We start from the raw sequence: 144,179 nt of genomic DNA on the forward strand, positions 1-144,179 counted from the left end.
AAACTATATATAGAAGTACCAAGGTACACAATTATCAAGAGAATGTGCATGTACACCAAAGAGTCTCAAGTCTAAATTTGGAGCTCAACCTGGCAGTCTCCAAAGAGTCTACATATACCAAAGTCATTAGCATAACTTTTAAAAATAGAATTTTGCATGGGCTGGGAGAAATATGATTAAATAGCTGGATATCCTACTTCTAAAAGTTGATAGACATCAATCTATATTTTTCATGTCAAAATGTGATTGACTTGAGTTGCCCAAGAAACAAGTTATCTTTTTATCATTTCAAAAAAGAGTGCAAATGTAACCACTAGAAATTAAAATGAAAACAAATACTTTAGAATAGCTTTTTCAGTACCTTCAAATTCTGACAAAATTCAGTACATTAAAAAATTAAATATGCCAATTTTGCTTACTGCTATCAGATTTTTAAAATACTTTTCATTTTTTGTCCATATTCACTAAGTAATAAAATTAAACTTTTTTTTTTTTTTTTTTAAAGGTAGGCTCCATGCCCAGTGTGGAGCCCAATGCAGGGCTCAAATTCACGACCCTGAGATCGAGACCTGAGCTGAGATCGAGTCAGACGCTCAACCGACTGAGCCACCCAGGGGCCCCAAACTCTTAATTTTACTTTTTCATATCTAAACTAATAGCTCTAGGGTATTCCTGAAAAAGAAATAATGTAATCTGAAATTAAAAATGTTAAAATATTCAAAGTAACAAATCTGTAATTGATACCACTAATGGTAACCTTCCTTAAGCTTACATTTTAATATTTCCCTTAATGAGTGTGTCTCAATAATTTTTTTTTTTAAAACCACCATACACCCCAAACACACCCATGGACCTTATTAAATTCAAGAAAATAGCCTAAAACGTTGGTCACATTGCCAGATTTGGCCAGATTAAAGAAAAATTGCTGATGATAAAAATGGCCTTTACTTTATTCTCAACTACTTTTGTTATATGTGCATTTTAAAATTATTTAACAAAAAAAAAGACTTTTAAAATATATATTTCAAGTCTCAAAGTTAATTAAAAAGAAATGTATAATATTTCATTTGAAAATAATAGTTTCAGCAGATATATGCACAATCCCTACATGAGTTGTAAATCTCTCATCAAAACCATCACATTTTAGTATTTTTAAAGGGAAATTCAAGGTAGATTTTTTTTTTGCATTATGCAACTGATTTAAAGACAGTACTTTTACATGTAAAAATAATTTACACTAAAAAACTCAAGCACAGAAATCTGATACTTTGTTTATCAAAATAACGAGAACAAAATGAGCAATGAAAAAATAGCAAAAGCCATTACAAAAAATAGTAAATTCCTATTTAAATTCCTGTGTCCACACAGATTAAAAACGTTTATTAATTAACTATATCACACAGATTGTAGCATACTTTAAGCTATAATATAGAAAGGTAACATGGGATATTTGAAATTTAAGCTGCACTTACCAAAATAGTTTTAACCTGAGTCTTTGATGTCTTCAGAAATGTACTTGACAATAAGGTATGATAAAGTATAATTATTATTTAGTAGTATAATTCAAGGTTATTTTTCTTTGAATTTCTCTTAATACTGCTTCTTAAATATTTGTGTAAAATTATAAATATTACATTTTTGGGGTTCTCTGAACACAAGGGAGTGTATGAATTAAAAAGCTGTTATTTTTTTCCACTATACAAGCATATGAAGATGTCTTTCTTGTCCAAAATGTCTTATATTTAATCATATTTTCATGTTTCAAGTTATTTTAGAACAAATGCAGAAGGTCAAAAGATTATCATAGATACTTGAATATTCCCATGAAATATGTCACACTCACTAAGGAATTTAATACAAATTCACTAAAGAATATCAAATTAATCATTTCCTCCTATAAATATTTTCTTTTTATTTATTTTGTGTTTAGAAGTTGCAGTTTTAAGTACTATTAACAGAAAATACATAACAAAAGCTTCCTAACAAGTGAAAAAAATAATTATAAATGCTGGAAAAATTGGCCTCATTAACATATTTACAAACTTTTACTTAATACATACTCCATCGGAAATTAATTATATGACATTTATACAAGCATTAACATTTCCAGATCACTCTGAGTAGTGAACACTTCAGTTCTTTACTGTCTATATCCAAAGCTGAAAGCCACTCAGTTTCTGAAGGCAATACTGACAAGCATCAGAAATGGATCAATCTGAGATGTTATTGACATATTGTTCTGTTCCTTCACCTAAAGATGTTTCTGTTGAATAAGTGTCCTTATGCTTCTTTTTGTCTTTGCTCTGATCTTCCTGAAGCTTCAGAATTATGTTTCGGATTTCTTCTCTTTTTGTTCTCATTCTTGGGGGAGGAAACCAGTTTGCCAAATTCATAGGTAGTTCAAAATTGAGAATTGGATTCTGGAAATTAAAATATTAAATGTACATTAGAAAATTATAATATTTTAGTTTCAATCACAAAAGCATTCCAGAGTTAAAAATGAAAAATCAGTAACTCATTTAATAAGTATTTAATTATCTATCTCATGCCAGATATTATGCTAGGCACTGGAGATAATGAGACAGTTTTTGCCTAAAGATCTTATAGTCTAGACCAGAGGTCGGCAAACTACAGCTAGTGGGCCTCATTCTGCCTACTGTCTATTTTTGTAAATAAAGCCTTACTGAAAGCCTTACAGCCACAATAACTCATTTCCATTGCCTGTGGGTGCGCTCATGCCGCAATACCTGAACAGAGAGTAGACACTGAAATTGTATGGCCACAGAGCCTAAAATATTTACAACTTGGCCCTTTTACAAATGGTTTGCTGACTCTAGTCTACATAGGCAGATAACAATTAAAAACAATGGACATGACAAGTATTCTGAGAGTAAAAGCAGAAAGTCCTATGAAAATCCATGCCTGGGGGCTTAACACAATTCCAAGAAGTGATATTTAAGCTAAGACCTGAAGAATGAGTAGGAGTTAGTCCAGTAAAAAATGACAGAAGCAACTGGGAAGAACACCCCAGGTAGGGACATATGTATCAAGGGCTAGAGGCAAGAAAAAACATGACATAATACAAGAAACTTAATGACATTCAGGTGGCTGATAAACAGAACGCTAGAGTAAGAATGGTAGGAAATGAATGAAGCTAGAAGCTTCAACGGAAGTTGGGTCACTTAGGCCATGTGAAGGATTTTCATCTTTAGCCCAAGAGCAACAGGAGTATAACAATTAGGTTTCAGTTTCTGGAAAACAAATGTGAAAAATAAAAGGCAGCATGCTTAGAGACTGGTGCAGCAATTCAGAATGGTGATGCCAGTGTATTGGGCTTAGAAAGTGGCAGCAAGAATAAAGAATTGAACATATATAACGTTAAGTGATAGAATTCATAGAACTGAGCACTATACTGGTGATGGATGAAGAAAAGGAAGGAGTCAAGATAATTTTTTTTAAAGATAGCTGAGTTATCTTTTTTATTTAAAGATTTTATTTGAGAGAGAGAGCGTGCATGAGAGCACAAGAATGAGCAGCAGGGAGGGGCAGAGGGAGAAGCAAGCTCCCTGCTGAACAGGAAGCCTGACACGGGGCTCAATCCCAGGACCCCAGGATCATGACCTAAACTGAAGGCAGACGCTTAACCAACTGAGCCACCCAGGCACCCCAAGAGTCAAGATAACTATAAAAAATATCCAAAAGAGGTATGGTATTGTATCCCTGAAGTCAAAGGAAGAAAGCATTATGAAGAAGGAATGGTCAACAGTGTCAAGTGGTGCTGGGAGGTTGGTAACAATTTCAATATAAGGATGAGAGTAAAGCCAGATTACAGAGATTTGAGAAACAAGTAGGACTTGTGGAAATGAAGACAGTGAATATAAATACTTCTCCATAAATATATCCATAAAGGGGAGAAAAGAGGGTGAAAAGTCAGAATCATGGGAGAGATTTCTTAAGATGGGAAGAGTTAATGGAGAGGGAGAGTTATCAGAGTGATGAGAATGGAGTCAACAAACCTTGGATTTGATAAAATATAAATAGTCTTTTTATGCTTTAAAAATTCTCCAATTTGGGAGTTTTTGCTCCCTGGAAAAATTTTTGAAATGGTTTTCAAATTCTTTAAAATATTTCCTTATTGTGTTTTTTACATTAATATAAGGTCAAATACAGTTGACCCATGAACAATGTGGGGATTTGGGGTACTGACCCTGTGAAGTCCAAAATCCACAAAGAACTTTTGATGCCTGAAAAACTTATCTACTAATGGCCTACTATTTATCAGAATCCTTACCAATAAACATAAGCAGTCAATTAACACATATTTTATGTTATATGTATTATATTATTGTATTCTTACATAAAGCTAGAGAAAATAAAATATTATGAAAATCACAAGGAAGAGAAAATACATTTATAGTACTGTACTGTATTTATAAAAAAAAAAAATCAAACCCGTGTTGTCTAAGGAGTCACTATAAGCTATTTTATTATTTATTATATTAGATCCAACATACTGAAACCCACCTCAAAAAAGCTCTCTACATACTGTAACACATATACACCACAATCACTGAAGTTGTTTTGCTGGGGTACTTTTGGATTAGAGCCTTTCATAACATCTTTGGAAAAACTTCTTTTGCTTCCTTTTTTAACTTCCCATTCCACCTCTAAATACCTGCAATAATGCACATATAGTAAGAATATACATATATAAATATACACAGTCCCTCATTCCCACCAGAATACAAAGTACAAATTATAGTTTTGAACTTACTCTCTTAGAATTTTTACAACATTTGATCGAGAAGGGCCTCTAAGTGAGTCCATCAGTAGGATACAAGGTCTGTAGGGTGAAATGACCAAATGTTAATATTTTATAATGTTTTTGTCTTTTAAAGATTATTTCATTTATTTGAGAGACCGAGAGAGAGAGAGAGAGAGAGAGAGAGCGAATGAGAGTACAGCACAAGCAGGAGGGAGAAGCAGGCTCCCAGCTGAGCAGGGAGCCCAAAGTGGGGCTCGACCCTAGGACCCTGGGGTCATGACCTGAGCTGAAGGCAGACGCTTAACCACTTAACCAGCTGAGCCACCCAGGTGCCCCAATACTTTATAATGTTAAAAAGGCATAAAAAAATGAGCATTAACAATAGAATTTAAATATTCAAAATTCCCTTGCCTCAGTAAAACTTGGGGAAGAAATAAATCTTACAGATACATATACCCTAACACAATACTTAAATATACATGATTATATTAAATACCAAATTGCAGGGACACCTGGGTGGCTCGGTCGGTTAAGCGTCTGCCTTAGGCTCAGGTCATGATCCCAGGGTCCTGGGATCAAGTCCCACATCGGGGTCCTTGCTCAGTAGGGAGCCTGCTTCTCCCTCTGCCTGCCATTCCCCCCGGCTTATACTCTCTCTGACAAATAAATAAAATCTTTAAAAAACAAAAACATAACAACAACAACAACAAAAAAAAACCCAAACTGTAGAATATTAATTGAACCACATCTTATTATGAACATATTTCACTAAAGTTCCACTGTTGGTTCCTTAAAAGAATACAAAATTTAGTAATGTCAAAATAATTCTGAAAATTTGAACATCCCTAGATTCCAAATTACCAGAAGTGGGAAAGCAGAAATGCCAAGTAGAAATAATTCTATTTTTTTTTAAGTTTTTTTTTTTTTTTTTAGTAATCTCTACACCCAATATGGGGCTCAACTCCACAAACCCAATATCAAGAGTCACACACACACACTCTTCTGACTGAGCCAGCCAGGTGCCCTGAAATAACCCCATTTTTAACTATTTTATCTACTTTAGATTTTACTATAATAGATAAAAAGAACAGGTAATCATCATATAGAAGAATTAGTTTAGGAGCACCTGGCTGGCTCAGTCAGTGGAGCATGCAACTCTTGATCTCAGGGCTCTGAGTTCAAGCCCCCCCATTGAGTGTAGAAATTACTTAAAAAAAAGAAAAAGAAAAAAAAATTAGTTTAGAATCCAGTGTTTTTTGCAAGATTCCACTTTACATTCAAACAGAGAAATGATTATCCATTCTCCTCAACTTGAGCCCTGGACCCTGGGCATAACCTAATTCTCCTCACTCATCTTGACAGGTTTTGTGACATCTAAGGACTTGTTTGAATAAAAACTGTCCAGTTATGTTTTATTCTATGAGGGTGTGTAAATAAAGTTTATCATGCAGTATGCAAGATATAAAGTTAATGCTTACTGTTTACAGATAGTAGGCTTTAAATGCCACTGTCCTATTTCTGAATTGCAGTTGTCATCGGCAAGGAATCCATCATCACTGCTATCATCCTATAAAAGACAGCCTGTTAGTAGTGAAGATATACAATCTAAATAATAACCTCACAAAATAGCACTATTGATAATAAAAATATTTGTGGCAAATATGTAAATTTTTTCTATTTAATAATCAGACATGAGAAAATGTGGTCATTTGATTCTAATTATCTAATGCCACAACACTGATATTTTAATGAAAAGAAACTACTGATCAGAAGGCTATGAAAAAATGTTACATCTATTTTCAATGTAGAAGAAAATTTTAAAGACTGAATATAGTATGACTGATTCTTCTTCAAATACTACTGCTCTGATTTTAGATATTTCTACAAAAATTTAGTTTGTTGTGAAGTGTTTCACAATAGGAACATGAATGACTTGTATTTATTATTCTTTTACATAAATAATTTTTTCAATCAAATATTTAAAGGGTTTTTTGGAACACCTCCTTGACAGAACCATATATGTACTTCCCTTAAGAGAAGACAACTTAATGACACTGTGTCTTATTTTGTAGATTATCTTGAATGTAAAACAAGGCTTGGCTTTCCCTGTTCTTTAGAAAGTCTCTGGCAACCTTATAAATGAAATAATCAACAATAGAAATAATAGTAAAACACAGATTAGCGAGTTCATATAACTGTTACAACCAAAGGAGCATAAGAACAGCACTCATTATAAACCTTGAATATAACCCATATATATATGCCTGTATAAGTTGCAGAGAAAAACTGTATTTCTTAGACATACATTGTACAGCAAGGGACATGACAAAAAATGGGCTTTTGTTCACTGGAGGATTGCAAAAAGGAAAAATGGGTGCAGTACAAAGCTATCTTCACTCTTAGATAAACTTGAAGTTTATTCAAACAACTAAAGAAAGGTCAGAGATTAAAGAAATGGAATGCTGTAAGATTCTTATAAACTTTTCTTTCAATATAAAGCCCTCTTTAACTGAAGTCATAAAATATTTTCCAAAATACATTTTATTCTTGGTGTAAGTAAAATTTATTAGAGCAAATGGAACTCTAAGGAAATAGGAGAATTTACCTATGTTAGTTTTAACTAAATATTATATGCTCCTGCCATGATACATATACATTAAACTAGAAGAAAGAAAAGACTCACTGGAAATGTGGAAAAAATAGTAATTTTGCTGTGCTCAAGCACCACATAATCAAGTATCTACATTTGCCTCCTGAATAAGTTAGACCAAAGGTTAAGGTTAAGTATGACCCATAAGGGCTTTTAAAAGAGGAAGAGAAAGGAATGGCAAGGTTAGTGGGGATAGTGGCTGGGTTTAGGTGGGAGAATCAATTTTGTATTAAAACTTTCCTGAGGTAGGTAATGTTAGTTTAATCCACAATGGCAAAAACTACAACAAAAACCCTAAAAAGAAATATAGAACAAAACAACCCTATACAGTTATCCTGGCAACTTCTGAATTAAAAACTTAGGTTTGTGCTTTGAGATGAGACCCAAATTCAGAAGGCATGAGTTACTGGTAGAAGGAATTGCTTATAGGACTCCAAAGAAAAACTTAATAAGATAAGATATTCGAGCTTTTTGCTAAGCATTAGGTTTTACCTGGTTATCCTGATCTTCTGAGAAGTCGATGAGTTCATCTTCAAGCATTTTGCTACCTTCAGTTGATTCATCACTATAGTTTAGTCTAATTTTGCTTAAGCCATCTATAAGAAACATTATATAATTTAAAAAGGACATGCACATAACTTATAGTATATGATATTAAAATGCTAGTAATTAATTATATAGTAATTATGGATATAAAATTTGCATTAACATATAATTTCAAATATAACTTACTTCTAATAAAAACCTGCATTCAGTAATCAATTACAAAGTTGCTTCTACAACTCAGAGAATTCATTAAATTTATTCATTAAAATTTAATTCTATTAAAATTTAAAACCAGGTATCAATTATATTATAAATATATGTATATTTAAATATATACAGATATATACATGTACATATATTAAAACATTTTTGTGCTAGGTATGCTAGTTATCTTTAGTAACAGAAGCTACAATAGTCTAAAAATAACCTAATGTCCATAATAGGAATAGTTAGCTAATTGTAAAACATAAAATGTTATACATTTTTTAAATTAAAATTATAAAATTGTGAAAATTGTATAATACAGATTAAAAAACATGATTAAAATTAAGTCAAACAGGCTTGTTTTGGGACAAATAATAAAAAGAAAAATACAAAAATGAAAATAATCATGACGTAGAACAGTAACTATGGATGAGTTTTCCAACTCTGTGTATTTTTCCTTTTCTTACATTTATTTTTTATTATTATTTTGAGAGAGAGAGAGAGAGAGTGCGTGCGCACAAGTGAGGAGTGGAGAGGCAGAGGGAGAGGGAGAGAATCTTAAGCAGGCTCCATGCCCTGCGCAGAGCCTGACATGGGGCTCGATCTCATGACCCTGAGACCATGACTTGAGCAGAAATCAAGGGTTGGACGTATAACTGACTGAGCCACTAAGGCACCCCTGTATATTTTTCCTTCATGTTTTGTTATAGTCACTGACTTCAATAAAATAAAATGAGACAAGCCAAATATAGATGCTGGTAGTATGAAATGACTCATAAGAAAAATGTGAAATTGATACTTTTAAAGGTCAGTTTCAAGAATCTAAATCTTTAAAAATAAAATATTTTGCTGGAAGATGCTAATCATACATGATGTTTCAAAGAAATATAAGATTTACATGAAAATAATGAAAACCAAGGGACTTTAATACCGAATTTAGTTATCTGTTTATTAAAGAGTATACCTTTTCCACTTTAAAAAGTATGACTTTAAGGTATTTTAGACAGGATAAAAGTTTATTTTTGTGTAAGTTATTAAAGGGGAATTAAAAATATTAATATAAGCAAGATGGGATGGGAAGACAGCAAAAAAGAACATGCTCCTGAAAAGAAAGATGTCTCTCTCTCTAAATGTTGTGATTGGAAACATACTATTTAAAATAAATAATAAAGCACTATGGTAAATCTTTTTATATGTAAAATAGCCTTTTCAATTTTTTTCAAAATCTGTATTTTCATGTTTGTTTGAAGCTAAAATATCTGTATTTGAATAAAATCTGTCCAAATCCTCAGGCAATTCAGACTCAATTATAATCAAGTTATTCTAGCAGCCAATTATTCATATCTACAGAAGCTGTGTAATATAAATATAAACCTACACAATTAAATATATGTGCATTTAAAAAAAGGGAGAAAAATAATTTAAATAGTGAAGCCAGTTATTTCATTCAGTAAACAAGTATCCTGGTGTATGCTGAGAGGTGATAACTCAACTGTTTTTTTAACCAGTCCCAGTTTCTGAGAGCTTCTCATACAGTGAGATCCTCTGAGGATGCCAAGTATGATTCTAGAGTTCAAAACATACACATTTTTCACGTACCATAGCAAGACAACTATTTCATATGGTGCTCAACTGAAAAACTACCAAATGAAAGTACTGATGCCACACATTATTTTCCAACAGTTGGCCTTAACTCAATCTCTATGATAAGATACAATTCCCACTTATTTACTACAGCATGTTATCTGACATCAGGAGTCAACACTTGTGACTCTGTGTTCGATAGTTAAAACTATATTAAAACTACCTAAAATGCTTTGTTTAAGGGAGCCTGGCTGTCAGTGAAGTGTGCAACTCTTAATCTTGGGGTTGTAAATTTGGTCCTCACATTGGGTGTAGAGATTACTTAAAAATAAATAAATAAATTAATTAATTAATTAAATAAAATGCTTCGTTTAAATCCTGTCAATTATATTCCCAGGCAAAACAGAAATCAATTATTGAGATAGTAATCATAATCACAGAAATTTTTATAAGCTCTTATCCCAATTTTTAATATGCCATCATTTTATATAGGACAGACTACTTAACCAAGCTCTCTGAGATAGTAAAAGCACCTCAGAGTGCTTTTGGGTGAGTGATCCCTTGGAAACATCTGATGAAAACAAAGAAATGCAGACTCACTCTAGAGCACTAATTTTCAAATTGTGGGACACTATCATCATTGGATTAAGGCAAGCATCAAAAAGAACAGAAAATAATCAGTGTATCACACCCAATAAAGGTAAATTAATTTCCCTTAAGGAAGATGGAGTTGATATGGTTGCACACAAACTAAAAACAAAACAAAAACAAATACACAAACTGTAGTTGGAAAAAAAAAAGGATAAACAGACACTAAGAAGTCAAACTTCGTAAAACAGAGGATTTTTTACTTTGATCTCCAGTAGGATTAGTGAGGTTATTTACTTAAATTTAACTAGGTATTACTCAACTAGAACATTAATTTGAAGGAGAGGGCCATTAGAAGTTTCTGGGGTTTGTGTATATGAAGCTGTAGGCTTTGTCCCATTGCTTTAGCTCATGAACTTTAACTCATTTTTAATTTTAATTCACATTATAGTATGAGATTACTGATCAAAAGGGAACTTTAAAGAAAAGAGTTCTATGGAAATATAACACATACCATACAATTCACCCATTTAAAGTGTACAATTCAGTTGTTTTTATATATCTGCACATATGTGCAACTATCATGAGTAAATTTTCTTTTTATTTATTTTTTAAGATTTTTTTATTTATTTGACAGAAAAAGACAGCGAGAGAGGGAACACAAGCAGGGGGAGTGGGAGAGGGAGAAGCAGGCTTCCTGCAGAGCAGGGAGCCCGATGTGGGGCTTGATCCCAGGACCCTAGTATCATGACCTGAGCTGAAGGCAGATGCTTAACGACTGAGCCACCCAGGCGCCCCATTAATTATTATTTTTAAATATTTATGTGAGAGAAAGAGAGACCATGTGCAAGCAGGGGGAGGGGCAAAGGTAGAGGGAGAAATAGTCTTTTTTTTTTTTTTAAGATTTAATTTATTTATTTGACAGAGCGAGAGCACAAGCAGGGGGAATAGTAGAGGGAGAGGGAGAAGCAGGCTCCCTGCCAAGCAGGGAGCCCGATGTGGGGCTCGATCCCAGGACCCTGAGATCATCACCTGAGCCGAAGGCAGATGCTTAACCATCTAAGCCACCCAGGTGCCCCAAGGGAGAGAGTCTTAAGCAGACTCTGCATTGTGCATGGAGTCTGATGCCAGGCTCAATCTCATTACCTGAACCGAAACCAAGAGTCAGATGCTTACCCAACTATTCCACCCAGGCGTCCCTCATCAGAGTAAATTTTTAAACCTCATTAAGAAACCCTGTACCTTTCAGCTATTATTCCCCCCCACCTCCCCGCCCCCACACACTCCTATATGCCACACCACACTAGCCCTAAGCAGCCACTAATCTACTCTATAAATTTTCCTGTTCAGATTTCATACAAATGGAATCGTATAATACGTGGTTTTTTGTGACTACTTTCACAATATTTTCAAGCCTCAGCAATGTTGTAGCATGTATCAGTATTTCATATCTTTTTACGACCTAATAATATTTCAGTGGATAGATATATCACTAATTGATTATCCATTTGTCAGCTGATGAACATTTGGGTTGCTTGTACATTTTGGCTGCTATAATACTACAATGAACATTCATGCCCAAGTTTTTGTGTGTTTTTATTTCTCTTGGATATATATGTAGGAGTGAAACTGCTGGGTCATATTATAACTCTACATTTAATTTTTTGAGGAACTATCAAACTGTCTTCCAAAGAAAGCACCTGCACCATTTTACATTCCCACTAATAATATATGAGGGTTCTGATTTCTCCACATCCTCACCAACACTTATTAGTATCTGACTTTTTGATTGTAGCCATACTAGTGTGATATGAGGAAGTATCTCATTGTGGTTTTGATTTGTATTTCCCTTATGTCTAATGATGTCCATCATCTTTTCATGTGCTAACTGGCAAGACTTTGTTTTCAAGGGAATGAGAAACAATTCATACTGCCTTGAAGGCTTAGGCTTCAGAGTACCAAAATGGTAATTAATCTTTAATATGACTATTCACTACCTCTTATTTTTTTTCTACTCAAGTATTAAAATACGAAAACTGAAAAATAATATAGGCAGCACTGGGTGATTACCTACTTTGTCTATCTGCATTCCATTTCCTGCCTAATGAAATAGACTGAAAAGTGAGTTAGAAAAGCAAATATTTATCTGTTACATGTACTTTTTTGCTGTAACTGCTAAATTTCCCCCTTCTGCTCTTATCTTATACCTCCCAAAGGGCACAAAGATCATCACTCTAGGGCTGTCAGATTTATGCAGCTAATATGTCAAACAAATAAAAATTATTTTCATCAAACTCAACAGCTTTCTGAGTTACTAAAATAAGGTGGTAAAAGTACCAAGACTATGTTCAGCATTCTTAATTTTTAGAGAGAGCGCGTGAGCAGGGAGGGGCAGAGGGAAAAAGAATCTGAAGCAGACTCCGCTGAGTATGGAACCTGACTTGGGGCTCGATCCCACAACCTCAAGACCATGACCCAAGCTGAAACCAAGAGTCAAACACTTAACCAACTGAGCCACCAAGGTGCGCCAGCCTTAATTTTTATAGGTTCTTTCTGAATTCACATAATTTCTTCTATGCCTTATTCTGACTTTTTTCCTCCAAAGAAAATGTAGTAGATTTATTCACAGCTTAATAAGCAAGGCACATGTCATAGCATATTATGGATTTTAAATAGATTATTTTACTTTTGAGATCGAGAGAAAATTACACAATTGATTTGATATGAAACTTAAGTACTGGAAGAGACACTTTAGATTTCTTTAACAAGTGCTAGAAATATGGAACTGATTCAAGGGAAAAAATTCAGTTCATTAGAACTGAATGGAAATAAAAAAAAGCAGAGGTTGGGTTAGCGCCCTTCTTCCCACTGAAACATAAAAGAGAGTGAGGAATAAGGAACTAACCTTTCATTTGAATGTCAACAACTATTTTGGAGGAAAAGGCTTTAATTTCTGATTTGATCGCTATTTGCCCATCTGTAAATTGAGAAGAATGAACTAATTTGCCTTATAGACTGTCCAACTACTATTTGTGCCAAATACAGTAAACTGCTTATGAAATAAGAATAAATCCAAGTTGCTATAATGAAAAATGTAGACCTTGTACTACAATGTTAAAACCTTTGACTTGTAGAAAGGTATAAGGGAATTTTTTGGAGTGATGGAAAAGTTCTAAATCTTGTTTACTGTAGAGATTACATGACTGTACATATTTATCAAAGCTCACTGAGCTATACTTATAAAATGGGTGAATGTTACTGTAAATAAGTCATATCTTGATAAATCTGACTTAAAAAATATGCTCTGAAATCTTAATCCTATGTATAAAAAAATCCAATTTATTCTGAATTCCTTGATTCTTTAAGAACATTTAGAAACGTACCTGTATGGTGCACAGAACTTAAATATTCATTCTGTAGGCCATTTTCACTTTTAGTCCTATCATTAACTTTCTGGCATGCAGATTCTCCTTTATTCGATTCTTCATTTTCACTTGCAGTATGATTTATTTTTTTCAGACTACATTTCACGCTGCCTATGTTTCTCCGATAATGAGGGTCACTTTCTTCCTGTTCGGCACTTGAATCAATTCCAGCTACGCAATGTTTTCTGTTTAGCATCTTCTTAATTACAGGCTTGGCAGAAGAGTTTTGTGAACAACTGTCCATTTCACTGGCTGAAGGAGAAGAAATACAACTGTCCTCTACAGCTGAACATTTTTGCATGACTGTATTTTCATGGTAATGAGGATTAGGTTCATACTTTGGTTTTTCCAAACCAGGGAAACAAACAACAGCCAAAAACCAGTGTGCACTGTAAAAAACAAATGAAACTACTGAATATATTATGAGAGTTTATTATATTTGGCAATAAATATCAATTGAAATATTTTTTCTAAAGCCTCTGTCAACAGATTTCTTAAGAACGCCCAATTTTTTCAATTCTCAAATGAATCTACTTGTTTATATGATCATTAATAGAATATAATGTCTATTCAAAAACAACATAATTTTTTTAGAATTATGTAGCCTGCATTCACTTTTGCAAACATCCTTTGAAACTTTATTGCTTTTTGAATGAAAAATTCATTCTTATTTTTAGACAATTTAAGAAAATATAAATTAGATCACTGTAATTCACCATTCTCATTAACCTTCCCCTTGACCTATTTATGTCAAAGAATAGAAAACTAGCCTCAAGACTAAAATGTTTTCAGAAGTCTAAATAGACTGTATAATTTTAAGCATTTTTCTAAATATTACACATATAATATAGCTTTTAAAAAACTTTTACCCCAGGGGCGCCTGGGTGGCTCAGTCGGTTAAGCGACTGCCTTTGGCTCAGGTCATGATGCTGGAGTCCTGGGATCGAGTCCCACATTGGGCTCCCTGCTCAGCAGGGAGTCTGCTTCTCCCTCTGACCCTTCCCCTTTCATGTCATGTACTCTCTCTCTTTCTCTCTCTCTCATTCTCACTCTCTCAAATAAATAAATAGATAAAAAGACTTAAAAGGAAGAAATAAAATATCCAATATTTAAAAAGAAAAAAGCTTTAAAAAAAAAAAAAAAACTTTTACCCCATGTCTGTTTTTCTTAAGGTTAGGCATTGCTTAATGTTGAAAATATTAAATAATTCTTTGTCTTATGCTTATTGAGATGTATATACCACTAAAATGAAATAAGGTATCTATTTAAGCATCATTATAAAACTTCAGTATTAGTAGAGTTCCAGCTATCAGGTGGGTGCTCCTGATACAGCGAAATTCAGGTATCATGGTTTCCAATAATAGGTTAGAAGCTCTGAGTAAAAAGCTGTACAGCTAACATTGGCTAATATTCATTAATCTAATGAGGTATTTTATTAGGGGCTTACTATTTCCTAGACAGTGTTATATGCTAGGATACAATGAACAGGCTATAGATGTCAGAGAACTTATTAGCTGAGTAGTGTTTGTCATATAATAGGGTATTCAATAGGTGTTTTTTTTTTAAAGATTTTATTTATTTATTTGACAGAGAGAGACACAGCAAGAGAGGGAACACAAGCAAGGGGAGTGAGAAAGGGAGAAGCAGGTTTCCCGCCGATCAGGGAGCCCGATGAGGAGCTTGATCCCAGGACCCTGAGATCATGACCTGAGCTGAAGGCAGTTGCTTAACCAACTGAGTCACCCAGGCGCCCCTTAATAAGTGTTTGAGGAGCGAAAAAATGCATTAGCTTGGTATGAACAAAACTTATTCTATATTCTCACTTTTACAAAATGTTAAATTCCTCCAAGGTAATATGAAGAAACACTAACTGTCTCTTCATCAGATAGCATAAACCAAGGGTGACAGAGCCTGGCTTCATCCTCAGTATTTTTAAGGTGAGATGGAGGAATGCTTCTCTTGTTCTTTATTAACCCTAACTATCCTATGGACTTAGGTCAGCCAAGGGTAGTAGAAAGAACAACACACCATCTTTCTCACTATATTCCAAGATTTGGCTGACTGTAAGTCACAACTCAATGTCAAAAAAAGTTACATGTGAATAAATATGTTTTAAAAATTGATTAATATGGTATAATATAGCAGTTCTCAATCTAAATGTATAACCAAAGTCTACCACAGTTTTTAACATTTCTTAGCTATGACAAATACGTGTAAGGTATAAATTTTCTGTTATAAATTCTTTCTTTACCTAGCCGAAAGGAGAAACTTGAATTAGATATAACTGAAGTTATTTTCAACCTCTAAGTGACAGGATTTTGATTTTATGATCCCTTTTAATAGCAGCTACACATTGACCTTAAACGACCAGTGAAAGAAGAGACTAAAACAAGTAGTTTCACTTAAGATCGATTGGATCTAAATGTTGACATTTTTTCCTTATCAATTTTTAACAAATAGCTTATAAACTTTAAAGTTTAAGAAACTACCACTACCAAGAAAATTAAAAATAAAACAGCAAAAACACAGCATCCTATCTAAAATAATTAGCAAACAGAACTATGTGTGGCTTTAGCTCTTCAAAAACAAAACAAAACAAAAAGAACCCTCAGGATTTGGAGGCTATTCTTTCATCTACTAAGGGCATAGTTCTTTTGCAGAATCCTTTACTGACTCTACATCTTTGTTCATTCTCTTTCACCAAGGTAACTAGAAGGATTAATCATAGCTTTAATCCACCGCAGATACACTAAGAGGAATGTGCCTCTATTGCTAAAGTGTGTGCCTTAAATTTTTATAATTCATTTCTGACAAATAGCTCTCTATGTGTATCTTTCCTTTCACCTAAGCAAGCAGCTCACATGTTACTCTTTATGACAAATTACTGTCAAGAAAACTTATTTTTGAGGATAATGAAGAAATTAAGAATTAGTTTTAAACTTGGTTTTAAATTATGACACTATGTTTGACTTAGATATATAGCTCTGAAGAAGTTAGGCTTTATAGCTACAACCAGTGTTTGACCTAGCCTACCTATCTTTGGCTGGGTCATTAGAGAGCACAGGTCTTATGATTAACATATGATTTTATTTTATTTTTATTTATTTATTTATTTGAGAGAGAGAGAGAGAGAAAGATTTAGAGAGAGAGTGCACGAGAGGGGGTAGGTTCAGAGGGAGAAGCAGACTCCCCGCCGAGCAGGCAGCCTGATGCAGGACTCGATACTGGGACTCCAGGATCATTACCCGAGCCGAAGGCAGTCACCCAACCAACTGAGCCAGGCGCCCTAACGTATGATTTGAAATAAACAGAATTTGATTATACTATTGAGTGAATCTGTTTTTCATAGTAAGGAAAAAAAAAGAGCATATTCAGAAGCTAGCCTGGCACAGCTAGGCTTATTAGACATAAACAATCTTACAGAATACCAATCCCAAACTTACTCTGCAACCATGATAAACTGAGACAAAGCAAGGACATTTCTCAATTTGTCTAAGCAGAGACAAACAAGGTCACAATGCAACCAAAAAAAATGCCAAATATTCCCCTTTTTTGCTAAATGGGTAAATGCTACTTCTTTACCCAAGCAAACAACTGCTTCCTTACATCTTCCCCCAATAACCAAACCAAAGCCCAAATTCTATTATAGGCGCTTTCAAACACACTTTTACTGAGAGGCTCCATGGTTGCCCATGGTGTGTGTTCTCCCTTGATATAAGTAATAAACCCAAGTTGTCCAACTACAGGTGTATTCCCGGGAGTTTTTGGCTGGAAGGCATAGGAAAACAGAAAAATGAAATATAAAATCTCTCAAGTCTAAACTGTATAATACTATCCTACACATCAATGCCTCTCTAGTCACTGTGGGAGAACACAAAATATTTACCACCTCCATTTACCTAGAAAATAGCTTAAAGTAGTCAGCATGGTTTTCAATTTGAGTATATGACATAAATCTAGCCACCTTTTCTTCTTTTGGTAAGAGCCAAAGTGTTTTCTAAAGATTCAAAATCTATGTGACCTAGTCATTATTCTGTATAAAGAAGTCTGTTCTGTAGGATGTTTGGTAGATTATAGCACCACTTTTTAAAAATGACATTATTCTATACTGATGAGTAAAACAAAATTAGAAAGATCTCTTGCTAGTGTTTATAAAATTCAACATCTTACATGACTCACTAAAAACTGTTATCAATTTTCATAAAATAAGCAGCATATAGACATATACAACAAATTTCAGAAAGAAGTTTAAAAATGAATGAATTCTTCAACTCATAAACACATTTTCTAAAAATAGCCTTCACATTTATATAAAGAAAATTATTACTCACGCTTCATTAAGGGGTACAAAAATAAAATCCTTCTCAAAAATATCTACATGCCGGGTCCATGTTTTTACTCTCCCATGTCGCTTTTGCTGTATTCTATAAGAAAAGAGATAAACTATCACTTTCTGAAATGTTTCTTCTAGTGCTTCAGCTTATATGCAGCCATTTATAAATTATAAAGACTAAGATGTTAACAAAACAGTTGTATAAGATGATTTAACAAGTTGGGGAAAGAAAATAGATCATCTCAGATGGAGCTAGGAAGGTGTGAAACTGCCCATCACTGAATCTGCAAGAAAGAATTATTTAGTTCCTGCTACTACTTACTAAGTGAACCAGTGCTACTATTTTTATTTCTGCATATTAGCAACTATATTGAGAAATGTATCAGACCATGACCCATAATGACTGAGGAGAAGACAGCAGGAAAAATGAGCATTACAAAAGATGAAATAAAATAGACTATGAACATTAGTCAAACCAATCACTACCATCAACTCCAAGATGTAAAATTAGGAATCACTGAAACAGTATAAAATATTATTTATACTGGGGTGCCTGGGTGGCTCAGTCATTAAGCGTCTGCCTTTGGCTCAGGTCATGATCCCAGGATCTTGGGATCAAGCCCCGCATCAGGCTCCCTGCTCGATGGGAAGCCGGCTTCTCCCTCTCCCACTCCCCCTGCCTGTGCTCCCTTCTCTTGCTGTGTCTCTGTCAAATAAATAAAATCTTAAAAAAATATATATTATTATTTATATTATGCACAATAGCCATCAATTCAAGACAACTGACAGCCCTTACGGCATTCTGTATGTATCTTTTGACCAATTATCAGTGCAAATTAGGGCTGGATGCAATGACTAAATGGAGCGGAATTAAACTGATTGAAGCCTAATATGCAGAACAGTATTTCCTTACTTGTTGGAGCAGAATTATCCAAAGAACTTATTAAAAGTACAGAGTCATAGGTTCCTCTCTTAAGTATTAGGAATAGAACATCTAGGGTAAAACAGAGCAATCTGTACTTAATAAGTATCCAAGTAATTCTTTTTTTTTAATTGTCAGGCACATTTTGGGGAATACTGATTTAGGTACTGGACCAAAAACCTTTATGAATTCCAGATATTCTTGAGGCTTTAGAGTATTATGAATTATATTAATTTTGCTAACTGACAACAGAATTACAAGATGTTACCTCAATACAAGTACATTTTTTATTAAATTAAACTTGAGTGACTTACTACATTTGTTAAATATTTTCAGAGCTTGACTTACGATAGATTAGTTGTTTCGTGAAGATTTCTTCTTTCTCTCTGATTAAGGCGTTTATAGAAAAAAGAACTGAATATATGAATTCGGTCAGCTTCTTCTTTCTTCAGTTTTTCAAGCACCAAATATCTATTTTGTAAAAAAAATCCAAATATAATGAATTTAACAATTTATACTAAAAACAGTCAGTGATCAAATATCTATTTAGCCAACATCAACCTTTCTTACACCTGAAAGACTTTATCAGCAAGATTTACTTCATATTCCAGGCAATGGTAACTAATAGATTTTCAATGAATGAAAAGTGATGTTTGAGAGTAAAACTATGATTTGCAAGATCTAATCTTGAAGACTCAAATAAATAAAATAAAATAAATGAAGGAGAAATAAAAACCAGAGAAATACAGAAAATTATAAGAGAATATTATGAAAAATTATATGTCAACAAATTAGACAACCTAGAAATATATAACCTTCTAAAACTGAAGCAAGAAGAAATAGAAAATTAGAACAGACTGACTACCAGGAATAAAATTGAATCAGTAATCAAAAAACTCCCAATAAATAAACGTCTGGGACTGGATGGCTTCACTGGTGAATTCTTCTAAAACTTTAAAGAAAAGTTGATAACTGTTCTACTCAAACTGTTTCAAAAAATAGAAGAGAAAGTAAAAGCTTCCAAATTCATTCTACAAGGTCAGCATTACCCTGATACCAAAACCAGATAAAAACACTACAAAAAAAAACAGAACTATGGGCCAGTACCTCTAATGAACATAGATGCAAAAGTCCTCAACAAAATATTTACAAACCAAATACAATGATACATTAAAAAATATCATTCGTCATGATCAATTTGGATTTATTCCTGGGATACAAGGGTGGTTTAATATTCACAAATCAATCAACATGATACATCACATTAACAAGGGAAAGGATAAAAACAAGATGATGTCAACAGATGCAGAAAAAACATAGGACAAAGTACAACATCCATTCATGACAAAAACTCTCAACAAAGTTTAGAGGGAACATACCTCAACATAATAAAGGCCATTTATGAAAAACCCACAGTTAACATCATATTCAATGGTGAAAACATTAACTTTTCCTCTAAGATCAGGAACAGAACAAGGATGGTCACTCTCAAAACTTTTATTTAATATAGTACTAGAAGTCCTACCCACAGCAATCAGACAAGAAAAAGAATTAAAAAACAGCCACATTAGTAAGGAAGAAGTAAAACTTTCACTATTTGCAGATGACATGATACTATATACAAACTCAAAAGACTCCACCAGAAAGGGTCACCTCAGTGGTTCAGTTGGTTAAGTGTCCAACTCTTGATTTTGGCTCAGGTCATGATCTCAGGGTCATGAGATTGAGCCCACATCGGGCTCTGTGCTGCGCATGGAGCCTGCTTAAGATTCTCTCTCCCTGTAGCCCCCTCCTCTTCTCCCTCCATCCCTAAGAAAGAAAAAAATGACTACCAAAAAACTACTAGAACTGATAAATGAATTCAGTAAAGTCACAGGAACGAGTATAACCTACAGAAATCTGTTGATTATACACTAATAATGATGTAGGAGAAAGAAAAATTAATAAATTACCTAAGAATATCTTTAACCAAAGAAATGAAAGAAGCATACTCTGAAAGCTATGTAACACTGATGAAAGAAACTGAAGATGATGCAAACAAATGGATACTCCATGCTCATGGACTGGGAGAACCAATACTGTTAAAATGTCTATACTACCCAAAGCAATCTACAGATTTAATACAATCCCTATCAAAATACCAACATTTTTTACAGAATTAGAACAAATAATACTAAAATTTGTATGGAACCACAAAAGACCCAGAATAGCAATCTTAAGAAAGAGGAACAAAGTTGGAGGTAACACAATCTCAGATTCAAGAAATACTACAAAGTGGTAGTAATCAAAACAGTATGGCACTGGCACAAAAATGAACACATGGATCAATGGAACAGAATAGAGAGCCCAGAAATAAACCCACACTTATATAGTCAATCTACAATAAAGGAAGCAAGAATATACAATGGGAAAAAGAAGTCTTTTCAACAAAGGATGTTAGGAAAACTGGATGGCTACATGCAGAAGTATAAAAACTGGACCACTTTCTTATACCACACACAAAAATAAACTCAAAATAGATTAAAGATCTAAATGTGAGACCTGAAACCATATAAATTCTAAAAGAAAACATAAGCAGTAATTTCTCTGACTAGCATAGAAACATTTTTCTAGATATGACTCTTCAGGCAAGGGAAACAAAAGTAAAATTAAACTACTGGGATTACACCAAAATAAAAAGTGAAGGAAACCAACAAAATAAAAAAGCAACCTACTAAATGGGAGAAGATATCATATATCTGCAAATGATATATCCAATAAGGGGTTAATATCCAAAATATATAAAGAACTAGTACAACTCAACATGAAAAAGAAAAAGAAAACAACAACCAAATCAATTAACAATGGGCAGAAGACATGAATAGACATTTTCCCAAAGACATACAGATGGCCAAGAGACACATGAAAAGATGTTCAACATCATTAATCACTGGGAAAATGCAAATCAAAAACCACAAAAATACCTGACAGAATGATAAAATAAAAAAACACAAGAAATAACAAGTATTGGTGAAAATGTAGAGGAAAAAGGAACCTTCATGCACTGTTGGTGAGAATGCAAACTGGTGCAGCCACTGTGGAAGAACAGTAGGAAGTGCCTCAAAAATTAAAAATAGAATGAATACTCTATGATCCAGTAATTCCACTACTGGGTATTTATCCAAAGAGAATGAAAACACCAATTTGAAAAGACATATGCACCCCTATGTTTATCACAGCATTAACTACAATAGCAAAGAGGTGGAAGCAATCCAAATGTTTATCCATATATGAATGGATAAAAATGTGGTGTGTACACACACACACACACACACACACAGGATTATTACTGAGCCATCAAAAAGAATGAGATCTTGCCATTTGCAACAAGATGGGTGGACCTAGAGGATATGTGCTAAGTAAAATAAGTCAGAGAAAGACAAATATCATGTGACTTCACTCATGTGTGGCATTTAAGAAACAAGACAAACAATGAAAAAAAGAGACAACCCCCCTCCTGGACTGTTAAAAACAGAGAACTGTGGTTGCCAGAGAAGTGGGTGGGGGGATAGATGAACTAGATAATCGGGATTAAGAGTACATTTATCTTGATGAGCACTGAGTAATGTATAGAACTGTTGAACCATTGTACCATTATATACCTGAAACTAATACAACACTGTATGTTAAGAAAAAAAAAGTCACTGTGAAAAAAAGTTTGTTTCCTACTTGTAGAGTTAGAAATGGAAAAGAATGAGCAGTTCTGGTAGCAGCTGAATTACATATTTTAATATAGTGAAGTTTAAGAAAAAAGTTTCTTTTTAATTAACTTCTAAGCATGTCATGAGACATAAACAGATTTTTATTTTTTTAAAGATTTATTTATTTTAGAGAGAGAAAGCGCTAAAGGGCAAGCGGGGGTAGGGACAGAGAGAGAAAGAGAGAGAGAGAGAATCCTTAAGCAGACTCTCTGCTGAGTGGGGCATGTGATGTGGGGCTCAATTCCAGGACCCTGAGATCATGACCTGAGTGAAATCAAGAGTCGGATGCTCAACCAACTGAGCCATCCAGGTACCCCATAAACAGATTTTTTAAAAACCATGGATTTAAAAAAAATAAAATGAAAATAAAAATAAAAACCATGGATTTTGTTAGATTTCCTTTTTCATTTGGAATACTGATTTGCATCAGAAAAGGCAGAGCTTTTACATAATGTAACTTTAATGTAGTTTTAAAGTGCTACTATAAAATGTTAAGGGGCCTCCTGAAATGTAAAGAATTTCAAGAGTATACACAAATACTATAAAATCTCTATCACAGTGTAAAAAGTAAAGATTTAAGTATGAAATATAATAAGCTACAATGTAAACAAAACACAGGCATTCAACTCATTTTTCAGATCCAACTATATGCTTTTAAAACCAAGAACTATTTTAAACAAAAAAAATTAAATAAATTAAAAGTAAAGGTATGAAAAATACATACCGTGCAAACAAAAACCAACAGAAAGCTGGAGTAACTATATTCATTTTGAACAAAGTAGGCTTAAGAACAAGGGCATTATCAAGGATATAGAGGAACATTACATATGACAAAGGGTTGATTCTCCAAGAAACATAAACTTGTATGCACCTAACAACAAATACCCAAAATACATAAGGCAAAAATGAATTTGAAAGGAAAAACAGACAAATCCATTATACTTGGAGATCCAAGTGTATATGTACATACACACACATACTTGGTATATATATAACCTCAATAACTGATAAAACAAGTAGGCATAAAATCAGTAAGGACAAAGATGACCCAAAGAGCACTACCAAACAACTTGACCAAATTGACGTTCACAGAACAACACTTCATCCAACAACATTAGTACTGTTTTGCATACTTCAAGACTTTTCGCTTGGTTTCTTAAGGTAGTATACATTAGAATTAAGAGATGATCTTTTTTAAAAATTATGATAAAAATGAATAACAGCGAATTTACAATCTTAACCATTTTTTAAAAAGATTTTATTTTTAAATTAATCTCTACACCCAAAGTGGGGCTCGAACCCACAACCCTGAGGCTAAGACTCATGCTCCACTGACTGGGGCAGCCAGGCACTCCCAATCTTAAACATCTTTTGAAAAAATATTTTTAATCTTTACTACCAATGTGGGGCTCGAACTCACAACCCCAAGATCAAGAGTTGCATGCTCCACCACCTGAGCCAGTGAGGAGTTCCCCAATCTTAACCATTTTTAAAAGTGTACCATTCAATAGTGTTAAGTATACTCACATGGTTGTGAAACAGATCTCCAGAACTTCATCTTGCAAAACAGAAACTCTATACTCATTAAACAATTCATTTTTCCCCCACCCTTCAGCTTTTGATAACCACCATTTATTTTCTTTTCTATGAATATGACTATTTCAGAAACCTAATATAAATGAAATCAAACAGTACTTGTTTTTGTGACTGGCTTATTTCACTTTGCATAATGTCTTCCAGATTCATCCATGTTGTAGCATGTGACAGATTTCCTTTCTTTTTAAAACTGAGTAATATTCCACTGTATCTATATACCACATTTTGTTTATCCACTCATCCATCAATGGACATGTGAGTTGCTTCCACCTCTTGGCTACTACGAGCATGGATGTGCAAGTATCTCTTTGAGACCATACTTTTCAATTCTTTTGGATATATACACAGAAGTAGGATTGCTGGATCACAGGGTAGTTTTATAATTTTTGAGGAGCCACTACATTGTTTCCCTTAGTGGCTGTACCATTTTACATTCCCACCAGCAGTGCACAAAGGAATCCAATTTACCCACACTCTCAGCAACACTTATATTCTTTTCTTACTTTTTTTTGATAGTAGCCATCCAAAGGGTGATAACTTTTTGTGGGTTTAACTTGTATTTCCCTGATAAATAATACTGAAAATTCTTTCATACACTTGTTGGCCATTTGTAGGAGATAACATCTTTTGTCTTAGCTATGAAGAACTTTGAACTCATTTTTTTTTCTTTAAACTCATTGTTGAATGTGTTTGTTAGGTCTCAGAGGAGTCTAACATCTGCAAAGTTAAGCATTTAAAATCTAGGGCAGTTTCTCTTGCTAGCAAATCTATGATACATTTTATAATTTACTGAAACATATTCCATTACTATCAAATCTTAAAAAGGAAAAATAATACCTCTGAAAATAGGATATAGTTAACATAAACAGAATATAAAATTACCCCTGACGTGAAGTGTATCCTGTTGGTTGAAGATGTTGACCTTGTCGATTCTGTTTAGTTGTTCTAAAAATTGTTGAGAGAGGGGAATTGAAGTCTCCAGCTGTATTTGTGGATTTGTCTGTTTCTCTTTTTAGATCAGTTTATTTTTGTTTCACATATTTTATAACTCTGTTGTATGGTACATATCCATTTAGGATTGCTAAGTCTTCTTGGTGGATTCACTTATTGTATAGTGTCCCTCTCTAGTCCCAGTAATTGTTTTTGTTTTTACTTTTCTGATAATAATATAGTTAACCCTTGCTTTAATATTTGCTTAGTATCTTTTACTATCCTTTTATTTTCAACTTACATATATTATTATCTTTGAAGACAGGACATAGTTGAGCTATGGTATTTAATTAGTTCACTACTCTGCCAATCTTGGTCTTCTAATTGACATATAAATAGTGCATTTAAATTGAATGTAATTAGGGTTGCCTGGGGGGCTCAGTCAGTTCAGCGTCTGACTCTTGATTTAGGCTCAGGGCATTCTCTCAGGGTGGTGAGATGAAGCTCTACCTTGGGCTGCACACTCAGTGGGGAGTTCACTTAAGATTCTCTTTTTCCCTCTCCCTCTCTCCTTGCCCCTCCCCACCTCAAATACATAAATAAATCTTAAAACAAACAAACAAACAAACAAACAAACAGGGGTGCCTGGGTGGCTCAGACGGTTAAGTGTCTGCCTTTGGCTCAGGTCATGATCCCAGGGTCCTGGGATTGAGCCCTGCATTGGGCTCCCTGCTCAGTGGAGAGCCTGCTTCTCCCCCTCCCTCTGCTTCTCCCCCTGCTCATGTCCTCTCTATCTCTGTGTCTCAAATGAATAAATAAAAAAACTAAAGTAAATAAAATAAATAAATAAATAGATAGGATGTAGTTGGTGATATGTTCTATCTTCTAGGTCACTGATTCTTTCCTCTGTCCTCTCCATTTTGCTGTTGAGCTTATAAAAGCTTTTATTTGTTATTACAGTTTTAGTTCTAAAATTTCCGTTTCTTTCTTGTTTGTATCCATTTTTTTCATAAGTTTCAAATATGTTCACAATTTTTCCCTGAAGAATTTTTATAATGGATGCTTTAAAATCTGTTATAATTCTAATAATTCTAATATCTGTGCCATCTTGGTGTTGACTATCTATTTACATTATATTTTCTTGTTCCATTTGAGATCCCTCTGCTTGTTGGTGAAAGAAGTAATTTTCAATTGAAATATGGGCATTTTGAGTATTATGTTAAAGGATTCTAGATCTTATTTAATTCTTATGCTTTAGGAGGCCTCCCCGGTACCACCTTCTAGTAGGTTCAGTGGGCTCCACCTCATTACTGCCAGGTGGGGATGGAAGTTCAGGTTCTCTACTAGGCCACTATTATGAGAGATAGACGGGCTCTGTGTCACAAGTAGGGATGGGAGTCTCCCCACTAGGCCTCCACTGATACACCTCTGCTGGACAGAGACAGAACAGAGTACTTCATTATCCCCCAGGGACCAGGGTACAAGTCCAGGTCTACATCTGACCCCTATTAGCTCAGGGTCACTGTGACCTTAAAGTTATTCTGAGCCCTTATCTGCCTTAACCTCTGCTGTACTGACCCCACTAAATGTATCCTCTTTAAGTTTTCAACTCCCTTCAATTTCAGGACATAACCCACTATGGATTTCTCTTCTTACCTCTCAAATCCTTCAGAATTTATTTGTAAGAATCTCTCTTCCCTAACTCTCCAGATTCTGTCCTTATAGCTTTTTCTCATTCTATATTTCTACCTAAGCAATTTTTACCTATTCTCATAATTAAACTACCACTTGCAAAATAAAGCCTCCTAACTCTTTATGTCTCCAGGCCAGAACTCAAATGACCTTCAGAGCCATATACTCAACTGTTTATTGGCACTGTCCCTTTTGTTGTATCACAAACATCTAAAAGCAAACTCATCCCCCTGCTCCCAACAAACCCGTTCTGTTTTTGTTCATTGCTTCACAGTCAGTGACAAAATCATTTAGCAGGTCTCACTAGTCAGAAAGCTAGGAGTTATCTGCCAACCATTCCTCTCCTTCTTAATATCCATTCATTCAGTTGCTAAAGAACTGTACCTCTTAAAAAACATTTATTTCCTCTTCATTCCAATTAAAATGCCTTAATCAGGCTTTCTTTTTTTTAAGTAGGCTCCATGCTCAGTGTGGAGTCCAATGTGGGGCTTGAACTCACAATCCTGAGATGAAGACCTGAGCTGAAATCAAGAGTTGGAAGCTTAACCAACTGAGCCACCCAAGTGCCCGTTAATCAGACTTCTTCTATCACTTTAATTAAATTTCCTTAAATCATTTCTCATCTAGACATCCACAATGAACATGCGTGTCAAATGATCTTAAGGAAGCTCAACTATGGGACGCCTGGGTGGCTCAGTTGTTAAGCGTCTGCCTTCAGCTCAGGTCATGATCCCAGGGTCCTAAGATCAAGTCCCGCATCGGGCTCTTTGCTCAGTGAGGAGCCTGCTTCTCCCTCTCCCTCTGCTGCTCCCCCTGCTTGTGCTCTCTCTCTCTCTGACAAATAAAAATCTTAAAAAAAAAAAAAAAGGAAGCTCAATTATGATACCACATCTCTGATCAAAACCTTTCACTCTTTTTAACAATGGACTCTTTTCCCAAACTGCTGGCTGCAACCATTAGTAGGCTATAAAATCAATCCAGCAACTTTCAACAACCAGTTCTTCAAAAAAATATTGTTTTATGAAATACATTTGAATAAACTAGAAAGTACTGGCAAGTGCTGGATACACTGATAGTTGTTTTGTTTCATATACACACTTTATACCACAAACCAGTAAACACATACAAATTTATACATGTATAAACACACTGCACATACATGTATATGCATGTGTATACTGGGTCATGATGTAAGCTCTTCCAGGAAAGCTTCTTGGTTCCTTATATCTCCCAACCCCCAAAGAGAATGAAGCATTCTTTTACTGCTGCGTCTATACCACGTTAATACTTCTGTCAATGCTTTAATCCCATATTTGTGTTTCCCTACAAGACCATAAACTTCTAACACAGTACGTGGCACATAGCTAGCACTCGATGAATATCAAGTAAGATCATACTTTTGTGCTTGCTCAACAGTTTATTAACTTAACTAGAGTAGTAACAATTTTTTAAAGGCTTAAAACAGTATAACATAACAATATAATAAGCTAGCATTTATGAACATGCTGCATGTGCCAAGTATTTTCCTAATGCTTGGCATGTATTATTTAATTCTCATAGCCTTTTAGATGTTATTCTTCTTCTCACTTTTTAAATGAGAAAACACAGGCAGAGACATTAATTTCCCAAATGTCACACAATAAGTGGCAGTGATGGAATTCAAAACCCAAACAGTTCTGATTCTAGAAAACAAAGATATATGTTAAAGATATGTTAAAAGAAAGCAGAAAATTAACTTACTTCAAATAAAAGTCTATAATAACATCATTTAAAAATTCTCCTTCACTTAGACAGTGCAGATCCTCATTAGTAACAGAGATGCCTCCCTTAGCTGGAGGTGGTGGATATACTATCAATCTGTAACAAAATAAAACAAATTAAAAAAAAAAAAACACAAGCAAATGAATATATACGTGTGTATATGTATGTAACTGAAATGTAATAAAACAGAAAACACATTTAAGAGCATTGCAAATGTAAATGAATATTCTCACTTTTCCACAGGGCCCATGAAGATGGTATGATTCTCTCCAGTTTCTTCATCATCATCAAAAAATTGAAATTCTTGCTTGTTTTTAAGTTGTATTTTAGATTCAAGAGACACCTGGTAAAGGATATTATCAGTTTACAAAATCAATTGGGAAATTTTTCAATAAAAAAGCAAGCACGAGGCAAGAATACCTTACAATTTAAAAAATTTTTAAATAAGAAAAAGTATACATGATTTTTAACAATTAAAAATAAGAAACAGGCAAAACTAGGGCCCACATTCTCTGTATGTATAGTTTCTAGAACAGTGATACTCTTCCAATTTTTGTAACAATGGTTTTCTGGTATCTTGCCTACGACTTCTATCATCCTTATTAAATTAGATTATATTTGTAAATCCAAAGAACAGATATAATGGTTTTTGATTCTGGGAGTGGAGTCCTACCTAAGTTCAAAGACTAGGCAATCCACGGGATATGGGAGCAGAGGCTCAGGGAACACAGTCCAAAGAGCTTCAGTTCCCCAGAATGAAGAAGTCCTTAAAGAAAGAGCCTTGCATTGAAATTTTATTCTATCACACCTGCCTTATGGCTTCAGTTGCTCTTTTCTTCCTCATTTATAAACTCTTGTAGCGAGTTCTGCAAAAGAAAGGGAATGGTTCCCCTTTCTTCTGTTCTGTCAACGCGCTAACTTTGTGAATAGCTCTTCTCTGTGAGACCTCACTCGGCTTCACCAAAATTGTGCCTTGGATAGCCCTATTTCCAAATTGTAGGCAGGTTGAAAGATTTTAAGTATTTCTAATAAATTAAGTAGGTAAAATTCAGTTGCAGGGTTAGGGGACAAATTTGTGTTATCTAACATTGTACTATATGTTAATAAGAATACACAGCTCTTGGTTCAGGTGGCTTCAGAGTTACCCACTATATGATTAGTTATTCCAGAACTGGATACATATGTTGATAGACACACTCAAATGACATGTATTGTTTCCTAAGTTTTCAACCATGTATGCACGTTACTTATAAATGTACATCATGGACCAAAATTCCTTTATCTGTATTGAAGCCAATGGCATCACTGGGAACCACTAGTAAATTTAAGAGTAACAATCAATTTGGGGGCTACTGGGTGGCTCAGTCGGTTAAGCATCTGCCTTTGGCTCAGGTCATGATTCTAGGGTCCTGGGATTGAGTCCCACACTGCGCTCCTTGCTTGGTGGGGAGCCTCCTTCTCCCTCTCCCTCTGACTGCCACTACCCCTGCTTGTGTGCTTGCTCTCTGTCAAAATAAATAAAATCTTAAAAAAAAAAAAAAGTAACAATCAGTTTGAATGTAGCAGTATATGAACATGTATGTTTAGAGTGGGGCAGGGGAAGGATGAAAGAAAAAGGAAAGATGAAAAGATAAGAATACATTGTGCAAAGGAACTAAAACTGCTTCTGAGACCTATATCAAGTACTATTTATGTCACAAGTCACCTACCCGCCATTAATGTTTTGCCACAAGATAGTTTACAAATCACATATAAAAGCAAATAATTCTGAAATGGAATTAAAAAGATCTACCTCCAAAATGAGCAGTACAATGAAACATATTTCGCTTTAAAGCTACCCATTATTTAAAAAACTTAAAAACATAATTACATTTTTAATTTTGTTTTCCTTTTGCACACAACTTCCTTTGATGCTCTCTTCATATGTTCTTGTACAGGCAACAAGTCTGCTATTGGCTTCTTCAAAGGGGATTTTTGCAAAAAAATTGGACACATTATTCTTTATGCCAATGTCAGTAATGATACTTTCAAATACCATATTTGCCTGAGGATCAAGGCCATTTTGAAAAATTAAAATTATGTATTGTTCTTCCAAATCTGAAAAGAAATCAATATAACTTTAAGTATAAAAGAAAAAAAAATAGGCAAATAGATATCAGAAAAGAGTAACAACTAGTTCTTTCCAAGGATATCACCAGAAATCTGGTGTAAATGTTCAAAATACTGTCTGGTATACAGTGGATATATAATAAATACTGGAATAAAGACCAGTGACAGTGTCACCTAAAAGTTATTAAGAAAAAGGAACCAGAATACATTACCCTAGAAGCAAGCCTAAGAACAAATCTATTCGTGGATGTAACTAATCTATTTGATCTCATAGAATCCGTATATAATTTTAAGTATATTTCAATTAACATTTTTGTCAAAAACAAATTAAGAAACTGCCAGGTGAACTATTATTAATATCTCTAGAGAATTTAACTGCAAAAACTGCTATTCACTAATGTGCCGATTCTTGCGGCTTTAACAGTAGCTATCATTTATTCATCATTAAGCTAAAGCAATTACTGCTGAAAAGTATTTACTTTACAATTAGTCATGCTATGTCATAAATGTTAGAGGTGAAGGGAAACAAATTAGAGAACTATATCTATAATTGTAGAGGATGAAGACTTATTCTATGAGCCAGCAAACTTCCTATTCAGGCTGTTTCAAGGATTCCAGAATTATATGGTTGATTTACACTTAGCACTCCTACCAGTGCATTACAAAATTTTCATTTTACTCAGATTATAGTGTTAAAATAAGGAGTTGCAAACCTTTTTTGAGTTTTAACACATTTTGAAAACTTTCTAAATGGGTAAACCTGGGTTTCATCTTTAGAAATTCCACTTTCTGTGGGCTTTTCTCCTCATTTATAACATGGGAATTATATTACATAATATATATGTGTGTATATATATATATAAAAATACACATAATTATATATCTTACAAGATCACTGTAAGGATTATAGATAATACACATCTAAGGCATCTATTAAAGCACATTCACACTCTGCTATGCAATGCACTGTATGTATTATTATAATGTATTCTACAAAACTTACTTTTTAATTTATTTGTTCCCTTAGAATCATTCCAAACTTTATCCTCCATATTCATTTGCAGCTGCATGCTCAGCTTTTGATAAACTGCTGGTATTGTCTGAAGAAACACGACTGGCAATTTTCGGACATTACACCATTCACATTTAGTTAGATCAGAGGTATTTAAAGTAATCCCTACAGGATCATTTTCTGGTTCTGGGGGGAAAATAAATGGAATTAGAAAAGGAATCAATTCTTAAAATCATGAATGGAGGAAACTATGAGGAAATACAAGTTTAAAGTTAACCACATATTTGTTATGCTCTAAAAATATTAAGTGTAGTGGGAAATGAAAAATATAACTGTCTTAAAGAAACTTCTACATTTTTTCCAAATGAAGGGGTTTCTAATGAAGTACAGTTAGCAAATTAAACATAGGTTTTATGATGTTACAGAATGAAATTACACTATTAAGATACATGCCGTTTAAGAAGATATATGTAATAACTAATCATCTTCATGAACTCCATGAATATATTTAATATTTTATTCCTGTGAAGTGTTTTATTGTAAAGAAAGCTTTAGTGAGTAAAAAGACATAAAAAAGCTTACCTTCTAGCTGTATCTTGATAAAATCTAAACAAAACTAAAAAATAAGATAAATTAGTACCAACCACAGTCTTACGAAGATTTTGCTACAAATACCCTAAATGACACATTGAGACTTAGACTACAGAGGGCAGAAAAACGAAACCATCTACCATGTACTTAAATATGAGATATCCCCCCACTTCAAATTATCTTTCAGAAAGGCAAGCTTCACCTTTTTATTCAAGCACTTAGAACATTTCTTTTTTTTTTTTTTTAAAGATTTTATTTATTTGACAGAGAGAGAGAGAGACAGCAAAAGAGGGAACACAAACAGGGGGAGTGGGAGAGGGAGAAGCAGGCTTCCCACAGAGCAGGGAGCCCAATGTGGTGCTCGATCCCACCTGAGATCATGACCTGAGCCAAAGGCAGATGCTTAATGACTAAGCCACCCAGGCACCCCATTTAGAACATTTCCTATATTACAGGTTTATTTCTTAGAACTTCAAAGAAACGTTGACCAAATATTACAATGAAATCCTGAATACTCCTTACCTAGATTCACCAACTGTTAAAAATTTTGCCACACCTACTCCCCATCACTCTATGTACATACACATCTCCTTTTTGCTAAACCAGCATAAAACAAGCAGAGGGCATCATGATATTCCATCCCTAAATCTTTCCTTCAGGATACATCTCTCAAGAACAAAGACATTCTCTTACACAACCAAAACAGCATTACCATATCTAAGAAGATCAAGATTAACTCCATCCAATATATACTTCTTACTCAAACTTTCCCAATTATTCAAAATTGTTCTTTATTGTGCTTTAAGATTGTATTTATTTATTTGACAGAGCGAGAGAGAGCACAAGCCGGCGGAGCAGGAGAGGGAAAAGCAGGCTCCCCACTGAGCAGGGTGCCCAACGTGGGGCTGGATCCCAGGACCCTGGGATCATGACCTATGCCGAAGGTAGATGCTTAACTGACTGAGCCGCCGAGGTGCCCCTTTTATTGTGCTCCAATCCATGATTCTGTGAAGGTTACATTTGTCTTTTTTGTCTACCCCAGTCAGGACCAGAAATTTGCCCCCTTCTGTTCTTCATGACATGATCATTGAAGAATCCAGGCTAGGTTCTGCAAAACAGACATCTTGAACTCGTGTTGCCTCATTTTAAAATTCAGGCCACACATTTCCAGCAAATATAGCATACAGGTGATGTTTTATACCTCCTACTATATCATACTTGAAGGCACATGATGTCAGGCTGTCCCATTACTGATACAAGCTTAATCACTTGGCAAAGGCAATGTGCCAGGTCTTTCCGCTGTTAAGATACATTTTACCCTTAGTAATTAAATAGTAATCTGTAGAGAGATACTTGAAAGCTTGTGAATATCCTGTTCCCTAATAACCTTTCTGCTAATGGCTTTAGCATCCACTGAAGATCTTGTCTCAATCAGTTATTACTGGTAGTTATAAAAGGTGATTTTCTTTTTTTTTAAAGATTTTATTTATTTATTTGACAGAGAGAGACACAGTGAGAGAGGGAACACAAGCAGGGGGAGTGGGAGAGGGAGAAGCAGGCTTCCCACAGAGCAGGGAGCCCAATGTGGGGTCCAATCCCAGGACCCCGGAATCATAACCTGAGCCGAAGGTAGATGCTTAACGACTGAGCCACCCAGGTGCCCCTAAAAGGTGATTTTCTAACTAAATTCTTTTAACATAGAGAAGACATATTAAGCCCACTATATCCTGAATTAATACTCACTTTGTGTGTTAACATTAAGAGAATGAAAAACGTAGACAAGAATTTCAAAATGCATTTAAAAATAAACTGGAGGCCATTTGCAATGACGTGGATGGAGCCAGAGCATATTATGCTATGTGAAATAAGTCAGAGAAAGATAAATACCATCTGACTCACTCATGTGGAATTTAAGAAGAAAACAGAAGAACATATGGGAAGGGGGAAAAGAAAGAAAAGGAGAGAGAAACAAACCATAAGAAACTTTTTTTTTTTTTTTTTTGAGAGGGAGAAAGGAGGAGAGGGGGAAGAGGGGCAGAAGGAAGAGAGAAAGAATTTTAGGAATCTTAAGCAGGCTCCACATCCAGCTTGGAGCCTGACACCAGGCTCGATCTCACAACCCTGAGATCATGACCTGAGATGAAATCTGGAGTTGGACACTTAACCAACTGAGCCAGCCAGGTGCCCCCAAACCACAGACTTTTTTTTTTTTTTTAAGATTTTATTTATTTGAGAGAGAGAGCACGAGGGGAGGGAGGAGAGGAGGGAGAGAGAGAAAAACACATTTTCCGCTGAGCAGGGAGCCCAACAACGGGGCTTGATCCCAGGACCCCGGGATCATGACCCCAGCTGAAGACACACGCTTAATCGACTGAGCCAACCTGGCACCCCACCACAAGAGACTCTTAACAATAGAGAACAAACTGAGCATCGATGGAGGGAGGTGGGTGGGAGATGGGCTAGATGGGAGATGGGTATTAAAGAGGGCTTCTGATGAGCACTGGGTGTTGTTTGTAAGTGATGAATCACTGAACTCCACTCCAGAAACTAGTATTACACTTTATGGTCACTAAAATTTTAAAAATTAATTAATTGGACATTCTAGACTTTGGACATAATTAGCCTGGCTCACTCAGTAGAGCATACAACTCTTGGATCTCAGGATTTTGAGTTCAAGACCCAGATTGGGTGTGGAACCTACTTAAAAATAAGTTGGACTGATATAGAGAAAGATGAACAGATACATGAAAAGCAAGTTTAGTAAAATGCTAATGGCAGAATCTAGCTGGGAGTTTTAGAAGTGTTCACTGTAAAATTATTTCAACTCTTCTGTTTAAAAATTTTCACAATGTAGAAAAAGAAGGCAAAGAAATATAAAATAAATTTAGTAATTATTACAACACCTGCAAAGTCTAGCATGTCACAAAACATACCTTCTAAAAACTGTTTGAAGGTAATATGCTAAATTGTTAGATGACTCAAAAGGTAGCAATAAGGATGACATAAACACCAAAATGGAAACATTTAAATAACACTGTCATATGAGATATAAAAACAGAAGCATGTCTAAGTATCTGTCATTTAAAAATTTATGTGTAACTAAATTACAAGTAGACACTGGGCTATTTCACCATCATCTCCAAGAGTTTCTAAATTTAAGTTAGTTTCATATCTTCTCAATTTTCTCATTGGAAAAATGAGGAATTGCATTATATTTGTGTATATATGGTATTCCTAACAATGTAAGCCATTTTCCTGTAAAATAAAAGTATTTCCTTTTAAAGGCACTACTTTTAAATAAAACTGGCTGGCTCACTTGGTAGAGTATGTGATTCTTGATCTCAGGGTCATAAGTTCAGCCCATGATGGTGTAGAGAGCTTACTTAAGAATAATCTAACCTAACCTAACATAAAATAAAAGGTGTGCCTGGGTGGCTTAGTCAGTTAAGTGCCTGCCTTTGACTTAGGTCATGATCCTAGAGTCCTGGAATCGAGCCCTGCATCGGGCTCCTTGTTCAGTGGGGACTCTGCTTCTCCCTCTCCCTCTGCCCCTTCTTCTCCCCCTGCTTTTATATACTCTTTCTCTCTCAAATAAATCCTTAAAAAAAAAAGATTAAAAATAAAATAAAAAGATTTAAAATTGGCACTTCCAGATAGTACCAATTCTTGCAATGAATGAATTTAAAATAATTAAATTACCCAATAATAAATGAGATTTGATAAAGTACATAAAACAGTAAAACATTTAAAATTGGTTTGAGATTAATGATGACATGGCAGATAAATTATTTCACTACAAAACATAAGGAAGTTATATTCAAGAAGAAAATGTCAAATCATCTTTTATTTAAAAAAAAAAAACATTTTTAGAGCAAGAGAGAGAAAGAGAGGGGTGGGAGGAGGGAGGGGGAAGAGAGAGAATTCCAAGCAGCTTCCATGCCCAGCTCGAAGCTTGACACAGGGCTCAATCCCATGACCCTGAGATCATGACCTGAGCCAAAATCAAGAGTTGATGCTTAAGTGGCTGAGCTACCCAGGTGCCCCAAATCATCTTTATTTTTAATACATTATCTGAAGAAATTGCAGATTAATTATACCTCATCAAAGAACATTCTCTTGAAAAATCCCATGGTACAGGGAAAGTTAATACCATAGATTACAAAATTCCACATTATAAATACAACTACTTATTGGCTGAAATATTTCACTTAGCATTAAAAAAAAACCCTGCATGAACACATTTTATATTACATATACTGCCTTTATTTAAATTTTTAAAAAATCTGTCTTTTATTTCTTGAAATAAATTCATGAAGTTAGTTTCTTTCACTAGATCATATATAACCTAACTTGGCAACTTTCACGTAAAAAAATTTTTTACTCCAATTTCAATGTATTTTTTTATTTTTTTTAATTTTTTTTTTAAAGATTTTATTTATTTATTTGAGAGAGAGAGAATGAGAGATAGAGAGCACAAGAGGGAAGAGGGTCAGAGGGAGAAGCAGACTCCCCGCCGAGCAGGGAGCCCGACGTGGGACTCGATCGCGGGACTCCAGGATCATGACCTGAGCCGAAGGCAGTCGCTTAACCAACTGAGCCACCCAGGCGCCCCTCAATGTATTTTTTTAAAGTAATCTCTAACACACGTGGAGACTATTTAAACTCCTAGATCAAGTGTCACATGTTCTACAAACTGAGCCAGGCAGGCGCCCCAATGTAGTTCTTGTTAGCTAACCTTGAGACCAAATATGCAACTTTCAACTAAATGTCTAAATTACCAGCAAAACCTTAATTATCATATTGAAAAGTTCTGAATAACAGTGTTAATTTGGGGAAAAACCATAAAACCTACAGGGTACCCTTGAGAATTTCTGAGGTATTTTGACTTAGAATGACATTTTTATTAACTGACAGAAACCAGGAAAGATAATCTATACTATGAAGACTTGTAACAAAACACACATTTCATAAATCCCTGACAACCTTGATGTATGTTACAATGTTACTGGGTACTGGGTATTGTAGTCTGTATATAATTTGCTTTAAATCTCTGGAGTATTTTTTTTAATGGTGAGAAGCTGGAGTTAATGATTAAAAAAAAAATGCAGGTTTCCCATACAGCTTTGCTCTAGTAAGAAATCAGGTCCATAATTAATTTTCTCCTACATTAATTTATAGGTCTTTTTGTTCCTTTTGATCATATTGTATCATGAAACTATGATTCTTAGAAAATAAATAACTACTACTTACCATAATTTAAATAGTAATAATAAAACTACCTTTTAACTTTCCTGATGTAATACAATGTGTTTTCTTAAAGACTCTGCTTTATGTATAAGAAACAATACTAGGGGACCAGGTTTGAAAGAACAGATGAAAACTGACAGCTGGGGACACCAAGTTAAGTCATTATAGAATAAAAGGTACAAACTAAGTGCAGTGCTATAGGAAGATTAATCTACCAATAATGTGTACAATACATCAGAAAAAAGAAAAATGATGACTAAGAAGGCTGGTTAAGGAGATTATATTAAAATTTCAAATAGAAAATACGCATTTGAATTAGACTGGTGGCAACAGAATTAACAAGTATGACAAGTACAATAAGGACTATAGAAAGTCCTTTAGGCTTTGTGGACACTGAACTAGTCCAAAAGCACAATGCCTCTTGGGTGGCAATTTATTCCAATCATCTATTTCTAAGAGTCTTAATGCTGCAAAAACATTTTTCTGCAGCCCCCAAAGCTTTTGAATCCTTCTTTCTCTCATTATCATTCTTTAAAATACTCTTTTCATGCACTGAACTGGCATGAGAATAAAATAGTAACATACTGGTTTTCTAACTTAATGAGAATAAGTATCTTTCTATGACAATATGTTACTACCTTAAACATTACAAGTTTTTACCCATTGATTGTTATTGTAAGGAGCTGTTTATACTTGTCTATATTCTCTTAAAGCAATTTGAAATCTTGAAATAATTTTTAATATTCTATTAAGTTAAACATTTTAATTTAAAAATTTTAAAATATTATATATTAGCCTTACCTATGGAATTTTGAATCTCATAATTAGTACAGTAAAAAGCTTAAGAATGTACTTACAATTACAGGCTCTATTAATAGCCGGAAGAGTGTTCCTACTCGTATACTTCGACAGTTTAAAATGACACTGTCAAAGGAACTTTGGCAGCTTAAAGATACAGGATCAACTAAAGTTTCTTGAGACGTCACTTTACGACGTTTTAGAGGTGTGTTGACAATAGAATTACCAAACTGAAAAAGAAAAATAAATTTTCACTTAATTAAGCAACTAGAACAAGGCTGCAAACTAAGTACACATATGCAAAGAGGACGCAACATAAAAAAATGTAATTATCAAAACATAAGAGACTGATTTTACTTCAACAGGAGAATATTTATTGATTTCATATAATAGAAATCCTTCCTATTTTGTCCAGCTATACCTTATATCTAGTCATTACATGGTATTCCATTAATAGCACAGAATTGAGAAACGGTAATTTGGGAATCAGACTGCCTAGGTTCAAATCATAGCTATACCACCTTTTAATTATCTGATTTTTAAAACATAACTCCTTAAGTTTTGATTTCCTAAACTGTAAAATACTGAGTATTCAAATGAACTAATGTATATAAGCAGCTTAGCACAGTGCTTCATGCACAGTAAAATGTTAGATGAAAGTTAGCTAGGAATAGTGGTAGTGGTTATAATGCTTGGATTAAATCAGCAATTCTTTTTTTTTTTTAAGATTTTATTTATTTATTTGAGAGAGAGGTGAGAGCGAGAAAGACCATAAGCAGAAAGGGTGTGGGGGGCAGAGGGAGAAGCAGACTCCCCGTTGAGCAGGAAGCCTGATGCAGCTTGATCCCAGGAGGATCATGACCCAAGCAGAAGGCAGATGCTTAGCTGACTGAGCCATCCAGGCATCCCTAAATCAGGAATTCTTTAGAAAACAGGTACTTAGGTGAATGGTTATTTACAAAAAGATTCTTCTTTATATATTTTAAAATGTCAAAGTACTTGATCTATTAAGATTTCAGCCACTTCCACATGCAAATTAATCATCATATATTATTTTGAGTATATAATTTGATGGTACTGAAGTTATGCTAAAAATCTTATTATCACAAGAATAAAACATGATCTTGACAGAAGGCAAGAAAAAAAAATCCACTGCATAGAGATAGGCACTATTCTCCCATCGTCCCTCTAGAGACATTTCTATGATGTATGGCATAAGAAAAAATATGTATTAAAACAAACACACACACACACACACACACACACACACACACACACACACACACACACACACACACACCTGCAAACTGCTTTTTCAGGCTTATTACAGATTAATCATGAATATTTTCTGAAATTATTAACAGAAACCTATTAAAGAGGTTTAAAGCCCTTTTTTTAGTTTCAGAATTATTTCTTCAAATGAAATGTTATTTAGCTCATTAATAAAATACATAATTTAAGAGCTGCTCCAGTTGAATCCAAAGTGGAGAGACTGAGTCTAGAAGTGGGTGGTCTACATCCTCCCAAGAAGCCTCTAAGAGAGCACTGAGGAACCCTTATTATTCAGTGTGCCAGTCTGAAAACTGTTCACCCACAAATTCCATCATATGGAAATTCATTATTTATTTCATTGAACCATCCTAGGCTGGATATGTGAGTTCTTTCTGACCTTACCCCATGACACACTATTCTCCTCCAAGCATTTTTGCAGCTTAATCATGGTATTATATATAACTACTGTCAAAATGCCCACCAGCATAGCTATACCAATTTACACACTCAACTTTTCATTTCTCCAAACACTAACCAAAATGAACACTATTACATACTTTAAAAATTTCCAACAATCTGAACAGTTAACAAAATGTATTTTAATTTCATTTTCAATACTTCATTACCTTTTTAAAAATATTCATTTCCTTACTCATTTTTCTATGGTTTGCTTCCGTTTCTTGATTTTTAAGAAACAAAAAATACATAAAGCACAAACTCACACTGTCACACAGTTCACTGTTTTTCCCCCACTCACATTTACCTATCAAATTCAGCTTATGGTGTTTTGGTACACTGTTCTGTACTTTCCATTTAATAAAATATATTCATCTCTTCATTTACTATTTTTGCTTGGCTGAAATGCTTGAAAAGGCATTCCCAAGTTATATTAAAAATAATCCATATTCTTCTAGCATCATTATAGTTACTTTTTCATTTGTTTTCCATCTTAACAACAAAGTATGTATGTTTCCATATTTTTATCTATACTGATAACAATTTCTGACATATATATGTATGTAATTTTTTAACATACAAGTTTTTATTTTTTAAAAGTTTTTTCTAAAAATAAAAAATATGCATAAATTTCTGTAACTTGGTATTCCTACCTACCAATACCATGTAGAAATCCTAAAAGTCATTTATACAGCTCTAATTCTTAGTCAATGGCTGCATAATAGTCTACAGTATGGATATACCATAATTTCTTCAGCCACTTCATATTGATGAACAATGATTCTGTTTGCATTTGTTTGACAATAATCATGTATACACATATGGTCTTAGATACTCCCTCTCTGTAAGGAAAAGTTTGAGATTGAGTCTAGGGAATGAATATTTTGGTCATTCAGCACACATTCAAAAATTTTAATAGATGTTTTTACAACTGCCTTTCCCAAAAGGCCATAACAACTTTCTTTTCCACCTGCAAATCAGAAAAGTACCCTTTCCCTTGGAGTCTAGCCAGCAGTCCATATTAATTGATTTTGTATTAATTTTTAAAGTGTTAAGTTCATCTGAATTTTCTGTCTTTTTCTATCTTTACAAATTACAAACACATAATTTCTGTTATCTTTTGCCACCTGAACATTTTGAAATTTTTATATATTAAAATATAAAATAAAACATAGCAAACAATAGTATCATAGTATAATACATCCAAGTTAAAAATGACTTTGCCCTGTCCACTAGATTATACAAATATACTTGTTCATACTTATATTTCACTATAAAGTTGATGTTGTTTCTTGTTGAATTTTTCACATTTTAAGCTTTTAACTTAACAGAAATTTATTTTTGTATATGTTTTAATGTTCTTTTAAATAATCTTCCAATTGGTTATTTTAAGCCGCACTTAGTGAATGAATAATTTATCTTTTTCTCCTAATGACACTGCCAAATTTCCCTCTAAAAAAAGTATTTACATCCCAAAGGGGGGACTTAATCTGAAAAAATGGCAATAAATATGAAAAGTACCTGGTCTTTCATTCTTGCTTTTCTTGGCAATGTAACTGTATTTAACTCTGAATCTGCTGGAATGCTTCTTAGTTCATGCTCTACTCTACAGATATTTTCATTTAGTGCTGCTTCTACTTTTCCAGTGGATGGTGCTGGGGAAGAACATGCTGAATCAGCAGGTTGAGGAGATATGCTTTCTCTTCTGTTAGTCCTGTCATTGTCATCATCATCATCATCACTGGACAAAATTACTATAAAGAAAATGTTAAATACTTCAGGTATTTCATTTGTCAGTTAAATATGTAAATATATTATACCAAAGCAGGAAATATACCAAATCTGCTTTGGATCTCTTCCAGAACTGAGATTAATAAAAATGAATGAAGATACAATCCATTCTATCTGATGAAAAGTTAAATTTGGAGACAATTAAAAATGGAAAAAAAGCATAAGAACTAGCTTTTTTTTAAATAGAATATACAAATATGAAATTATTCTGTAGTCCATTACCATCACCCACACAGGAAATATATACAAGTTACAGCAAAATTTAAATGTTTATCATAGATCTATTTCAGGGTTCTAGAAAGTCTCAAGAATGAAGATAATCTGCATTGTAAATGTGTGTGAAACTCCATGTGACCAAATAATTTTATTTCACATAGGCAATCACTAAAATCATAATTGGTCCTTGGGAGAATGTGGACCAGTGTTCATTGCTCAGTAAATTCTGTGGAGTAAGTGAATATGGGCATGAAAAGATATTATGAAGGGAATTTGCTCTTAGACCTTCTGCTCATTATTGGTCTTATCAAACCCATCTTTATATCATAATTCCCCAGAGCCACCCACAAGGCACTTGAGTCAAACTCTAACTCCTTACTATGGTTTATAAATGTACATAATCTGGCTACTGCCTACTTCAACTTTCTTATGCTACTCTATTATCCCCTCTTTCTGCTCTAGGCACACCATCCATTTATATTCTGTTCCTCAAACTCCACAGCTTGTTTTTGTCTGGACTGCAATTCCCCTAATTGCATTTCTGTCATCAAATATTAGCTTTTTGATTGATTATCCAAATCTAAAGTAAGCACACAGGTACTTGGCATATTCATAACAACAGTGATATAAATTTTCTGTTGTTTTTTGTTGTAGATGTTTACTTGCTCTCTCCTCACTACATAAAAACTATGAGAGAGCAGGATCATTGCCTTGTTCACTGCTATATTCTGAGTCTAAAACCACCGGTGAAGAAAAAGAATTCAAAAATCACGTGTTGAAGAACACATAAACTTGTAGAAGCAATTTTTTTTTAGAATCCCCTATGTAAATGTTTAGTTAATATTTTTTGAGTAATACACATGGCCCCAGAGAGGCATAATCCCAGCATCACTCCACCTGTCTTTTTTATTTTGCTGTCTAGTCTCAGGAGCAAATGCTAAACTGGATCTTTTCGGAACCATTTCATTAACAAAAAACCTAGTAAGCCAGATTAGCAGGTCTAAGCAGATTTATACATATTTGAAAGTTAGGGTTTTTTATTTACTGTTTACCTCAGTTTCTCTTCTCTGTGAAATTAGGGTCAAAAATGGTACCTATTTCAAAGAACTGTCACAAGAACAAACGATTTAATATATAAAAGGTTTAGCACAGTGCCTGACATATATAAACTTTAAAAAAAAGTTCATGAATTGCATAATTCATTTATGAAAAACCATATAGAAACATATATATTAAAGCGGAAGCATACTGTTCCACTGATAATTTTACAGTGCTTCAGGGACATTAAAACCTCTCTATCTACTATATAAAAAATTCATTTAAAAGCCCCAATGCTGCAACAGATAGAATCATACTACATGGCTCTTGTTTTATTAACTTAAAATAAATGAGGGTTGTGCTCAATGACACCGTAATTGCAAAACAAGTGGGAAGTGTGCAAAGACACCATATACTTAAAAATCTTGTTCTCATAGCTAATTTCATTCTGTATATTCTATCTGATATATAAGATTCTGCATCAGGGTCTATGATGGACGAATTGTGTCCCCTCAAAATACATACGTTAAAGCTCTAAACCCCTGTGACTATATTTGGAGATACAGCCGATAAGAGGGTTAAATGAGGTTAATAAAGGTTAAATGAGGTCATAAAAGTGAGGCCTTAATCTAATAGGACTGGTGTCCTCATAAGAAGAAATGCAGAGGTTTCTCTATGCAAGCACAGAAGAAAGGCCATGTAAGGACACACTGAGGAGGTGGCTGTCTACAAAGTGATGGCACTTTGATCTTGGACTCCCAGTCTCCAGAACTGTGAGAAAACAAATTTCTGTTGTTTAAGCTACTCAGTCTATGGTATTGTTATGGAAACCCAAACACACTAATACAGGATCTTTGTACTTATATTCCATCTTGTTCCTATAGATATCAGCACATCCTTCTCTTTGCTTCATTCTGGGCTCTCTTCAACAGTTACTTTATCAAAGGTACCTATTCTACCACCTACCTAAAATAGCACCCTTCCTCATCTTGACACCTAACAATTAGCACTCTCTATTCCTTGGACCGTCCTTCACTTTTCTACACAGAATTTATCACCACTACTTGAGACACTGTACATTTTATTTACTATTTGACCACCCAAGACATAATAAAAGTTTCATTATAATAAGCTACTTTAATAGGAACACAAATTTAAGAATGATGAAGTATATAAGGAAAACAAACTTTAGAACCAGAAAAACCTGTTTTATGAAAATCTAAACTCCAACAAGTCCCTAAGTATATAATATTGAGAAGTTAATCTCCTTAAGCCTAGGTTGCCTCATTTATAAAATGGGATGTATTCATGTCTACCTCACATGCAAAGCAAGGCACATAAGCATTCAATAAATGATATTTTTTACTACTAATAAAAAAGGTTCTTAAAACATATTTTTCCATGTATTTTAATGGGAAATGCTTAGTCTTCAATTTTTTTTTTCCTTTTTTGAGCAGGGGAGGGAATGAAATTTATGCTTTATGGTTTTAATTCACAGTTGATAGGGTCCTAAGTCAAGCTCTGAATATTAAACCACTTAGGGCACCTCAAAACCACGTAAATTTATTTTGTTTTTTTAACTTATCACCTTAGCCTTATTAACTTCTAGTTCTCTCACCTTAGAAATCTCCTCAGGATGGTTAAGTTTCCTATATGACATTTGGCTCAGTAATAGTACCCAGTAACTATCTAGTGAGAGTTTTCTTCATATCTAACCATTAAAATGTAAAAACCTCACCATTAGGAAAGATTCAAATGACATTAACAATATTTAATATTGTACTGGTATAACACTAAAATGTATCATAAAATACTCATCAAATACCAACACCATCATAATATAACAGAATGTTGGTTAGACACTCATCATACAGTAATCATTTTTTTTAACTGAGTTCTTTTTTTTTTTAAGATTTATTTGAGAGAGAGAGAGAGCACAAGCAGAAGGGCAGAGGGAGAGAGAGAGAGAGAATCTCAAGCAGACTCTGAGCTGAGCGCAGAGACTGATGTGGGGCTCAAGCTCACGACCCTGAGATCATGACCTGAGTCGAAACCAAGACTTGTAAGCGTGATCAACTAAGCCACCCAGACACCCCTGAGTTCTTTTTGAAAAATAAGCTAATGTACTGGTATGAGCTAAGGTTTTTATATTGAATCAAATTAAAATAGAACTTGACATATTTCCCAGGTTAAAAAATTTTTTAAAATTTTATCCCCTTTTATTTACCAGTTTTTAAAGTAATGATTTGGAAACTAAGCAACCTCCAAAGGTAACCAATGGAGAGCTTTTCTTCTTTTGAGGGGATATCATTATGAGCTAATTAATTTTAATATATTTGACATATTTCAATAAATAGTTATACGTTTTGTGACCCAAGTAGTCCCATTACTGGTCAGTAGGAGCCCTTTCTTTTTTAGCTCTTGTGTCCTTTTGACATGTCCATAGTCATTTTTGACTGCTTCCATGCTTCCTGACATGAGTAGATGATCTAGATCTATTAAATATACTCCTGCTCTGACTTGGAGTCAGCCATTTCTCTGAGAAGTTCTAGTTATTTTTACTGAGAAATGGTATTCAAAAAACACAAATATGGGAACTAGGATTGCTCACTTCTATTTAAGAGAATATATATAATAATCTCACACTACTATGTCCAATTCAAGTTTAAAATTATGGGATTTTTATTTCTCTGATTTTACTTTTGAACTCCCTTTCATTAACAATGAAAATCTTGGTTTCTGGAGACACTATAATTGCTTATTGCTTTATCAATGTATGTGTTTAAAAATAACAATACCAATATTATTAATACTAATAATTACTAAGTACACTTGGCATTTCTTTGCAGTTCTATTCAACCTTAAAATATACTACATTAGGAATGTATAGCCACAATATTATTTTAATTTAAATTCACTTGAAAGAATTCTCCTGTGTGTTCAAGCCACCGACCAGATACATAAATAGGTTTATTAGTTTCATCTTGGTTTTGTTTTTTTTTTAAACTTCCAATTTAATTTTGTTTTATAATCATGTAAAACATTTACATGGTTCCAAAGTCAAATCTACAAAAAAAGAGCTTGTTTGGAAATATCTAACATCTAGCCCTAATTCCTACATTGTTTCCTCCCTTCTAACCAACTACTTTTAAAAATGTTTTTGGTATATCTTTCCATTTAAAAAAATCCCTATATTCATTCTCCCGCCCTTCACAAATAAAGGGCAGCACATATTCACTCTGATCTGTATCTCACTTTATTCATGTTACTAAAGATCTTAGAAATCATTCTACAGAATATTGAGATCTTTCTCTCCTTTTGCAGCTATGTATACTATAGTTTATTCAACTACTTCCTGAGTTTCCAGTCTTTGGCTATTTATTACAAACAGGACTGCATTTCATATACACACATATATGCACCTATGTCTAAAGGTAGGAAAAAGATTTAGGGGAAGAGTAAACGTGGCAAGGGAACTAGTTTTCACTGAGTCCTTTCTGTGTATCAAATACTTTATTTACTGGGCTTTGCTAGGCAGTTTAAATGTTATTTTATTTACTTCCTCAAAAACACTGTCAGGCAGGAAATAATCCATTTACAAATCAGAGAGATTAAATTAACTGAGCCAAAGTTAGAAAGTTGGGCATTAACTGGCATTTGACCTATGACTAGGGCCAAGTTCTGTGCTTTTCTTTTTTTAACTATTTAAGATGGACAGGATGAGAACAAAGTCAGTTATTTTCCAACTACATGGACAGTTTTAATCATCTACCCAAAAAACATGTTATATAACTGACACAAGAGATACCTATTAAAACTACACTTCTCAAATATGCTCATGCTCACATTAAAAATATATGTAAAAAATATTGGATTGATATAAGTAATACTAAAGGGAGTAAAATACTTACTTGGATCATTTAGGTCTGACAGGCTTGTTTTCCTTTCTTTCAGGTTTGTGATTTTGGCTACTTTTGCCCTAGGTAAAATGACTTTCCCATTAGTCTGTAAATAATTCTGTCTACTATCATCACAATTCACAATAATATCAACTGGAATCTTTCCCACACTGTTGCCATAAAACTTCTTGGATGGTAATGCTGTGTTTTGTGCCTTCTGTCCTCCAGAATTCTGATGAATTGATGTTCTTAATAATGGTCCAGCAGATTCACTCAAAGTTATAGCTTGTCTGCAATTTCTTTGCAAATCCTTAGGAAAAAAAATACCACAAAACTTTGGCATTTGGTCTGATTTTCCTTTTCTTTTCCACATTTTGGACAATACCCACACTGTTTAGAAACCTTAAGTTCCAAAAGAATTAAAAAAAAAAAAGACTTGGCATTTTATTTCAACATCATGGAATAAAAAGTAAGATCTCAAAATTAAATCTCTTACTCCCCATCATCATCACCAAGGCTACCACAAAATGCTAAATACTAAATACATCATGTTACTTGGGATTTAGCATCAGGATGCTGGAAGGAATTTTTGGACCCATCTAGTCCATGTATACTACTCAATGGTGACATAAAGATTTTCTATGGCATACAGAGCATAAATAATCTTAATGGAATAAATATCTAAATCTTCCATTTCCACATATCATTCCAAAACCTGACTTGATTATGCCTCTAATGGAAAGTTATCTCCTGCCAGAACTGTTCTCATAGTTTAAAAAAAAAAGCACCCAACTTCCATTTGAAATATTACAACGGTATACTACCCTGGAGTATAAAAACCATGAAACCAAACAAAAGGACAATTTTAAATGTTGGAAAAAATAATCAATTCTAAATATTGGTTAACAAAAACTTTTACAAGACAACTGATTTCTAAGACAGTGCTTCAAAAATATTTTAAGGAAGGCCGAATCTAGATTACAACTGTGAGATTATTAAAAATATTTTTGATGGTAGAGCTTCCTTTGAGATTTGGGACATATAATTTAAGAGTTCAAGGATTGTTTTCATACTCATATACTTATTTATGTGAAAAAGGTTCTTTAGCGCATATGACTATAAAAAGGAAAAACATGAAGCGATGTTGAATCCTATCTGAATATGCAACATAATATTTATTCATGGACACAGGAATTGAGGAAAACAGTCAATGTCTCTAATTAAGACATACATTTCCAATAACTTTACTTTTTATGTCAAATAATTACTTATCAAACTATAACAGTTTTAATCAAGTCTACCAATAAAAACCAAAATAACTCAATCAAGAAGAAATTTTTTTAAACACTTCAAGCCTTATATCATAGGAAATAAGTGGATAAATACTTCTGGCAGTGAGATTTTAGAGACAATTATTAAGTGCTATAGTATTTGGATGCTACCAGACCCATATATGAAGAAAGTGAGTTAACCACTCTATTTTAAAATGTTACTCCTTTTACTGTGTCAACTATAACATCCTATGTAACCATTTAAACTTGAAACAAAAAATGTTGAATGTCAACTTAGAAATACGTAAGAAAATATATAGTTGTTTTAAAAAGTCTTTTAGGTGACAGAAGTCATCAAGCAGTTGTAGAAGGATTGACCTGTAAGTGGTAGTTATATATGATCACTTGTGTAAACATAAATTTCAAAATTCACTGAGCTAAATGCTTATAGTCTATACATTTCTTCTACGTAAATTTATAACTCAAAAATACGTAGAGTAAGTCTAAAGCCCACTGTTGTAGTCTTATCTCCTTGTTTAAAGATGGGAAAACTGACAAAAATTATTTACCTTGTCCTACATGACCCACAAAAAAGCCGTTCTATTATACTATGTTACCTATTCAAGAATCTACCCCAGATTAACAACAAAGAATGAAACCAAGCTTCAACCAAGGCAAAGAGAACATCAGCTCACTAACTCAGCATAGGTAGATTAAAAAAACAAAAAACAAAAAAAACATGTCTCTTTCTCTGCCAGTACATAGTTTTGTCTAGAATTCAGTTATACTACTTGTGGAGTCTAGGTCTAAGGAATTTATTTTTCTCATAGCACTTTTGATAGGGCCCTGTGTATTTAGGACACATAGTTAGCAGGTGAACTATGCAAACAACTGGTTAGACACAAATATGGGACAGATTATCTAACTGAAATTTTAGCCTATTGTCAATAAGGGAAAGAAATAATAGTATAGTTAAACCTTAAACAATACAGGTTTGAACTGCACAGGTTCACTTACATGATGGTTTTTTTCTTATAAATACAGTATAGTACTATAAATGTATTTTCTCTTCCTTATGATTTTCTTAACATGTTCTTTTCTCTAACTTACTTTACAGTAAGAATACAGTATATAACATGCAAAATATGTGTTAATTGCCTGTGTTGTTGGTAAGGCTTCCAGTCAACACAGTAGATTATTAATAAATTTTGGGGGGAGTTGAAAGTTATATGCAGATTTACTGTTTAGGGGGTCAGTACTTCTAACTCCTGTGTTGTTGAAGGGTCAACTCTATATTTAAATGAAATAATGCAATTATTCACTAATGAACTGCAAATGGTCGGCCATGTACCAAGGCACCTAAAAGGAAAACTCATAAATAAAGAAGTAATCTCCATCTATATACCACCCTGCAATAAAATACCTAAGCGTCTAAGAAAAAGCTAAACCCCACTATTTTCATAATGAAAATGATCAAGCTGGGTACTGACTGCCTCCAATTTTTCACTGTCTGTAATAAAGATTAATAGGACATATTTCAATGAACAAAACCACATGAAAAGGTGATACTTCCACGTATTTCCTTTTATAAAATCGATATTAAACAGAAAAAGCACACACTGTTAAAATTTCTGATATTAAAATACAGAATGAAATATATTGTGAGTTATTATCATATGGCTTCCATCAGCTAAGAAACACATACCTTGGAACTATTTGCAACAATTAAAAACAAAATGCAGGTTAGCTGAACCGAATATAATATTAAATTTTTCATGATAAAAACTAGAGATTCAGAATTTTATCAACCTAGGAATTTCAAAACTAGAATCTCAATACTGCTCAATTACTTTTAGTGAAGTGTGTATAAAGTTGTATATTTCCATAACAATTTCATGTTAGATATAATTTCTTTTGGAAAACAAAGACTAATTAAAGTTATCATTTCCCCCCTTTTGTAGGTAGACTTTTACAAAATAAAATAAATCAAAATCACTAATACATACTATCTGCCAGGCTTTATACATAAATAATAACCAATTATACTTAATAAGAATGAGCCTATCTCTGATGAGAACCACTGAGACATCATTTTTAGTAAACAGCCTTAAGATGTATAATCTCATTAAATATCAAAGACTGTGTTTCCTTATAAGCAGTACAGAGCGTAGCATTTCAGAGACTACATGTGGGGGAAAAAAACTCCACTAATCTTGTCCAAGAATTAAAAATTACACAGAGGGTGGCTAGAATCTATTCTTCATGTTCACTAAGAACAGAATAAGAACAATGGGCATGGAAGTGAAAAGAAAAAGAAAGATGTATTTTGGATGTTAAAAAAATTCTGATGTTTTCAGCTTGCATGCCTAGGGAAGGATGTTGTGTCTTGGGGGAGCTTTTGTCTTTTCTTATTCTTCTTTACCTGAATCAAGCAGTGGGCAAGGTAGTGGGGAAATGCCAGTATGGCCTAAGCCAAGCTTAGGCTGGCATGCCAGGAAAATAATCAAATAAAAAGCAACTGAAGCCAATAAGTAAATACACTGGGTATGATGGAAGTCAGGTTTCTCAGTCAGAGAAGGAAGTTACAAACATGCAAAGTGGGAAAGACTAAGATAAACACTGTGGCTTTAGACTAGAATTGGAATTATCAGTTTATTTTATTATTTTTCGGGTTTTTTTTTTTTTTTTGCCTCAACTCAATCTCAAGGCAGCTCCAGATGAATTCAGGGATTTTAACATGTACTAAATACTAACATATAAACACACATATATTTACTAGTTTTGTCCACTAAGAGGGTCTATAAACATGATACCAAGTTGCAACGAGCATAACTAATGCCAAAATACCTTTCCACCACTTATAGGAACAATGGCTCCCTGGAGAAATGAATGACTCTAGAGCTGAGACAGAGAAATACAAATAAGTCTAGATTATCTGGTTACATCAAAAATTAAGAGAAGTACTAAGAGAATGATGTGTATGTGTCAAAAAGAAAGAGGAGCCAGCTTAAAGAACTTCCCAGGGACTAAGACTGGGACAATTTGAGCATCAAGATAGTAACAGTGACAGAACATAACTTTTTTGAGTAAGAATCCATGTTGTGTCAACTATACTTCAATAAAAAAAAAAGGAATCTATACATCTGTGCTGATATAAACGAATACATAAGTAAATATAAGATAAGGACACCCTCTACCTCATAGTAGCTTCTCCTTAATTCATGAGCTACTGTAAGGTACTCTACCTTAAAGTAAGTAGCCTATCTTACAGTAGCTGATCTTATTAATAAATAAGAAATACCTACTAATTAACTTTACAGAGGACAAATCTAGGAAAGCACATCTTAAGATAGAAGTTACAATGTGAAAATCAACATTGTATGCAATCTGATATGATGCAACAAGATTACAGAATCACTTCAGAGGATTCTTGAAAAATGCATAAATCATGAAGAAACATACTTTCCACAATACCAAGGTGATGAAAGACATGGAAAGACTAAGGAATTATTCCAGATTAAGGAAGAGTAAAGATCATAACAATTAAATATAACACAATCCTGAACCGAATCCTGTTCTGATAAAGGACATTACCTAGGCGAAATTTGAATGGAGTTGTGGGTTAGACAGTAATTTTGTATCCATGTTAATTTTTAAATTTTGACAGTTGCACTCTGGTTATGCAGGAAAATGTCTCCTCTCCACCCCCTCCCCTGCCTTTTTTAAGGAAACATGCACTAAAGTATTAAGTGATAAATGGGCATGTCTGCTACTTATACTCAAATGGTGCAGAAACACACACACTTACACACACACACACATACACACACACGGAAGTTAGAAGGAAGGCAGAGGGAGGGAAAACAATGTATCAAATATGGAAAAATGGAGCATCTAATAGAAGGGTAAACAGAAAATCTTTTTGTCATTTCTTCAACTTTTTGTAAATTTTAAATTATTTCAAAATATTTCTGGTTGAGAGCTATTATTTGGAGTATGTTGCAGGAAGGCACTGATCATACATGTTCTACATTTTTGATAGTGAAAAAAATGACATAATGAAGGCAGAAAAGTTTGCTTAAATAACTTTTCTAGGTCTTTTCTTGTCCTGTAAGAAAAGATCACCTAGAATTTAGTAAGTACTAAATACTGATAAAAATACCAACTGATGAGCAACAGAGAATCATTTCTCCACCCACCTCTAAATCAGTTAAACATTTTTTTGAAGCAGGAGACAGAGGAGGCGGAGACTGATATGTGCTACTGTGACGTTTCTGTGGTACTTTCCTTTTAATTTCAGACTCCAGGTGTGATTCAGACTCTTCAGTTTTCTTCATTACGCGATCTAAAGGAAAGAGAAAAAAACCAAAAGTACTGAAATTAAATTTTATAAATTCCTCATGATCTTTGCTATAAACAATGCTAATTTATATTATCAAATTATTATGTTTTGGTTAAAATAAATTAATGTTTCACAACATATATTAAAGAGTAACCAAAACTTGGGAGCAGGGAAAGATGGCTGAGTAAGAGGATCCTGAATTCACTTCCTCCCTTGGGCACCAAGGCAACAACTACATACAGTACAACTCACTCCGAAAATGACTTGAAGATTACCAGAACAGATCTTCCACAGTTAAAAAAATAAAGGAAAAGGCACATTGAAAAGGGTATGAGGGCCAGAGATGCAGTCGGGAACCAAATCCCCTGCCGACGACCCAAAAAGGGGAGGGATAACACAGGTGTGGAGGTCCTCACTGAGGAGTGAAGGGATCAAGTTAGGCACCCTGACTCTGGGAATCACACCAAGAAGACAAGCCACCATAACACCTGGCTTTGAAAATCAGCAGAGATTAACTCCAAGAGCTTTGAAAATCAGTAGGCCTTAACTCTGGGAAAGCTGGAGGGCTATAAGACAAAGACTCTGCTCTTAAAGGGCCAGTGCATTATATCACTTAGCACTTTGAAAAGTACCTGGGTTACACATGAAATACATTCATTGACTAAGTTTAGGGCATGTGTGGAAGGGAGAGGATATACAGGAAGTTTCTCCAAGAATGAAAATACTGGGAAGCACCATTTTTCTTGCCCTTCTTCAGCCTAGCTGACCAGACACTTGCAGGTGCCAGTTTTTGACACTATCTATCTACTTATTAGCACTACTTACCCTTCCCCAGCATTTGCCTGTGGACCCACCCCTCCACTCAAGCAGCCAAATCCCATGTGTACCTCCAAAGCAACTCCCACAACGTCACATCCAGTGAGCAACCCCTCAGGAACAGTGCCTCTCCTACAAGCATACTCACAGCAGGTGTAGCTGGACCACTCAGCCAGGTGTGCCAAGAGCTAACCCTACTCATCAGCAAGGCCACCGCAGTCACAGCCAGGCCTCTCAGCCAGCCCTGCTCATCAGTATACCCCAAAGACGTCACGGCTTAATCACAAAAGGAAGGTGTACACACAACCTACACAGGGGATACCCCCGGAGCACCTGTTTCCAGTGACTAGGGGTGAATGCGCTACCTGGCCTCATAGGATGCCTTCTATATAAGACCACTGCTTTCAAGATCAGAAGTAGCTGACCTACCTAATACATAGAAACAGAACAGAGAGTCAGAAAAATGAGGACACAGTGAGATATGTTCCAAACAAAAGGAGTTAAGACAAAACCTCAGAAAAAGAACTAAATGAAATGGAGATACACAAGTTACCCAATGAAGAATTCAAAGTAATGGTCATAAGGAGGCTCACCAGACATGAAAGAAGAGTAGATGAACAAAATAACAACTTTGACATAGGGATAAAGAATTTTGAAAAGAGCCAATCAGAGTTGAATAATACAATAACCAAAGTTAAAAATATATTAGAGGGAATCAACACCAGATTAGAGAATGAAGAATGGATGAACAATCTGGAAGATATGTTAATGCAAAGTACCCAAGCTGAACAGCGAACAGAAGGAAAAAAAAAAAAAGGACAGGTTAAGGATTCTGGAACAACATCAAGCATATTAACATGCACATTATAGGGGTCCCAGAAGGAAGGAAAAGGGGTAGATAATTTAACTGAAGAAATAATGACTAAAAACTTCCCTAACTTGGGGAAGGAAACAGATATCCATGTCCGGAAGCACAGAGAGAGAATCCCAAACAAGATGAACCCAGAGAGGTCCATACCAAAACAGATAATAAAATGTCAAAGATTAAAGATAAAGTGAGAATCTTTTTTAATCTTAAAAGCAGCAAGAGAAAAGCAAATAGTTACATAAGAGGAAAACCACATAAGGCTATCAATCTGATTTTTCAGCAGAAACTTTGCTGACCAGAAGGGAGTAGTATGATTATATTCAAAGTGCTGAAAGGAAAAACCCACAACCAGGAATCCTTTACCAGGCAAGAAATGCATTCAGAATTGAAGGAGAGCTTAGAGTTTCCCAGACAAACACAAGTTAAAGAGGTTCATCATTAGTAAACTACCTTACAAGAAATGTAATTTCGAAATGTTAAGAGGACTTCTTTTTTTAAAAAGATTTTACTTATTTTAATTATTTATTGAGAGAGAGAGGATGCCTGAGAGAGCGAGCGAGCAGGGGGAAGGGCAGAGGGAGTGAGAGTAGTAGGCTCCTAACTGAGCAGGGAGCCCAACACAGGGCTCAATCCCAGGACCTCAGGATCAAGACCTGAGCCGAAGGCAGACGCTCAACTGACTGAGCCACCCAGGTACCCCGGGACTATAAAAGTTGTGCAAAGCAAATGAAACCATCAAAATGAAAAGGAAATCCACCGAATAGGAGAAGATATTTGCAAATGATATTATCTGATAGGGGATTAATATCCAAAATATATAAAGAACTCACACAATGCAAAATCAAAAAGACAAACAATCCAATTAAAAAATGGGCAGAGGATCTGAACAGACGTTTTTCCAAAGACAGTCACATGAGAAGATGAATCGACATTACTAATAATCAGGCAAATGCAAATCAAAACCACAATGAGGTATCATCTCACACGCCAGCCAGAATGGCGAATATCAAAAAGACAAGAAATAGTGTTGATGAGGATATGGACAAAAGGGAATCCTCACTCCCTACGAATGGGAATGTTAACTGGTCAGCCCCTATGGAAACAGTAGGGAGGTTCTTCAAAAAGTTTAAAAAGTAGAAATACCATAGGATCCAGTAATTATACTATTGGGTATTTACCCAAAGAATTTAAAAAAAAACTAATTTGAAATGATTTACCTACCCCTATGTTTATAAACACACACACACACACACACACACACACACACACACACACAGAGGAATGTTAGCCATAAAAAAAAAAATGAAATTTTGCCATTTGTGACAACATGGACCTAGAGGATATTATGCTAAGCAAAATAATTTATGTGTGGAATCTAAAAAATCAATCAAACAAAAAGCAGAAACAGATCCATAAATACAGAGAACAAACTGATGGTGGCCAAGAGGGGAGAGGGGTGGGCAAAACAAGTAAATGGGGATACAGGGTTCCAGTTATGGAATGAGTAAGTCACAAGGATAAAAGGCACAGCAAAGGGAATACAGTCAATGATACTGTAATTGTGTTGTATGGTGACAGATGTTAGCTACACTTGTGATGAGCACAGCGTAATTTAAGGAGTTGTGGAATCACTATGTTGTACACCTGAAACTCATGTATATTTTATGTCAACCATACTTCACTAAAAATAGTATTAACAAAAGAATAACCAGAACTCTAAGTTGTAGCCCTGTAGTCATATCCTGGTAGCTCTAGTCTACTTTTCATTCCTCACCAGGATCTCCACACACGCTGTGGACCACTTTTGTCAAGTGTACCAATATTCTCTTCAGGTTATTCTGTGTTACTAAGGCAGCAGAAGCACTTTTCACACTAAATCAATCAATCAACTGAATCAATCAATCTCCTCTCTCTCTCTCACACACATTTTTTCTAAGTTAGTTAACTCTTCTTAGATTAATAATGAAAGGAGCTCCTGAATGGTTCTGTCAGTTAAGCATCCAGCTCTTAGTTTTGGCTCAAGTCATGATCTCAGGGTCATTGAGATCGAGCCCTGTGACGAGCTCTCCCTCTAAAATAAAAAAAAAAAAATTAGTAATGAGAAAAAATTTTAATTCAAACACTGGCTACAACTGTTTAGATGAAGGAAACTAAACTAATATGTAGCCTAATGGTCTATTTATGTTCAAGAAATACAAAAGAATTTTCATTATTTTTCAATGTAAGTTTAATAATTTTCATTAAGGATATAATTAGAATTTTTAAGTGAGCAACAAAAACAGGACAATATTTATTACAATCTGATTTTATCAGCAAAGATTTAAGTAAGCAAGAAAATAATATAAGTTTCTAAAACATAAGTTAATGAATCTACAAATCTAAATGTTCTACCTGCATAATCCCAAATTTGTTAAATACTTCAATATTCCTATCTTCAATATCCTCCTAACTTTTAATTTTTTAAATAAGGAGATAATTATCTGTACACAGAAATCAACATTATGTAATATTTCTGAGTCTGATATACAATATTGTATTAAGAAGCCTATATAATTATTCTTGCTCTTAAAAACACACAGAGTTGCACTAAGTGAATTCTACCTTCTCAGCCTCTGGCAGTTCAAACACCTTTACTTTCCTGGACATCAAAGCTGAAATCTGAATAACAGTTGACTTCTCCTTGTGCCTCCTTCCTCATATTCAAGGAATTCTACTAACAGCTCTTAAATTCATTTCTTCCTCTCCAAAACCACTGCCACTACATTTCAGATGCTTACCTCTTGCCTAAATTGATTTTCCTCACTCCAAATGAGCTTGGTTTAAATCCTTCCCCACTACTGCCAAAGTGATCTAGCAAAAAAAACGACTATCATTCTAATGCTTAAAATCTCTCAATGATTCTAGTAGCTAAGGAAAAAATTCAGAATGGCAGCTCTTCACAAAGCAAGTTTGTGTTGATGTTTCAATCTTCCAAACAAACTGCATCTCAAAGAGATGCATTTTTCCAGTGTTTTTCCTTTCACCCTCTTACATATATTGCTGTTCTCTTCACAAGTAAAGCCCTCCCTATTTACCTAAGTAAAGTCAAACCATTCTTTGTTAAGAAGCTGTGTCTAAGCATGCATAAGCAATGTTTGGAGCTTCCACAGCATTTTATCTGTACTTCTTTTTTTTTTTTTTTAAAGATTTTATTTATTTATTTGACAGAGAGACAGCAAGACAGAGAACACAAGCAGGGGGAGTGGGAGAGGGAGAAGCAGGCCTCCCCTGGAGTAGGGAGCCCGATGTGGGGCTCGATCCCAGGGATCATGACCTGAGCTGAAGGCAGACACTTAACGACTGAGCCACCCAGGCGCCCCTTTATCTCTACTTCTATTAGCACCTCATTTTATTTTACTATTATTTGTACTGATTGGTTTCATCCCATTATATTGTCAGCTCTGAAAGAGCAGAAATCATTTTTTAGCCACATGTTCTCCCAGTGTCTAGAAACTGCACAAGCTAAGGGCTCGAAAAATGTTTACTGGATTAATGAATCATATTACAAAAGATAAAACTGTATCACTTTAAAAAGATGAAATTACACGGGTGGAAGAAATGCTGTTACTATGCCATCTCCAAAAATGCCTTAACTTTGCCACACAGAGATACTGATTCACTCGCACATCTAGAAACATAAGGACTTAGCCTCCAGACAAAGAGAGGAACTGAAAGCTTCTCCCAACAACTAACACCTGAAGTTACAGAGAAGCTACTCTAGTCCAGAGCATCCAAGTTTTAGTTATTATTCCTATGAAGATTAAATTACTTTGTTAGACTCAGACATAAAAAGCAGTTTCTACGCAATGAGTATTAAAGAGGGATAAGAAGAAAACAAAATGTTCACCCAAGACCACATACAAGGAACACCAAGATTAGGATATTTCTTGTTGGGTTTTCTAGCTCAACATCTTTTTATTTATTTTTTTAATTTTATTTTTTTAAAGGTTTTACTTATTGGGGTGCCTCAGTCGTTAAGCATCTGCCTTTGGCTCAGGTCATGATCCCGGGGTCCTGGGATCGAGCCCCACATCAGGCTCCCTGCTCCAGGGGAAGCCTGCTTCTCCCTCTCCCACTCCCCCTGCTTGTGTTCCCTCTCTCACTGTGTCTCTGTCAAATAAATAAAAATCTTTAAAAAAAAGTAAAAAAGTATTTATTTATTTATTATCTGAGAGAGAGAATAAACACGAGGGTGGGCGGGAGGACAGCGACAGAGGGACAAGCGGGTCCCCCACTGAGAAGGAGCCCAATGCGGGGCTCAATCCCAGGACCCTGGAATCATGACCTGAGCCAAAGGCAGATGCTTAACGACTGAGCCTCCCAGGCACCCCTATGTATTTGCTTTTAAATTATTTTTACAGTCTTTCAAAAGAGAAAGACAAACCAAATCAACAGTTTAGTTTTCTCCATCATGTAGCTGCCACCATGACTGATTTTCAGTGTAAAATAAAACTAAAGTCATGTATTACGTTCTTGTTACAACCGCCTTAAAAAAAATCACTTTTGGCCATGCTAAATAAGTGATAAACAGGCAAAGGCTACAATAGGCAGACATGAATAAAAGAAGAAATTCAAATGGCCATTGTAATGCCTCACCAATAATGAAGGAAATGTGGAAAAACAAATACTAGTTCCCTATCAGACTAGCAATGCCTAAATGAATGATAATAACTAATGTCGCTGAGGAGCATGAGAAAACAGGTATACTCAAATACTGTTTTTTGGAAGCTGACATATCCTTTTAAAGAAGGCCATTTGGCAGTAACGTATCAAAAGTCTTTAAAATGCATAACCTTTATCCCTATAACTTTATTACTAGGGATTTAAGGAAACAATAGATCCAATACATAAGATGTGTATCCTAGATTATTAATCATAATATATATACTATCAAACCATTGAAAACAACCTAAATTATGGTACATAAATATAGTGGTCACTATTCATTAAAAAGTAATTACAGAGACTTGGATATATTAAATTGTAAAGAAGTCCACCATAAGTAAATGCATCCATTTGATTCTTAAACTTCTTTTGATTGTGTTTTCAGTGCTGGTTTTCCTCTGTTATTCCAACATCTTATAATGAGAGTACAGAAGCCAGATTATCATAACAAAGTCAAAAAGCAATATATACATACTGTTCTATATGTGTATATGTGTATATAGCATGAATGCTTTAAAAAAATGAACATATATGCATAGAAAAAACCTGGGAAGTTATATATTAAGATCTTAATGGAAGATAATACAGATTGGCTAAGGGCATATTTTTCTTCCGCACATGGGTTAAATAGTGTAAATTAGTGACTTAAGTTGTAATCATAATGTAATTACATTAAGAATATAATTAAATGTTCAATGTCTATTAATTCTCTTTGACAAAGATACAAAGAACAGGTACAGAAAAGAAATGAGATCTTAATTGATAGTTATATAGTTGTTGTTTTATGTTTAGAAAAAATACAAAAAGAACACCAAACAAATGAAGCAACAGAACATGTGATCTGACCAAAAATTATACTCAATAGTTCACAAGCTTTAATTTTATCCCAGAAAGCTGCTTATCAATGCTACTAAGTGCTGACATATGACTATAATTTATCAAAATTCATTCTGAAAGTATCTCTTAAATGCAAAATAAAGGGGAAAAATAAGTAATTGAGAAAATTAGGTGTTAAGAACTATAAAAAGACAGTGATTTCTCTTTAGGAGAAAATTATTCCAGGTGCTATGCCAGCAACTACTATTTCTGGAGTTTGAACTCTCAATGTTTTAAAAAAGTACCTCCAAAGGAAATCCTAAAATAAGACAGCAGGAGGGGAAGAATGAAGGGGGAGAAATCGGAGGGGGAGATGAACCATGAGAGACGATGGACTCTGAAAAACAAACTGAGGGTTCTAGAGGGGAGGGGGGTGGGAGGATGGGTTAGCCTGGTGATGGGTATTAAAGAGGGCATATATTGCACGGAACACTGGGTGTTATACACAAACAATGAATCATGGAACACTACATCAAAAACTAATGATGTAATGTATGGTGATTAACATACCAATAAAAAAATTGAAAAAAAATTGAAAAAAAAATAAAATGCAATCTTTATACAACAATATATGCATTATTATAACACTGTTATTCATCCTATCCTCAAGTATACATGTACTTACCCAACACAAAAGCTACAAAGTTTATGAGTTAAATATACCAAGTGTATATTATCTGAGTCCAAAAGTATAAATAATCGAAAATTACTGAGAGAAGGTATAGCTTTTCCCTACATAAGAATTTCCATTAATAAATATAAAAGAAATGAAGAAAATAGAAAATTACCATTAGATAAATACCAAATAGTAACAGTTACCAGCAAGATCCACCAATGGATGCTACAGTGAGCGGGTGAAAGCTTAAGGAAAAACAGGGTATTTGTATAGTCTCAGAATATCTTCACTCAAGATCTTTATTAAATACTAGGGAAAAAATAGTGGAGAAACCCAGCAGAAACTACCTAACTCCAAGAGATGGTGGTAAACATAAAAAGACATCAACATCACCCCTGATGTGATGTGTTTTTAAAAGATACATCACTTTTGTGGAAGTCTTGCCAAAAATGCATAGCCTCGATCTAATCATAAGACACTATCATGTAAACTCAAACTGAGGCATACTACAAAGTAACTGATCATTACTCTTCAAAACTGTCAGAGAAACTTAAGAGACATGACAAATAATGTAGTATGAGATCCCAAACTGGATTTTAGAGGAGAAATTGAGTATCAGTGAAAAACTGGTGAAATAGCTTAGTTAAGAATGTTGTACCAATGCCAATTTCTTATTGATAAATATACTACTGTGACTATAAGATGTTACAATAGGGGATGGTAGGTAAAGAGTAAATGGGTACTCTGTACTATTTTTACAATTTTTCTCTAAGTCAAAAATGATTTCAAAATTAAAAAAAATTAAATATTATTCTTACCTACTTAATGAATGTGGTCAAATTTTAAAAATTATTTGTAACAAAACCTGGGGCTGACTCGTACCTAAAACCATTAAGAATGGGCCAAATCCCTTAGCTCACCAAAGTGCATTTGTGCAATGGGAATGATTAGTACCTATTATGCAGTTCTTCTCTGAGGATTAGAAATAACTTTCTGATCTAGCAAGAAAATAGTAAAGCACAGTGGTAACAAGCACGGGCTTTGCTATCAAATAGGCCTAGATTGCAATACCAGCTCCGTGTCTGTGAGCAAGTTGTGTCATCCCGCTGTGCTTCAGTTTCCTCTGTACACAATGTAGGTAAAGTTAAATTTAGCTTAAAGGATCTTAAGATAATGAATTAGGATAAAAGCAAATAATGAATATAATGCATGTGACTCAGCATCCAGTACGGAGTTCAAAAAAGATTTAAGGTATAACAGAATGAATGTTGAAGTGGGTAGTTATTAATAAACAATGAGCATAACCATATAGTGCCACGTATAATAATTCACATTCATAACTGCAAAGTTATTAAGAAAGGATGAAGTTTGGAATATTCTTATCATAAAATAGGGATATGTTCAATATACGAATAAAACATTTCCACTCAAGAGTAGCAAAGATTTTAGGTGCTTAAAAAAACAAACTCTTAGCTATCAGGAAACCCAGCTGTTTAAATCAGATTTTGGATAAGAACTGTGGTTTAAGCAAGAAAACGCCTGGGACAAACAAGATAGACACACACATTAAGAATCACGATTCTATATAATAAAAATCAATTTGATGGTGACACATTTTCCATAAGTACTATTTGCCTTTATTTTTGCACTAATATCAGTATATTAAAAAATTTCAATGAAAATAAAAATTTCCACCCACAACTATTTTCCAACATCTATTATTAACACAATTGTATCAGGTATGGTCTCTTTTAAATTCAGTGGCTGCCTAGTATATCCTAAATTTTAGGATCATAACCATTTAAAACAAAACCACATCATACAAGATTATAATACAGTTCAATAAAACACAATTTTGAAGCTATAAGCCATCTACAGTTAATGCGTGGATCCTGAATTTAATGAAAATACTAATTAAAAAAAGATTTCACACTGTAATTGTGCAACTATTCCCTGATAATTTCAGGTCAGTTAAAATTTCAAATCAGTTATAAAAAATGCTTCTCTCTATATATCTATTATACTTGGGAATATTCTAAAACCAGGGTCATATCTCTACTTTTACCTTTCATACAACTATTCAAAACCTTTCACAGGTGTTAACAAGTAAAACTGTACACTTACCAACACCTTGAGGCCGACTCAACCTTACAGAATTATTTTCAAATTTTTGTACATGAGGTGGGTATTCTTTCCTAAAAAAGGAAATTTATATAGATTTAACAGAAAAAATATTTTCAAAAGAAAAGGCTGAGGGAATACCTACAATGTTTATTAAAAGCAAACCATAGCTTCTTTGTCATATAAAAAAGTGATACTATAAAATAATGCAACTATATTATACAAATATAGTAAAGCTTAATACATTATAAGGTCCCTAGATGACTACATTTTATTTAGACTGTTAATCTATCAAAGCCCCATAGCAAGTAGACTTTCAAATAAATAGTTAATAATAAATGAATCCAAATTATTGTCCTTTCAAAGTAGTCACCGAAGTTACATGGTACACAAAACTTTATTTTTCTTTTGGAACTGCCTTCATAGTCAATTTATAAAAGCCACATTAAAAAAAAGTAATACTTCATTGTCACACATTTTCTGAATTAAAAAATCAGCTTAATAATACCCAATTTGCCCAATTTTGCTGTAAATCTTTTTAGTTGTTTAAAAACAAATCAGTGACTAAAGGGAATAAATGGTGATTAAGATACTGGCCTTGTGGAAAATTTCAAAATCAGTACAAAAAAATGTTATGTACAAAACCAGCAACTATGGAACAAGTATTTTAGTCTTGTACTTTGAATACATTATGGAGATATAATTATACTTTAAAAATACATTAAATTACATTGTCAGACTTCATATACAATTTTCAGGATTCTGAACATAATCCTTAGAAAATAAAGATCCTAAAATAGAACGTTAAGTCCAAAAATACACTAATTTGAGGGTAAAACAAAAAAAAACTATAGCTAGTTATGGGATAAAAGTATTAAAGATTTATAAAAAGTGCAATAGACCAGGGGAGCTACAATAGCTACTTTTCCACCCTAAATAAAAACTTCTAAAAATATTCCTTTTACTTAGCCAGGGAATTAAAAATAAAAGAGGCTATACTATTATTTGTAAATTCACACTAGTGATCAATACCTATCAAAGTATATAATTAAGTAAACAAAAATCCTAAAGAAATTTTTCCAAAAGAATTTCATATTCTATGTTGTAAAAGTCAAAGCATCTAAATTAAAAACAAAACAGAATGACAGAAGAAGAAAATAGCAAGAGTAGTGATAGTAGTGTATTTGTAATAGCAGTTAGCAGATAGTGAACATCATGTGCCAGGTACTGTTCTAAGGACTTTATATCTTTAAGTACTTTAACTCTCAAAATTACCTTATAAAGTATATATTATTATTAGCACTTTATAGATGAGACCGAGGTACAATATGGTTGACTTGCCTATACTCATGTAACTATTAAATAGCAATGCCAGAATCTGAAATCTGGCAAATTGCATCAATACTGATGAGTAATAGAATTTTCATGATTATTGAGCAGCATTATTTGTACAACTGGGCAATTTCCACCCTGACAGAATTTTGAAGATTCATGAGGATATGAGTTGTAAAGATGAGAATTTGCCTAAGAGATAGTAGTAGTACTAGCACTTATAAAGGAGGTAGGTTTTCAGCTAATTATACTAAACTTAAAACTGTTTTTATATTCCATACATTTTTACACTGAAAGGGATATAATGGAGTCTTACCTTTAAACCAAATAATTGGTTTTTTAATCTCTAATTTTTATAAGTCTTCATTTTGGAAAAATAAAGATATCAACTTTAAAATGCAACAGAGGCAATGAATCTGAAGCAAAATGATACTAGTACGGTAAACTCCAAAAACTATTCTTAAAACACTGGCTAATGCAAATAGTATATATTCCTCAATACTAATGATTATCAATACAGAAAATAATTATTTGACAGAGAACGGGCACAAAATCTGAAAATACAGATAATTTGGATTTTGTCAGTTTGAACCTGCTTGATTACCTATTCTGGGGTATGCTACAAATACAGATTTATTCAGTAATAACTGACATAAATCATCTGAGACAACCAATCATACATGTGCATGGATTGGTGAAAGTGCTGCATTAAATGCACTGTATTCTTTGCTATCTGACACAGTGCACTAAACTATGCCTTGCTAATGAGGAACAAACACCTCATGGAATATATAATATCCATGACTATCATGTATTATAATGCAAGGTTAATAAACTATTCTGTATATTGGCCAACATTTCCAGACCTTATGGCCATAACATATTGAATGTGCTACATGTTTCCCTATATAAACAGGGAAAACTAATTTTTCTTTTAAAATATGTATGAATAGGGACGCCTGGGTGGCTCAGTTGTTGAGCGTCTCCTTTCGGCTCAGGTCATGACCCCAGGGTCCTGGGATCGAGGCCCACATCGGGCTCTCTGCTCAGCCTGCATCTCCCTCTCCCACTCCCCGTGCCTGTGTTCCCTCTCTGTGTCTCTCTCTGTCAAATATATAAATAAAATCTTTAAAATAAATAAATAAAATATGTATGAACTACAGAAATAAAAGCATATCTTAAAATTTAATACAAGAATACAAGAATTTCAGGATGAAAGTAGTATTACTTTGATAAAATTTCTGAAAACTTTCCAGCCATAAACTATGCTGTATTCTTTAAAATTTAGTTTTTTAAAAAAATTGGTAGGTGATCAAAAATCAAATTTTATGTTGATTTCTTGGTTTGAGGGTTCCATCACTCTACAGATACAAAAATTTCATACTCCAAACAGCTCAAGCCTAGGTTTTCTCAGTGGATATTTCTTTCTCACTTCAAACCAAGCAGAAGCACAGAAACTTCCCTGTCATCTCTTATCTACAAGGTGGGGATTTTTTTTCCTTGTAAGGGTTTTTGTTTTGTGTAAAGTTAAAAAAAAAAAACCACCACCACAAAAAAACAAAAAACCCCTCACCTCATGGACCCAACTCTCTATTAGCTGCATAAAACAACTGGAAAGTTTTTTTTCCTTTTGTGAAGAATTATTTAAATAACCTCAAAATGCTCTGCTTATTAAGGGTTAGGTAAGACTCAGCCCTGAAGTTTTTTAAAAATAAGCGTAATTTTGTAATAATTTTAGATTTGCAGAAGAGTTGAAAAGACAATTCAGAATAATATCCCTCACCTAGTTTCTCCTTATGTTAGCACCTTCATCAGTATCATATATTGTCAAAAAAGAAACAAACACGGTACACTACTATCAAGTAAATGCCAAACTTTATTTGAATTTCACCAGCTATTCCACTAATACCCTTTTTTTGTTCCAGAATCCAATCCAGGATCCACTGCATTTAGTTGTATTGTCTCTTTAGCCTCCTCCGTCTCTCAGTCTTACATGATCTTTCATGACCTTGGCATCTTGGAAGAGAATCGGCAGTTATTCTGTAGAATGTCCCTAAACCTGGGTCACTCTGATGTTTTTCTCATGATTAGACCAAGGTTATAAATGTGGGGAAAGGGGGGCGCATGGGTGGCTCAGTCAGTTAAGCTTCTGCCTTCGGCTTGGGGTAATGATCTCAGGGTCCTGGGATCAAGCCCTGCAAAGGGCTCCCTGCTCAGCAGGGAGTCTGCTTCTTCCTCTCCCCTCTGCTTATGGGCACTCACACACTCTCTCTCTCAAATAAATAAAATCTTAAAAAAAAATTGAGGGTTAGGATATCACAGAGTTGAAGTGCCCTTGTCATCACATCATATCAGGAGGTACACAGTATCATTATGATTTCACTGGTGATGTTAACCTTGATCATTTGGCTAACTAAGGTAGTGTTTACCAGGTTTCTCTACTCTGGAGTTAATATTTTTCTCTTCCTACACTCTATTTGTAAACAAACAAGTCAGTCCAGCCCACAAACAGGGTGGAGTAGTTAAACTCCAATTCCTTCTTAAGTGTAAATTATCTATACAAATTATTTACAATTCTATAATAAACAGCTGTCCATTTCCTTCAATTCATTTTATGCAGCTTGTAGAACCCTAGGATAGCTGAGTAAATAAATGATTTATTCAGTCATTTTTATTAGTATGACACATAGATAGTCGTACTTTAGGTTATAATCTCAACTGTTTTAGTTTTGGTCTTTGGGAATGCTTTCAGTTGGTTCCTGTGTCCCCTTGATGTGACATCATTTTTTTCTTCTGGTAAAAAATATATAATGCAGAATTTATAGAAATATAGAATGTTTCATAATCTACCTGTAATCCTGACACAAGGACCATGAAAATCTTCTCTGTAATGTTACAATTTTAGTGTATCTGCTTTTGAAGTACTCTTTTAGTTTTTTGAGTACTTGGTTTCTAACACTAAGACACTTCACATTCATTTTGTGTTTTCCCTAACCCAAACCCAGAATCAGTCATTTCTCCATGTTGCTTTTCTTAGAGTAGTATTAGAAACCAGGATCTGGGTGCTGGGTTTTTGTTGTCTTGGTTTCTGCTGGATTTTAATGATAGATCATTTTATTAATTTTTCCATTGCTCTGATCTAAAAAATGTGTTATTTCTATAAAATAAATGTATTCATATTCAAATGTTAAAATTCATCATTCCAAACTCATGTTAAACTCCTAAATCAGTCTAATTTTCCAAGAGAGATATTTAAAATCTTCCACAGCTGTACTCTAACCAAGAACTTCTTGCATTTTAAATATTTTAAGGAAATTTTATGTATTTAGTTGTTATACTTTTTTAGACTATGCCCATTACAAAACATGCTTTTTCCTATTTAGTACTAATCCATAATTCCATCTTTTTATTAGAATTATACTCATGCTTTCTGTTTACATCTTTTGTGATTCTAAACAACTTTACCTTACAGAATGTTACTTTATGTCTGATTCTTGTAAACAACATAGTATAACTGGGTTTAATCCAACCAATTTGTCTTTTATTAAATATATTCAACCTCATTACAATTACTGTAACAGCTGACAGACTTCATGTTTTCCTTTCATCTTACTTTACTGTCTGTTGTGTATATTGCTATTATTTCAGTTTCCTCTTTTCCCCTATTTTTACTGGTTTGCACAATTATTATTCTTTTTCCTTCCCTAATTTAACAAATAATTACCTTTCCTCTCTCAATCTTTATTCCAATTACATATTTCTGTTAACACACTATCAAGATTCCACCATTTCTTCAAGATGTTCTATTGCATCCCCAATGAGATGAGGTCTTTAAAATTCTATTACTTCTTGCCTTTCCAATTCTCCTCCCAGAAAAAGGCCTTAAGATTCCTTTTATTTCTGTCTTTCTACCTCCCCAACTCCTAGATTTTGCTGAGATAGTTTTGAATATTTAGTCACGGACTATTATTGATTTACCTTTGCAGCACATCGATATTTGGAAAGTGGAACATGCTTAGTCTTAACTGAATGCCACGGACTTAAGGTTTTATTGCACCAAATTATAAATCATATACAAAACATTATTTTTTTTAAAAAACTCTCAAAGATTTATTAGGTATTAACACTTCCCTATCTTAAAATGCCCTGAAAGCTTCTAGTGAGTGTACTGATATAAAATGAAGCTCTTCAGGTCATCTTACAAAGCCTTTAAGATCTAGGTCCTAGCTGACCTTGCCAAATCCACCTTGTAACCTTTTCTCCTTTGCTCCCCAAACTCCAGCCACTGTGGTCCTTCTTTCTATTCCTTGATCATGATAAACTCATTCTTGCATTAGTATCTTAGTACCATCTCTTTCCTATCTGGAAAAGCCATCTATGTGATGATGGCATGGCTGACTGTTCATTTAGTCCTTGTTTAAATGTTAGCTTTGTGGTAAAAAGTTTGTCTGAGGGCCTGGGTGGCTCAGTCGGTTAGGCCTCTGCCTTCGGCTCAGGTCATGATCCGAGGTCCTGGGATCGATCCCCGCGTCAGACTCCCTGCTCAGCGTGGGGGCCTGCTTCTCCCTCTGCATGCACTCTCTCTCAATCAAACAGATATATAAAATCTTTTTTCCTATTTGTCAGAGAGAGAGAGAGAGCACGCACAAGCAGGGGGAGAGGCAGGCAGAAGGAGAGGGAGGAGAAGCCAACTCCCCCCGCCACCTCAAGCAGTGATCCCAATGTGGGGATTGATCCCAGGACCCTGAGATCATGACCTGAGCTGAAGGCAGATGCTTAACTGACTGAGCCACCCAGGCGCCCCAATAAATAAAATCTTAAAAAAAAAAAAAATTAAAAAAAGTTTCTCTGAAAATGCAATCTAAAGTGTGACAGACCATACTGTCACTCTTTAACATCACCCAATTATGCTTCTTTACATAGATATTATTTCGGGGTGCCTGGGTGGCTCAGACAGTTAAGCATCTGTCTTTGGCTCAGGTCATGATCCCAGGGTCCTGGGATCGAGTCCCTTATCAGGCTCCCTGCTCAGTGGGGAGTCTGCTTCTCCCTCTCTCTCTGCCTCTCCCCCATGCTCATGCTTGCTAACTCACTCTCTCTCTCAAATAAATAAAATCTTTTTTTAAAAAAAAGAACTTATTATTCCACGTTTTACTTGCATTATCAGTCTTTGCCCATACAAAATGTAAACCACAGGAGTGCAGGGATCTTGTCTGTTGTGTTAATCACTGTATCCTTATGCCTAGAACAGAGCAAGCACTTGAAAAACACTCAGAATGAATAAACGTGTATATCTAAAAGGCAGTATGCAATCATAAGTGCATTTATCAGGTCAAATAATTGTACAAACATTGCTGTACAAGGACGGTATTGTTGGCAAAAACTGAATCACTACTGGCTACCATGCAGAAACTTAAAATACTAATTTTTCAGTCATGCTACAAATATCATAATTCAGTGATTTAAAGACACTGCAAACTTGTTTATATTTATTGACTGGACATCTTGGTTGGAAATGGGATATACTGGGACTCTCTAGTCTGTTCACTCTTTCTTCCTAGTCTTTTTCTAGGGTTTCCATATTAAATGACTGTTTTCTTCACACTATGTTTTATGTGGCAAGACAAGTCATTCTTCTCTTCCTCTATTCTTCTTTAAAAAAAAAAGTCTATTGCTGTTCTCAAGTATGGCTGTACTCTGCTAAATAAACTAGCAAAGGTCAAATTTCTTAAAATAACAACAAAGTCACCGAGATTTTGACTAAAATTCCATTAAATTTACTTTAAGGAGCAATGGTAACAACCAACCAGAAATATAATATAGGCCTCAGAGTAATAAGTCTTAGATACATTTATAAAGGATTTATAAATTATTAACTTTATTGCTGGATATTTAAGTTGCAGCTTTGAATAAAATTTTGGTCTCTCATTATACACTCCAAATGATCAGAGGTGAATGAAGGAAACAATTATTAATACTATTTGTCTTGTAGCCTATCATCCTGCTGCTCAACTTTATTATTTCTAAGGTTTTAGAGGACTCATAATTCCAAAAAAGACAGTATCACCTGAATATAATTTTATTTTGATTATCTTCAGACAGCAATTTATAATACTATTATAAACAGGTACCACCTCTCTGTAAAACAATTTAGCAGTACTTATGAAGAGCATTAAAAACATTTGTGACCTAGTCCAAACAATCCTTTCCCAGACTTATTTTAAGAGATTCATTTAGAAATTTATGCACAAAGTTGTTCATGAATGTATCACATATAACAATAATGAGCTAATGGGTAAATAAATTATGTACATCTGCAGGACAACCTATTATGCTTTCATTAAAAATCATTCTTAGAAGTCAACTTAATGACAGTGAAAAATGTTACAATGCAATGTTAAGTGAAAATGCAGAATCTGCAGCTGTATTTTTATGATTCCACATGTGTTGGGTATATTAAAAAGTATAGAAAAAATATTGGAAAGAAATGCACTGGGATCCTAATACTGTAATTTTCTATTTTGAGAGCTTTTAGAAAATTATAAAATCTCTATACTTGTCTTTTCAAACACACCCTTATGTAAACATTCCTAGTCTTTCATATACGTTCTTGCATTGTGTTCTATTTATCTCTGTACTCTGTTGTTTTCAAAATTCTCTACAATAGACACATACTTTTTTAAATTTTTAAAAAAATTTAAATTTGAAAATCACTGTGTGCTTCAGTTTCATAATGGGTCAATGGATTCTTTATCTATGGAGGAAAAAAAGAACAGTTTTAATACCAGGTTAAATATTCTAGGTTGCTGACACTACCAGATACACTGTATTTCACAACCGATCTGTTCATGAGTCAGAAAAGAACTTGAGTCATTCAAATTGTCACAGTCACCTACAACAACAACAACAAAAAATGGCAGCAATTTTTTGAAGTTTGCAAGCTCTAGATCTTAATATTGCTATTTATTATTTATTCCAGTTTGGTTTTAAACTCCATTGTGCCCAGTGTACAAGGAGGAAAAAACCTGGAAAAGATTAACCTTCCACAACTACCTAGTTTTTATTAGATAAACATTCTCTTGTAAATAATTCATTTAGTTCAGAAATGTATAGTCTCTCATGTGTTGAGGGATAAAGATAAAGGATCTTTTACTTCTCCATTAAGATGAGAAAAAAGATGTAACTTATGTTCACAAGAAGGGGACACAAAGGCTCATGTGAAAAGAATTCACAAGTAAAATGTACTGATGCAAAAGTTCTCACCTTATCCATCTCCAACAAAGATAAACACAAAATAATTTTATATAAGGATCCAAAGGATTAATGGGCTAAATTCAACCTAAAGATAACTATACTGCTGAATAAAGCACTCAGGTATATTCATTATAAGGTATTTTATAAACAGTTGCTGCTTCAGTACAGTAATCTTAGTACAAAAGGCTGAAAGAATTTCAAGATCTATTACTATTACAGAAATTTCAAATTTTACAGTATATAAGTTCAGTTTTAAATAATTATCTCACTTGTTCCTCACAAATCTCCTTTACAATTGGGAAAGTATTATCATTCCCATTTACAGTAAGTTATGTGCCTACTGGTATTGCCGGTTACTCAATTCCACATCTTCTGACTCCTATTCCAGTATTATTCCAACAAGAATGTAAGCTCCAAGAGGGTAGGGATTTCTGTCTGCTCCTAGAATAGTGCCTGGCACATAAAGTCATGAAATTTTGCTGAATTTATCAACGAACAAATTTCCACTAGAGAAATATGCATAAGCCAAAACAGTGCAGAAAGTCAGTATAAACCCTCCAAGGCTATTGTGAAAAACTGAATAATCTAAGACCTTTACATTAATCTGAGAATATTAAAAGTACTTACATTTTATCTCGTATAATATACAGCGAAAGTATTTATATAAAACAAGAGGCTGTTTTGTGTATGACTGCATGAAGAGTTATTTAATGTACATTCTTCAGCAGTTTTATTTTATTTTTTAAAGATTTTATTTATTTATTTGACAGAGAGAGACAGCGAGAGAGGGAGCACAAGGAGAGGGAGAAGCAGGCTCCCCGCTAAGCAGGGAGCCCCATGTGGGACTCGATCCCAGGACCCTGGGATCATGACCTGAGCCGAAGGCAGACACTTAACGCCCGAGCCACCCAGGTGCCCCACAATTTTATTTTAAAAATCTTATTAATGGCTTTCAAAAAAATGTAATCACTTATGAGTTAAAAATTTTAAAAGATAAAATGACTCATCTATTGACAGAAAATAATGATTTACTCAAAGAGAAAAACAGACACAATGGGAAAATACTTTTTCTTTCCCAGGAGATAGTAAAAATATCTGCACAACCCATTTTCAGAATTTTAAAATATGCTTAAAAAATTGGCTGACAGGATCATCTTTGTATTTCCAAACCTTAAGGAACCTTAAGGAAGATGGAATATACAGCATTTTATAAAATATTACAAGTTGTCCTCTTTGATTTTTCTGCACTTTTAAAAAAATTATAGAGTTAAAATTATATAATTAAACAAAATGATAGAATAGGATGTCCCTTCTTTTGACCTTCACCAATTACATGTAAGTATTGGTTTAATACAAGGGCTGTTAACCTGTTTTTTGTGGGGAGGTTCATAAAAGGTTTTTGAGATTCTCATAAAAGAAAAAAGATGTACATGTACAAAAAATTCTATATAATACACTGAGAAGTTATTCTTACAAACATTTGCTTTAAAACAATTACAATCATTTCACTACTCAAAGAAATGTGCATTCTTAAAATTTTTTTTTCCATGTTATTTACATCATTCAACACTTCTGCTAAAGGGCATGTGTCTACCAATGTTATTACAAAGGGAACACAGTGATCATAAATTCCCTGCTTTGGGTCAGAATAGGAATACATTGATTTTTAGAATTTTAACTCCAAGCTTAAGGTATTCTAATTCCATTTTCCCCCTCAACTCTACCTACTAAAATATAAAAACAAAAGTATTATCAGTAAAATATAACAAGAAAGAATTTAATGCTATTAGCTGAAAACAACTTTACTACTAAGGCATTAAAATATTCTACTTTTAAAAGGAAAGCAGTCATGTCAGCATAAATATATAACCACATTGAGAATTATGGTAAAACAGTCCCCATAAGTCAAATATTATGTTCTGCCATTAATGTTTCCTTTCATTAAAATAATTAATAAGCTTTACGATGAACTCTAATTCAATGGATATTTTTCAAAGCATAAAAATAATCTTGATATCTTACTGTTATATCCATGCTCTAATTTCATCAATATTAAGCTTACCTTTCCTTTTGGTCCAGACTGCTTAAAACATGAAAAAGAAAAAAAATGTAAGAGGCAAGACCTCATTTTTGATATATCATTGTAGTTTTAGTAACTGTGGTCAATAAGGCAAAACTCTAAGGTGATTAATTCGTTTTAAACACAATATATATATTATATACTAAGTTTTGAACCTTGTCTGTAAACTGTTTTTCAATTTTTGTTAATACAGAAAATAATTTATATCTAAACATATTTAAGAAAAAAGGATGTACAAAGAGATGAAAGATTCTTGAAAGAGTTTTATTTAATCATCAACCATTTGAGGATATGTTATTTTAGAGTAGTTATGTAAATAGTCTTCAAAGAACAATTTCCTGAAAGTCATAAAATTTTTAGTGGTTCCAATTCTGTTACCAGGTGCGATAATTAGCTTCTGAGTAAGAAAAAAAGAATTTTTTTAAGGTTGAAACTTTTGCATTTACGCCATAGATTAAATACAGCAGCATATGGTTTGGGACACAAGGAAAGGCCTGGGATTTAAAATCATGGCCTCCAATAAGAAATCCAATGTATAACAGGTCCATCCTTCTCCACAGTACATCGAAAATCTAAAAAGTTATCAGTATCAATTACTCAAGAGTAAAATTACAAAAATCTTCAATTTAGAATAAGATTCATATCCAAGAATTCTTATTATAAAATGAACAAAATATTCGGAACTAATTGTAAAAAAAAAAACATAGTGTACAAATTCCGAGTCCCCATATTAACTCTAATATTCCTATAGCGTGGAACAAACAAGTAAAATATCAATCCTAGCAAATTAAAAAAAAAGAGGTAATGTGGTTTTATATAAGCAACATTGAAAAGAAACTCTTATTTTAAAATTTTTCCAATAGTAAAGAATTATAAGCTAACGTGAATAACATATTTGAAATTTTACCTTTACTATTAAAAAAAACAGGATAATCTGTATAAAATAAATTTATGTTGGATAAATGACAAAAAAGTGAGGGAATATTACCACCCCTATTAAAGTAAATAAAACAAAGTATCAAAATGAAAGTTTAAATACAGTCCAACTTATTTTATATATTTATTTCTACTGGAGCTCTATATCCAGGAAAAGATGAAAACCGAAAGTTAGGCATTAATACCTAATACAGCCATTTCTAGCTCTACACTGTTATCCCCAAGAAGTGAGAAGAGTTTAGTAGTCTCTTGTTTTTGTGTTTTTAAACTCACCTGTATAGAGTAAAGGAAAGAGGTAGAAGACAGAGTAGCGGTAGAAGAAACAGGTTTGGTTCTTTCCAATAAACCAAGGGTGTTAGGAAGAAAACAAAAAACACAAAACAAAAAAATATATATATGCCCATGCTCGTTTCTCTTATCCTTTTAGAAATTGCATTTATTATGATATGATATCTAATTTTTAAGTCACTGTGCTTCTATAAGATTCTTCAATGTGTTTATTATCAAGCCCTGACCTAGAGGAGCATACATATTAAAAAAAAAAAAAAAAAAAGCTTTTAAAAAAATGGGGAGGGAAGCCATTATTAGTAATTAGGACTTTGTAAAAATGTCAACTTACATTCTTGTTGGACTATTTCATTCTTGTACTAGTGCTGTACTAGTGTTCTTAAAATTTTTTTAAAAAGGAAGGAAAAAAGAGAGATTGATTGATTCTGGTATCCATGACCTGATTTAAGACTTCAAAAATTCTTTCAAAGTGGTGATTTTCATTAATAATTAAATCTTGCTTATTCCAGGAGCCCATTTTCCCATTTATGGATTATATATGCTTTTGTAGACATTCATTTTCCCCTACGGTCCTTACAAGTCTTTTCACCTATCCTTAATAAAAAACAAAAACAAAAAAAGGTGAAAATGTAAATAAAACATAAACCAGTAAATGTGCTCTTTTAGCAAGTCTCATTGAAGTTAGGGGTGGAGATGGTATAGAGTTATATAGATTTTTTAATTTCTACATTTCATTTTTCCATACTAAGACTATCCTCCTCCATCACTATTAGTATGTAAACAACATTTAAATATGATTTATATTAACATTTGTAGTAGCAGTAAGAAAATAGATTGAAATCGTAATGTTCTCCCAAATCGTAGCTAATCTAATCAGATATTTTAATAATCTTCACTTATTCCCTTCAGATTAAAAAAGTGTGATGTACTTGTTCCCGTATCTTAACAAAGAACTACAAGTTATTCAAAATGCAGGTGTGATTTATTTTTAAAAGAAAAATTATACCACTCTCTCCAAGAGCAGTGTGTGAATTACCAACTTGTGGCATTTCCTTTAATTTCAAATTAAGAGTTGAGCTGTAGAAGCCAGTAAAAACGAGTGCTCACCTCATCTGAACCCTGGCAACTGTGCCAAAACGACACTAATTAAAACCAAAGGCTTAAAAAAAAAAGAAAAAATAAAATAAAACCAAAGGTTTGGTAGTAACCATCTTAGGTGAAGGCTTTCTTCATGCCTTTGAAGATGTGATTCCTATTGCATGGAGTACACACAAAAGCTTCTTTAATACTTCCTTTATGAATTCTTCACAGCTCCCTTCTCTGTAAATAGCACTATGCAAACTGTGTCTACTACACTGTGCTTACCATGTAATTATTTGTTTACTTATCTTTCTGTCCTCTACCCTAATCAAACCTGAGCTCGAAAGCAGGGACTTTGTCATATTCACCTTTGACTATTCTGTACCTCATCTATGCCTGGCATGTAGCATAAAATCACTCAATGATTTTTAAGGAAGAAAATTAGAAAAACTCTCAATGAATTGTTTTTGAATGTCAAAATCTTTTTAATGACACACTGTAGCAAGAATAAGACATGTTTATTCCATAAATTTAAGAGACAAACATAAACAGAATCTGCTAACATGACTTTTCAGTTTTCCTTACTGCCCCTAGCTGTTCTTGTCAGGTATTTTCACTCAGGATTGTTTCTCTAAATATAAACTAATTCAGGGTTTTGTTTGGAGAAATATTTTACTAGTAAATGCCATTTCCTCTTAACAGAATCTAATCTTTTATGCAGATAGCAATAATACATATGCAAGGTATAATAAGTGCAAAGACAGAGAATAAAACAAAACACAAACCAATTTCCAGACTGAAATCAGTGTTTTTAACATTACCAATGAAGAAAGGAGGGATAGAGAGACTAGCACACACTGCAAATAATTCCAAACTAATAAATAAGTTCAACAGCAATAATAATTTTGGTTGTAGAATATATCACTTGATCATAAACCATAAATGAGTATTTCAACATGGACTGCATTTTCAGAATATCAGAAAGACAAATCTTTGTCAGCAATGGATTCTATCAATGTGATCAGTGTGTGAAAAACACTGTGTCTCTTCTTTTTGCCTCCCCACTAATTATTCTCCTTTTATTATTCTCATGTTTGTGCCATATGTTGGCTAGACTTGATTTGTGTACTTTACAGTAAAAGAAGCCAATTTTTTGGTATGTGCAATAAGTTCCCTTTCTGTCTTTTTAGTTGTATTTCTCAAATATCTAATTCTACAATCATTTATCTATGATAATATATTTAAGCAAAAGAAAGATCTTCTTATCCTAAAGTATGAGAAAGATTTAAGGTTTTTAAGTTAAAAATCTATGCTATAGCAAATCTACATACACAGCAAATATAGCAAGGGTTTCTAAGAGTCAGGCCATTTTCTGAATGAGCAACAATCTAGATTGACATTTAAAAAAAATGAAGAGCAGCATTTAGCATATATACTAAATCTTTAAATTTTACTATTTATAAAAACATTTTACACAACTATTCATAATATTTATTTTATTGTTGGATCCTAAGAATTTCTTAGTCAATTAAAATTGACTCAGAACTGAAATTCAACTGAAATTTCATAACCATTCAAAAATGGTCATGAAAAACACACACTTAAAACACTAAGCTTTCCCCACTATTACTTTCATTATTTCAAGGTTCAAGTATTACTTTGATGATCAATGAGAACATCCAAATCTACTAGAACACAAAATTTTCTCAGCTAAAACTAATGTGATTTATTTTGGTACTCTGAAATCCAATAAATCTTAAAAAGCAAGTAAGCTAATAACTGTAGTTTTACTCATCAGAGCTAAACTACCAGCTGAAGGTTTCTTGTCAAATGTTTTAGGTCAATATTGTAAAATCAGATTAATTTAACCGGAATATAATGCAATAAAAGTCTTTTATTTAAGTCTCTACTTATAGAATGTGATTTATTCAAAAGCAGATATAAAAATAATAAAATTCTAAGACATGAATTATTTCAGAGACAGGAATATCTCCTTACAAACAAGAGAAACACAGTAAAGTTCCACAAAGTAAAAAAAATTGTTTAAAGAAAAAAAAAAGGTGCAAAACAATTAAAAAGGATGATATACATACACACACACACACACACACACACACACACACACACACACACAACAAAGGCAATTCAAATCCTTACCTTTGGGCTGCTGTTTTTACTAGTGATATCTGTGCATTAGCATGTTGAAAACGTCTACCATGAACTACAGTTCCAGAACATATTGATGCATTTTGTGCATTTTCACTGCAGATACAAGAGACAAAGAATAATTTGAACAGAGGAAAATTACATACACATATGCAAAATATATCCTTTCAAATCTGAACATACACACACACACACACACACACACACACAAAAACCTTCACACTAAAAAAATATATATTTATATATATTTATACATCAACCCAACCCAATTGACCACATTAAATTGTCCACTAGGAGTTTTCTACTTTCTGAATTTGTCTCTGAAATGTTTCCAATACAATTCATGAAATATACAGAGTAGAACAACACTGGAATAGAAAGCAGGAATCCTAAATGTATGTTTTGCACTATAAGATATCTTATAAATTAGTTCAGATATATTTTCTTTTCTTCTTCTCTATTAGGGACTATCCATATAAAAAGCTTTTAAACCATGAGTATTACAAAGTTTTCTTATATGCCAAAATCAAAATCAAAATCAAATATACTATTGTAAAAAAAAAAAAAAAAAGGTCAGGAGTCCCAAATTCTACTTGAGTCTGCCACTGACTTCAAAGTAACTTAGCCTTTATGTACCTCAGTTTTCTATCTATAAATTGACAAAATTGATATGAAACAGTGATTTTCAACCCTATTTCTGAGAAGTGTAAGAGCCCAATATATCAGTAACAGTGGTTCCCTATGAGTTCCACAAAGGAAAGGCGGGTTGTATCTAGGAGAGGAATAAGATATCTTTTAAAAAAAAAAAGTCCCTTATTGAGACAATCCTGAATAAGTATCCCCTAAAGGAGACAGAAGCACTCTAGCCTCCAGTACCTTCTACTTCTAATATTATGACCAAGATTTTACTATCTATATGAGAGCAAGTTCATCTTATGAAATCCTGTTCTACTGAAACTTTTCTTGTAATATTTTTATTCAGAACAAGAAACCATTGCATTCAAGCCTAATCCCAAGATTCAAAGCAAAGAATCCACACACTGGAACAACTCTACCTCTTGGCACTGCTAATAAAGTGAAAAGAAAAGGTATAGGTTGGGTCAACTGGCTACAAAGGTAGTTAATTTTTGGTGTTAAACCCTTTTATCTTTTCTGTAGGAATGTGTAGTGAAGTGCCTATACCTCAATTTCTTATTGTTGCTTAACATGTTAAGTCCAATTGGGTTGCCTTTTAAAGGTTTTAAACTTTCAGCCTTGCTTCGTCTTGTACATGTCTTCCAGGGATCACCAGAACTGGTAGAAACAATTCCAGATTGACGATTTAACTGTAAAAAGATCCATAAACATTGAAGAGTCAATAAACACTTGATTGTTTGAAAACCCACTTATTAAAAAAGCTATAAAAATTGTATCAGCTATTGAAGATGGGAGAAAGGGATGACAGTGGCATGAATTTAAGAATAATTCAACCATAATACTTTTTTCCTAAGGATAACACAAATATGTAGGAACACGGATGTTTACGGTATTATTTCCTTTTCATTTAAAAGTCTCCAAAGGTACTTGAGATAATTAAAAGAGAAAACAGAAGACATGAGGGTAGAGTATCTTAGAATAGCTCTTTCTTGAGAGTAAAAAAAAAGTATTTCCCACTACCGCTATCTGTAGGCCAAGCACAGTCAAATATGGCGTTGAGTTACCACTTCAACTTGTACAAGTAGTTTGGCCTTAACATCAAGGTTTCTATACAAACACAGAAACTGAAATGTCTAAAACCTTTCATTGTTGCAAATGATCATATAAAGACATCAATAACAATCACTTTGGGATGATCACAGTATGACAATAGGATGGGCATTTCTCAGGAAGCTCTTTCCAACAAAGAAACCAACTTTTATTACATTCATTTCACCAGACATTTAAAAGCTGCTTTCAGATTCATGGAGGAAAAAAATCTTCAGTTCTTAGTGATAATTTACCCAAAACAACACTTTAAAAATCATTCTTATCTACTTTATTTTGAAACAATAATTAAATATTTTCTCACTCACTTATAAAATATAGTAAGAAGATAGGAACATGGCTTTTCCCCTCCAACTGATCTCTATAGAAACCTAACAGTTCCCTAAAAAAAAATACCTCCCACAAAAAAAGTTCTCCTGAGTACAGAGTTCATTGTGCCAACACCATTCTTATTTTTAGGCATAACTACATTACAAAATTCCAAAAAAGACCTATTTTTGACACACTGCTTATCATTTCTCCACCTTGAGACATTTCTTAACTTCCTTATCTTTTTACAGCCATGGGCTTCAAACTCCTCCACTTCTGGTAATGGCAGATTAAGTAATGCAGATCAATTTCCTTCTACTCTCTGAAAACTAGAAAAAAGCTGGACAAAATACAAATTAAAAAAATACATGAGGGCTCCAAAGGCAGTGAATAATTAAGAATTAAGATAGGAACAAGAAACTCAGAGATCTAAGCCCAGATTTGTATTTTCTCCTGAGGTATCTATTAATTCCAGAAGATGTACCTGAGAAGCTAAGCTGGAACTTCCAACAGAGAACTAGAGACAGAAAGTACAGATGAAGATCCACCATATACGAAGGGCCTCATAAACCCCTCAAAATTTGGATCAGAATTACAGCCTATGAATAACAGCCTTCGTATAGATTGAAATCTAGCTTCTAATCATCTCAACCTTCAGTTCAATTAAGGCAGTTCTCAAATTTTTAGTGTAAATCAGAATTACCTGAATTGTCTGTTAAATTGCTATGTCCAATCTTTTACAGTTTATTCTTATGCATTAGGTCTGGGGTGATCCTAATAATTTGCATTTCTAGCAAGTCCCCAACTGATGCTGATACTGCCAATCAGAGACCATACTTGGAGAATTATTTGATTTAAGGTGATCTGAGACTGAGATTGGTAATGCTCCTAGTTCCCTCCAGAAATAGATAATTTTCTAGGCCTCAAATTATCTCTCTGACTTTTCATATGCAATATTTACCATTCATAGCAGGCTCAAAGAAATTAGACAATGTGATCAAAACCAAGAGAAGCAACAGAAAAAAAAAACCACAGGGGATAAAGATACTGGAATTATTACACTCTTTCATTTCTGTTAGTAGGAGAATACAATCAATTTTGCATTTGGGGACCCTTTTCCACAGGAAATAAAGCATTATTGTGGAAAGATAACAATTTAGGAATCAAACAGACTTGTCTTTCTAGCCAAGTAACTTTCCTTGTAATCATGGGGTTATTTCATGCATTAACAAAAATATACACAAATTGCCGAGCCCTGGAATGGGCAGATAGGTAGGAATTCAGTAAGCAATAGTTCCCACTCAATTAGAAATACAAATATCTTCTCTTAGAAAGCTCATAAATTGGGGCACCGGGATTGGCTCAGTTGGTTAAGCGTCCGACTTGTGATTTTGGCTCTGGTCATCATCTCGTGGGTGGTGAGATCGAGCCCCATGTCAGGCTCCACGCTCAGCAGGGAGTCTGCTTGAGATTCTCTCCCTCTGATGCCCCGCTCAATTAAATTAAATTAAAAAAAAAAGAAAGCCCTTAAATTATTTTATCATAAACAACTGGTCATTAAGATGCATTCAGCTGATAAAAATTAGGCCTATTCAGTCATTGTGACCTAGATCTACTTCCATGTTATTATTTTTTAAAAAATGCCCTAATGATCCTTGAGTCCCGGGATCGAGTCCTGCATCGGGCTCCCTGCTGTCAGCGGGGAATCTGCTTCTCCCTCTGACCGCCCCCCTCATGCTCTCTCTCTCCATCTCATTCTCTCTCTCAAATAAATTAAATAAAATCTTTAAAAAAAAAAATGCCCTAATCAATGAATGGTTGTCAAAGTGTGGTTTGCTGGACCAGTGTTTAAAGAACACTTTAAAATGCAAATTAGCTGGCCCCACTCCAGATCTCCTAAATCAGAAACTCTGAAAGTGGGGTCCAGCAATCTTGTTATCAAACCTTCCAGGTGATTCTGATGTACACTAACATGGGAGAGCCACTGCTCTGGGTGATTTTGATACATATCCTGTTAAGAATCTCAGAAGCATGAAAAAATGGTCAGTTATCACTCATCATCAGGGAAGTAAAAATCAAAACCACAATGAGATGCCACCTCGCACCTGTCAGAATAGCTAAAATTAACAACTCAGGAAACAACAGATGTTGGCAAGGATGCAGAGAAAGGGGCACCCTCTTGCACTATTGGTAGGAATGCAAACTGGTACAACACTCTGGAGAACAGTTTGAAGGTTACTCAAAAAGTTAAAAATACAACTACCCTATTATCCAGCAATTGCACTCCTAGGTATTTATCCAAAGGATACAAAAATACTGATTTGAAGGGGCACATGCGCCCCAATGTTTATAGCAGCACTATCAACAATAGTTATGGAAAGAGCCCAAATGTCCATTGACTGATGAATGGATAAAGAAGATGTGGTGTATATATATATATATATATACACACACATACATACATACATACACACACACAATGTAATATTCCTCAGCCATAAAAAAGGAATGAAATCTTGCCATTTGCAAGGATGTGGATGGAGCTAGAGAGCATAATGCTAAGCAAAATTAGTCAGAGAAAGACAAATACCTTATGATTTCACTCATATGTGGGATTTAAGAAACAAAACAGACGAACATAGGAGAAGGGAAGGAAAAATAAAATAAGATTAAAAACAGAGAGGGAGGCAAACCATAAGAGACTCTTAGCTACAGAGAACAAACTGAAAGTGTGAGTTCCACATGACAAAATGAGATCATAAATTGATCTCAGATGACATAGGCTAGATGACAGAGAGAACTTGGCACAAGTTTGGGAGAACAGCATTACATGAACTAGTTTAGATGGTTGTAGCTTTAAACTTGTGTGTGAGAGGATGAACTTAGGGATATACTTTATGGAAGTATGTATGAGCTACATGGTGTAGAGGACTTGACTGGGCCAGAAAATTCCAACTAGCCTCTCAAATATAGTATTTATATTTCAATATAAACCCTCAATCTTTGCACATGCTGTAATAAAGTATTTAACATTAAAATAAAAAAAGAATCTCAGAAGAAAAGTTTCCATTAAAGACTGATCATATAATTTCATTCCTATCTAGGCAATTACAAAAACTAATATTTAGTGAATACTTATCGTGAATAGGCATTATGTTAGTTACTTTATATTCAATCTCTATATTTTAGACATTTCAGTAGTTCTTTAGATTGGGATTCAGCAACCACACCTAAAACATCAGGCCAATTACTTGCTGCTACTGAGTGAAAGGATTAATACATTCAAATTTCCCACTTCAGTTCTCTTTTTTCAACAAAATATCTCCACTGTACGTCATTGAAACTTTATTGAAATTCTATCCCTCTGTTACAAAGTTTATTGAACTTAAAAAGCCAAGTAACTTGTCCAAACTAGCTAAATGGATTTAAACACTTAAAGACTGGTTTGATTCCAAAGTCTATGCTTTCCCATACTATACTGCACAAGGAATTTTTATAGTGTTGTTTAGAGAAATATAAATACAGATGCTTAACAAAAAAAAAACAAAAACAGTGTTATCCAAAAAGAATTCATTAGGATACAAAATATCTCAAAATCAAAGGAACTGTGCTAAATATTCCTTTATATAAATATAGAGTTAAGCTTTCCTTTTAAGAATTGTTTAAGCCAAAATTATCACACCTACTAATATGCAGGCACATAACTCAGCTAATTCAACCATATTTCTGATTAAATGCTCATATATTTTCAAAACTTTGAGAAAGCATTAGGGCACAGCAACAGACACCCCAAAGCCCACCATTAAAGCAAGAGGATCTATATAACTAAATTCTTAAATTCCTCAATTCTGTTGCCTATAGGTTACTATTAAAAACTACATACACTTCAGTTGGAAACAGAAAACCAGTACTTCCAGCTTTGTCAAAGATGACTGTATCTCATGAAAACCTTCTACTGTACCATCAAATTACCTTAGAAAAAGTTCCCTACCATCTGTTACACTTAGAAGGTAGTTCCGGAGGGAGGAGGTAGGAAAGAGTTTATTCCACAGGAGAATCATAGGATATAAAGTTGTAAAGATTCTCTTCACACAAGTGTAAACCTATAGGACATAATTCTACCTTCCAGAAAACTTAAAAATAACTGCTGAATTAAAATATAACATATAAATTATTTTAAATCTCTAGTACATCTACTTCTCTCTGCCTAATAATTTTTATTTTCTCTCATTTTATTTGTACTCTTAACTTGCTAATCTACATCAAATTACTGGGGGAAATAAGATAAATAAAATTAAAAAATCAAGCCATTCATTTATGGATGACTTTCTCACAGATTAGAGAACTACTACTACTAAAGTTCAAGATGATATATTCAGTCTGGAGGTTCCTGAAAAACTTTAATTATCCTTCCTGTTTGCTCCCCTCTTTAGTAGCTTAAGACTGTTCTCTAGCTAATGCAAGCATAAGATCAGGAGAACTACTGTGGACAGATGGATTAGCACAAAACAATCAGGATTACAAAACCAACTATAAACATAGGCCTTAGCTATTTATGGAAAATTTACTAGTGTCATGCACTATATAAGTTACATTGTCTCAAAATTCTTACAACCATCCTATAAAGTGAACTTTAGCAGGCCTAGAATGGGATACTCTCTAACTACTCTAATATTATCACCCATCCAAAAAAGCTGTTTCTCTTAACTGGGTATCAATCGACATAGAATACCTTTACACGATAAAGGTAAAAACAATGGGATAGGGATCAGCAAAACTTTATAAAGGGCCACATAATAAGTACTTTATGGATCATACAATCTCTATTGAAACTACTCAACTCTGTCCAAATAATTCAAATCTGTGTTGTGGCATGAAAGCAGTAATAGACAATACATAAACAAATGAACACAGCTCTTTTCCAATAAAATTTTTATTTATGAACATAAATTCGAATTTCATGTAATATTCACATATAATAAAATGGCATTCTTTTGACTTTGGGGGAAATCATTCAAAAATCGTTCTTAGGCCATAGGTTGTAGGCCAGATTTGGCCTATGAGTCTTAGTTTGCCAACTTTGTATTGTAACATTACTCATTAAGTAACAAGTAAGTATAGTCAGTTACTAGAATTTTAGCTCCAAAGGAAAAAGAAACTTGTCTATTTTGCTCACTAGCATGTGGAACACTGTGATGGATACATATTTGCTACATGAATAAATATTTCACAGGGACTGTGAATGTGTAAAAATTATCAATATGTGGTTATCATCCATCCAAACTTATCACACATCAAATAAGTCAATTTAACTAAAGAACAAGTATTCAGGAAATTAGCACCTAAGAACTTCAGATAATAAGATAACCTAAAAGAATCTATTAAAAAAAGAATCTATTAAATAATTAGACGTGTATGTTAAGTGTCTGCCTTTAGCTCAGGTCATGATCCCAGGGTCCTGGGTTTGAGCCCCCTATCGGGCTCCCTGCTCAGCAGCAGGCCTGCTTCTCCCTCTCCCACTCCCCCTGCTTGTGTTCCCTCTCTCACTGTCTCTGTCAAATAAATAAATAAAATCCTTAAAAAAAATAGACATGTAAAATGTACATTAAAGACATTTAAATTCTTAAAAATAAAATGGATATTGAAACAATAAGAACTAGACGCTAGGGAAAAAACAAAAGTTTGAAAGAGAACCAATAGAAGTTCTACAAATGATAAATGCTTTTTTTTTTTTTTTTAAAGGGCACCTGGGTGGCTCAGTCAGTTAAGTGTCTGACTCTTCATCTCCGCTCAGGTCTTAATCTCAGAGTCATGAGTTTAAGCCCCATGTTGGACTCCAGGCTGGGTGTGGAGCCTATTTAAAAAAATAATTAAAATTTTTTTAAAAAGAAAAAAGATGAATGCAACAGAAATATTAAATAGCAGATTAGACAAAGATAAAGATAAAACTTAGTGAATTAGAAGACAGAGCTGAGGAATTACCTAGAATATGGTATAGGGATGATTTTGTTCTTTGCCCTTTATCCTTTTTTTTTTTTTTTAAGATTTTTTATTTATTTAAGAGAGAGAGAGCACAAGTGGGGTGAGGGTCAGAGGGAGAAGCAGACTCCCCACAGAGCAGGGAGCCCGATGAGGGACTCGACCCCAGGACTCCAGGATCACGACCTGAACTGAAGGCAAACACTCAACAACTGAGCCACCTAGGCACCCCCCTTTTTCCTTTTGTATATAAAGACAGGTTAAAGGACATGAAAAAAATGATGATATTAATTCTAATAAAAATTCCAGAAGGAATAATGTGGAAAGGTAATATCCACAGATAAAATGATTAAAATTTTCCTAGAACTAATGAAAGACATGTATCCTTTATCTAAAGAGGCACAATGAAATGCAGAAGCAAAAGTTTTTTTTTTTAAGATTTTATTTATTTAACACACACACACACACACACACAGAGAGAGAGAGAGAGAGCTCACAAGCAGGGGGAGTGGCAGGCAGAGGGAGAGGGAGAAGCGGTCTCCCCCGCTGAGCAGGGAGCCCCTTGTGGGGCTTGGTCCCGGGACCCTGGGATCATGACCTGAGCCAAAGGCAGTCGCTTAACCAACTGAGCCACCCAGACGCCCCTAGGCATTGACAGTTTTAAGCAAATCAATTCCTAAATCCTCAATCTCCATTTTTACACTTTCTTAAAATTCATTTACTTTAAAACCCATCTGTAGAAAAGGCATCATACAGTATCTCCTTTCCCAATAGACCTTTACCTGTTTTACAAAAGAAAGACATAATTCTCACCTATTGCATTAGAATCTAAAAACCTCCTAAAAGGAACAATTGGAAATACTGGAATCTATTCTGACACAAAAAATAGTAGTAGTCTTCACATCTTTTCCTGTTTTAGAAATATTTGTTAGAATATACATATTTCTAACTATGGGTTAGAAACTGGATATTCTGAATAGACCAAGGTTATTAGATTTCCTTAATTTAAATTACTGCAAAGTCGAAAGCAAAAGTGATAAAAATTTGCACTTACTGGCTTTGTATATTCTATTCCAATTATAATCCAGAAAAGCACTGCCCCAAAGAGAAAATCAAGTGAGAAGAACTCAAAGAAAGCCTAAGTTTTTAAAACAAGACTGAAATCTGCTGTGCCTTATTACAACCAAGTAACAAACTCAGGTCAAAACCAAGGCTGTCTTTTTCTACCTTAGAATTCTGAAGTGAAATGAAATGGTTGTCATGAAGATACAAATTCACATGTTTACTTGAAGTGAAAAATGAAAACAGACATGTACAGATAATTAGTATCTCTAATTTAATTGACTGGCAGGACTATATGGACTGGCCTTGTCAAATAAATTATATATAGATATTTTCCATAGAACAAATGAATATGCAGTTCCAACATTTAAAAAAAATACACAAAATTTATAAAATATTTCACAAAAAAATATCGTATTATCAAAGGCATCCTGCAGTTAACAAGATTTCAATTTTTTAAATTATTTCTCAAAGTAGCAAATATAATTATTAAGTCTGACAAAGCCTTTTTAAGATACTTTCCCCAAATTCAGAAGGGCAATGACTCTAATGACTGGATCACAAATTATTTTTAACTTTTAAATATTGTATTGCTATGTGATTTTTGGCATTTAATTCAAAAGGAAAGAATTGAAGGATAATGCTATAGCAAAACTCTATCCTTATCTATTTATTATATGACCAAGATTTCTCAGCATTTATAAAAAAAAAGTTTAAAAAGAATACTGCCAGGTGCCTGAGTGGTACAGCTGGTCAAGCGTCCAACTCTTGGTTTTGGCTTAGGTCATGATCTCAAGCTTGTGAGATCAAGCCCTGGGCTCTGTGAGGAGTCTGCATGAGACTCTCCCTTTGCCAGCCCCCCATGCTTGCTTGCACACGCACACTCTAAAATAAATAAATCTTAAAAAAAAATTGCTACCGAAAGTTTTATTCTAGCCTTAAATAATATTTGTTCATGGATATGTGAACCAAATGAATAAAGGAAAACATCAGCACCACCCATTTTAAGAAATACATTTCCAATACAATTTTACATAATAAGTTTAATAATTACAAATATCTATAACATATTTTTGGATTAAATGTTTAATTATAAGAATAACTCAATCCAGTAAAAGAAATACTTAGAACCTTGTAGTGACAGTTATTTAATGTTAAATTTCAATAAATGTGTATATAGTAGTGTGATAGAGTAATTAAAACTTTCAACTGCATAAAAAGACATCATATGAACTTAAAATACATATGCAAAAAATACATATATGAAATTAAAATTCTATGGGAAAATTGAACAGAAATATGAATTTAAGGAGAAACAGGCACAATATAAAATTTCCAACTGTCAGAGAAGAGATGGTACATGTATTTTTAAAATAGATGATGCTGAGTATCAAATCGAATTATCTTTAGAGATCACTAGATAAACATAAATATCATTTAAATTTTATTTTAAAATATCAACACTTACATCCTTAGAAATGTACACGGTATATATATTTTTTTAATTTAAGGGCATCTTCAAGAAAAAAAACCACATAAATTGACAACCAATGTCACAGAAGTTAGTAGTTAAAAATGCCTTTTGCAAAGTACACTATATTTCTGTCCGCTTGAAGAACACCTAAACAGCACTCTAAGCAATCAAGATGTTAAAATAAAAGCTAAAGAAAACTGCAATATGAAAAACTGTATAGTTTTTCAATGTAACTTTATAAACGAGAACTTTAAAGTACTAAGAGAAATACTTCAAATTCTACAAATTCCCTTAGTTACAACAAAATAGAGATGTTGTGGGAGAAACCCCCCCCCACAAAGATGGGGGAGAAGAAATTAGAAGACCCTTAAGTATTATTCCACTGTAAGTATAGGAAATATGTGAAGAGGGTGCTATGTCAGATAGGTAAAAATTCAAGTCTGACCATATACTTCCCAAGATTACAAAGAAACAGGAACTCTCATATACTATTAATGGGAATGGCAAATGCTAATTCCTATGAATAAGGCATTCAGCAATAACTAGCAAAATTACATGTAAATTTACTCTCTGAAATGGCAACTGCAATTCTAGGAATCTATTCCACAAATATACTGTAAAGGTATGAAAAAACATAAGCATGAGGCTTTATTAAAGCACTGCTTACAACAACAAAAGACTGGGAAAGACCTCTGCTCATCACTAGGGAACCAACTAAATATTCACTGTTCATCCAGTCACTGGAGTACTATGTAACAATAAAAGAGATAATAAAGATTTCTAAGTACTTTGCTTAGTGGAGTGATCCACAGACCATACTGTTAAGCAAAACAATCAAGGTACCAAACAGTGTGGATAATTTCTCTGAGAAGGGTTGTATATTCTATTAAAAATGAAAGAAAAGAACAATGAAAGGCTAAACCATGTAATTTTTTTAAAAACGGTAGTTTATTAGTAGTGAAAGAGAACAAGGTAAAAGAACAAGGGTGCTTTTAATGGACTCTTATGGATGGTCTCTAAGATACATTAATTTTAAAAAGATTAAAAATTGTGTACAGTACGCTATTAATTTTGTTAATATAAGAGGCTAGGGCAAGAATATATATACTTTCTTTGTAATGCATAAAATCTCTGATGGAATAAACAAGACACTGGGAACACCACTAGCCTCCGGTGTGGAAGTGGGTGGTTAGGAATTTCAATTAAAAAATATAAAAATCCTCTTGAAGTATTAGTTTGTAGTATATAACCTAAAAAATTTACCCAAAAAAGTTAGAAAAGCAACACTTGCCTTTTTTCCTTTTGAGGTCTCGGAATCCTCATCTTCATCGACACTGAGTAGATTTGCCTCACTACATAGAAAATAAAGGGGGAAAAAAAATCTTAAGTGACAATTACAACCCATCCATTAAATTCAAAAGTTTTATTCTCTTTGCTTACCCAATTCAGGGATCAGCCAAATTTTTCTATAAAGGGTAAATTAAGCTTTGTAGGCTATACAGTCTCTATACCAACTACTCTACTATTTTAGTATGAAAGAAGCCATGATCATATGTGTGGCTGTATTACAATAAAACTATTAACAAAATCCAATGGTGGGCCAGATTGGGCCCATGGACCTATTGTTTGTTGACCCCTGCTATAAACAAACATATAATTTTTGTTTCCTTAACTGTAGATTTCATATATAGTCACTCATTTTTCCTTTCTGTCTTAGATTTAAAATTAGGGGATAAGAACAGAGAAACAAAATAGAGAAAAAACTGGTAAGAATACTTTAGCTGATGAAAAAAAAAGTAATTCCAATAGTGTTACCACAGTAAAATAGTTATACCTTTGTAACTCTTAGAAATATCAACACTAGAATGATTGGCCTAAGACTCTAAAAGATCAGACTGATACATCTATTAATAGTTCATGTTAATCTCAAGATCTCAAGATATTAAAAAAGCTGAAGCTCCTAAGGATCCTCATAATGATGAGCCAAAGAGTGTAATTCATAAATGAAATATGTAGAATAGGTAACACTTTAAAATGCAAATTTTTTTACATAATCATGACAAATCTAACAAAGAAAGTCAAAATACATTCTTCTAAAAACAACTCTGCAGAGCTATTTTTAGTAAAATCCTAGCTATTTATTATAAAAATATAAAATGTTTGTTACATTATTGTTTATACACATCCCAACTTTTTTTTTTTTTAAGATTTTATTATTTTTTTTTATTAGAGAGAGAGAGAGACAGCGAGAAAGGGAACACAAGCAGGGGGAGTGGGAGAGGGAGATGCGGGCCTCCCACGGAGCAGGGAGCCCGATGCGGGGCTCGATCCCAGGACCCTGGGATCATGGCCTGAGCCGAAGGCAGTCGCTTAACCGACTGAGCCACCCAGGTGCCCCCCAACTTTTTTAATACTAAAAATTCTCTCCTTCCAAACATTTTACAAAAATGTTTAAAAGGTGACATGCTTTCTACTCAATTTCAGATTTAATTCCAATTTTTCAAAACTACATAAATACTGTCTGTAATAAAAAATTATTTTAAATTTAAAAATAGAAATAAAAAAAATAAGAGAAAGACAACCAAAAGTACCAATTTTAGCTGAGAAACTTACCAGTTCAAAGCTCTCTTTCAAATAAAAGTTCACTTCAATTCAATATCTCATAGATGAAGGCACATAAAAGTGGTAATGGTGAACGAAGCTGTTCCCCAGACAGAAGTGAAGTTCCCACAATATTCAGTCAATATACTCTGAATGACTTTTTGTGTAAAAAATTTTAAAAAATACTTATAGTTTGGTAGAACTATATGTATTTATATATAATGTGCATATTATATATACATATATATTTGTGTATCTCTGAATTAGTGCTAGCCAGTGGAAAACCAGATCAATAAATCAAGGCACCTAACAGCAATGGTGAATTTGCAATACAAATTTCATGATATGCAAAAAGTTCTATTAAAATGATCATTTAAATTTTACAAAGCAGACATTTCAAGTACACTAACAAAGTGTAATGAATACTTTGTTTAATTTCTGTCTGGATCAACACCTGTGTTTATCATTTAAATTGTTTCTGCTCTCTCTGGTGGTAATGTATCTAAGATGGATGGGACAACTATGAAGAAAGATACTATAGGACTTAAACTTTCACACAAAACTCAGGAGCTTTAATCTGGGTTCACTTACTCATGATAAATGGTAGCTTTTCATATCACTGCCTGAACAGAATGTCATTAAAAAAAAAAAAGCCCAATTTCTTTAATTGAAAATCAATACTCAATTTTTAATTGTAAGATTATATGTATCACATGCACATATTTACACATTTCAAAACATGGAGAAACATAACAGCAAAAATAATGAAAAACTGCATTTTTTTCCCTTGATGCTACTGTAATAGACATTTTTTTTTAAAGTAAAAAATACCATACTCTTAAATACTTCCAGGGTATATAAATCATTTTTTAATGAAATGTCATTCTTATAAAATATCTGAGGGGGAAAAAAAAAGTTCTTACTCTTTATCTGTATCTCCTTCACTTTCGTCTCCATGATCAAAGCTCCAATTATTTTTAAAACCTCCATCTCTCTTAGATTCTGATCTAGCCAAAGCTGGAAATAAAAACAAACTGAGATAAGTATTCAATAGAGCTACAATATAAAATAAAATTAAGCATTTCCTAAGCTCTTTGGTTAGTCTAAATTTTCTTAATTTTCTTGCTTTTTGACTATTTCTTATAAATATCTTATTTCCTCTAAAATGAAAAAGAACACATTAAAATCTGTTTTCACTAATTTACAGTTGTCCATATGCATGAGTGTTACCAAGAAGAAGCCCAAACTAGTAAGATACAGTAAAAATGGGGTGAAGCATATGATTATGTATGAACTATATAAAAATCAATCCAGTATCTCCATATTTAATCACTGATCCTAGAAATTAGTACCCGTTAGTTATCTTGCCCTATTTATGAGAAGTATATCCAGACCACTAGTCTTTTCGTTACTTCAGTCAATCATCTCTGCCTTTTAACAGAAGAGAAACTAGGTTTTCGGCATTGACAACATGGTGAACTTGATGTCCCGGCAAACTCTCTAGATCAGAACACCAAACATTCTCACAGTAAGTTTAAAAAAAATTTTAAGTGCATGGCTGAAACCCCCTGAAGCCATAAACAACTAGGAAGTGTGAACTCAGAGAGATAAATGAAGTTCTGAAGCTGGCATTTGTCTTGGAGTCATATGATAAAAACCTGATGTCCTAGAACTGAGGCTTTAAAATCAAGTTTGGGATGCCAGCAAGATGAGAGGTCAGACTGAAGACCAGAAGACCTGAAGGGCAACCTTCCAACTAGGTGAACAAGGGGGGAAAAAAAAACAAAACTGAAAAACAGTGGAAATAATTATGATGTCTTGTCTTTGCTCTGGATTTTAGGGTTGATATTTACCCCATGGTTAAAGAATTCCTAACCATAAGCTCATAATTACTCAGGTTTGGGCCCAGAAAAGCCTATAATTAAAAGAGTCTCACAAGAAAAGATGCTGAATATATCACTAAACATTAGGGAAATGCAAATTAAAACTATTATGAGACTCTACTTCCCACCCATTAGAATGGCCATTATTTTTTTAAAACATAAAATAATAAGTACTGGTAAGGATATGGAGGAACTGAACTTCTATGCATTGCTGGTGGGAATGTAAAATGGTGCAGCTAACATGGAAAGTATGGCAGTTTCTCAAAAAGTTGAACATAGAATTTACCCTATGATCCAGAGGTCCCACTTCTAGGTATATACCCAAAATAACTGAGAGCATGGACTCTGATACTTGTACACCAATGCTCATAGTAGCATTAAAAATTGCCAAAGGTAAAAACAACCCAAATGTCCATCAAAAGACGCATTAATAAAATGTACTGTATGCACGTACATGTACACACACACACACACACACAGGAATATTATTCAGCCATAAAGGAATGAAATTCTGATACATGCTACAAGGATGAACCTTGAAAACATTACAATGAGTTAAACTAGACACAACAAATACTATATGACTCCACTTGAATGAGGTATTTAGGATGGGCAAATTCAGAGGCAGAAAGTAGGGTAGACGTTAACATGGGCTGAAGAAAGAGAAGAATGGAAAGTTATTTCTTAACTGGTACACAGTTTTTGTTTGGGTTGATGCAAAAGTTCTGGAAACGGGTAGTGGTGATAGTTTACAACATTACTGAAGTACTTAATGACAATCTAAATCGTACACTTAAAAATAGTTAAAATTGTAAACTTTATGTATATTTTGTCACAAAAAGCTATTTTTGAAGGGAAAAAAAGCCTCTCTATGACTAACAGAATCAAATATAAATCCTCTCTAAAAAAATAAAAATTTCAATACAAGCCTCAAAAAGTTTCAAAGAATATGAGTTTACAACCAAAAATATCATGAAATAGGAAGGAACAAATCACCATGACCAAATCTGAAACTTCTTCACATGCATACTGGAATTGGACAAATAATAAATAGTATATAATAGAAGCAAGGTTTCTCCCTGTCAGAGAAAGAGGTTACAAATAAGCAACAGAAAAAGAAAAAAACTACAATGAATTCTATTCATTCTACTGGTACTAGAGTTAAGAGTTATCAGTATGAACTCATAGTTCTTTGATATACATACAGATAGATAAAAGGAACACATACAGGTATGTCTTGTACCATGGGTTAGTAGTATGCAGAACTAAGGCTTTGTCCTCTGAGAGGATCTAGAAAACAGTGACACTTCAATGGCAATAAGCACACTTAGAACCAGATCTTGATTTCTAAATAACATTCTCTTATAAAAGGAGCCTGGGCTCCTAGAAGAAATAACTAACTGTAGGGATGGGGCAGAGAAAATACAAGATTAGTCCAGAGTATTCTGTATGCCAGAAAATAAGGAGGTCCATTTTTTTAAAAGATGGGGTAATGTCAAAAAGGTTTCAGGAACCAAACTGAACCTCCCAATAGTTGAACAAAGGTGAAACAATTTTAGCAAAAATAAACAACAGTACTGGATTATAACCCTCAAAAGAAATATTCACAAATCCATACTGACATAAATGACTTAATAAATAAATAAATGGGGAGAAAAGACCTATCTTCCTTTTTTTTTTTTAAAGATTTTATTTATTTGAGAGAGAGAGAGAGAGAAAGAACAAGCAGGGGGGAGGAGCAGACTCCCCACCAAGCAGGGAGCCCAATGTGGGGCTTGATCCCAGGACCCTGACATCATGACCTGAACCAAAGGCAGACACTTAACCAACTAAGCCACCCAGGTACCCCAAGACCTATCTTCCTTAAAAAAGAATTCCAGGGGCGCCTGGGTGGCTCAGTTGGTTAAGCAACTGCCTTCGGCTCAGGTCATGATCCTGGAGTCCCGGGATCGAGTCCCGCATCTGGCTCCCTGCGCTTCTCCCTCTGACCCTCTTCCCTCTCGTGCTCTTTATCTCTCATTCTCTCTCTCTCAAATAAATAAATAAAATCTTTAAAAAAAAAAAAGAATTCCAAATGATAGAGGCACAAACTCTTTCCCATAAGATGTGAAACTTAATTCCCCTTCCCTTTAGTATACACCAGACTTAGTAACTCACTTCCAAGAACTGACTACAGAAAGGGGAAAAAAGTAAATTGACAGTGAAAAATCTTTTAACATCAAAAGTGATGTCTTATTCATAGGATATACTGTTTAATATGATGTGATGAAAATGCCACTTCAGCTCTGTGGTCTTCTTCCCAAAAACTCATAATGCCAGCTTAATCATGAGAAAACATCAGATAAACTCAAACTGAAAGACAGTCTATGAAATAATTGACTAGTATGCTTTTAAAACCATCAAGGTTATGAAAAACAAGGAAAGATTAAGAAACTGTACACATCAGAGGAGACTAAGGAGATGTAACAACCAAATGCAGTGTGGTATCCTGGACTGGATCCTGGAATTAAAAAAAGGACAGTGAAACAACTAGGGAAGTTCAAATAAAGTCTGTAGTTTAGGTAACAGTACTATACTCATATTTATTTCCAAGTTTTGGACAAACGTACTATGATCATATAAGGTGCCAACACTATGGAAAGATGCATAAATGGCATACAGAAACTCTGTATAACATCTTTGAAACTTCTCTACAAATTTAAGAATTATTCCCCAAAAAGAACTTTAAAAAAATCAAATGTAAAATGAACCCGTTTTTTAAAAGAGATGGTTAGGGGGTGCCTGGGTTACTCAGTCAGTTAAGTGTTTGCCTTGGCTCATGTCATGATCTTGGGGGTCTGGGATGGTGCCCCAGGTCAGGCTCCCTGCTCAGCCGGGAGTTTGCTTCTCCCTCTCCCTCTGCCCCTACCTCTCACCCCTGCTCATGTACGGGCAAGCGAGTGCATGCTCGGTCTCAAATAAATAAATAAATAAATAAATAAATAAATAAATATCTTTTTAAAAAATAGAAAAAAGATGGTTAGGTGAAAGTTATCCTATCAAGTAATAAACTATAATGATTACTAGCTTAATAAACACTCATAATCCAGCAACTAGTATCAATCAAATGAGTCAGGCAAGTTAATCAAAAAAGCCACTAGGCAGCAAAAAGTCAAGAACATTTATTACTTACACACTGAAGGAACTAGGGCTCTATACCCACAATTCTAACAAATCTAGTCATATGATTTCCTAATTGACAGCAGATTAGAACCTACAAATGAATAAATGAGAGAATAACCTCATGAAAGTGATTACTGTCAATAAGAAAATAAATTATAAAATGCAAACACATTTTAAAAACATGAGTTTAAGGCAACTTGGAGTAAGAACAAAAACTTAAATCCTCAAAAGTCTTTGAGAGTATTACCACATTTCAATATCCTGCTATGGTTGGCATTAGAAATAATGAGAGTAGAAAATTATGTCCACTATACTCCACTTATGAAACTGAGTGGAAGGAGAGATAAAGGCTGAAGACAGATCCCAGTTAAGTATCACAAATTAAATACATGCATTTTTCTCCACACCCTTCACTAATGTAGTGAGAGACTACTAGGGGAGTAGGAGATACAGGCTTCCTATTATGGAATGAATAAGTCACAGAGACAAGACGCCCCTTAGGGGTGCCTGGGTGAAGCAGTAGGTTAAGCGTCTGACTCTTGGTTTTGGCTCAGGTCCTGATCTGAGTCTTGAGATCCAGTGGAGTCGGCTTGGCTCTGTCCTTCTCCCTCTGCCCCTCCCCCGGCTCATGCGCATGCCCTCTCTCTCTCAAATAAATAAATCTTTTAAAAGGCACAGCATAGGCAATATAGTCAATAGTATCATAATAGCATTGTATGGTAACCGATAGTAGCTACACTTGCGGTGAGCATAATGTATAGACTTGTGGAATCACTATGTTGTACAGCTAAAACTAATTTACTATGTGTCAAATATTCTTCAGTTTTTTTTAAAAAAGGAAGGGGCCAAACACCTTAACAGACACCTCACCAAATATATAAAGATGGCAAATAAGCGTATGAAAAGATGCTCCACATCACAGGTCATCAGGGATATGCAAATTAAAACAATGAGATACTTCTACACACCTAGGTAAACTATGGAACACTGACACCACCAACTGCTGGTGAGGATGTGGAAAAATAAGAATTCTCACTCATTGCTGGTGAAAATACAAAATGGTACAGTTTCGTGGTTTCTTGCAAAACTACACATACTGTCACCATACAGCAACTGCACTCCTTGGTATTTAAGGAGTTAAAAACTTACCTCCACACTGAAATCTGCACACAAATGTTTATAGCAGCTTATCATAACTGCCAAAACTTGTCCTTCAGTAGGTGAATGGATAATTATGTGCATCCAGACAATGGAATATTATTTCCCTAAGAAGGAATTAGCTATCAAGCCATGAAAGACACGGAGGAAACTTATACGCATAATACTAACCGAAAGAAACAAATATGAAAAAGCTACATACTATATGATTTCAACTATATGACATTCTGGAAAAGGCAAAACTACGGGGACAGTAAAAAGATGTAGTTGCCAAGAATGTGCTGGGGAGGCAAGTTTGAAGGATGAATAGGTGGAGCGCAGAATTTTATGGCACTGAAAATACTCCATATGGTATTACGATGATGGATACAAGTCATTACACATTTGTCCAAACCCACAGACTCTAAAACAACAGGAGTGAATCATATTGTAAATATGGACTTTGGGTGATTATGATGTGTCAATGTGGGTTTATTTAAGTAATCTCTACACTGAACACGGGGCTAAAACTCACAACCCCAAAATGAAGAGTCCCACACTCTTCCACCTGATCCAGCCAGGTGCCCCTATGTCAATATAGGCTTACCAACTGTAATAAATATACCACTCTGTTGGGAGATGTTGATAGATGTGGAGGCTATGTATGTGTGGAAGCAGTAGTAGTATGCCTTTCCACCATACATGGAAAATCTTTGTATCTTCCTCTCAACTTTGCTGTGAACCTAAAACTGCCCTAAAAAAGACTTTAAAAAAATAAATATTTTGCATGGTTAGGAAAAAAGTCTGTTTTTTCCAGTTTCCTTGAGATATAATTGGTATGTACCACTGTAAATTCAAGGTGTGCAGCACAGTGACTTGACTTACATGTATTGTGAAACGATTACCACAGGAAGTTCAGTTAACATCCATCACCTCATATAGATAACAAAATCAAAAGTTCCTTTCCTTGTGATGACAGCTGATCACATAAAAACTCTTAAGAACTTTTCCTGTGATGATTTACTCTCAACAACTATTAAAAAATACCACACAGGAATGTTAACTATGGTCATCATTTTGTACATTAAATTCCCAGTACAGGAAGTTGTACCTTCTGACCACCTTCTCCAAGTCCTTTACCCCTCTCATTCCTTGCCTCAGATAATCACAAATCTGATCTCTTTTTTCTAGATTCCACATGTAAGTGAGATCATACAGTATTTGTCTGTCTGACTTATCTCACTTAGCATAATGCCCTCAAGGTCCATATATGTTGTCACAAATTGCAGATTTCCTTATTTTTTATGGCTGAATATTCCATTGAATATACGTATACCACAACTTCTTTATCCATTTATTTGTCAATGGACACTTAGGCTTTTTCCATGTCTTGGCTATTATAAATAATGCTACTATGAACATGTGGGTACAACTCTTTGACATAGTGTTTTTCTTTTTTAAGTTTTTACATACAGTGTAATATTAGTTTCATGTGTATAATATAGTGATTCCACACTTCTATACAACACCCAGTGCTCATCACAAGTACATTCCTTAATCCCCATCACCTATTTAACCTTTACCCACCTCCCCGACACTGTTTCCTTCAGATATATTCCCGTAAGTGGAATGATGAGTGATAGTTGAGCACCTTTTCATGTACCTATTTGCCATATGTATGTCTTCTTTGGAAAAATGTCTATTCAAGTACACTGTCCATTTTCTTTCTTTCTTTTTTTAATGGTGCCTGAACTCACAACTCTGAGATCAAGACCTGAGCTGAGATCAAGAGTTGGATGATTAACCAACTGAGCCACCCAGATGCCCCTCTTTTGTCCTTCGTCCATTTTTAATTGGATTACTTGGAGGTTTTTGCTAATGAGTTATAGGAGTTCTTTGTATATTTTGGATATTAATCCCTTATAATATATGATTTGCAAATACTTAATGAAGTCTTTAAAATATTTTTTTAATGTAAAGGAAACATAATATATATACTACAAATAGATTTCCAAATTCTGTTAACCCAACATGTATACCTGACTGGCACTCCTGCTGTCATAAAAACTAAAGAACAGTAATAAATAAAAAAAAAAGTTATAATACAAAGGACAAATAAGACCAAAGGATGTCTTACATCACAAAAAGTACAAGTCACTGGGGAAAAAACAACAAATGACTACAGTACATTAAAAAATTCTGTTCATAAAATTATCCCATTCATTAAAAAAAGTAATTTCATAAGATATATGCTCAATTCATATAACTCAACCAATCCAATTTACTACCCAGTAATGAACCCCAACATTCCAAAAGAAAAACAAAATAAGCAGAAAATATGAATAAGCAATTAAGAACAGAAACACACACATAAAAACCCCCAAAGCACAAAAATAAACTTAGAGGGTATTTTGTTTACTTATGTGCCCAAGCTCACAGAGTAGGGATTAACTCTAGGTTGGCACTCAATATTTTTTTTTTAAAGATTCTATTTATTTATTTGACAGAGAGACAGTGAAAGAGGGAACACAAGCAGGCGGGAGCTGGAGAGGGAGAAGCAGGCTCCCCACTGATCAGGGAGCCCGACACAGGGCTTGATCCCAGGGCGCTGGGATCATGACCTGAGCCGAAGGCAGACGCTTAACGACTGAGCCACCCAGGCGCCCCTGGCACTCAATATTTTTTAAATGTTGAATGAACGATGAATAGTTTTTTTCTTAATGCAGCAATAAAGATACTTAATCTCGCTATAAACCACAGTATTATAAATTAAAACCACCATCTGATAATCCCACAGACTAGCAAAAAGTAAAACATCAAATGTTATGAAGTGGGTGATGATGTGTATAAACTGGAAACTTATTTTTTTAAATAATATTCTTTTTTAAGATTTTATTTATTTGAGAGAGAGAGAGTACACACGAGCAGGGGCAGAGAGAGAGGGAGAAGCAGAACTCCCTGCTGAGCAGGGAGCCCAGACATGGAGCTCGATCCCAGGACCCTGGGATCATGACCTGAGCCAAAGGCAGATGCTTAACCAACTGAGCCACTCAGGCACCCCTAAACTGGAAAACTTAAAAAGTGTTAGTTAAAACACTTTGGAGATCAATTTGACAATATTTACATGAAGCTGAAATTGCACATGACCTAATAATTCCATTGCTAAGGGCTACATTAGATCAGGTGTCAGCAAAGTATGGCCCTGCCAAATCTGGCCTCCTGCCTGTTTTTATGAGGCCCATGAGCTAAGAATGGCTTTAACATTTTTAAATGGTTGGGGGAAAAATCATGTTTCATAACACATGAAAATTATACAAAATTCAAATTTCAGTGTCCTTCAAGTTTTACTGGCACAGAGCCATACTCATTTGCTTATGTCTCATCGATGACTGCCTTCTTGCTAAAATAACAGCATTGAGTAATTGCAAAAGGGAGTGTGTTCAGACTGTGCAGTATAAAATATTTACTATCTGGCCTTTTACAGAAAAAGTTTGCTGACCTCTGCCCTAGAGAAACACACACATGTGCACAAGGAAAAGTACTTTTAAAAAATTTCATAGTAGCAATATGAAACATATGACGGTATTCATAGTAGCAATGTATGTAACAGTAAAAAGGTGGATACAACCTAAATTTCCACAGAGGTATGTATAAACTGTACTATATTCATACTACGAAATCCTAAATGGCAATGAAAATGAAAGTACCGGAACTAGTCTCATTACATTAATCTCTCAAACAATGCTGTAAGAATGAAAAATTTCTGGGGTGCCTGGGTGGCTCAGTTGTTAAGCGTCTGCCTTCGGCTTGGGTCATGAGCCCAGGGTCCTGAGATCGAGCCCCACATCGAGCTCCCTGCTCTGCAGGGAGCCTGCTTCTCCCTCTCTCCCATTCACCTGCTTGTGTTTCCTCTCTCACTGTCTCTCTCTGTCAAATAAATAAGTAAAATCCAAAAAAAAAAAAAAAGAATGAAAAATTTCTGCAAGTTGCAGAAGAATACAGAATGTGATTCATAAAATGTTCGAAGATATGTGAAATAATTCACACACACACAGTTTAGAGATACATACATAAAGAGTAAAGTACATGGAGTGCCTGGGTGGCTCAGTCGGTTAAGTTTCTGACTCCTGATTTTGGCTCAAGTCACGATCTCAGGGTTGTGAGATCAAGCCCCACATCAGGCTCCACACTCAGCCTGGAGTCTGCTTGAGATTCTCTCTTTCCCTCTCCCTCAGCTTCTCCTCCCCACTCACACATACACTCTCTCTACAATAAATAAATAAATCTTTAAAAAAAAAAGAAAGAAAGAAAGAAAGAAAGAAAAGAGTAAAGTACAAAGAACTGCATGAGAAAACTACCAAATCAAGGACGGTAGTTACTCCGAGAGGCAGAGGATGCAAAAAAGATAGGGATCACCCCAGTTTCAACTGTATTGGTAATGTTTTCTTTAGGCTAGTAAGTAGAACATGAGTTTTTGATACACCGTTCCTAGGAAATATTTCCTAATAATTTTTAAGCTATCACTATAAGGTTTTACAATAACGAAAAACAGGAGGGGAGCCTGGGTGGCTTAGTCGGTTAAGGGTCTGCCGTCAGCTCAGGTCATGATCCTGGAGTCCTGGGACGGAGTCCTACATCAGCAGGGTTCTGCTTTCTCTGCCCCTCCCCCAGCTCATGGCACAAGCACTCGCTCGCACGCGCTCTCTCTCTAATAAAATCTTTAAGAAAAATGGGACAAATTTTTTAAAACGATCACTGTGACAGAACTTCTGCAACTTAAAAATATAAAAGCAATAATAATAAAAAGACATAAAGAGGAATTAAATGCAAATGTCAGAAAAATCTCAAAGCAATTTCAGGTGGCTCTATAGCAGTATAGCCCCAGTCTTTCCCAAGAACCTGTCAGGATTCTCCAAGGCAGTCTCTTGGAGCTCTGACCCACCATGTTACAAGTCTGAGTACCTGCTGAAGAGACCATGTGAAGAGGCCTTTACACTAACTACATGGAGAGACAAGGGCCTACCTTTCCATACCCACCATTGTCAGACATTTGAATGAAGCCATCTTGGAACCTCCAGACCAGCCAAACTACCACTGAATAATTCCCACAGATGCTACATGAAGCAGAAAAATCACCCAACTGAGGTGATTTTCTCTATAAAACCTTTGTACTTAGGCACAGAAGACAGACCAATAGATTATGCAATACTAATCTCAAGATGAAGTCTGAATATATTATATTGTTGGGAGTGATATGAAATTAAACTTCTCTGGGAGCAACCAAAACCACATATTCTTTGCCTCAGGATCCAGCTACTGTTCAGTGTTCTCTTGGTTTATCTACCTACTTCTTCATTCCATTCAGTGGGTCTCTATGGACCTTTCGGCAGGATGCCAGCATACATTTAGTTTTGTCCAAGGTCATTATCAGGCAGCTGTTTGGTGCTGTTGGTGTTTCTGGAAGCTCCTTGATCTTCTATAGAACAGAAATATCAAGTGGTGGTATCTTATCCAAAGTAATGCAGTTGGTTCTATCTTTACACAGAAAACACAATTCTAAAAATTCAGTTATCTCAAGCCCGATGTACACAAAATTCCAAAGCCTGGAAATGGACAACTCAGAAATGATCGTCAGATTGTTCCTTCTGCTCCAAAGAAAGGCGAGATCATCAGAGTAAGAGAAGGTGGCAGTATCCAGGGAGGTGGACCAATGACACTTTAATTCTGAACATGAAATGCAGAATTCAACAAGGAAAAAATTGAGAGTTTCACAGTAAGCTTAAATTAGAAGGTAAATTTTAGAAACAGATAAAGCTTATAAACGGTGAAGACAAAGGAGACTCAGGAGTTGGTACTCAAACTGAAGAAATGCTGATATTCTCAGACTTAATTGCTATTATGACAAAACTAGACCATTCTTTGATAAATGTCCTATGATGATAATAGAGAATGGAGACCAACCTAGGGTGAAGAAAGGATTAAATGCCAAAACATTTGGAATCCCACCTCATCCAAACAATGGCCATAGGAGTTATGGAGACAGAGAAGATACTATTTCCATGGAGGCAGAGTCAAGGTAGTATCTTCACCATGTTTTCAAGATTTAGTGGCAGATTCATACATAGGAAGTTGCGGGGTAGGAAGTTTGCAGATTTTTGAGTGAGGAAAGACAACAAGGTTACTTCATAGTCTACAAAAAGTCTCAAGGAATTTCTAGCTCTTTATGTCCTGAAAAATGGCCTAATTTTTGCAAAAAATGAAAAAGTGAATTTACTATTTACTGGACACAAATACTGCTTTTTTTTCTCCTTGCTCTATTTCAAAGATTATAACGTAGTTAATGTGTGTGTGTGGGGGGGGAACCCAACCATATTAAAAACCAAGCATGGGGCGCCTGGGTGGCTCAGTTGGTTAAGCGACTGCCTTCGGCTCAGGTCATGATCCTGGAGTCCCGGGATCGAGTCCCACATCGGGCTTCCTGCTCAGCAGGGAGTCTGCTTCTCCCTCTGACCCTCTTCCCTCTCGTGCTTTCTATCTCTCATTCTCTCTCTCTCTCTCTCAAATAAATAAATAAAATCTTTAAAAAAAAAAAAACAAGCATGAAATGTATTTGAAATAGCAAAAAACAAAAAACAAAAACACCCTCCAAAGGCAAGATGAGAATATGGTTTATTGTATTACTAATCAAGCCTGTAACCTCAGATGGCCTCAAGGCAATTGTTAACTTGGACTAAGGCAAAGTGTCTAAATGTCCCCATTTGCCTAGGATTGTCCCATTTTAGCACTGAACATCTATCCTCAGGAGACAAGAGGTCCTAATTTTCGGTGTTGGATGCAGAAAATTCTGTGAAGTACAAAACCTAAGATAAACCAAAAAGTGGAGGCTGAAGCAACACCATTTTTAGTGTCAAATGGATACTGCATAGTTTATCTACCTTCCGTACTTGCTGCGTTTGTTTTTTAAGCTGATGATGACCATAATTTGCAGTTCACAATAACAGATCACCATCCATGCTGCATCATTCTAAGCAATATATACAACTTAGGTGGATTGTAATTGTGACCGTTAATAGTGTGTCTCTGACTTTATATATTAACTCTTGTGTTTTGTATTGAGATAGTTTAATTTTTAATATTATAAATAGTGTGATTATGTTTCCTAAGAGTTTAGGTAATGAAAAAGAGAAAGATTACAGTAACAACTCCCATAACCCAGACAGCACTGAATGAAAGAAAAAAGGAGAGTTTCTAACATTCTTCCTCTTTTCTTCTTACTTACGCTTACCTGGATTCAGAAATTCTTCAATCAGTCCCTTATCAAAAAAGTATCAAACCAATGGCTGTTTATGTTGCTATTTATATCTGTGAAACAAATTACAAATTGTGTGGCCAAGATTGTTCTGTCTTTCTGTAGCTAACCAAATTGCCCAGATATCAGAAACTTTTGGATCTTGTAAGAACCGTCACTTTCAAGTTTAGGAAATACTATGACTTTGCTGAAAGAATTAAAAAAAAAAAAAAATACCAGGGACTCCTGGGTGGCTCAGTTGGTTGAGTGCCTGCCTTCTTCGGCACAGGTCATGATTCCAGGGTCCTGGGATCGAGTCCTGCACTGGGCTCCTTGCTCAGCAGGGAGCCTGCTTCTCCCTCTGCCACTCCCCCTCCTTGTGCTCTCCTCTCTCTCTCTCTCTGACAAATAAATAAAATAAAATCTTAAAAGAAAAAAAACACCAGGTAAATGGGAGAGGAAAGGTGGCTGTGTAGATTAAAGAGGACTACAAATTCTTTGCATTCCCACTGAATGGTGGCCCACTTCCCCTCCCCTTGAATTTGGGTTGATTCTGTGACCTTTCTGCCAACAGATATGGCAAAAGTGGGTAATTTCTGAAGTTGGGTCTTAAAAACTTTTTTTTTAAAGGTTTTATTTATTTATTTGAGAGAGAGAGAATGAGAGCTAGAGAGCACGAGAGGGAAGAGGGTCGGAAGGAGAAGCAGACTCCCTGCTGAGCAGGGAGCCAGATGCGGGACTCGATCCCGGGACTCCAGGATCATGACCTGAGCCGAAGGCAGTTGCTTAACCAACCGAGCCACCCAGGCGCCCTGAAGTTGGGTGTTAAGAGATCTGTGACTTCTGCTTTTGCCATCTTAAAGTGCTGCTTCATCAATAACTGGTAATTCATTCCCCCTAATTCCCTATTATTTTTCCTTCTCCTGTCCAGCCCCTCTCTCAAAAGCAAAGTAGGTAAAAGGAAGAATGGGTGAAGAAAAGGGTTAAAGAAGGGAGGGAAAGAAGGAAGGAAATGCTGAAGGAAGTTAAGGCTGTTCAGATCCCAAGCTCCATTTCTGATTTTCCCACCGACTTCTTCTAGGTCACATAACCCCTCTACAACTCTTGTTTTCCTCAAATACTCAACATCGTTTAGTAATGGCAACAGAAACAATCAACTTATGGAAGTGTAGATATGTGGACTATATAATTTTATTCCCTCTTGCCTCTCTGACTACACCAGTCAACCTATACTATCAAGAACAATCAATCAGGGGCTTAGTCACTAGAGCACACAACTCTTAATCTCCAGATTGTGAGTTCAAGCCTCACATTGGGTGTAGAGATTACTTAAAAGATAATAAAATGTAAAAAAAATCTAAAAAACCCCACAACAATCAGCTAGTACCTAGAAAAAGAAGGTCGTAAGTGAAAGAAAAACAATAAAACGAATTCAAATGAAAGTGAAGGCAATATGAAAGAGAAGGAAAGCAAGAAAAGGAAGTTCTTTTTCTCTTTTCTGCCTACTAAGAAAATCAATATAATATCAACTAACACATAGTGCTTGGGATTATATGCCTGGAATTGTTCTAAGAATTAAACATATATTAATACATTTAATGTTCATGACAACTTTATGAGGTAATTACAATTACTATCCTTGGTTCACAGATAATGAAAACACAAAGAGGTTAAGAAATCTATCCAAGATCACAAAACTAGTAAGTGGTAGAGCTAAATGTTGAATCCTGTCATTCTGGCTTCTGAGTTCATGCTCTCATTGCATTTCTAATGAAAATGCCATTCTAAGTGATGTTCTACTCTACTGTTCCATATGAGTCCAGGAAATCAATTCAACTGGGATGAAACCAGGAAATAAACATACTTAAGCACGGAATAAATAAAGAATGATAGTGTGATGCAGTTTCTAAAAGTAGTGCTATCAAAAGGAGCAGGGATAAATGGAGAACTTCATGGTGTGTTCCACTTAGCAGATGGAAACTTAAAGACCTTGCTCACGTTCATGGAATGCCAATCATTAGAAGAAATTGGGCTTTAGTTCAAGAGATCCTATGAAGTATTTACAATCCCCAGTAAAACTGACAAACTGATTGGGTTATTATAGTTATATGTATAATAAAAGTATGGCTACGGGGAAATAGAAAACACTTTTCATTTGGAGACTTAATAGATTTTGCTGGTACAGAGGGCAACAGTGCCATAGTTCAGCATCAGGCTTTTCAAGCTAGTGGACAAAGTCCAAAAGGGAGCTGGACCCAAAATGAATAAGAAAACAAAGTAGTTATATATGTATACACATGTATGTATATATATACACATACATACAAAAGGGAAGACCAAAAAAAAAAAAAAGGAAGAAAATATTGGTGAGGCAATTAGTTGGTAGGAAAAAAAAAAGGCAAAGGGAAAGAAAATTGGATATAAGACCAGTACAAAAAAGAAGGAACAAATGAGAGAGGAAGTAGATTTGTTAAGAGGTTCCACAGAGGAAAAAAAAGGGGGGGAATTATGAAAAGAAAAAAAAAGTTACAAGAACAAGCCAGTTACTATCATCTTTGCCCTAACTGATCTTGCTGATAATTTTTGCTCTTCTCTAAAGCATCCTTTTCCATGTGGTAGCCAATGACCTTTTGGGGGAACAAATCTGGTAACACTACCTCCAGTTTCATCTCATACCATTCTCTTTACCAGCATCACACTGTCCTCCTTTTAGTTCCTTAAACATGTCATACTCTCTATTTTATTCCCTCTGCCTGGAAAACTCTGCCTTTCCACCTTTCCTTCTCCTACTCACCTTTCAAAGTGCCCTAATTAGATCAAATTCTTGTTATTATAAATAATTCCTTTTGTTGTGCCCGACAGTTGTAATTTTACATTTACAAGCGTGATTATTTGATCACTGACTCTCATCACCCATGGAGAAACCATTTCTTTTCCCCCTTCATCACTGTGCCTCTCACACTACCTACAACACTGCAGTTGCTTAATAAATACTTGTTGAATGAATGAAGGAAAAGAAAAGAAAAACCTGTCAAGATATTATCACATGTAGAAAAGAGGTATAAGAAAACCTTACATGTACAGAAGAGAAGGAAACAGAGAAAGTTCAATGTGAGTTGTAGCATAATTAAATTCATACAATTTTAGTGAGATACTATACTAAAAAAATTAAGTACAATAGTAGCCAGTAGGTCTGCTTTTCCCTAATGAAATTAGAAAAGGAAATAGAATTAACATTTTACTTAGTTATAATAAAACATAATTTAGAACATGGATGACAAACAGGCATCTCAAACTTAATTTGACCAAAGCAGAGCTATAAACTCATTCCTCTACCAGACTACTCCATTTCAGTAAATGGAATTACCCCCCCCCAACACCTTCAACCAAAACTCTAGGAGCCATCTATGATTACGCCCATACTCTGATCCTCAAAATACAATCCATGAAGAAGTCCTGTAAGCTCTACATCCAAACATATCTTCAGTCTATCCACTCTTCCCCAGTCTCCACTGCTACCAATCTAATCCAAGCCCCTCTGATGGTTTTACTGAAGTATAGTTAACATACAATGTTATATTAGTTTCAGGTGTACAACACACTGATTTAACAATTCTGTAAACCACTCAATGTTCACTACTATAAGTGTAGTCACCATCTGTTACCATATAACATTATTACAGTATTACTGACTATATTAACTACTGACTATGCTGTACTTTTCACCTCCGTGATTATTTTATGACTGAAAAGTTTTTACCTCCTCGTACTTTTTATCTACTTATCTATTCTAACCCCTCTGTTTTAGAGTACTCCAATATTCTAACTCATGTCCCTGCTTTTACTATTCCTCTTCTCTAATTCATTGTACACAGAACAAAGTGATTTTTAAAAAGATAAATCGTATCATGACACCCCTTGGCCCCAAATTCTTAAATGACTTCCCACTTCTTAGAATAAAATAAAAATTCATCACCTTGCATGATAGATCTGCTGCCTCTCTTTCTTATCATCACTCTCTTCCTTTGCTTGCTACATTTCAGCCATAATGACCTCCTTTTTGTTTCACAAATGGAACCATGTATCATCTCGAAACTTTACAGGCATCATCCTCTCTGCCATACTCCAAAGTATCTCATAGTTAAGGTTTTACCTTAACTAAGGTATCACCTCCTCAGAAGGGCCTTTTCCTGATTTTAATACCATGTAAAATGGCTTTTCCACTCCTTTATTGCTCTGTGTATTTCTTCCAGTCTTTTATCATACAGCTATCATCTTATTTCATTAACAACAAATTGTTCCAAGTTTAAGAAATATGATGGTGAAAAGACAAAGCCACTCTTTTCATGGAGTTTATATTTTAGTAGGATTGAAAAACGAATTTATCAAGTGATAAGTGCTATTATGAAAAATAAAACAGTATAAGGGAATACCATGTGTTTGTACAGTGCCTAGCACAGAATCAGCCTATAAATGCCTGATAAGTAAATGAAAACCTACTTCAGTTTTTCAGTAAGTCTACCAGGGAGTAAGGAAAGTATACTCTATTGATGTTTAAATATTAAATCCTAAGGCCTATGGGGAAATATTTTGAAAACACAAATATGGTAGTATAAGACGTATGGCAAGTTACAGTGGAGTATTTTATTTTATTATTAAAAGTGTAAAGAATTAAACACAAAAAATACTAGCATCATTCAATTTATTTAGAAAGATTCAGTACAATATATAAAAATCAGATATGAGAAACTGAAACCCTTACTTTCTCTTATGTTCATATTCTAACAAGTTACATTTGCTTTCTTTATGAGAATGCTAAAGGACACATGGTGAAACTCAAATTTATTATAACTGTACATTGCTAGACCCTTAAGTTTGATTCAACTAAAAGCAACAGTTTGAAATTCACAATCAGCCCTGTATTTGTTGGCTTTATTTATGCTCTTTCCATCCTCCCTATGTTCATCTAGTCAGAATTTAAATTGAATCAGAAGACTTAGAAGTCCAAAACTTACTGCAGTACAAAAATACAATCATCTGCATACTGAATGTACTAAGTAAGCATCAGCAAGCCATCTTTGGAGGTTCCAATATCAAAACAAAAAATAACAGCACAGCACCACCTGTACCACAAGCTGCACCACTCTCAGTCTCTGATAGGTTATCTATTCTGGCCAAACAAGAATGGAGGTAGAACGGGGGTAATATGAAATGAACCCAGAAAAACTTAGAAGCTTTCCACATCTTCTTACTAGGAATCGCATATAAATCTCTCATCACCTTTAAGATTGTTTTTTCTTTTTTTTTTGCTTTACTATACTCAAGGAAGAATTAAGAAAATTGAGCTTTATTTCCCTATCCACTTATGTTATGCCCAATTCGTTCATTAGAGTAATACTGAGGACCTACTGTGGTCCAGGCACTGCTCCAGGTGCTGTTAATAAAACCGTAAGCAAAGCAATACCTATTCCTCGACACCCTCTTATAGAATACCTGTACTACAGTTAAGATACACTTTCTTAATCCAGAAATGTTTCTAATTATTTTTAAAAAGTATTGCTTATACTGTATATGAAAATCATCTCTGTGAAATTATCCAGAGTGGTTAATACTTTTTAACAATCACTGCACAGTACACTAATTTTTCTAAACATATTTATAAACTCAATTTATATTTAATTTAGTGTAAACACTGAACCCGTAGTCAAATTAAGCAATGTTAACAGTCAAGTTCCTGGGCCACAACCACAACGAATTTACCCGTATTTGGAGGATCCTTATTTATGTGGGCAAAGAACCAATATTGTTACCCATTACCACCATTCCCAACAATAACAGCTTTTCTTAAGAGTTACTTAGTCCACCTACAGCAAATGTTTAACTTTCCCTCACAAGTGAATAAAAACGGAACCAACCAAACTTTGTCTATTAGCTTTGGTGACCGTCCCCAAATTGACACTGTGAATCTCTTTCTCTACTTTCAGATAAATTATTTTATAAAATATCTTTAGCAAAACACATTTCGTAAGACCATCAGACATGGCCAGACTTAATCTGAAAACTGGCTGCAAAAGGAAGCCTGAAGCTCTGCGAAACAGAAAGAGCAGAGGGCGTATATAAAACATACCCAAGTAGGGGCGCCTGGGTGGCTCAGATGGTTAAAACATACCCAAGTAAAACTACTTCTCCCCTCCCTACTTAGACTGCCCCCCAATTTCACCCGACTTTGGCAATCTGAAACTTTCCATGAACACCAAACAAAATCTGAATGCAATCTGCTCTCATCCTTAGGCCACCACCAAAATATTTTAAAATGTCAAAGACTTAACCCGTGCACTCTCGAAGGACACCCACCAACTCCAGCTCGCATCTGGATCCACCCGCGCCCTCTCGGCTATGTCTGCCCAGGCCAAGCCCCCGGCACCGGCGGACTCGAACCCAGCGCGCTCGCAACACATTCCCTCCCCGCCATCGCCCCAGCAGCCCCCGCCCCCCAGTGCCTCTGCCACCCCCACCCCCCCAAACCCACCCAATGCGAATAAATGAATATCCGGAGACCGGGGGGGGCACAATTTCCTGATTTTTCCCCACCCCACCCCCTGCAAGGGCAGAAATAGATGTACCTTCCAGAAAAGTAATCTCCCCAGCGCTGCCGCCGCTCTTGCCAGCCGCCATCTTCCTCCTCCCACGCCGCCTCCTTCTTAATCCATGGCCCACACCACCGCCGCGCTCGCCGGGATGAGGGGCCGCGCCGCAGGAGGGTAGCCGCCGCAGGGTTGCGGGCCTAGAACTCGGCCGTCAGGGGGGCGGCGCTCCTACGTCCAGATGGGCCTACACAAAAGCAGGCTAGGCGCTCCCGGGCCTATCCGCGGGCTGGCGGGTGGCGAGGCCCGCGGCCTGGGCTTCTCCTCAGGCCCCTCCGGGGGAACGCGAGCGGCGACGACGGCGACGGCGCTTCCCGGGCCCGGTTCCTCTCGGCCCACGACTCCCCATCCACCGCCTACCCAGGCCGCCTGAGACGCTCTCCCCAGCCGCGGGCCCCAGGAAGAGAGGCTGAAGGCGAGCACACAAACACACCTCCCTTCGTCCCGGGCCGTAAAATGGCCGCAGCCGCCGCGCCGGGGCGGCGAGGTCTTCGCGACCGTCAGGCGCCCCCAGGCCCTTCGCTCCCTCTGCAGCCGCCGCCGCCGCCGCCGCTACGGCTGTCCGCCCACCCCGCCCAGGCGTGTATGCATCAGCGGAGGCCTCTGCGACTGTCCATGTGGACAGGGGTGGGTCTCCTCTGCCACCGCCTCGCGTCCGTCGCCACAGCAGCTCCAGCCGCCGCCGCCGCCGCCGCCGCCGCCGCTCCTCCCCCACGGGCGCTGGAGCTGCCGCCCGGCTCCCGCCCCCACCCCGACGCCGCCGCCCCCCCTCCGGAGCCCGGGCTCCGCTCGCGAGCAGAGCGGTCTGCAGCGCCGCACCGAACACCGGCCTGCGGCTCCCGCCGCCGTGGCTCCCGGTAGGGCCGGCCCCGCGCCGCGCGGACTCGGCCTGGACACGTTTCGCCCAAAATCTCGACCGCCGAGGGCCCCATGGCAGACTTGGTGTGTGAGCGCTTCTAAGCCAGGCCGGTCATGAGTCTGGTTTTTGCGGCACCACAATTGCCTAAAAAACGTTAAAAGTTCCTTTCTTTGACCAGGCCTTACAACTTAAACCATAGCCAACTGATGAGGGAAGCTACAGTGAAGTAGTGTAATCACATGTTTAAGAAAATGATTTGTGGTCCTCATTCATTTTTTAAAAAGTTTTCAAAATAATTTATCAAGATTCTACAGTATACTTTGGATGACAATGTAAAAAAAAAATGCTGTCATATGTGCCTAAGACTTCAAAAACCATTCCCTGCCTTACAAGTCAGGCCTTATAATGAATGGCAGGTTATTATATCACGTTTGCTCTTCCCTTTCCTTTGGCTTTTTTAAATTATAAAAAATACGACATTCTTTAATGAAAAGCCGGTATACAGAAAAGGACAGAAGTTATGCATAGTTCCACCACCAAAACTCAATTCCTTTAAGTGTGTAGTCCTCTAAGCAAACATTTTTCTTAAGTCCCTCACTATCCCTCTTTTAAAAAACGAAAATCTCTATGTGTCAGTGAAAATTCAACAGCTGTTAAGACGATGCAAAAAACTGATTCTGTGCAATCTTGAGGAATGAACTGTTCTAGTTTAATTGTCCTGTTAGCCAAGGCATAAGCAGAAAACCTTTTCCTTTAAAACTTCTTTAAAGGGTGCCTGGGTGGCTCAGTTCGTTAAGCGACTGCCTTCAGCTCAGGTCATGATCCTGGAGTCCTGGGTTCGAGTCCCAGGATCGAGTACCACATCGGGCTCCCTGCTCAGTAGGGAGTCTGCTTCTCCCTCTGACACTCCCTCCTCTCATGCTCTCTCTCTTAAATAAATAAAATCTTTAAAAATAAATAAATAAAACTTCTTTAAAATCTTATTCTAAAATGAATAATCTTTCCTGATTTAGTAAAAGTAATATAATGAATATAATTTATTATACTCTGTTATTTTTGTTGTTTGAGTATACTGAATGATCTAGTTGTGATGCTTTATGACATAGAGTCTGTGCCAGTGACAGTATAATACTGAGGCGTGTAGATAATAGGCAGATGTGGGTGACTGGTCTCATTTGTACAGACTCCAAAATGCAGTTTTAAAAAATAATCTCTGATTTAAAAATACTCTGATTTAAATAAAATCTCTGATTTAAAAAATTAAAAAAACTTTTTTAAAAAACAAATTAAATTAAAAAAAAAATTTAATCTCTAATTAAAAATAGTGGCTTTGAAAATGGGAAAGGTACCAGAAGTCAAGAACTGTGGGTTGCCTCTGGAAGCCAGCTTCCAGAAAAGAAAAGGCAAGGAAACTGATTCTCCCTTAGAGCTTCCAGAAAGCAAAGTGAGCACCTTGACTTTAGCTTATGGAGACAACATGTTGGACCTCTGACCTTGTAGAACTGTAAGATAATACATTTTTGTTAAGTTGCTAAGTTAGTGCTACTTTATTACAGCAGCCATAGAAAACTAATATACATATGGAATGGGAAACAAAGTGGAGTCTTATAAAAGATGTCTTTTAACCAATCTGATTTAGGATCTTTAAGACAAAGTCCATTGTTGTATTTTGTGTGTGTGTGAATTTCAGCTAATTTCTATGGGAACACATAATTCCAACTTTAAAAGTGTGGCATCAAAATCACTTGGAAAGGCTTGTTAAAACAGATTGCTCTACCCCACCCCTAGAGTTTCTGATTTGGTGGGGCTGGAGTGTGTCTGAAAATTTGCATTTTTAATAAGTTCCCATGTGATGCAAGATGCTGCTGATTAGGGGACCACATTATGAAAACCACTAGATTAAACAATCTCTACATTCCTTTCCATTCAGTTTAATTTAGTCTATGAGTCTGCAATTACATGTGAAATGATCAGTGTCCATATTCCAGTATAAGATTAAAGATATTTTCAGGAATCACTACTCTTCCATATATATATGAACCTTATCAATTAAGAATTGACAGATATCATGTATCTATTTAGGTATTCAGCCTAGAAAACTTCAGATTGAGGACATGTCCCTGAAATGTAGATATATTTAGTATACTTATAAACACTCAATTAGTAGCCCTTCTTTATACATATATTTTGAATGACACCCAGGGATGTTACTGAGAAAGCTTTTGAATATTAGAAATACGACTAATTACAGAACCCATTCTCTGAGTTACATAGTCAATTTTTTTTTAAGATTTTATTTATTTATTTGACAGAGAGAGACACAGCAAGAGAGGGAACACAAGCAGGGGGGAGTGGGAGAGGGAGAAGCAGGCTTCCTGCTGAGCAGGGAGCCCGATGCGGGGCTCGATCCCAGGACCCCTGGGATCATGACCTGAGCCGAAGGCAATCGCTTAACCATCTGAGCCACCCAGGCGCCCCTACATAGTCAATTTTTATTAAAAGTCTAGCATGTCTTTATTGCTTAAATTTAGCAAATTTTATTGAGATGTAAGCTAACTTGTTAGTTATCATATTAAACAATTTAATTCTGGCATAAAAGATAAAAAGATAAAATGGAGAAAAGTTAGACTGTTTTAAGCTTGAATGCATGTGTAATTACAGTGGATGTAATAAGCTACTTTATTTTTTCTAATTATTCCATTAAAGAAAATTTAGAAAAAAGGAAAAACAAAACAAAGCAGGGTCCTGCCACCCACAATTCTAATTCTAATGCCCTATCTTCTCCGATGTCTTTTTACTCAGTCTGGTCACCCACTACCAAGTTTAAACCCTGGACCTACTCTTCCAAACTCAGTAATGCAAACATCCCATCTCCAACCACAGTGGTCAATGGCGCTAACCAAAGGACCAACATCAGCAAGTCTACACAATCATCCTGTGCAAACAGAATTCAGAGGAAAACAGAATTAAGACCGACTACAGGATCGTTTGGAAAGATACAAGAGCATGAGACCCTCCCCAAAGCTACTCCTCTCCTGGGGTTCTTGCTCAGTACAAAGTGTTGCCATCCACCCAGTTTCACAAACTAGAAACCTAGGAATCACCCTTGACTTGCTTTTTAAATTAAATCTACATCCTTGAATATGTCTTGAATCTGTTCACATTTTTCAATTCCAATGAGCCCACCCTAGTCTTAGCCACAATCACCTCTCAGCCATACTACTGTAATAACAGCTTCAAACAGGCCATTCCATGTTCCGTACCCATCCTCTAATCCATTTCTCACACAAAAGCTACAATGATCCTTAAAAAAAAAAAAATCACATCAAAGCACCTTCCTGTTTAAACCATTCAAACAAAGGTTTCCTGTTGCTCTTAGGATAAAATCCTAAATCCTTACTTGATCTACTGGGCCCTCCCTAACTACTTCATGAGCCTCGTCTTAATAGCATTTTTACCCTCTTAGTTAAGCTCCAACCATTTTGTATTTCTTTCGGTTCCACAAATCCTTCATCTTCTTTTCTACTTTAGAGCCTTTGAACATGTTTTATCCTCCATCCTCAATGCACTTTTTGTCTAAATAGAGTCTTGCACCAATAGGTTAATACATATCTCCTGAATGAATGAACAAATGAAAACAACATATTTAAAATAATCTTTGCTAAGGAAAATTCAGAATCATGGAGTTCTAGAACCTGGATTCCTTAGAAACCGTCTAATTCAATCTTCTCAGAAGTCCAGCAAACGTCTTTGCCCTAAATAACATTGTGGTAGAAATCTATGATAAATACCCTAAAAAGGATCAGCAATCCAGATGTGAACCTAGGGCCTGGCTTTGAAGATTACAATGCTGAAACAACTTTTAAGGAGGCCAGGAACTGACAGAAGGAGCACTTGTAATGGATACATAATAACAAAGCTTTCTCTCTGTATATGGCTACAAATTCTTCTTTTGTATCAGGGCTTTCGGTTTCCTCTATTTTAGTCAGATTTAAAATGTTGCATATAAAACTATGGTTGACCCTTGACCAACTTGGGTTTGAATTGCATGGATCCACTTATAATAATGTGGCATTTTTTCAATACAGTTACAGTATTATAAGTGTATTTTCTCTTTCATATGATTTTTTTCTTATGATTTTTAAGTTACATTTCCTTTGGTCTAACTTATTTTATTGTAAGAATACAGTATATAATACATATAACATACAAAATATGTGTTAATTTACTATGTTATCAGCAAGGCTTCAGGCAATAGTAGGCTGTTAGTGGTTAAGTTTTTGGGGGATCAAAAGTTATATGCAGATTTTCCGTTGCATGGGGGCATGGGTGCCCCTAGCCCCTCCCTGCCTTGTTCAAGGGTCAACTGTACTTGAATAAATTGATTCATATTTTATGCTGGTAGAGCTTAATAGTTATTAATAAAACAGTAGCCCAGTTTAAATATATATATTTCTTTGAAAACACAATACTCAATCTTATTCTTTTAAGCACTAAAAAGCACAGTACATAGTCCATGACTAAATACAAATTTCAGAAGACAATAGCAGGCTCTGCAAATTCTGTCTGGTTGATGGTTTTTGAAGGGCTAAGTGTATTTGTGTCAGATAAAATGAACAGTGAGTCTTATATGAGAATAATGTATATACATTTCTGTTATAAGTATGTTTCAAGTTTCTGTTTTAACATAATTTCTACATTATAATATTCTACTTCACTTTCAACTTATCTTATTTTTGCTCTTGTTTAATCCTACCATGCTTCATATGAAGCTCCTTTATTGTTTCCAGTTCTTTTAGTCCATGCTTTCTGTTCCTATTCCATGTGGCAGATTTTTTCCTAGAACTTCAACAGGTAGTTTATTAGCTAAAATTTTAAAGTTTAAATTTTTAAACTTTTGATTAAGTGAAGCTCAAACTAATATTTTAAAAATTGTCAGTGAATATATTCTCAGAATAACAAAGATTTCTTGTAATAGTTCCTAGCAGGTATCTTCAGTATCAACATTAATAAATGAACAGTGAAGTTTTCAGGTGACAGGTTGAATTATTACTTTCCTGGATCCTAGGCACTTTTGCTTTCTTGGGTCCCTTCTTCCACAAGAAATACACTAAATATATTTTTTTAAGGTTTTATTTATTTGTCAGAGAGAGGGAGGGAGAGAGAGAGCATACTCAAGCCGGGGGAATAGCAGGCTGAGGGAGAAGCGGGCTCCCTGCTGAGCAAGGAGCCCTATGCGGAACTCGATCCCGGGACCCTGGGATCCTGACCTGAGCTGGAGGCAGACGTTTTATTGACTGAGTCACCCAGGTGTCCCAAGAAATACGTTAAAAATTTTTAAAGTCAGATTTATAGTGCTATATATGAAACTATATTTTTGATAAAAATTTAAAGTTTTTTTTTTTTTTTTTTTTTAACTGCTTTCATCTAAAGAGACAATCCAGGCTGGATTCATTATTATATATTAATTATCATTGTTATTTTTTCTTCTGATTTTATTTTTTTTTAAGATTTTTATTTATTTATTCGACAGAGAGACACAGAGAGAGAGGGAACACAAGCAGGGAGAGTGGGAGAGGGAGAAGCAGGCTTCCCGCTGAGCAGGGAGCCCGACGCGGGGCTCGATCCCAGGACCCTGAGATCATGACCTGAGCCGAAGGCAGACGCTTAACGACTGAGCCACCCAGGCACCCCTTTCTTCTGATTTTAAAAAGAAATAACATTAAAAATTTTTTATAAGCCTTTAAAACTATCATAGGCCACAGGCACTGGGCTTCCTGTGCCTAGTGGATAAGTCAGCTATGTAGATGACTGCTGGATACTTTAAGGTTCATTAATAGAAATTATCACATGAAAATCGTGTCTAGCTGAATTCTGAGGCAGTGGTTCTCAAACTTTAACATGCACAAGATTCAACTGGAGAGGTTGTAAAACAGTTTCCTGGGCTCCATCTCAGACCATCTAATTCAGTATGTCTGAGTGCAGTCCATGATTTTGCATTTCTAATAAACTCAGAGGTGATGGGAATGTGCTGTTCTGACAACCACATTTTGAGAACCAATGTTTGGAGTGATGTATCTAAGTGTTTCATTTATGCAAAGGCAGTGCTCTCAATATGATTTGCTAGGTATATTAACTACATATCCCAACCAACATTTATTGACATGTACTAACAACATCTATGTTATTTTTTTTTTAGAAGTGGAAACTGAGACCCAAAATTTTAAATAAGTTTTCCAAGATGACTCAGCTAGAAAAGTATAGAGCTGGGATTTGAGCCCACATCCATCTAGACTCCAAAGTTCATGCTCCCCTATTTTCATTATCATATGGTAGTGATCCCAATGGTAGAATATAATCATTGGTAGAAGCAAAATTCTAAACATGAAATAATGCATAAAAATGGTAAAGAATTCTATTTATCTAGATCTTCACTGTTGTATTTGCCCTGTTTTTTGAAGTCTGCTGGTGGCCCTCTTTCTGGCTCTTTATCCCTCAGTTCTTGTCTCCAGTTAATAACAGCAAAAGGGATATAGTAATAGCTTGCAACATAATTTTCTGAAAGTGCTGTGCTGTAATGCTGACTTCCAATTAAAGCTGATTGGGATTTTTCATTTTTCATTAACTTCACTTTGCAATTTAAACTGCTTTATCTCCTGAACAAGTCAACAAACTTAAATCCTCAAAGCACAGAAAAAGTAAGAGTTAGCTTGCACTCAGAGTTTTGGACTTTAAACATCTTCGCCTTATGAGATTAAAAATCTCATTTTATAACTAGATTCCTCACTCATTTTCTTAATATTGTCTAACTATAAACACATGAGATAATCACTTTCTCTTTCTCCATCTACACATCTGTTTATGAATGTGTGGATATATGTTTCTTACCACTTTTCTTTCTCTAATTCTTTTATTCCTCAAGAACATAGTCTAAAACAAATGTACAGTATTTTCTAAGTTGTATTTTTCAAGAAGACGCTTTGATGACCTCAAAGTTTACCAAACCTTTGCCCACCACCCTAGTGTAAAGGGTACACAGTGATTTTCCAATCACACAGACATAATAAGAACTGAAAAATATAAGGATAAAGAAATGATGAAATACATCATAGAGTGTTTATTTAATGAAGTGCTTTACAGCTATTTAAACCAGTGAAATAGATCTGTTTGTACTCATCAGGAAAGCAGCCATGGTTAATTAAAACAGAAAAAGCAAATTGAAGTTCAATTTCATTTTTATAAAAATATATTTATAAGTATGTATAGCTAATCTGTGTAGCATAGACTATTTCAAAGGAAAGGGGTTAGAAGGTTTATATGGAGGACTTTGTCTTCTTTGTTATGGAATTTTAAACAGTTTTTGGATTATAGGTAACTTATTTTTCTTAGTGTTTTTCAATATTTTTGAACAAATTCAATTTTAGACATCTTTCTTGAGCCTCCGAAGTTTAACAGTGTTATCTTACCATTTTCTTTTTTAAAAATATGTCTTCTCTTGAAACAAAAATATGGTCATTGTATATGACCATATTTTTTGGTATATTTATTTTTGTATATTTATCCTCATCTGTCAGGCCTTGCCCATCCTTAAGGGTTTAAAATTTTAGGTATGAAAACCATACAAGTTCTATAATCTTGGAAGTGGGAAAACTATTTTGTGTATCAATTATGACAATTCTAGGTAGTGGCAGTTGACAATTCTAGGTAGTGGCAGTTGATTCCTTTACTATTTCTCTGTTATGATGATTAATATTTGGCTTGTGCACATTATTCTTGAAACCACCATGGAATTAGGTGGAATCAAATAAAGTTTCTGGTTTTGTAAGTTGAAAATGGTCAGATGTTGATACTTTCATATGGCTTTACCTAAAAGTCAATAGCTGTCTTGAATTATGTCATTTAATATCTTTACCTAAAAAAATATGGAAAATTTAGATTTGTCTTAATATTATAAAAACATAGTATTGCAAAGCTTGGCTTATTAAAGGTATAGAATTTACATGGTGACTACATTAAACCTATAATACAGGTATGTACTACAACCTTGGTTTCAATGTATTAGAAAAGCAAACAGTGTAATATTATTAAGAATAGATACCAACAATTACCCATAATGTAACAGATTGGAGATTTAGATTCTTATGAAATTGTTTCATTTGGGGAGAGGGAAGGAGATGTCAGGCCTTTAATGAGGAATTACTTAAAGAACATTTATGATTATTTCCTCTTGGGAAAAAGTCATAATTTAGTTATGTTTTGGATTGGAATGCACTTTATAGTGAATTAGAGAACATTTTGTATTTTTCAGCATCTCATGCCCGTGAAAGTATTTTTTTCCCCTACATATTACTGAACTTTATAATCCTAAGCAAGATAAAGTATTTAGGTATTTGGTTGTATGAATGGGTTTTCACTATGCAAAGTCCCTTGCCTCTTATATAACAAATTTGGCAGTGCAGGACAAGTCCCATTTCTAATAGACAGGAACAGGCTAGGGAGCATTATATAAAATCTCAACTAAAGGTGCAAACACTAGTGCTGAGACCCTAGCTTGCTTCTCTAGCCCCTTCCCCAGAGAGGGTTTTATGGATGACTTATGGACAAGTCATGGTCCTAGGGAGCCATTAACACCATGTCAGTAGCCAGTCATATCTAACCAAAAAGGGAGACTATTTGGACTGGGAGAGCAGTCTACTCTGAGGCCAGGCATGAAGGAATAGGGGAACAGGAAGTTGATGCTATTTCCTTATTACCTACTGTGATGACTAAATAGGCCTACTTGAAAACAATTTTAAATAGTTGATCTATTTATTGTTGTTGTTGTTTTTTAAGATTTTATTTATTTATTTGTCAGAGAGAGAGAGAGAGCACAAACAGGGGGAGTGGCAGGCAGAGGGAGAAGCAGGCTCCCCACTGAGCAAGGAGCCCAATGTGGGACTCAGTCCCAGGACCCTGGGATCATGACCTGGGCCGAAGGCAGACATTTAACTGACTGAGCCACCCAGGGATCTCTGATCTATTTGTTTTAAGTCATATGTTTAGGTTAGGCTGCCTTTGGTGTCTGGATTTAGAAGCTGCCTGGAATATCATTTATGAACTAGGAATAAGTGGGCTCATATTCCTAAGAATGTTTTCTTTTAATTGCTGTGATAATGTAAAATCTTCTGCAATAATACTGTAATGGGAGAAAAAGAATCCTGGCCCACAGTTCAGTTGGCTACTTGGTAAGACTGTGAAGGACTCTAGTCCTCTTTATGACCATACCATGCAGAATAAGTATATGGATTAAGGCAGGAGAAAACTGAAATGAAAGTACAGAAGGAATAAACAGTTTTGAAGAAGATAAGTCATATAAAAGAAGATTGTTTTAGCCCTAAGAAACTGGTAGCAGTCCTTTTCTTCTGATAAGAAAAGTAAGATGGAAGGGAGATTCACTTTTCATTGTTTTTTACTGTTTTGATTTTTGTATCTTGTATATACATGTTATCTTTGAATTGGTTTATAGTCACCTGAAAAGTTCCAGGAACACTTCTGTAGTTATCACCTCCTTCTAAATTGATGTACTTCATATACCATGATCAAGTAGGATTTATTTCAGGAAACCAAGGATGGTTCAATATCTGCAAATCAATCAAGGCGATACACCACATTAACAAATAGAAGGATAAAAATCATCTGATCACCACAATAGATGCAGAAAAATCACTTGATAAATAAAATTCAATATCCATTTATGTTAAAACTCTCAGCAAAATGGATATAAAGGGAACATACCTCAACGTAATAAAAGCCACGTATAACAAACTAGTAGCTAACATCATACTCACTGGTAAAAACTGAGGGCTTTTCATTTAAGATCAGGAACAAGACAAGGATGTCCACTCTCATCACTAATATTCAACATAGTACTGGAAGTCCTGGCCACAGCAATCAGACAACACAAAGAAATGAAATGCATCCAAATTGGTAAGGAAGAAGTTAAACTGCCACTATTTGCAGATAATATGATATTATACAGAAAACCCTAAAGACTTCACCAAAAAAACTCCTAAGAAGTAATGAGTGAATTCAATAAAGTTGCAGGATACAAAATTAATATACAGAAATTAGTTGCATTTCTATATACTAATAATAAACTATCAGAAATAGAAATTGAGAAAACAATCCCATTTACAACTGCACCAAAAAGAAAAAACACTGAAAAATAATCAAAAAGGTGAAAGACCTGTACTCTGAAAACTGTAAGACATTGGTAAAAGAAATTGAAGATGACACAAATAAGTGGGAAGATATAACTTACTCATGGATTGGAAGAATTAATGTTTTAAAATGTTCATTCTACCAAAGCAATCTATAGATTTAGTATAATCCGTCTCAAAATATCCACATTTTTCACTGAACTAGAGCAAATAATCCTAAAATATGGTATGGAACTACAAAAGACCCCAAATAACCAAAACAATCTTGAGAAGAAAAACAAAGCTGGAGGTATCACAATCCCAGATTTCAAGATCTACTATGAAGTGGTAGTAATCAAAACAGTATGGTACTGGCACAAAAGTAGACACATAGATCGATGGAACTGAATAGAGAGTCCAGAAATAAGCCTACACATATATGGTCATTTAATCTACAACAAAGGAGGCAAGAATATATAATGGTGATAAGACAGTCTCTTCAATACATGGTGCTGAAAAAACTGGATAGCTACATGCAAGAATGAAACTGGATCACTTTCTTATACTATATACAAAAATAAATTCAAAATAGATTAAAGACTTAAATGTAAGACCAGAAACCATTAAAAATCTAGAAGAAAACATAGGCAATAAGCACTTGGACATTGGCTTTTCATATATATATAGGATCTGCCTCCTTAGACAAGGGTAACAAAAGCAAAAATTAAAAGATGGGACTACATCAAACTAAAAAGCTTTTGCACAGTGAAGGAAACCATCAACAAAACAAAAAGACAACCTGTTGGATAGGAAAAGATATTTGAAAAAGATATAACTAATAAAGGGTCAATATCCAGAACATATAAAGAACTCACACAGCTCAATAAAACAACCCAAAGAATCCAATGAAAAAAGGGGCAGAGGACCTGAATAGACATTTCTCCAAAAAAGACATACAGATGGCTAACAGACACACGAAAATGTGCTCAATATCACTAATCAATAGGAAAATGCAAATAACTACAATGAGATATCACCTTGACCTTGTTAGAAAGGCTATCATCAAAAAGACAAGAAATAACAAGTGTTGTCAAGGATGTGGAGAAAAGGGAACACTTGTGCACAGTTGGTGGGAATGTAAAATGGCATGGCCACTGTAGAAAACAGTATGGAAGTTCCTCAAAAAAATCAATAATAGAAATACCGTATGACCCAGCAATTCCATTCTGGGTATTTACCCAAAGAATATGAAAACACTAACTTGAAAAGATATCTGCACCCCTATATTCATTGCAACACTATTTATAATAGCCAAGATATGGAAGCAACCTAAGTGTCCATTGATAGACGAATGTATATATACCACACCTTCTTGTATATGCATTTACAATAAAATATTAGTCACCCATAGAAAAGAATGAGATCTTGCCATTTGCAATAACATGAATAGACCTAGAGGTCATAATGCTAGGTGAAATAAGTCAGACAAAGAAAAACAAATACCATATGATTTCACTTATATGTGGAATCTAAAAAGCAATACAAACAAAAAACAAAAGCAGAAACAAATCTATAAATACAGAGAACAAACTGATGGTTGCCAGAGGGGAGGCAAGTGGAGGAATTAATTCCACCACTTGGCAAAATGGTGAAGTAGAGTGGGAGATACAGGCTTCCAGTTATGGAATGAATAACTTATGGAGATAAAAGGTACAGCATAGGGAATATAGTCAATGGTATTTTAATAGTGTTGTAAAAAGATAGAGGCACAGTTGTAATTTTGAATGTGAAAATGGATAACAGTTATGCTTTCTTACAAGAAGAAAAGGCAATGTGCATGAATTATTACAAATCTATTACTACAAGAGCGCCTGGGTGGCTCAGTTGGTTAAGAGTCTGCCTTCAGCTCAGGTCAGATCCCAGGGTCCTGGGATCGAGCACTACATTGGGCTCCCTGCTCAGGGGGGAGCCTTCTCCCTCTCCCTCTGCCTGCCACTCCCCCTGCTTGTGCTCTCTCTCTTTCTCTCGGTGTTAAATAAATAAATAAAATCTTAAAAAAAAAATCCTCCCCAAATCTATTACTACAGACTGAAAACTGAAATTAAAAAACACCTAAGGCAAAACAAGGAACTAAAAACAAAACCCAAAAAACCAAACACCTAAGACAACAGCCCAGTAACATTACTATCATGTATGTAGTACATCTATTTACTTATTTATTTTTGTGCATATTGGAAAAAGGGATTTTTTTTTAGTTTAAGTGTAGTTGACATGGAATATTATATGAATTTCAGGTGTACCACATAGTGATTCAACAGTTATGTACATTATACAGTATACATTGTACAATGTCTAATTTATTTCATCAGTGTTTTATAGTTTTCAGAGTATAGGTCTTTCGTCTCCTTGGTTAATTTTACTCCTCTGTTTTATTCTTTTTGTGCCATTGTAACTGGAATTGTTTTCTTAATTTCTCTTTCTGCTACTTCATTATTAGTGTATAGAAACACAATCAATTTCTGTATATTAATTTTGTATCTTGTAACTTGACTGAATTCATTTATTAGTTTTTTTTTGGTGGAGTTTTAGGGTTTTCTCTATATAGTATCATATTATCTGCAAATAGTGACAGTTTAACTTCTTCCTTACCAATTTGGATGCATTTCATTTCTTTGTGTTGTCTGAGTTCTGTGGCTAGGACTTCCAGTACTATGTTGAATATTAGTGGTGAGAGTGGGCATTCTTGTCTTGTTCCTGATCTTAGATGAAAAGCTCTCAGTTTTTCACCATTGATTATGATGTTAGCTATGGGTTTGTCATATATGTCCTTTATTATGTTGAAATTTTTTATCCTCTACATTCACTTTTTTGATGTTGAATTTTATCAAATGCTTATTCTGCATCTATTGAGATAATCATATATTTTTATCCTTCATTTTGTTGATGTGATATATCAGATTGATTTGTGAATATTGAACTATTCTTGCACAAAATCTCACTGAATTGTAATGAATGATCCTTTTTTTTGAATGACACCTTTTTAAAAAAGAAGATTTATTTATTTATTTGAGAGAGAGAAAGAAAGAGATCTTGTGCATGAGCAGAGGGGAGGGGCAGAGGGAGAGGGAAAGAATCTTAAGCAGCCACCTGGCTGAGCACAGAGCCCCAAGCAGGGCTAGATCTCACAACCCTGAGATCATGACTTGAGCTGAAACCAAGATCAGACACTTAACTGACTGAGCCACTCAGACACCCCTGAATGATCCTTTTAATGAATGTATTGTTGAATGAAGTCTGTTAATATTTTGTTGGAGATTTTTGCATCTATGTTCATCAGGGATATTGACCTATAGTTTTCTTTTTTTGTAATGTTTTTTCTGGTTTTGGTATCAGGGTAATGCTGGCCTCGTAGATTGTATGTATGTATTTTTAAAGGTTTCATTTATTTATTTTTTGTGAGAGAGAGCGTGAGTGAGCATGAGCTGGGGGGATGTGGAGCAGAGGGAGAAGCAGACTCCCTACTGAGTGGGGAACCCCATGTGGGGCTCCATCCCAGGACCCTGAGATCTTGACCTGACCAAAGGTAGATGAGTAACCTACTGAGCCACTCAGGTGCCCCACGTAGATTGTATTTAGAAGCTTTCCTTCTTCTTCTGATTTTTTTGGGGGGGGATAGTTTGAGGAGAATAGGCATTAACTTTTCTTTAAATATTTGGTAGAATTCATCTGTGAATACCTCTGGTCTTAGACTTTTGTTTGCTGGGAGTTTTTTGGTTACTGATTCAATTTCATTACTAGTAATTGACCTCTTCAGAGTTTTTATTTTTTCCTGATTCAGTCTCAGAAGATTGCATATTTCTAGGAATTTATGAGTTTCTTCTAAATTGTCAATTTGTTAGCATATACTTTTTCATGGTAGTCTCTTATAATCCTTTGTATTTCTCTGGTGTCATTACTTCTCTTCTTTCACTTCTGCTTTTATTTGTTTGTTCCCTCTTCCTGATGACTCTGACTAAAGTTTTATCAATTTTGTTTATCTTTTTAAAGAATCAGCTCTTGATTTCATTGATCTTTATTTTATTTTATTTTATTTTATTTTATTTTATTTTATTTTATTTTATTTTATTTTATTTTACCTTTTTAACTGGCTCCATGCCCAACTTGGGGCTTGAACTCACAACCCTGAGATCAAGAGGCACATGCTCTACCAGCTGAGCCAGCCAAGTGCTCCTCATTGATTTTTCCATTGTTTTTTACTCTGTATTTCATTTATTTCTGCTCTGGTCTTTATTATTTCTTTTCTTCTACCAACTTTGGGCTTTGTTTATTCTTCTTTTTCTAGTTCCTTTAGGGGTAAAGTTAGATTATTTGAGATTTTTCTTGTCTTTTTTTTGAGGTAGGCCTGCATTGCTATAAGTTTCCCTCTTAGTACTTCTTTTGCTGTATTCCAAAGATTTGTGTCTATATTTTTAAAACAATTTTAATGTACCTCTATTTTAATTAAAAAACTCTCATATGTCAGTTTTACCATATTTAGAGTAATCTTTCCAAGAATACTTATCTTTAATATTTTTTGATCATCACAATCTCAACTATTGACACAGTGGATGCTAAAATGAAGACATTTTGTTTAGAAATCCAGCTTTTCTTCTAAAAGTATAATAAAAACAAAGAAGATATGCTCAACTGACATCAAATTCCTGCAATTCGGAATCAAATAATACATTGCTCAAGGACATGAAATTTTTTTTTTTAAGATTTTATTTATTTGACATAGAGAGACACAGCGAGAGAGGAAACACAAGCAGGGGGAGTGGGAGAGGAAGAAGCAGGCTTCCCGCCGAGCAGGGAGCCCGATGTGGGGCTCGAACCCAGGACCCTGGGATCATGACCTGAGCCGAAAGCAGACGCTTAATGACTGAGCCACCCAGACACCCCGGACATGAAATATTTTTAAAAGATCTCTTTATGCATCACAGTATAGTATCTTGAACATAGAAGATATTTAATGAGTAGTTTTTCGTCTATATCGATGAACCAAATCTAGCATTAAGTTACCAGTAGAATCTAAATATCCACTTTATTTTTAAGTAATCTTGCTCTTAATAAAGATGAGATTGTAGTATCTAATATGCAGCTACTTAGATCATGTTTCCTCTGCTACTCAGCATGACCAAGACAACTCAGTAGGTAGTCTTATATTTTTCAGATATTCCTAAACTTTTTAATGTAATTTTAACCTTCAATCACTAAAATTAAACTCCTAATCACAAAATTATTTTAAATATGTGGTGTGTCCATGAAGCAAACTCAGAGGAATCCTAACACATGATAAAATATTATTCTGACTTCAAGTACTAACTAGCCTGCCTGCCTGACTTCTTGTATGTATATTTGTATTTATATGTTTATGCTGTATTTATCATAATTCAGTCTTTGTTTAAAAAAAATCAGCCATACTTCTTACTTAATGTGTGCAACCCATGAGCTTTAAATACACAAAAATGCTGAATCCCTTAGGAAACTTTCCTATATCCATGCCAGAGTATTAGAAATGACATATAGGCATTCCTTGAAGATAGTGTGGGTTCAGTTCCAGACCACCACAGTAAAGCGAACATTGCAATAAAGCAAGTCAAATGAAATTTTTGGTTCCCCAATACATATAGAAGTTCTGTTTACACTATACTGTGTAGTCTATTAAATGTGCAATAGCATTATGTCTTAAAAATATATACATACCTTAATTAAAAATACCTTATTGCTAAAAAATGCTAACCATCATCTGAGCTCTCAGTGAGCTACTTGTAATAGTTTGCTTGTGGAAGGTCTTGCTTTGATGTTGATGGCTGCTGACTGATTAGGGTGGTGCCTGCTGAATGATGAGTTGGCTGTGGCAATTTCTTAAAATAAGAGCACAGTAAATTTGCCATATGGATTAACTTTTCTTTCATGGACACTTGCTCTTTAGCATGCAATGCTGTTTGATATCTTTTTATACACAGTAGAAGTTCTTTCAGAATTAGAATCAATCTTAGAATCTGCAGCTACTTTATCAGCTAAGTTTATGTAATATTCTAAATCCTTTGCTGTCTTTTCAGTAATCTTCATAGCATCTTCATCAGGAATAGATTCCATCTCAAGAATCCACTTTCTTTGCTCATTTCTATGAAGCAACTCCTCATCCATTTGAATTTGATCATGAGATTGCAGCAGTTCAGTCACATCTTTAATTCTAGCTCTCTTGCTATTTCCACCACATCTACAGTTACTTCCTCCACTAAAGTTTTGAACCCCTCAAAGTTATCCATGAGGGAACTTCATCTAAAATCCTGTTATTGTTGATATTTTGATCTCTATGTATCACAATGGTTCTTTTTTTTTAATTCTTTACTTTAAATTCAGTGTCATTAACATATACTGTGTTATTATCTACTGTGGGGTAGAATTTAGTGATTCATCAACTGCATACAACACCCAGTGCTTACTACATTAAGTGCCCTCCTTAATGTCCATCACCGAATTACCCCATCCCTCCACCCACCTCTCCTCTAGCAACCCTCAGTTTTTTTCCTAGAGTGTCTCTTATGGTTTGCCTCCCTCTCTATTTTCATCTTATTTTATTTTTCTTTCCCTTCCCCTATGTTCATCTGTCTTGTTTCTTAAATTCCACATATGAGTGATATCACACAGCATTTGTCTTTCTCTGACTGACTTATTTCACTTAGCGTAATACCATCTAGTTCCATCCACATCGTTGCAAATGGCAAGATTTCATTTTTTTGATGGCTAAGTAATATTCCAATATTCCATTGTATATATATACCACATCTTCTTTATCCATTCATCTGTCGATGGACATCTGGACTCTTTCCATAGTTTGGCTGTTGTGGACATGGCTGCTATAAACATTGGGGTGCATGTGCCCCATTGAATCACATGTTTGTATCCTTTGGATAAATACCTAGTAGTGCAATCCTGGGTCATAGGGTAACTCTATTTTTAACTTTTTGAGGAACCTCCATAGTGTTTTCCAGAGTGGCTGCACCAGTTTACATTCCCACCAACTGTGTAAGAGGGTTCCCCTTTCTCCCCATCCTCGCCAACATCTGTTGTTTCCTGAGGTTTGTTTTTTTTTAAGATTTTATTTATTTGACAGAGAGAGACAGAGTGAGAGATGGAACACAAGCAGGGGGAGTGGGAGAGGGAGAAGTAGGCTCCCTGCTGAGCAGGGAGCCCAATGCGGGGCTCCATCCCAGAACCCTGGGATCATGACCTGAGCCGAAGGCAGACACTTAACCACTGAGCTACCCAAGTGCCCCATGAATTGTTAATTTTAGCTATTCTGACCGGTGGGAGGTGGTCTCTCATTTTGGTTTTGATTTGTATTTTACTGATGCTGAGTGATAGGGAACATTTTTTCATGTGTCTGTTGGCCGTTTAGATGTCTTCTTTGGAGAAATGTCTGCTCATGTCTTCTGCCCATGTCTTGACTGGATTTTTCGTATTTTGGGTGTTGAGTTTGGTAAGTTCTTTGTAGATTTTGAATACTAGACCTTTATCTGATAGGACATTTGCAAATAACTTCTCCCATTCCATAGGTTTCCTTTTAGTTTTGTTGACTGTTTCCTTTGCTGTGAAAAAGCTTTTTATCTCGATGACCTCCCCATAGTTCATTTTTGTTTTTGTTTCTCTTGCCTTTGGATACATGTCTAGCAAGGAGTTGCTGCAGCCAAGGTCAAAGAGGATGCCTCTGTGTTCTCTAGGATTTTGATGGCTTCCTGTCTCATATTTAGGTCTTTCATCCATTTTGAGTTTATTGTTGTGTATGGTATAAGAAAGTGGTCCAGTTTCATTCTTCTGCATGTAGCTATCCAATTTTCCCAACACCATTTGTTGAAGAGACTGTCTTTTTTCCATTGGATATTCTTTCCTGCACTGTTGAAGATTAGTTGACCATAGAGTTGAGGGTCCATTTCTGGGTTCTCTATTCTGTTCCACTGATTTATGCGTCTATTTTTGTGCCAGTAACATACTGTCTTAATGACCGCAGCTTTGTAATACAGCTTGAAGTACGGCATTGTGATGTCTCCAGCTTTGGTTTTATTTTTCAACATTCCTTTGGCTATTTGGGTTTTTTTCTGGTTCCATACAAAATTTAGGATTGTTTGTTCCACCTCTGTGGAATATGCTGATGGTTTTTGATAAGGATTGCATTGAATGTGTAGATTGCTTTGGGTAGCATAGACATTATAACAATATTTGTTGTTCCAATCCATAAGCATAGAATGTTTTTCCATTTCTTTGTGTCTTCCCCATTTTCTTTCATAAGTATTCTATATTTTCAGAGTACAGATCCTTTACCTCTTTGGTTAGGTTTATTCCTAGGTATGTTATGGTTTTTGATGCAATTTTAAATGGGATCAATCCCTTGATTTCTCTTTCTTCTGCCTCATTGTTAGTGTATAGATGCGACTGACTTCTGTGGATTGATTTTATATCCTGGGACTTTGCTGAATTCCTGTATCAGTTCTAGCAATTTTTGGGTGGAGTCTTTTGGGTTTTCTACATAGAGTATCATGTTGTCTATGAAGAGTGAAAGTTTAACTTCTTTGTCAATTTGGATGCCGTTTATTTCTTTTTGTTGTCTGACTGCTGATGCTAGGACTTTCAATACTGTGTTGAACAACTGTGGTGAGAATAGATATCCCTGTCATTCTCTGGACCTTAGGGGAAAAGCTCTCAGTTTTTCCCCATTGAGGATATTTGCTGTGGGTTTTTCATATATGGCTTTTATGATATTGAGGTATGTTCCCTCTATCCCTACATGGTGGAGTGTTTTTATCAAGAAAAGATTCTGTATTTTGTCAAATGCTTTCTTTGCATCTATTGAGAGAATCATATGGTTCTTGTTCTTTCTTTTATTAATGTGGTGTATCACATTGATTGATTTGTGGATGTTGAACCACCCTCGCAGCTCAGGAATATATCCTACTTGATCATGATGAATCACCCTTTTAATGTACTGTTGGATCCTATTAGCTAGTATCTTGGTGAGAAGTTTTGCATCCATGTTCATCAAGGATATTGGTCTGTAATTCTCCTTTTTAGTGGGGGTCTTCGTCTGGTTTTGGGATCAAGGTAATGCTGGCCTCATAGAATGAGGTTGGAAGTTTTCCTTCCATTTTTATTTTTTGAAACAGTTTCAGAAGAATGGGTATTAATTCTTTTTTAAATGTTTGGTAGGATTTTGCTGGGAGGCCGTCTGGCCCTGGATTCTTGTTTGTTGGGAGATTTTTGATTACTGCTTCAATTTCTTTGCTGGTTATGGGTCTGTTCAGGTTTTCTACTTCTTCCTGTTTCAGTTTTGGTAGCTTATATGTCTCTAAGAATGCATCCATTTCTTCTAGATTGCCTAATTTGTTGGCATATAATTGCTCATAATATTCTCTTATAACTATTTTTTTGGTGTTGGTTGTGATCTCTTTCATTCATGATTTTATTTATTTGGGTCCTTTCTCTTCTCTTTTTGATAAGTCTGGCTAAGGGTTTAATTGCTCTTATTCTTTCAAAGAAATAGCTTCTGGTTTTGTTGATCTGTTCTACTTTTTGTTTTTTTTTTCATTTCTATATCATTGATTTCTGCTCTAATCTTTATTATTTATCTTCTCCTGCTGGATTTAGGCTTTATTTATTTTTTAAGATTTTATTTATTTATTTGACAGAGAGAGAGAGAAGGAGAGCAAGCACAGGGAGTGACAGGCAGAAGGAGGAGCAGTCTTCCTGTGGAGCAAGGAGCCTGATGCGGGACTTGATCCCAGGACCCTAGATCATGACTTGAGCCGAAGGCAGACACTTAACCGACTAAACCACCAAGGCATCCCACAAAATGTATTTCTTAAATAATAAGACTTAAGAGTTGAAATCACTCCTTGATCCATGGGCTGCAGAATGGATGTTATGTTAGGCATGAAAACAACATGAATCTCACTGTACTTCTCCATCAAAGCTTTTGGGTGACCAGGTACACTGTCAATAAGCAGTCATATTGCTGTTTTGCTTCCTTATCATTCATTTGTTCACTGGAATAGCATTTTTAATTTTCTTCAAGAAGTTTTCCTTTGCATTTACTACTTGGCTAATTAGCACAAGAGGCTTAGCTTTTGACATGCCTTCCTCTCTAAGCTTAATCATTTCTAGCTTTTGATTTAAAGTGAGAGAGGTGAGATTCTTCCTTTCACTTGAACACTTAGAAGCCACTGTAGGGTTATTAATTGGCCTAATTTCAATATTGTTGTGTCTCAGGGAATAAGGAGGCCCAAGGACAGGGAGAGAGATGGGGGAACAGCCAGTTGGTAGAGCAGTCAGATTATACACTTTTATCGATTAGGTTCACTGTCTTATTTGCAGTTGTGTATTCCCACCAATTAAAATAGTAACATCAAAGATCACTGATCACAGATCACCATAACAAATATAATAACAATGACAAAGTTTAAAATACTGTGAGAATTGCTGAAACGTGCGTGACACAGAGACATGAAATGAGCAAATGTAGTAAAAGTATTTCCAACAGACTTACTTGATGCGAGGTTGCCACAAACCTTCAATTTGTAAAAAATGCAGTAGCTGTGAACTGCAATAAAGTGAAGGGTAATAAAATGAGGTATGCTTGTAGTAGTAAAACAAGGTCTTTTGGTATTTTGAAAAACAAACCTATTTATATGGCTTGATGTTAGATCCTTTATACAGTTGAGTCTATGCTGTAATGTGTCATGTGCTAAGATGACTCAGAATACACATACCAATGTATAAACAAACATCAAATATTCTTTAGACACAAGGCTATTTGGATTATTATTACTATTACTGATTTCATTTTTTTCACTACTGTGATTATTTTCTTAAGTATTTATGGCTGATTACACCAAGAGATGATCAACTTTCAATGTATGAAGAGTATGCTTTACCTCCCCCAACATATAAAATTTCTTCAAAGAAATAACCTCACTATTTGCTAACTGGTGAATGGGATTTGTTATTATTATTGACTAACATTCCATCTCTATGAGTTTTACAATACTCCATAATTTCTCAATGATCATAACTGCATCAGAGTTTTGTTCATTTGTTATATTTTGCTTTAATATATCTGTAGCAATGCTTGGCCCGTACCGACCAGCACTGAATTCTGGTAAATTATCACAGGCTAAGATGTGGCTGGTCTCTCTTCTCTAGAGTTCTGGAACTTTAGTAATCACAGGTCTCAAATTAACTGGTTTACTCTAGTCAAGCACATATTGGACCACTGTGTGTGTTTGTGTGTGTGTGTGTGCGTGCACAAGTATACTACGAGATCACTTTATTCATTTTTAAAGGATCAGTGTTCCCATCAGCTGGATTACTTGTGTCTGTTATCCAGCACCCATTTGCTGGGCCCCAAGTAACCAAGAAATCACACAATGTTGTTTGATAAGTATGAGAGCAGAATAAAGGGAGTTTGGTGATTTGGAGAGGTTTTTCATCCAAGCTGTGTTAGATCCAGATAAAGGAGCCCATCCTCACAATCAAACATACCTTTCCAGCCACTGTACTCTTATCTACCATGTACAGAGTTTCCTTTGTATAAATTCTAGATAAAAAACCAGTGTTGCTTTTCAATTCTGTTTTCTTTTCTTGGTATGCATACTAAAAAAAAATCACCAACACTGCTTTACTAATTCAGAATTTAATATATGTTTATAACAATAATGAAGCAATAAGAAGCCCATGTGCTTCAGTGTGGGAGTGGTGTTACATTTAAAACACAGCTCCAAAAGAAATTCCAATCTTGATTCTTGTCTCTCTTAGACTTTTTTTTTCTAACAAAGTTTCTTTATTTTTTTTTAGAGAGGGAGAGAAAGAGGTGGTTGGGCAGAGGGAGAGGGAGAGAGGGAGAGAGAATTACAAGCAGGCTCCATGCCCAGCACAGAGCCTGATGTGGGGCTCAATCTCACAACCCTGAGATCATGACCTGAGCGGAAACCAAGAGTTAGATGCTTAACCGACTGAGCCACCCAGGCGCCCCTCTCTCTCAGATGTTTAAAGGGGTCCAATTACTTAGCTCATGGAAACTCATTAAATCCCTTGTCCACTCCTATTATCAGTGCTTTGAAATTCCTAGAAATCTGTCACTCCCTACCCTAAAAGAATGTTTTCAGTCTCTGATTATTACTTTTCTTCCTGCTTCTAGAACTCCATTCCATGTGCTCCCTGAAACATGCAGTGCCCTGAGAACAGTGGTACTTTTCAGGTCTTTCTTTTCCATTCCTAAAGGAGGAAGTGCAAAGTTTAATTAATTAGGCAGTACCTGAAAACTTTGTGGAAGCAGTTGGGGGAAAAAGAAAGAAAGAAGCTGTGCTTATGTTAACAATTTTAATCTTGTCACATCTACAGGACAATAAGAGAGCCCCCATTATTTATGAGGATTATGGAAACCACCTTGATCTTAGAATATGTAATGTGATTATTTATATTCAAAGAAGTGCACCTGCCTGAACTAGTCTATCATTTCCCTCAGTTACCAATTAGGGTCTGTCTCCTAACCAGTATCTTTTAATTTTGATTGTTGAGGAACCTGGTGTACTTCAAAAGCCTGAAGAGAGAGCATTGCACAAATTAAATCTCTCCCATTTACATACCATAATAGCCATTGTGCCCTTTGCATACAAACCTGGGAAAGATCATTTCATCTTATTTATATGTTTAACTGAGATTATTTAAAAAATTAGTTCCTAATATTTTTTCAAAATATTTTCATTATTACAATTTTTTTCATTAAAGAAAATTTGAAAATGAGAGGAAAAAATTTATATTTCAACACTCAAAGAGAAACACTGAGCTGTTCTCTTGCTCTTTCTCACTCTTTCTCCTTTCCTTCCTTCCTCTTTCTCCCTCACCCTCCCTTCCTTCCTTTCTTAACATGCTTACATTGAACCCATAGTTGATCATAAATACAATTTTGTTATGTTTAACTTATAACCTAAGCATTTTCTACTTACTCCATATTTCTTTATTTCTTTGAAATAATATACCCTATCTTATTTAGTAATGAAGTGGAGCAGAATTTACCACCCCAAAATATGTCGCTTTAGCAGGAGGATCATTTTGACCTAAAAGCAATCAAAACCCAGCAGATTCAGAAAAAGCTTGTACCTCCACTTCAAATGCCTAAATTTACTTTGGAAAGGGGTCCTATACCAGGAAGAGAGCTATTTCCAGAGATACCTTTTTGTCTAAGAAACTTATCTGCATAACAGGGCAACCTTTGTTCTCTAAACATCTCCTCTGCCTTGCTGTGAATGGCATCCCTCCACCCCCTTCTTTGTATCCCAAAGTCTCTACCCCTTTCCTTTTGGAGGATGTTATATAAACCTCAATTAACTTGTTGTCCATTGAATCTTCATATTTTTATTAGGCTCCTGTTGTATATTGTTTGTTTTTCTCCTGCTAATCTATCTCATGTCAATTTAATTATTAGACCAGGCAAAGAACCATAGAAGGGATAAAACGAAAAATTTTTTTGCCCCTACAGTAACTTTCCTTTAATTAGACACTAAGTATAAATATTATTCCATCTTTTGCTTTCATATTGGTGAATGCCAGATCCCCCAAAACACTTCCAACCCAATCTGGTGATAAGGCAAAGTTGAATTCATTGCTTACTGCAGTAAAGGAGAGCGCTACCTTGACAGAATCTTAGCATCTCAGAAGGATGGGAGCATGTTGGGTGATTTATAAGGCTTTTGAGGATCTGATGTAAAGTGGGTCTTTCAATAAGAAGGATTGACTAAGACATGGTAAGAATCATAAAATAGTTTAGAATCGATTGGAGTATAGGCAAAGTTAAAATTTGAGGCTAAGGTTTTGGAGACTAGAAGAGAAAGCAGTTGTTTGGTCTTATCTATTTAAAAGTTGACCAGTCTGATGTTTCTTTAAATGTGTTTGCAGGCTATCCCAGAAATGAAAAATTAGGATATTTCCAACTCTTATCTTGCAAGAATTTCTAAGAATAGTAAAGTTATGTTGATGAAGACAATGGAATAATAAAGTCATGTTAATGAGGATAGCTGAATGAATAGTAAAGTGATGTGGGTATAGATGTTTTTGTTTCTCAATATATAATAATGCAATGAGCATATTTATAAATTTTTTTTTTGCCAACTGTTTTTTCCCCTCTGAATAGATTTCTAGAAGTGAAATTACTGAGTTCAGGGGGTTCAATGAACATTTTTAAAATTGCTGTTACTTACTGCCAAATAGCTTACTAACAGTGTTATACTGTACCAATTTACTCTCCAGTGCCTTTGGAATCTTCTTTCTTTCTTTCTTTCTTTTTTTAAGTAGGCTCCACACTCAGCATAGAGCCCGATGTGGGGCCCAAAACCCAATGCTGAGATTAAGACCAGAGCTGAGATCAAGAGTCAGATGATTTACCACCTGAAACACCCAGGCCCCCAACCTTTGGTATCTTTTTCTTTTTAAAGTTTTTATTTATTTATTTGACAGAGAGAGAGAGAGAGAGCACAAGCAGGGGGGTGGCAGGCAAAAGGAGAGGAAGAAGCAGGTTCCCCACGGAACAGGAAGCCCCATGTGGGACTTGATCCAAGGGCCCTAAGATCATGACCCGAGCCAAAGGCAGACACTTAACCTACTGAACCCCCTTTGATATCTTAAAAAAAAAAATACATTTAGAACACTAATGGTACATATTCGACATCTTTTAAATTACCACTGTACTTAGATTATTTTGAGAATCAGACTCAAAATAGGTAATCACAGGCAAGCAAATTCCAATGGAAAAAATGTACATCATTGATATATTATTATCATCATTTTTTATTGAGATATAATTGACATGTAACATTATGTTAGTTTCAGGTGTACAATGTAATGATTCAATATTTGTATAATTTGTGGATGATCACATTTATCACTACACATAATTACAAAAAAACTTTTTCTTATGATGAGAACTTTTAAGATCTATTCTTTTAGCAACTTTCAAATATGCAATACCCTATCAACTATGGTTACCATGCTGTGTATTACATCCCTAGAACTTATTTATTTTATAACTGAAAGCTTGTACCTTTGTCCCTTTCACTCATTTGTTCCCCCTGCAGCCACCCCCGAGCCCCCAGGCAACCACCAATATGTTCTCTATATCTGTGAGCTTGGGTTTTTTTGTTTGTTTTGTTCATTTGTTTTTTTACATACCACATATAAGTGGAATCAAATGGTATTTGTCTTTTTCTGTCTTATTTATTTCACTCAGCCTAATACCCTCAAGGTCCATCCATGTTGCAAATGGCAGGATTTTCTTCTTTTTCATGGCTGAGTAACAGCCCATTACATATACACATATGTATATATATCTCACAACTTCTTTAACCATTGGACACTTAGATTGTGGTGGACACTTAGATTGTTTCTATGTCTTGGCTATTGTAAATAACGCTGCAATGAACATGGGGGGTGCTGATATCTTTTTGAGTTAGTGTTTTTGTTTCCTTTTGACAGATACCCAGAAGTGGGACTGCTGGATCATATGAGAGTTCTATTTTAAATTTTTTGAGGAATCTCCATACTGTTTTCCCCAGTGGCTGAAACAATTTATATTCCCACCAACTGTGCATAAGGATTCTGTTTTCGTCCTTGCAAACACTTGTTATTTCTTGTCTTTTATTATTATTATTAATTTAATTTATTTCTTGTCTTTTTGATGATAGTCTTTTTAACAGGGCGAAGTGATATTTCATTGTGGTTTTTATTTGCATTTCCCTAATGATTGAGCATCTTTTCTTTATTTTTTCTTTTGAGAGAGAGAGAGCATGTGAGCAGGGGGAGGGGCAGAGGGAGAGAGAGAATATCAAGCAGACTCCACACTGAGTGTGGAGCTGGATGTGGGGTTCAGTCTCACAGCCCTGAGATCATGACCTGAGCCAAAATCCAGAGCCGGATGCTTAACTAACTGAGCCACCCAGGTGCCCCATTGAACACATTTTCATATACCTGTTGTTTGTCTATATGTCTTTGAAAAATTTCTATTCAGATCCTCTGCCCATTTTTTTAAAAAGATTTTTATTTATTTATTAGAGAGGGAGAGAGAATGATAGAAAGATCATGAGAGGGAGGAGGGTCAGAGGAAGAAACAGACTCCCTGCTGAGCAGGGAGCTGGATGTGGGACTGGATCCTGGGACTCCAGGATCATGACCTGAGCCGAAGGCAGTCACTTTAACCAACTAAGCCACCCAGGCGACCTCCTCTGCCCATTTTTAATTGGATTGCTTTTTTTTGTTTGTTTGTTTGTTTTGCTATTGTATGAGGTTTTTTTTTTTAAGATTTTCTTTCGTTCTTTCTTTCTTTCTTTCTTTCTTTCTTTCTTTCTTTCTTTCTTTCTTTCTTTAACAGAGAGACACAGTGAGAGAGGGAACACAAGCAGGGGGAGTGGGAGAGGGAGAAGCAGGCTTCCTGCTGAGCAGGGAGCCTGATGTGGGGCTTGATTCCAGGACCCTGGGATCATGACCCAAGCCCAAGGCAGACGCTTAACGACTGAGCCACCCAGGCGCACCTTGTATGAGTTTTTTATTTTTATTTTTTAATTATTTTTTAATTTTATTTATTTATTTATTAGAGAGAGAGAGAATGAGAGATAGAGAGCACGAGAGGGAAGAGGGTCAGAAAGAGAGGCAGACTCCCTGCTGAGCAGGGAGCCCGATGTGGGACTCGATCCCGGGACCCCAGGATCATGACCTGAGCTGAAGGCAGTCGCTTAATCAACTGAGCCACCCAGGCACCCCTGTATGAGTTTTTTAAAATGTATTTCGAATTTGCATATATTTTTGTTCATTTGGTAGGTTGCTTTTTTTTGTTGGTGGTGGTGATTTCCTGTGCTTTGCAGAAGCTTTTGATCTATGGTATCTTTTTGTTAATTTTGTTTTGCTGATATTGAAAAAAATTATATCAGTTATCTACTGCTTTGTAACAAATTACCCTCCAAAACTTAGTGACTTAAAACAACAATGATTTTTTATTTCTCATAATTCCATGGGTTGATGGGGGAGGTTCTGTTCTATATGATATAGTTGAGATTCTTCATATATGGTTTATTTAGCTGGAGGCTCAGCAGAATATGGGATGTTCAAGATGACTTTTCATCCTCTAGGGTCTCAATACAGCCTCCAGTGATTCAGTGGGCCAGCTTCATCTTCTTTCCAGGATGGCAGATGGCCTCCAAGAAGGAGTGTTCCAAGAAGAATAGTACCAATATGCAAGTCCTTATCAAACCTTTGCCTGTATCACTCTTGCTAGTGTCTCACTGGCCAGAGAAAGTCACATGGTTGAGGCCAGAGTCAAGGTAGGGAGGATTCCACAAGGGCATGAGTATAGCAAGGCATGTTTAGTGGAGGCTTCCAAGGTAAGAGTCTACCACAAATATTATCTTGTTTTTTTTAATGTAGAAATGTTGCTTTTTAAATTACTTTTTTTCTTTGACTAGTTATGAGGGCATTTTCTAACTTTTTATTGGGTATTTTTATTTCTTCATTTGACAATTCCTGGCTGGTATCATCTGTGGTTTTCTTATTGATTTGTATGAACTTTTTGCAAAGTAAAGAAATCGCCCCCCCTTTTTTGGTCATTTTTGCTATTGAAATTTTTTTCTAGTTTGTTACTTTCTTTTATATTTCAGTTCATTTTTCTATGTGCATTATTTTTATATTATCAATATCATGTTGCTTATGTGTTTAATAAGTTTCATCACACGTTTGGCAAATATTTACTCTTGTTTTCTTTTTTTCTCCTTTGGTTTTGATTTTTAAAGTTTCTAATATATAATCTTTTTGAATTTTATTTGGGAATACAGGGTGAGGTGAATACAAATTGACCTTTTTTTCAAAATTCACAAATTGCCATTATTTCTTTTCTCCTTTCTCATTGATTTGTAATTCCTTCTTTATCTTATATTGAGTCTTCTTCTTCTTTTTTTTAAAGTAAGCTCCAGGCCCAACATGGGACTTGAATTCACAGCCCCCGAGATCAAGAGTTACATGCTCTACTGACTGAGCCAGCCAGGCTCCTCCTTATATTAAATCTTATAACAAGGTCTATTTCTGTGCTCTCCATTTCATATTATAATATATTTGAATTATTGGGAAGACTATCCTCCTCACTCCCTATTGCTTTCTATTCTTACCTAATCATAATACATGATTTTCACTATCATATTTTTCAAGTTCTGAAAGAAAAATCCCATTGGAATATTGACTAGAGCTATTAAATCTATGGGAAAACAGAGAACATAAGGTTTCAAGTTCACAAAAAAAATGTTTTTAAGAAACTGGAGTTTTTTTGAGAGCCTTCTAAAAAAAAATCACTAGGCTTTAAAAATATTTTTCCTTTTTATTCCCCAAATGGCACCAGCTGTGCAGTTTTACTGCCAACCAGAATGTTGTTTTCAACTTCCACTGAGGTTTTATTTCTTGCACTCAATCTGTAGGCTCTTCTTATTGTATTTGCCAACATGACATGACAACGAAGTATATTTTATTATGTATTGCATATATACTGAATTATTACAAGCATTACATTTACACTGAGGTAAATTATAATTTCATTGAATTGTATATTCTCTGGACAATTTTAATATAAATAAACACAGTGTTTTTTCATTTTTTTTTCCTTTTAATTAGGTTCTTAAGGTATTCTTTGAGTCTTTGATTTTGGTCAACGATCTTTAAGACAAAGAAAGAAGAAAAACATGTTTTACCCCTTTTCTACTATAATTAAGATCTCTACAGGCACTATCCATAAGTGCCAACTAGCTCATTGCCCACTGAGGAAGGAATAATCTGAGCATAATTCTATTGAAGAAAATCTTAAAACCATGCCTTTATACTGATACCTCTAGTTCCAATTCAACACATCAAGGTTCTTTCTGGTCTTCTCCCTTTTCACGTAAGCACTTTCTCCAGCAGTGAGAAATCTGGCTCTCATTATTTTCAATATAATTATTGATGGTCTCAATTGATTTATTTATTTTCCTATTGGATCAATCTCCCAATCTTATTGTCTCCTTCACCCACCATCTCCATGCAGCTCCCGCACACTTTCCATCCGGCATCTTTTGTGAAGGTGTACACACCACTGATGAGCCTCCTTATGACATTATCTCCCTGCTTTGCACCGTGTCTGCATGGGCGCTGGCAGCTGATGTGCCTCTGCACAATGTCCCCTTCACCTCATCCTCACCCTGTATGGAGAAGGGAAGGGAAAAGACAGGGAAAGGAAGTGAATAGGAAGGGAAGAAAATAGGAGAGGAAAGAAAGGGAAGAGAAAGGCATGATAAAAATTTAAGATCTTCATTTGATTTTTAAGAAAACTATAGATTAGATCTATGAAAAACAGAACTCCTGATGACTCCAAAAGGTTCTGGCGATAAATGAATCTTTAGTACTTGTAGTATAACATTTTGTCTCTTTCATAGCTTTATTTTATTGTTTGAGTGCTGCATTTGGGCAAGGGACACATTTCTAGCTCTTCTTAGCTAGTGGTTTCTGCTTGAGTTCTAATTTACTGAGGCTTTATTGTTAAGATGGGCAAGGGACAGTAGGCTGGGTTGGGATGGCAGAGTCTTCTCTAATCTGCTTTGGAATGAACTGACCTACACTCAAGACTTTGTACTCCCTGAAACGCTTTCCTTCTCTTCCTTTCTCCCTCCCTCCCTCCCTCCCACCTTCCTTCCTTCCTTCCTTTCTTCCTTCCTTCCTTCCTTCCTCCCTTTCTTCAATCTTTTTTTAGACAGAAAGACATTACTTGACACAAATTTTTAATATATCAAAATAAGTCAAAGATTCTATTATATTCAAGAAGGTGATCAAAAAGTGTGACGATTCCAAAGTATTAAAATCAATATAATTTGACCTATTATAAAAGAGGGAATAAATATTTGAGGGTTTTTTTTCAGTGAATTATCCTGAAGAGGAGTTTTGTTTTTTTTTTTAAAGCTTGAATTGCACTTTAATAGTAGAGTAAGTAATTCTTCTTTTGGGTGAACTAAATTCATGTTGCCTAAATTTCTATATAAACAACTATGATGGGGCACCTAAGAGGCTCAGTCAGTTAAGCATCTGCCTTCAGCTTATGTCATGATCCTAGGGTCCTGGGATCGAGCCCCACATTGGGCTCCCTGCTTCTCCCTCTCCCCCTCCCCACTTCTCATGTGCTCTCTCTCAAATAAATAAATAAAACCTTAAAAAAAAAACAACAACTGTGATAACACCCATTTTGCTTTTTTTGTAATGGTATTTCAAAAAATCATCAGGTAGGGTGTGGGTGACGAACTCAGTTAAGTCCTGTAAGATTTTAGGTGCTGGGAAAATATCAGATGCTATTCTACAATACATTTACTATTTTGGGTGCTTTTCATTTCTTCATGCAGATCTGAGTTTCCATTTGATATCATTTTCCTTCAGCCTGAAGAATTTCCTTTAACATTTCTTGTAGTGTAAGTTTTCTGGTGGCAAACTCAGGTTTTATTTGTAAATATATTTATTCTACCATCCTTTTTTGTATCATTAAAAAAATTCAAGTATAATGAACATATAGTGTTATATTAGTTTCAAGTATACAATATAATGACTCAACAATTCTATATATTACTCAGTGCTCATCACAATAAGTGTACTCTTCTACCATCATTTTTGAAGGATATTTTCTTTTCAAGGTTTTATTTTTAAGTAATCTCTATACCTAACATGGGGCTCAAACTTAAAACTCCAAGATCAAGAGTTGCCTGCCCTACCAACTAAGCCAGCCAGGTGCCCCTCGAAAGATATTTTCTATGTCTACTGGACATGGAATTGCAGGTTCAATTCTAGTTTTATTTTTTCTTTAAGCAACTTAAAGATGTCATTTTATTTTCTTCCTGCTTGCAATGTTTCTTAAGAGAACTCAGTGATAATTGGTATCATTTTCCCCCTACATGTAATGTATTTTTTTTCCTCTGGCTGCTTTTAAGATTGTTTTTTATTCTTGGCTTTTAATAATTTGACTATGCTTTGCTGTGGTTCTCTCTCTCTTTTTTATTATTTATTTTTTAAAAGATTTTATTTAGTTATTTGACAGAGAGTTGGAGAGAGAGCACAAGTAGGCAGAGAGGCAGGCAGAGGGAGAGGGAGAAGCAGGCTCCCCACCGATCAGGGAGCCCAACGTGGGGCTCGATCCCAGGACCCTGGGATCATGACCTGAGCCGAAAGCAGATGCTTAACTGACTGAGCCACCCAGACGTCCCTCTCTCTCTTTTTTATTATTGAGATTTTTTTTTCCAGCTTCATTGAAACGTAGTTGACATATAACATTGTATAAGTTTAAGGTGTACAATGTAATGATTTGATATACATATATATATTGCAAAATGATTGTCACAATAAGGTTAGTTAATACCTCCATCACTTCACACAACCACTTTTTTTTATTTTGTGATGAGAACATTTAAGACCAACTCTCTTTGCAACTTTCAAGTATATAATATAGTATTGTTAATTATATATTATTATATATAATATATATTATATATATTATAATAATATATATAATTATATATTATTAGATTATTAGATTATTAGATGCTAAATATTAGATTCCCAGATCATCTTGTAACTGGAAATCTGTACCCTTTGACCAACATCTCTCCATTTCCCCTACCTGTCAGCTTCTGGCAACCACCATCTACTCTCTGGTTTTATGAGTTCAGCTTATTTATTTATTTGTCAGAGAGAGTATAGGCGCGGGGGGAGCGGCAGGCAGAGGGAGAAGCAGGCTCCTCGCTGAGCAAGGAGCCCAATGCCAGACTTGATCCCAGGACCCTGGGATCATGCCGAGCTGAAGGCAGACACTTAACCGAC

At 35.0% G+C, this 144,179-nt stretch overlaps 1 protein-coding gene, 1 non-coding gene and 1 pseudogene across 5 annotated transcripts; 1 reads left to right on the plus strand and 2 right to left on the minus strand.

The window, feature by feature from the left end:
• Nucleotides 1–1,884: 1,884 nt before the first annotated feature.
• SENP6 (SUMO specific peptidase 6) lies at nucleotides 1,885–111,861 on the minus strand. 4 transcript variants are annotated; one of them, XM_028097626.2, is made up of 24 exons: nucleotides 111,177–111,861; nucleotides 92,007–92,100; nucleotides 89,774–89,834; nucleotides 79,098–79,240; nucleotides 77,907–78,011; nucleotides 73,428–73,448; nucleotides 62,783–62,853; nucleotides 52,636–52,781; nucleotides 47,178–47,475; nucleotides 41,743–41,975; nucleotides 38,553–38,723; nucleotides 32,440–32,473; nucleotides 31,849–32,043; nucleotides 30,607–30,833; nucleotides 28,970–29,079; nucleotides 28,716–28,832; nucleotides 19,366–19,488; nucleotides 18,094–18,186; nucleotides 13,721–14,151; nucleotides 7,908–8,011; nucleotides 6,244–6,332; nucleotides 4,775–4,843; nucleotides 4,525–4,675; nucleotides 1,885–2,420 (listed from the first exon to the last, which is right to left on the minus strand). In XM_028097626.2, the coding sequence occupies exons 1-24, from the start codon at nucleotides 111,226–111,228 to the stop codon at nucleotides 2,211–2,213; spliced, it is 3,348 nt and encodes a 1,115-aa protein (XP_027953427.1). In that variant the 5' UTR covers nucleotides 111,229–111,861; the 3' UTR covers nucleotides 1,885–2,210. The 4 variants fall into 4 exon arrangements, with proteins under 4 accessions (XP_027953427.1, XP_027953428.1, XP_027953429.1 ...); XM_028097627.2 differs by having other exon boundaries at nucleotides 73,428–73,445; nucleotides 111,177–111,860; XM_028097628.2 differs by lacking the exon at nucleotides 73,428–73,448 and having other exon boundaries at nucleotides 111,177–111,860.
• LOC114204694 (U6 spliceosomal RNA) lies at nucleotides 66,935–67,036 on the minus strand. The gene has a single exon (XR_003608222.1). It is a non-coding gene; the product is annotated as a U6 spliceosomal RNA (small nuclear RNA).
• On the plus strand, nucleotides 93,305–103,345 carry LOC148164099 (protein LSM14 homolog A pseudogene; annotated as a pseudogene).
• Nucleotides 111,862–144,179: the final 32,318 nt, after the last annotated feature.

The sequence above is a fragment of the Eumetopias jubatus genome, unplaced genomic scaffold, assembly GCF_037043125.1.
Source record: "Eumetopias jubatus isolate StellerSeaLion01/CBP00866 unplaced genomic scaffold, mEumJub1_p1.0 scaffold_6, whole genome shotgun sequence".
Lineage (NCBI taxonomy): Eukaryota > Metazoa > Chordata > Mammalia > Carnivora > Otariidae > Eumetopias > Eumetopias jubatus.

Excerpts from the sequence above, each read along its gene's own strand:
- SENP6 (XM_028097626.2), bottom strand. The coding sequence starts at position 111,228 with ATGGCGGCTGGCAAGAGCGGCGGCAGCGCTGGGGAGATTACTTTTCTG. Across the intron at positions 52,782-62,782 it reads GAGTCGGCCTCAAGGTGTTG|ATCGCGTAATGAAGAAAACT; the intron begins GTAAGTGTACAG and ends TCTTTCCTTTAG. Across the intron at positions 38,724-41,742 it reads AAGCAAGAATGAAAGACCAG|TTTGGTAATTCTATTGTCAA; the intron begins GTACTTTTCATA and ends TTTCTTTTTCAG.